Source organism: Camelus dromedarius, chromosome 26 (genome assembly GCF_036321535.1).
Source record: "Camelus dromedarius isolate mCamDro1 chromosome 26, mCamDro1.pat, whole genome shotgun sequence".
Classification (NCBI taxonomy): domain Eukaryota; kingdom Metazoa; phylum Chordata; class Mammalia; order Artiodactyla; family Camelidae; genus Camelus; species Camelus dromedarius.
In genome coordinates, this window is record NC_087461.1 from 20,012,295 (window position 1) to 20,156,473 (window position 144,179).

At 45.6% G+C, this 144,179-nt stretch overlaps 1 long non-coding RNA gene and 1 pseudogene across 1 annotated transcript; both read left to right on the plus strand.

The window, feature by feature from the left end:
* The first annotated feature begins 8,805 nt into the window (after positions 1 to 8,805).
* On the plus strand, positions 8,806 to 9,593 carry LOC105100648 (NEDD4 family-interacting protein 1-like; annotated as a pseudogene).
* A 15,551-nt stretch (positions 9,594 to 25,144) lies between these two features.
* LOC105091678 (uncharacterized) lies at positions 25,145 to 111,850 on the plus strand. Its single transcript, XR_010377958.1, has 9 exons — positions 25,145 to 25,209; positions 47,746 to 47,904; positions 49,150 to 49,274; positions 49,680 to 49,844; positions 50,386 to 50,499; positions 50,584 to 50,781; positions 56,549 to 56,621; positions 106,877 to 108,378; positions 108,726 to 111,850. It is a non-coding gene; the product is annotated as an uncharacterized LOC105091678 (long non-coding RNA).
* Positions 111,851 to 144,179: the final 32,329 nt, after the last annotated feature.

Below are 144,179 nucleotides of genomic sequence, written 5' to 3' on the forward strand. Positions count from 1 at the left end.
AGACAACCTGAGGAAGGAAGGAATACTGGTCCCCTTCCTTGTCTAAAGCTTTTCCATGGAATTGAATTTCAGGGGAAAACTTTTTATTAACTGGTTGTTTCCGGTAAGATCTTGAAAGCACCAGAATCAAAACTTACAGAATGAGTCTTAGGGGCTTAGAAGATCTTGGGAAAAATCAGGGGCATTTTCTAAGAAATACTGCATCTCAAGCTTGCATAAAAGAGTCAAAACTTTGACTTAAAATGACCTAGAAGAATCAGCTCTTTCAAGAGTGTAAATTAAAAATTCTAAGAGAGAATAAGCATTGTGTTATGATTTAATTGACAATTTTTTTTCTTCCTTAGTACTTATAAAATAATGGTGTATCTATGATGTCTTGAATTTTATGAAATCTAATCAGTCTCTCTTTAGTTATATTAATCTGATGTTAGACCCACCAAGGGAATTTTAAAATTTTAGACATTGTATTTTTATTTCTAAAAGCTCTATGTGGTTCTTTACAGTCACTGATATGAAGGAAAATGAAGACAGAATGTTGCCACCGCCAGTGAAAATTTAGCTTTGGTAAATACTCAAGTATATTTGAGAGCTTAGTATTATTTATTTATTTTAAAAATGTTTTAACCAGACGACTGAGCTGAGCTCCCTAAATGATGTTTTATACCCTGAAGTTTGATTTGCTGCTCTCCTCTATCAAGCATTTCTACTCTATTTTTGAATGTAAACTCTGATGTTCAGTTATGATAGTCTTAGTTTCAACCTGCTTGAGTGCATAGTTTTGGTCTCATAATTTCTAATTTGCATCTATAGATGCAAGTTGAAGATGAAAAATAAAGACTTCAAAATAGTTTTTATTTAAAATATACAGGTAATTATATATTTGTATTACCTGAGTAATTGCTTCAGTTATCCATTTCATTAGAAGTGGACTGCACAACTTCCTTTTGTATGTATAATATTTCATAATATTTGAAATTATTTCTACATTATAGTTTAAACCAGATATTATAGTTGATGTTAAGATTTACTGTTACTAAAAATTAGCAACATTTTAATACTATGCTAACACCACATAAAATTTACATCTTTGGCATTGCACTGAATTTGACACAAAGAATATCTGTAAATAAGACATTCTTATGGATTGCTCTTATTTTTCCTGTGTGTGTATTTAAACAAATTTAACGTAACTGTTCGGCATTAAGGTTCAGTAACTATATTCTGACTAGCAAATAAGGTCCTTAAAAAGAACTAGTTTTTTTGGTATTACAGTTTCTCTTATAATTAATATTTATTATATGTTTCTAAAGAAGCCAAATAATCCAGATTGTTAATTTTAAGTTTTCAAGTTAATTATACATATATTTATAATACAAATGGCATGCATTAATTGCAATTGTATGTATGTGCTGTGTTAAGCGGTGTTGCAGGATTATTAGCAACCTTTTCCAGGCCATGTGGTCTGCAGCAACACTGAGCTGTGTCCTTGTAATGTGAAAGCAGCCGCAGGAATCATGTAATATGAATGGGTGTGGCTATGCTCCAATCTGATGACTCAACTTTTAATGTCATATAATTTTCATGGGTCACAAAATAGCCGCCTTTTGATTTAAAAATATTTTAAAATATAGAAACCATTCTTAGCTCATTAGGCCATATATAAAGCAGTGGTAATTTGAGGACCCCAATTTCAATTTTTGTTCAGGAAGAATCACAGTTGGGCCTTGCTTGCTTGAAAATTCCTTTTCATCTCAGTAGATTATGATTTTGATGATATCTGTCATTATCTTGAAGAAAACCAAGTTATTTACCAGATAGTTCAAGTTTTCCAAAGAAGATAGTTATACAGTATGGTATTGATCCATCTGTTCCTTTTCGTTAAGGTTGGTTCATTCTTTTGTTTGTTTGGTGCTGGGAACATCGGAATGAATGAGAAAACCCCTGGGTTCAAGGAATTTATAATCTAGTGAGAAAACAAAGATCTCACTTAAAATGTACCTTGTACAAGGCTAGCTCTTACTAGGGAGGAATGGGAGGAGCATTCAAAATACAGGGGGTGAAAAATTAAACATGGCAGAAAGAGGCATACAACATGTTGAAAAAGGTGATTATCTAGGTTTGAGCAGAGCAGAGATTTCTTGTTGGTGTTGGCAGAGAGATAAGGGAATAAGAGTGGCCAAGTGTAGAGTGGATTACAAAATGGAGAGAGAGAACCAAGCCACTAGTTAGAAGGGCAGGTCACCAGTTAACAGGCTATTTCATTTTGCTTAAGATGTTAAGAAGGGATGGTTAAGAAGGGACATAGTGCTGGTGATGGAAGAAGGATATAGATGAGAAAGTGATTCTGGATGAGAAAGGATAGAGATACAAAACTGGACAAGGTGATTCTTGTATAGTTTTAATCAGGTGGTGGGGACAGAAGCCACGAATTATACGTGTGTGGGCACGCAGACGAGGGGGAAGGAGTGTCTGAGCAGCACTGTTGGAAGCAGTGGTGAAGTCAGTGAAATGAGGTCAGAGGAAGACTGCTCTAGCTCTAGAAAGGACTTCTCAGCCTGAGGCACCCAGTTTCCCTTGAAAGAGGAAGGACTGGAAGTTGATGTAGAAATAAGTGCTTGAAGGAAAAGTTCCCAGTAAAGGAGAAAAGAGACAATAAAAGATGAGCAATCAAGAGAAAAGCCTCTTCCTCTGAGGTAGGAGAGAAGCAGAAGAAAGTAGGTGAAAATGGAGACAAAGGTTGAGTGTGAGAAGAATGTGGTGACTCTTTCAATTGAAAAACCAGTAACTTTTATTCGATGACCTTGATCTTAGTTTATTTATAAAGAGTAAGGAGGGCAAGTACACACGAGGAATTTGAGAAATAATCTGTAAATAAAATTAATAAAATCACCAAGATGAGAAAAGGATAGAGCTGAGATAGGATCACATAGAGTTGGGTGGATCCTGTAGGCCGGCCGCCTGGTCTTCCTTCTGCAGTGACCAGAGCACAGATCAGTGGCTGAGAAGCAGAGTCGCTCAAATCATATTTCAAGACTAAGATGACACAGATTAGGGTGAGGCAGGTGAAAGCATCAGTATTAGTGAGATCACTTTTCCTTTGTCTTAGGCTTCAGTGCGGCTTGGAATAGCAGTGTTACTAATCTTCATTTAAATTTTACTTTTGTTAATCATTGATTTTGTTTTTTTTTTTAGCATTCATGTGATTTTTAAAATATAGTACATTAGAAATATTTTTATCTTAACTGAGTTTTTGGCATCCCCTTAAATTTTATGAGCCACAGAAGTGCCTAACTTTCCTCACTCACTTCACCCTAATCCCAGCCCAAATTTGTTGAACAAACAGTGAGGTCTTCCAGAGTTGATGGTTGACTTGGAGAACACAGCTGGTGATCAAAGAAGCCAGAACACGGGATCTTAGAGAACATGAGCTTGGGAAGATGCACCCAGTATCCGATGCAGTAGAACCTAGAAGCAGGCAAAATGAAACCAGCAAGTTAAGTTACAGATTGAGTCAGTCCATAATTTCTCATGCTGCCTTCAGCATGCTGGTAGAAATAGGTTCAAAATTAAGCACTGCTGCAGTCTGGAAAAATTTCCAGTAATCTGCCAGACACAATGAAGAATTTATCCAAAGCAAAATGTAAATGGATGTGGAGGCAGAATGGCAGTAGGTTTTAAAACTTTTTTGTTTTAGTTTGTTTTTAATTCCATTGCTGTTAAGAGAAGAGAAGTTCCTGATAATGTGTTGTGGCCAAGGTCAAAGAAGGTAGGTAATGGCACGTTTCATTCCAAGTAGGAAAATTAATGCCAGGAAGGTGTGTCGAACCATGGGATCTATACTGTCTGGCTTCGCATTTTTGTTGCTGTACCTCTAAAGAGAAGGTAATGCTTCCATTTGTTCAGGATTTTTTTTTTCTATACACTGATGCAGTGGAGCCCAGGAGAGCTCTTTTCTTCAGAGCCATAGCAAGCAAATGACAACTAATATTAGAAATTTGGCAAAAGTCCTTAAGGACTAAAAGATTTAAACAGAAATATGTGGGTAATGAAGGAAACCAAGGAAATTAATTTACTGCCACCATCCTCTTCTGTCCCACATACTAGTAAAGGACAGGGCTGACCTATTCAGGAATGAGTAAACAGCCCCACAAAGACCCAAGGATACAGTAGTGCAAAATCAGGAGAACACTGTTCTTAGGGGACAAAGAAAAGACATATTTGTGCAAAAGACTTAAATCTAGGAAAAAGAAGTAACTCTTGTTAAAATATTTTCAATAAGCATACATGTTCTTTTGAAACAAAGCATGAAAGATGCTAGAATACTGAGGTGAAAGAAATCTGGCTGGAATATAGGAAAAGATAAGGAGGGAGCTGGAAAGAAATCAAAATATAATAGCTGAAATGAAATACCTGTTAAAGGCAGTAAAGAACAGAATCAACAAAGCAGAAATTCCAAGCATAGACAGGACAAATTGAAAGGACTGTATAAAATGAAACGGTAGGTGTGATGAAAAACAAAGTTCCTTCTAGAACATTGGGATTCTAGAACTGGGAGTGAGCAAGATAGGAAACCACTTCCCAGGACCTTTGATTCTTTGGTTGGGAGTTTAGATTTGAATTAGTCATCAGGTAGAAACACACACACACACACACACACACACACACACAGCACTGTAAGCCCTTGACTTACATCTTACCTTCATAAACATGATTATTTATGTGAAGATTATTCTGATAGTTATTTTGAGAACTATTAAGGGAGAAAACGATAGCAGATAACACATCCTTTGAGCAGCAGCAATCCGCAGGTTAGGCTGTGAAGGCAGAGTGTGGTGGCTTTGCAGATGGAGAACCAGCCGTGTGAGCAGCTTGAAAGCACTGTGGGCAGGGAGTAAACCAGCACAGCTCAGGAACTACCCAGCAGAGGTGGAAGAGTGGGAACTTCCAAGTCTGGGATTTGAGAGAAACCTACCGTAAATACATGAAACCCAGTTACACAAAACCCGCTGGAAATGTGAGGAAAGGTGTGTGTGGGTGCGTGCTCCCGCTGCCTGTGTGCGTATGTGCAGAGAAGTCATGGACACTTACCCTGACTGAAACTGACTGTACTTGCATTACTGCTTTGGTACTAACATGCCTCAGAGAAATACATCCCGTAAAGTACGTCTACTTCTAATCATACAGCCTTGTACTGTACTGTACTTGAATCTACCTAGTGTAGAATGTTACTTTCTGTGCTTTATTTGCAAGTTAACATTTTAATAATTTTCATAAATAGGTACCTGATTTGCATATTCTGCTTCATAATCCAACTGTACTGTGGGTCAACCACAGTTCTCTCCTTATTCATGCCAAGGCTTCTCTATTAGTCTGAATAATCAATCTATCCTAGACTGCATTTCTGTTTCCAGTTCTCAGAGCTTTTTATAACTCAAAGTTACACTGCTTTTTTAAATCAAAGATTGAATCATACATGTGCTGGTGTAGTAATCTCTTTGACCCACTATTATACTGAAGCACATTTTTGTTATTGTATGATTACCAACCTTGCTGTGTAGTATCTTTTCTTTTACTTAACTTCTGTAGCCCCATGAGTTTGATATTTAAATGACATTTAAACAATTCATAATCTTCTGTTCTTTCATAATATATACTGAAATGAAATAGTGGGGAATATATACCTAGAACTGGAAAAATTTTAAAACATTACCTCTTGAGATTCAAATGATAAGATCTATGTAAAATAGATGGCATAGTAGGAATGGCCATATTAGAGACTCAAAATGACAGAGACCAGATCCAGCACTTGGCTCTGATGTGACTCACGATGCTGGCGTCCCTAGGGAATAACTTAATCTGTGACAGGGAAATGGAAAGCAGTAAATATTAGTAATAACCATTTGAGGATTAGCTACAGAAGGAGCATGTTGTTTTAGAAAACTATAATGCTCCCAATAGTTATCTCCAGAAGTGTGGAAGGATGAATGTATCAAGTTAAAAGACTCTGAAGCCATTTAAAGCAGCATCTTCCTAGTTTCCTCTCATAAAACTATGGCATTTTCCTTGTCAACTTCTGTTCTGAAACCTTGACTTCCCAGGTACTTTTTCTTACATGTAGAGACTGTAGTTTTTAGTCTCTCACAAATATCTGATCCTTCTCACAGATTTTTTTTTTTTTGGCTCTACATAAAACACGTTCATTAATTGGCATGTATAGTTTAATTTCTTATATGAACAGAATTGGCTTGAAATATCTGCCTTCAGGAAAATCGGATGTATGGAAAAACTCAGCCTTCAGGATTTAAGGCTGAGTACTTACCATTAGAGCCCTAGAGGTACAGAGACAAACAGACCACATTCCATGAAGGCTGCCCTCAATTCCATGCAGTAAATTCCTATAATTTAATATGGTATGATATTTTATATTATATAATAATAATAATAATATAATATAATTAATATAATATAAATGATATATCCTCCTGGGTTATTTTCTTTAATCCTGAACTTGACTGCTGTTTGCTGTAAACTTATAGGATTAATTTGGCAAAGAAAACTCCATATTTTTCTAAGGCATTTTTGCCTTCAATTCATCTACCTGCTACCTGTGAATAGTGAGTCTTAATCACTTAGCCACGCCTTAAAATGCTCCTAAGCACATAAAACTGAGGAGTAAAGTGTGCTCCACAGTCTTGTTCTTTAAATGTTTGAGCTATTCTCTATATGCAAGTCATACAGAGACAAGAGATAAACTATTTTATCTTACTCATATCTATATTCTCTGTAGCACCACACAGAAGTGTTTTGAATTAAAGTACAATATTCATCTAAACCTAACTGCATGTAAATACAATCATGAAATCTTTTTCCTTGACCCATGCATACTTACCCTTAAGGTTAGAGGTTGGGGCAGCTGGTCTTGGTGGGGCGTTTCTATGACAGATAGTAGTCAGCTGCTTAACTTTGGCAGAATGAAGTCGTCAGCTTCTGCTCCCGTGCCTGCCACATAGTAAGCTTTAGGTTGACATTTGATGAATGAGTGAGCTTGAGTCAAAACTTATGAGGGTAAGCTTTGAAAATCATAACATGCAGAGTTAAATAGAAATAGTTGGGATGGCTTCTGTTTTCTGATCAAGGTGGAGGAAGGTGGAAAAAAATCATTTCCAACCTTACAACAATAAAAAGCTGGACAAACAGCAAGTTCACTACTTTTCTTGACCCCGCTGAGTGCTGAAGGTACAAGGCAAAGACCTGGTCCAGAGTCTAGGGAGACACAGACTTTTCTCTTGCAGAGGAAGGCAGGGTGCAAGTATTAACTTACCAGGGCCAGACTCAGCCAGACACCTGTATAAAGAGTTCAGCTAAAATGGCTGTTGAATGGCGGGAGCAGGTGTGTACCAGTGAGAAGAAGTGAAGCCACTGAAAGGCACACAAATAGGAAGATTCCACAACCTCTTGTGTGCATTTTTCTTCATGAACCCCATCAGCCAAAGAAAATCTCCCATGTGGTGAAGAACTAGGGTAGGGGTACAGCAGCCATAACAAGAGGAGCGATAAACTCCATCTGGACTCTTTTTCCTCTTCTATGGAACAAAACCGAACTCTGCTAAGGAGCTGAAATAACTACTGTTGCCCTAGGGCACCAGTGGGGTTTCTCTGAAGCTAGGGATTAGGAACAGGGGAAAAAAATACACCTCAACCCCCAGGGCAGAGGCAAGAATATCTACAGGAGCCAGAACTATACCAGGCAAGGGAAAGGATCACTGAGGAGGCATACACATGAGATCAAGGGACACAGTGCTCAACCAAGACTAAGGCTTAATTGGAGGATCAAAGAACACTCTCCTCCATTTTTCGCTCCCTGTTGCCAGGATAACAAGTGTCAAATAATAAGTAACTTGCTAGAGACAGACCTTTTTGGAACACAGAGTCTTAAGACTGAGTATGGAACAGTTATGAGAATAATAATAAAAAAAAAAACCTTTGGCAAACTAAATCCCCCATCCCTAAAACGATACATAGGAATTTATAGCCTATGGTGCCCAAGTGTAACCATAGCAACAGTAAACTTCAAACCTAGCTCAACTCCTTATTGGGTTAACTCAAACCCCTGTGCTAAAGTTCTCGAAGGAAGTTTGTACTCATTTCTAAACATAAAAACTACCTTAGCGTCTACTACCGTATACCTGATGACAGTAATTCATAAGAACTTAAACAAAAAATTACAAAGCATATGAAAGGGAAAAGGACCCAAAACACACACACACACACACACACACACACACACACACACACTCAAAGGAGACAAAGTACTCATCGGAGTCAGGCACAGTTATGTCATAGACGTTAGCTCTATCTCACAAGGAAATTTAAATAATGATGCATTATATGTTAGATGCTCTAGTAGAAAAGCTGGTCAACATGCAAGATTAGATGATTAATTTCAGCAGAGAGATGAAAATTATACCGACAAAGTGAATTGAAATCCTAGAAATAAAAAACACAGTAACAGAAATAGAGAATGTCTATGACAAGGGTCACCAGTAGAGTTGACACAAAGCAAAAAAAAAAAAAAAAAAAAAAAGAATCAACAAACTGGAAAACATATCAATAGAAATTACCAAATTCAAACATAAAGAGAAATGAGAAGCAGACAGCCCGCGGAGCGCGGCTGGCCCGGCGGCGGCGGCGGCGGCGGCGGCCACTGAGTTCCCCCCACCCCGAGGCGCGTCCCCGCCAGCCTCCCGGCGCCCCCAGGCCTCAGCGCCCGCGCCCCTTCAGCTCGCTCGCCCGCCCTCCTTCCCTGCGACCGGCTGCGCCATGGCGTTGGCGTCAGTGGAGCTGGCGGCGGTCGAGCCGGCCTCCGGTACCAGCAGCTGCAGAATGAAGAGGAGGCTGAAGAGCCACAGCAGGCTGCGGGGGACGCTCCTCCACCTTACAGCAGCATCTCCGCAGAGAGTGCAGCATATTTTCACTACAAAGGTGAGTCTGGGTTTCCAAAGCCTCCCTCTTACAATGTTGCTACCACACTGCCCAGTTATGATGAAGCCGAGAGAACCAAAACTGAAGCTACTATCCCTTTGGTTCCTGGAACAGATGAGGATTTTGTGGGTCGGGATGATTTTGATGATCCTGACCAGATGAGGATAGGAAACGATGGGATTTTCATGTTAACTTTTTTCATGGCATTCCTCTTTAACTGGATTGGGTTTTTCCTATCTTTTTGCCTGACCACTTCAGCCGCAGGAAGGTATGGGGCCATTTCAGGATTTGGTCTCTCTCTGATCAAGTGGATCCTGATTGTCAGGTCTTCCACCTATTTCCCTGGATATTTTGATGGTCAATACTGGCTCTGGTGGGTGTTCCTGGTTTTAGGCTTTCTCCTGTTTCTCAGAGGATTTATCAATTTTGCGAAAGTTCGGAAGATGCCAGGTACCTTCTCAAATCTCCCCAGGACCAGAGTTCTCTTTATTTATTAAAGATGTTTTCTGGCAGAGGCCTTCCTGCATTTATGAATTCTCTCTCAAGAAGCAAGAGAACATCTGCAGGAAGTGAATCAAGATGCAGAACACCGGGAATAATTACCTGCTTTAAAAAAATAATGTACTGTCGAAAAAGATCATTTCTCTCTATTTGTTCTAGGTGTAAAATTTTAATAGTTAACGCAAAATTCTGTAATCATTGAATCATTAGTGGTTAATGTTTGAAAAAGCTCTCGCAATCAAGTCTGTGATGTATTAATAATGCCTTATCTATTGTTTGTAGTCATTTTAAATAGCATGAGCCTTGTCCCTGTAGTCAGTAGGGGACAATCTTGCTTTATTCATCCTCCATCTCAAAAATGAATTTGGAATTAAATATTTTAGTGTAAGATCTGTATAATGCTGGCCATTTAAAAGGGGTTTTCTCAAAAGTTAAAACTTTTGTTATGACTGTATTTCTGCACATAATCCATTTTGCTCTTAAAATTAATCTAGAAATTTATTTAATCGTACTGTGAACACCTGGAAGCAAAATCATAGTGCAAAATACATTTAAGGTGTGGTCAAGGATATATTCTTAATTGGTAAATAATAAGCATTAATTTTTCATAGTCTGTATTCTAATTTTGCAGTACCTTATTCTGTGTTGTGTACCTAAGGGATTGTAAAGGTGTTGTCACTGCATAAAATAGAAAGGACAAGGACAAATGCAGCCTAATTACTAAAATGCAATTGTTGACACTTTCTGTATGATTATAGACCCTGCCCTTTTTTTTTCTTTTTCTTTTGTCTCCTGATGATTAGAACAGGGGCTGGGAGTAGGGAGGGGATTAGGTACTAGGAGCAAAGAAAGAATTAGCTTGGAACTTTTGAGATGATCTCTAACATACTGTATTCCTTGCTTTTACAATGTGTTAGCAGAGACCAATGTGTTATAAATGTAGAGTGATGTGCTTTCTGCCAAGTGATAATTCTCCTTGGTTTGCTATGTTAAAACTGTAAATAAACAAAACATTAATAAACTTCCCTTGTGTAGCAAAAAAAAAAAAAAAAAAGAAAGAAAGAAACAAACAGAACACCTAAAAACTATGAAACAATATCAAATAGCACATGTAATTGGAATCTCAGAAGAAACAGTTGAAGAAATAATGGTTGATAATTGCCGCAAATTAATGACAGATACCGAACGAGAGCGAAGAAGCTCAGAGAACACAAAGCATAAAAAACACAGAGAACAAACATAAATAAAAGTAATTTCAAAACATGATCACATTATATTCAAACTGATAAAGTCAAAAGATAAATAAAGGCAACCATAAAAAAATTTTTTACAGTAATAATAGAAAACTAATAAAAAATATCACATGTAGATATAAGAACTAGATAAGAATTAGAGCAAATTTCTCTTCAGAAATCATGCTAGCTGAAGACGACAGAGTAACATCTTTAATATGCTGAAAGGGAAACAAAAAACAACAACAAAAATTGCCTTCTCAAACCAGATTTCTATACTTGATGAAAAAATATTTTTAAGAAAATGGGAAAGACATATCTACTTTCTAGACATACAAAAAGCACTGGAATTGATTAGCAAACCACCCCTATAAGCGGTGTTACAGGAGGATTGTCAGGCAGAATGAACATGATAGGACAAAGAAACTTGGATTTATACAAGGAAAAGAAAGGACATACGAAGTGGAATGAATGAAAGTAAAATAAAACCATTTTTCTTCTTTTTAATTAAAAATATGGCTGTCTAAAACAAAAATAGGAGCAATATATTGTGTGTTTACAGCATATGTAATAGTGAAATGTAAGATGACAGTAACGCAGAGGATGAGAGGGAAGAATTGGGAATATACTCCTGTAAGGCCCTGGCATTACTCATGGCTGTATAGTATTGTTTGAGGACAGCTCTGATGTATTGAATATATATATATTGTAGACAAAGAGTCAGAAAATACTTTCTTACAGTACAGTATAATATACATTTAAGGCTTGCTTGCTTTTTGACCTCTGTTTCGGCTACCCAGCTCTTCCATTGTAGTACAAAAGCAGCCTCAGTACATAAACATATGGGCATGATTCTGTTTCAGTAAAATTGAATACACCATGTGGCTGGCCCACACCATGGTTTGTCAAACCCTGCTCTAGAACATCCAGTAAAGGGTCTGGAATTGATTGTAATCAATGGTGGAAATGAGAGTTGCTCAAAGGAAATCTGTGTTACAGAAAAAGTTATGTCCTTTATTTATATATTGAAGAAAGAATAATTAATACACATTCTGTGGTTATTTTGTGAAAAGTTTGTAGAAGGTGAAGTAGGACTTCAGTAGCAGGTATATTCTATTTCATTTAGTAGATAATATGTACATTATTTCTGCTATATTATTTGGTCACTGAACAGGTAATTTAATGTCAGGTTTAGAGTTCCATTGGGTATCAGTTAGATTCTCTTTGTAAAGCTACTATGTATTTCTGTTTGTGTGTTCGTATGTAGATGTGAGATATTTCATTAAAACTTGTGTAAAAATAGCAGCAAATCTAAAAATTTTAGTCAAAATTTAAACCAAATTATTATTTGTATTTTTGTTAAGAGAAAAAGTGTGTCAAAGGGCAAATCATGTAATCATCATCCTTGGCCGTGATACTCTTTCTTCAAGTTTTAAAGCAACATTTTCAGGTGTTCTCTGTCCACATTTACTTCTGAGGAAGCTCTTTGTAAAATCTATTTTGCTGTTTATCTGCTTCCTATAACTGTGCCGTCGTCTGAGTTATAGCCTTGGCATTGTGTAGCTCTTTTGTACGAAGGCGCTTTTGAGATGCAAGGGGTCCCCAGGAGGACCACACAGGCCCGTAGCAGTGTTCTGCTTGGCATCCCATTCTGCACCCTCTCCCAATAACCAGTGATGAGGCTGATCCTATTAGGGTCATGTTCAGAATTGGCGTAGCTCACAGCAAGCAGTCCACTACCACACTGGTAAATGTGATCAAAGATTATGCTACATTGATTGTTCATTGTAGATGATGGCACAAACGACATTCTTTTTGGGGCAAATTAAATGGCCTTCAACAAGAGATTGTCACTTTTAGCACCGTAACAGTTTGTTATTTTCTACTGGGAAAGACTTCTGGGTTGTCACAGTAATCTAAGAAACCTTCTAAAAAGCAAAACATCCTGGACCCCTACCCAGTTATCTAAGTCTCATCCTTTTTTTGATCTCTTTCTCTCCCATAAACACACCACACACACAGATACACATACACACACACACACACACACACACACACAAAATACCTGTCCCCAGGTGATCTGGATGTTCACCAATCGTGTTCATGAGCTTGGTTTCATCTGGTCCTTTTCCTCTTTGCTCTAGATGTGGATGGTAGGGACCCAGAGATTAGTTTTGCCTTGGAGTCCTCTTGATTGATTCCTGGTGTAGTTTGTTTCTTCCTGAGACGTCTGGCAGCTTTAAGTCCATAGAATGCCTGGAGAGATGACAGTATGCCCAGAAATGACAGTCATAATACATAGAAATATTTGCATTTGTGTGTTATTACATGTTAATAGCTACACTTGTGATTATGTTTGGAATTAGGCCTCATTTCCATTCAGTCTCAGAATCATTAGTAAATTCTTCTTAAAGCTCAATTTATTCTGGTGTATGTGTAATACTGTATAATATTCTATAACTGCTAGTTTTGGTTTATTACTAGATTGACTATAGTTTTAGTTCTTTATTTATCTACATTTTATCAATACCAAAAAGATATAGATAATTAAATAGATAAATCTGGTAGACTGACAGATTAAGCTCATGGATTAGATGGCTTTATATCTCAAGGCTCTAACTGTATTTAATTCTGCTATTTCTCCACTCTCTTTCTTTATATCATATTCAGTGTTTGGTATGATCGTGATCAGGAAGGATATTAAAAGTGCACCACGAATCTTGCACAGTGTTGCAAAATTCATGGAATAAACCTTTGTTAATTATCCGTTTTATCAGGAATATTGTTTTCTAATAACTAAGAATAGTTGCAATTTTCAGTTGTTTAAATTATGAATAAGTTTATTCTCTTTACATAGAACTGATAGACTTCTACTTGTATTCTTTCACTGGAGCCAGTATTTTAAACACATTCTTTGATTAAAATGTTCATAAAAATGATACTAACATTTATTGAGGACTTATATTGTACCATGTGCTGTACTAAGCTCTTTATTTGCACTTATCTAATCCTCCTAACCACGCTTTGTGATAGAAACTGTTAGCATCCTCATTTTATAGATGAGGAAACAGCTATAGAACAATTAAGTAACTGGGTAAGTAAAGGGTGGAGCGTGTACTCAGGTGCATCCTGCCTGAGCCGTAGCCTTTAATCCCAATGCTGTAATGCCTCTACTTCACAATTTCATTACGCTAAATGTGACAGCTTAATTTTACCAGTTGTTTAAGAGTTTTTTTCCTGGAAATTACTTTAAAGTTTAATCAGAGATCATTGTCGGCTTTTGTTTTGCTTAAAATTTACAACCAGTGTGTGGTCATACAGACCCTACCCACTTATTTATATGTCTGTCTATATTTCCACCTATAGATACACGTCTTATACTTGAGAATTTTCCAGTTTTTTCAGTAATTGACTTCTCGCTTTATTCTGTTGTAGTCAGAAGAGATATTTTGTATGATTTGTCTTTTTAAATATATTGAGACTTGTTTTATGGCTTAACATATGGTACGTCCTAGAGAATGTTCCACGTGCATCTGAGAAGATTGCATATTCTGTTGTCGTCAGCTGGAGTGTTTTATGTATGTCTGTTAGGTCTGGTTGGTTTACAACCTTGTTCAAGTCCTCGATTTTCTTGCTGATCTTCTGTCTAGATGTTCTGGCAACTTTTATGGTAGAACCTTCTATTTCTCCCTTCAGTTCTGTTGATATTTGCTTTACATATTTTCATGTTCTGTTGTTTCCTGCAGATATGTTTGAAATCATTATATCTTCTTCGTGGATTGACTTTTATCAATATATAAAGGTCCTTCTTTGTCAAAAAAAAACAAAACCAGTTTTTGACTTCAAGTCTGTTTTGTCTAATATTGGTACCACAGTATCTCTGTATTGGGTTATTTTTACATGAAATATCTTTTCCATACTTTTACTTTGGGTCTTAAGTGAGCCTCTTGCAGACAGCATACGGTTGCATCATGCTGTTTTTAAATCAATTTTTGCTCATCTCTGCCTTTTAATTGGAAACTTTAATCCAGTTACATTTAAAGTAACTGCTGATAAGAAAGAAAGAACTTCTGCCATTTTGCTATTGTTTTCTGTATCTTTTAGACCCTATTTCCTCTCATTTCCTCCATTAGTGTTTTTTTGTTGGCTTGTCTGTTTATTTTTGTAGTGACCCTTTGAGTTCCCTTCTCATTCCTACCGGGTAATGTTTTTAGGTGTGTTCTTTGTGGTTATCATAGAGATTACATGTAAATTCTAAATTGCTAACAATCTACTTCAAGTTGATAACCAAACTTAATTCTGCAGAAAGATCTGCTTCCATATTGCTCTGTCCTTTTCCCTTTTTATGTTGTATCATAAATTACATTTTTATACATTGTTGCTCAGTAGCATCAATTTATAGTTTTTTTCTGTTTACTTTTTATATCCTGTAGGAATCAAAGTGTGACATTCCAAAGCTTAAATACAATAATAGTGGCTTTACACTTGCTCACATATTTGCCTTTACCAGAGAGCTTTACTTCTTCCCACAGCTTGGAGTTCCTGTCTACTGTTCTTCCCTTTTCATCTGAAAGGTTGCCATTAGCTTTCCTTTAAAGCATGTCTTGTCTCAGCTTTCGTGTTTCTAGGAATATCCTAACTTCTCACTAATTTTGAAAGGAGTATTTTGCTAGAGATAAGATTGTTGGTTGATTGCCTTTTTTTTAAAAGCATTTTTATATGTGTGTATCACCCTGCTCTTTTGGCTGCATGTTGTCTGATGAGGAATCTGCTATTAATCTTACTGATTACTGGTTACTTACTTATTGTCACTGTTGTGACAAAGTACTTCTTTATTGCTCCTTTTAGGACTGTCTCTTTGTTTTTGTTTTTGAACAGTTTGCTTATAATGGATGTAAGTTGCTGAGTTAATCCTACCTAGAGTTAATTTCACTTCTTGGGTTTGTAAATTTTTTTTCTTTCATCTAATTTGGGAAGGTTTTGGCCATTATTTCTTCAAATTTTTTTTCTACTTGTTTCCTTCTTTTCAGACTCTCATAATGCATATGTTAATGTGCTTGATGGCGCCACACAGGTGTCTTAGGCTCTCTTCACTTTTCTTCATTTCCCCCCCCTCTTTTTGCTCCTCAGACTTTATAATTTCAATTGTCCTATGCTCAGGTTTGTTATTTCTGTCTTCTGCCTCCTCCCACGTATTGCTGAACCCTCTAGTGAATTTTTCAATTCAGTGATTGAATTTTTCAGCTCCAGAAATTCTATTTCCTCTTTAGTTTCTACCTATTTATTGATTGTCTCATTTTGTTAATTTATTCTCTGCATCTTCTGTTTCCTTTTTTGGTCCATGTTTTTGTTTTGCTCTTTGAACATCCTTAAGACAACTGTTTAAACATCTTTGTTCAGTAAATCCAGTTTTTAGATTTCTCAAGGATAGTTTCTGTCAACTTATTTTTGTTCCTTTGATGAGCTGCTGAGCCAGGCTTCCTGTTTCTCTGTATGCTTCGTGATACTGTTTTTCTTGATGACTTGATATTGGAAATCAGATTATCCCCTTCTCCAGGGTTTGCTGTTTTTTTTGTTTTATATTCTTAAAGATTGTTTCAGTCAATTTGTTTAGTTATTTTCCTGAGATTTTTTTTTTTTTTGCAAATACTTACTCTTTGACATATGTAGTCACTGAAGTCTTTATTTCTTAAGTTGTATTCAGCTAGAATTTTGACAGATTTTTGAATGCCAGTTGCTAAAAGACCAATAAAACCCAGACCCTCTCCTTGCCTTTGCAGATCGGCTCTGTGCTGCAGCAGCCTTCATCATGTCGCCAGGCTTGCACTCACCCTAGTGGTCAGCTTCAGGTGGAAACTTTTGGTCTTCTCCATTTCTGTATCACCGTGCATCTTGCCCTGGCATGTGCAAGGCCTTTTACGTTCCCCTGTATATGTGGGTGCTTTTGAATGTGCTGATTGCTCAGAGAAACTCTCACTAGCTTTTTCTCTCAGGCCTTAGGTGGTCTGTTTTATGTTAAGTTGTAACCTTTTGCCCCAGGCATCTGCTGGCTCTCAGTTTGACTTGCAGTGTGTTCAAGAGCAATGTCCACCTTCTTATTTTTGTTTCTTCATTTTTTTTTTTTTAAAGTTAGATGAAAAAGAAACATTTGTCTTGTATCAGTTCTTCAGGTAGCTCCTAACAAGTGAGAATTGAAGTACACAGTATTGTGCACATATAGTCTGCTCTGCCCCCTCCAGAACCAGGTACTGTTCTCCCCCTCTGGGAACTAGCTTCCTTCTTCAGGACGGCTGCCGCTCTGGCTAGGGAGAGGGCAGAGCAAGCAAGTCAAAGCCCCACAGAGCTTTCAGGTTGCCTTTTTCTTGGCTCATTGTTCATTTGTTTTCCAGAGCTATTAGATAGTTGGTTCTGACAGTGACTTCCTGTTTTTCGATGTTTGTGCGGGAGGATGAGAACTTGGAGCTGTATTTTCTTCCACTCGGCTGATGTCACTCTGCTTTCTTTTTAAGAAGAATTCTGTTGATAATTGAACAGAAGTAACCAGTATTATCTTCCTAAATTAAAATTGTCCACTTGAAATTTTACTTATTTAAAATTGCTCTTATGTATTTGTTTTACATCTGAGTTTCATTGTCTTAGTTAATAACTTGAAAATATTATTTAGAGAACTAAATATGGCCTTTAAATCATTAGAATATAGATATATTAACAATAATTAAGAGAACATGAAGACTTATTAAGTAAACAAATCTCTTGTGTGTACTTGAGCCCTGGCTTACACCTAATAGGTGGTCCTAGATTTTTAGCATAAATAATTATCCCGGAGAGACTGCTGTTTACCTGATTTCTGAAATAAGGTAATAAGTATCCTTTGTGGCTACTGTCTTCATAGACAATGCTGAGTTACTTACTATGCTTTGCTTTAACTATATCAACACATGAATACACTTAATTGATAGGTTTTTTTGCATCATTCACTTTGAATGGGATTTTAAATTTATCTAAAACATTTCAGTAGTAATCCTCATTCGTTGAAAGACACAAAAGGTTTTAGGTGTTCACACTATTCATTTATGCCTTATTATCCTGTCACAGCTAAAATATGGCTACTTATAGCTTTGTTTTCAACTTAGTTTGAATAAAATATTTCTTACTCTTACTATTAAATATTCACCCCACACATTTGATGACACTTCTCTAAACTCAGAGATCAACCTTTTTTTTATTATGTAGTACTTCTCAGAATTCATACCTAGTGTGATACACTTTTAAACTTGATTTTTTTATGTGTAAAGTGAAGGTACAGTTAAGTAGGTGTGTTTAATTATATATATATGTTATATATCTAATTATAGCATTATTCTAGCTGTTTTTTACCTCATCTAGTCTAAAATCTTGTTCTTCCTTCAGGAAGCAGATGTTTGTGTATGAAAAGCACTATAGAAATCTATTGTAAACCTTCATTTAAAATGTTTTCAACATGCACAGAGAGATACTTTAAATGCCCTTAGCTAGACATGACTGCAGTAAACACTGAAAAGGAGTCCAAATTTAATTTATCCTATTTTTGAAATTTAAGTCACCATTATACATATTAGAGGCTTAGTAAGTTAGATGCATGTATTTTGGGAATGGAAAATACTATGCTCTTTGTATCTTTATTAAAAATAATATAACTACAAGCATTTTTTTTCAAATCAGCCAACTTACTTTAATTGTGAATGTTATGAACTCATTTTACAAAGTTACCAACTAATGAGAAATGAATGTTATGTAAATTTCAAACTGTAGTGGTCACAAGTAATTCATGAACTGTTCCTATAAATATATATGTTGTACAATGTTATGCATATACATAGTGACATATAAAGCTTGTATTATATATTATATATAATTTATGTATTTATTCTAAATTACTCAATAAATATATCCAGTTTATTTTATTGGTTAGTTTAAGTTAAATATCAACTCCCTTTAAAATCACAATTGTCTTTTTAAAATTTAGTCTATTGTTAAATTATTTTTCAAGCAAGTGAAAGACTGTTGTCTTAAAACATTTTTAAGTATTTGAGCTGTTTGATCATTTAAAGATCTTTGTGCGAGATTACTAATGTGTGTGTGTGTGGTTGTGAGCAAGAGAGAGATTTGAAAACAACCTATGCATCCTTGTTACAGTTACACTTGACAACTTGGTTCAGTAATCAGAACAGCAACTAAACACATCATATAAAACTCTCTTGCACCCTCTGTTGTTATTTTGGGGGATTTACCACACACGCCTTTCCATGACTGTATTGGCATTAGACAAACTAAAATCTCTGATAAAATTAATATTTGGTGTATTATACTTACCTCCAGATTAGATTGATAGTACAGGAGCATCTGTTTTTAACTCTTAAGTTATTTTTTCTCATGATACAGATATCTTTTCATTGCATAACAGCTTCAATGAAAAATGAGACTTTGTGTTTGTCTTTGATTTTTTCCTAGATACCAATTTTAAGCCCCTCCAAGTATTTCACACACAAAAATGAAAATCTATACAGGACATAGCACCCTGTGTATACAGTTTTCCAGGATTACAAATTCCGACTGTTCTTTTGTAAACCTTTCAATTGTCAGATAGTTTCCATCCAAAATAAGAGTCCGTAATCATCCATATTAAAATTAAGAATTTATAACTGTAAGGAACAGATGTTTTCATAAACATTTGCTATAATTAATTTCAGCTAGAGGACTGAAGGAACAAAGCAGTTTTTCCCACTTCAAAACTTTATTACCTTTTCCCCGTATAGCAAACTCTGAAATGTTCTCTCTAATATTGTTTAGAGAAACAATTGCATCCCTTATTCAATATGTTTTTGAGAAAGTAAAACTGCTTTTTTTCCTTATTATCATCTTTGAAGGTTACATTCAACGTGATATATTCATTTCCAAACAGGTATAAAATGAAGAAGACCTTTGTAATATATTTTGATGGCAAAACCTAGTTGCTTAAAAACTGGAAGTCTCTTAATTTTGAAAAATTTTATAGTTGATATGATAAATATCAGCAGAGGGCAAGAGATACTCTGTTGGTGAGATTTTTGTGTAAATAATCATACTCTTTAGTTTTAAGGAGAAGGAAAGCTCATCTTTTAAACGTATGATATAGTACGTATTCTGTGCTGATTATGGAACGTTTCACAGGAAATGTCTGCAAGCTGTTAAATAACATGTGTTGCAGGAAATTTTCACTTAGCAAGACAGAGACTATTTTTCCTTAAATCTTTTTCATTTCTTTATGATAACACCATTAATTTTTTAAAGAGGAAAATGAAATATGTTGTTTGAGTTATCTTATGGTACCCATATTTTCCAAGAATTAACAAAATATATCCAGCGAGGTTGTTCTGAAACATTTAAGTGTTTTGGATTCTTTTCTTCTATAGAATTTGGCAACATTTTCCAATACTGTAATCAGTTTCAGGGTTTTTGTTTAATTAAAAAAAAACACCTCAAAGTGCATTTTGAAGAAAGAGTAGACTTAAAAGTTAATCAAATAGGTTCAGACCAGTTCTCCTTCTTCTAAACACTTTGGGTGCAGCTGCAAAGATTTTGAAGAGAACCAACATTCTTGACTAATCTGTCGACTATAAAATGTGCAAAGAAAAATAGGCAACTGTCATTAAAATTACATTTTAGCTTTCAATAACCATTTAATGAGCAGCATAATCGTATAAGTATGGTACCTTAAGTGCTATTATTGAATAATTAAAAATAACCTCATCTCTAAACTGAAAACTGTGTAATTGCTATTTGACTTAACAAGACCACTGTGATGACCTCCAGTGGTATCTTAGAATGTTCAGAATGGATTAAAAGTATAAGTTAAAGTTAAAGAAATCATTAAATTATTAGGCTTTAAATATCATAAAAGTGAATATAACCTGATGTTTGAAAGTTACAGACAGGAATTAGTATAAAATGTAATCAGATTCTGGTCTTTTTAATCTGTTTCTAAGAATAAATGGTATGTTTAGTAGTAGCACACTATGGTTTCATAAAAAGTACACTTTGAAGTACATATTTTAAAATTTAAGCTAAAATTATATTTCTTTCAATAAGAGTATTTTATGTCATTGGTAAACATGTTTTTAACTTCTTTAGAAAATGTATTTTTACTCTGTGATCTTTAAACTGATAGGTAGAATTTGTTCTCAATCTAATTTTTTGAATAAGCTCAAGTGCAAATGTTTTTTCCCTAAAAATTTGGTATTACTGCGTGAGGCAGAAATACCTTTTGATGTTGAGTTGTTGTTTGATTTCTGTGGGGTTTTTTTTTTTTTTTTTCATTTTTTTAAACTGCTGAACTTTTGCCCACAGTTAAAACATAAAAGTTTGGGGAAGATTATGAAGGTGTATTAAAAGCTCACTGGAAGGCACTGTTGATCACCACCTCTCCGGGCAGCTCTCTGTTCTCCCTGTCTGCTGACCACATTCCTAGAGCATGGAGGGCCGGGCCGGGGAAACATTGCAGGTCTGCTCTATGCCTGCTTGCTTTCGACCCTAGCAGTGGACAGGATGGGTGACTTGGTCACTAATAAAAGTTGTGCTGTGTTTGTGACCCAATCCAAAAATGGGCAGAAGACCTCAACAAGCAATTCTCCAAGGAAGACATACAAATGATCAATAGGCACATGAAAAAATGCTCAATATCACTAATTATCAGAGAAATGCAGATCAAAACTATGATGAGGTATCACCTCACACCAGTCAGGGTGGCCATCATTCAAAAATCTGCAAATGACAAATGCTGGAGAGGCTGTGGAGAAAGGGGAACCCTCCTACACTGCTGGTGGGAATGCAGTTTGGTGCAGCCACTATGGAAAACAGTATGGAGATTCCTCAAAAGACTAGGAATAGACTTACTGTATGACCCAGGAATCCCACTCCTGGGCTTGTATCCAGAAGGAAATCTACTTCAGGATGACACCTGCACCCCAATGTTCCTAGCAGCATTATTTACAATAGCCAAGACATGGAAACAGCCTATATGTCCATCAACAGGTGACTGGATAAAGAAGATGTGGTATATTTATACAATGGAATACTACTCAGCCATAAAAACAGACAACATAATGCCATTTGCAGCAACATGGATGCTCCTGGAGAATGTCATTCTAAGTGAAGTAAGCCAGAAAGAGAAAGAACAATACCATATGAGATCACTCATATGTGGAATCTAAAAAAAACAAAAAACAGAAAAAGTAAAGCATAAATACAAAATAGAAACAGACTCATAGACATAGAATACAAATTTGTGATTCCCAAGGGAGCGGGGGGTGGGAAGGGATACACTGGGATTTCAAAACTGTAGAATAGATAAACAAGATGTTACTGTATAGCACAGGGAAATATAGACAGATCTTATGGTAGCTCACGGAGAAAAAAATGTGACAGTGACTATATATATGTTTATGTATAACTGAAAAATTGTGCTTTACACTGGAATTTGACACAACATTGTGAAATGATTCTAAATCACTAAAAAATGTCTTAAAAAAAAAAGCTGTGCTTTGTTTGTAAACGTTAGTGTGTGATTAAATGGTTTATAAATTCTGGTTTTGTCTGCGATTCAGAAGAAGAAAATGGCTGTACTATATACTTCATTCATTCCTGTTAGCAGTGACCGTGGTGTAGTGCTCCAGTCCAAGTTGGACTTGTGGTGATAGCCTATATTTTAACATCAAAATGAATTTTTTCCTTAAAGCTTTCTGATTACAAAAGATATTTGGGGGAGGGTAAAGGGTATATGTTTTTGGACTCGGTGTACTACATAGACCTATCACAGTAACTTTTCAACTGAAATACGCAGTTTCATAATCTCCATTATTTCAGTGTTTCTAAATTTTTTTCCCCAGGAGATTCAAATAAAAATGGAAGAAGAGCAAGTTCTACTTTAGATTCTGATGGGACTTCTAATTCCTACAGGTAGGTAATGAATACACAGATACATAACATTATAAGATCATGTACCAGATACCTAACCTTGCAGGATTCTAATCTCAGAGTCGTGAGGACCTGTAATCTGTGCTTTTACTATAACAAATGCAAACAATATGGTGATACACAGTTGTTCTGCAAGCTGATTGAGTAGAGGAAAATATAACAATTCTTAGTTCTTGAGTAAATGGGTTCACTGTAAGTATCTGTTGTTATCCTATAGCAAGATAATTGGAATGAATGCACATGCAGTATTAAGCTTCATCATAATCCATTTTTACTTCTGCTTTTCCAGTGTATCTCTTATGATACTAAAGGCTTCCTTTGATTGCCTACATTCCCCAATAATTCAGAGTACCTGCTCATGAGCATCTGAGAGAGTCTGAAATGTAATCCATGCTTATGTTAAGGGCTGTTTGTTAATATCCCATTTCACTCCTCAACAAACAGGGCAGTTACATCTCAATTAGCAATTTTTAAAAAGGATACACTAATTAAGAAAGCATGCATCTTATCTAGTCATTTGCTAATATTCTCTATGTAACTTGAATTTGCTTGAGTAAATGTTTTTGGATTTTGTATCTTCTTAATAGGGAAACCTAGGAAGTGGAAAGATTAAAGTGTTTCCAGTAGTATTAGAAATCCATCTACTGAGCCAGAGTGATGTAAGAACTGGGTAGTGTTTTTTTAGGGAGAATAAAGTACAGATCAAGTAATAACACCTTTTGGTGTTGTAGGTAGCAGTGCAGATTCTTGAAGAAATCCTTTGATTGGAGTGCGTTGTCCTTAGGGTTAATAAGTTCTGATTCTTGTGCACTGACGCTCTAAAATCTATGCAGGAACCACTCTTCACTTGGAAACATTCAAATATTAAGCTGTAATTCCTTCTTTTGTATCATAAAGATGGAATTTGTGCTTAGGTTCTTTATATTCTTGACTACATATTCTGTATTCCTGACTGGAAGTATATCATTTGTTTCTTCAGCTCCCAGGCAAGCTTTTAACATCCACAGTAGGGCCTTAGACACAGGAAGCACCTAACAGGAATGCAGTGATTGTGAAGGTTTTTACAATTTGTTTATGAATTCCAGAAATGAGATGGTAATTGAGATGCTTGACATCTTTATTTTATGCCAGTTCGTGTCTTTTGAAATAATCAGTGATTCAAGTGTCACGGGAGTTACAAAAAGCCTATGTTCCCATGGTGTTGTAGAAGGGTGTTATCGTGGCGGTAAAGCTCATATGTTGTCATTATGTTTTCTGCACCCGTCCCACCTGGTAAGGGTTAGGGTGCTCCGGATCCCTCTCTTAGTACTGAAGTGCAGTAGAAAGCTTGGAATTTGACATATTAAATAATAGGTGGAATCCTCTATCTCAGCATGTTGATCCCAACAGCAACAAAGTGTGACTTAAAGAGATATTTAAATAAATGCTCATGTTTGGTATGTAACTAAGGAATGCGAATGTGACAATATGTGAAATACATGGTGCAAATAGCATTAGATATAAATACAATTAAAAAAAGCCCAAGACAAAAGGAAAATAAAGATGTATTGCAAAGGAAGGAAAATCCTCATGTATATATAAATTTTGTTGGTAAATTATATTTCACAATTACATTTGTAGTTTAGCTGATTATAATAAATAATGGACATGATATAAAGTTAAGAGAAATATGTCAATGTGAAGGCACAGTATTATCTTGTAGTCTGTTTTCTTGAGTAGTTTGAAGATTAAAGTAGCGTAGTATAATTGAATGATAATTGTACTTTGAAACAAACTCCTAATACAACTTGGCACATTGAATACTAATGTTGTTAACTAATATAGTTTTACTCAGTGCCTCTCAGTGTTGTAATGTTAAGATATTAATTTATTGTGGTAATTAAAATGGCAAGATAAAAAGCTCAAGTCGTACAGTATATAATAATGAGCTTTTAATCGTTGGCAGGCCAATGCTGTTATTAAGTAGTAGTACAGCATTTAAGGTGTGAAATGAATATTTTTCTATTCAGTAGGCAATAGCTCTTACAACATAATGAGCTTACTTGTGACTCTGACACTTGGCTTAAATGCAGAATTCATGGCAGCACAGCTCGGCATATTTTCATATAAGGTCAACCAATAAAAGCCAGGAACTGTTGCAGAATCACACTAACATGGCCATAAGAAGTGTCAGTGAAATTCAGTTTTGAAAATGAAAATTTTTTGTTACTATCATAGCTCTTTTAAATCAACCAGAAATAGGTTATTAGAAAAATGTGAATGTTCCAGCCCCCAAACATCCTTTAGCCTGACAGATCTACGTTTGTACTATTCAAACCGCCTCAGAAATCCGGACCTTCCTTCACAGACAGCTCTGGCTGTGGGCCGGGCCCTGACACCCTCAAGCTGCCTCTGCTTGTGTCTGCGCTAGTGACTGGCTTTGCTCTGTCATCTGTAAAGTGGACATCATGGTGTCCAGCCTGCTTCCTTGTCACAGCTGTTTTAAAGACTGCGGTAGAATTGGGTAAGATGAAGCCTTTTGAAAATCTGAATGCAAAACCATGCGTTATTATTGGTAGTTCTTTGTGTTCCCCTCATGGAAATTGGCAACTTTTTGCCGTCATCTCTGTGTGCACCCTGCTACAGGCTGAGGCTTTATTAGCTTTTGAATCCAGTCTTGAATTGGTCCCCTAAATCTGTGTTCTTTCCATTATTTGCTTACATTATTGTGGTCTCAGATGGTCAGGTTTAAAACGGCACAGTCTGCTTTCTGTTGTTTCAGTTTTCGTTTGGTAATAATATGTAGACATAGTGAGTTGGTGCATGTCTGACCCCAGAGACTTTGGACAAGTCTTAGTTCCCTCACCTCGAGCGTGAGGGTGAGAAACCACACTTGCTTCAAGGAGTTAATGCTGGATAATTCCGTGCGGCAAATGCCCAGTGAGTATGAGCTGCTTTTATATCCCGGTGGACGCCATCCTCACCGTCACCGCCGCTCGTCTTCAGGCACTGTAGAATTTGCTTCACACTGCGCTCGTAGAGACAGCAAAAGGAAGATTTAAGCCCAGAATGTCTTACAGGAAAATAACAGTTGTCTGTTAGTAGAGAGGGGGCTGAGATGAGTGCCACACGAGGCTGGGCGCGCTCAGCCTCTGCCGTGTGTTCCAGGCTCCCCGTGTGACAGACTCACACGCGCAGCAGGGAGCGAGGGAAGATGTGTTAGTACCGGTGTTAAGTTCAGAGGAGGGTTTTTGGAATTTTGGCAAACTTTGAAATCTACAGTCGATGGACCCTAAACATAGCTTTATGTGCCTCACGCTCACAGACGTGTTGTCATAGGCTAGGAGGTTTTACTTCGGGTTTGTGGTTTTGCTTCATTGATTCAGATAGAGCCCAGCTGCATTTAACTCCTAAGGCACCAGTGTGGTCATTCCGTGATGCCCGGGTAATAGCCTAGATTTTGTTGTGGAAGTTTTTGTTAAAATTTGATTATTTATCACCCAACTGATTTGCAGATGTTGCATTAAAGTGGAAAGATTATAAAAACTGAGAAAACTTGGTTTATGCATCCTATCTTGTGCTTTTTAAAGATCCGTTTAATGTTTTCTGTTAGATGAAATGAGCTTTCTCTGGGTCTTATTTAACCATGAAAACTGAGAGACCATTGCTGGGTGTGAAAGGAGTTTGCCAACGCACAGCTGGCAGTGGACGTTTAACTTAGGGGCTGCAGCTCCTGGCCCTTTGGTGGAGGGACTGCTCCCTCTCCCCCACTCCCCTCCCCAAGGGCAGCTGACCTCCTCCTCTCCAAAGAGGCGAGCCCCTTGCCAGCACATATGACCACAGACTATTACATTCATCTGTTTAGCTGTAGTACCAGCTGCTTGCATGTTTTTAATTATTTTATTAGCTGGGATAACAGTGACCTATGAAATAAATTGAAGATGAACATTTTTAAACTTTCCATTTCCCTTTTTTACCCTCTGTTTCCAAATATCTTTATTGACCCAATTATGATATTCTCCAAAAGTTCACTGGAAGTCTATATGGTTTTTGAGTCAATGTAATTCTTTTTAAAGTAAAATGTTATAATTACCAGTATAGAAAATAACTTCATTTTTGCCTCATTTTTGATAAGATGTAGGTTGTGTTTATGTAGCCACAAATTCATGTTAAAATCTGTTGGTTTAACAGTCAGTTTAGTTAGAGAAAACTCTGACCAGTTATTGGCATTCACTGGGAAACTCACAATAGTGCTTAAATTTCAGATGTCTTAGCACTGTATAAATGGCATAGGGTAGAATATAAATCATTGTAGATTAGTTTTAAATAAATTTGTATACTTAACTCCAATTTTCTAGATTCTTTCCATACAGTGGTAAATCACCTAGCTGACCCTAATTATTTTTACAATTTGATTTCACACAGTACCATTTCTGAGTGTATTTTCTCAAGCTGTGCCATTAGGAAAAGTGTACTGTCTTCTGGATTTTTGACAACTGGATAATTTTCAAGTAGTAATTGAAATTAAACGTTGACTTCAAGAGACAGTTCAAAATAATAATGACCAGTGGTTGTTCAAAGTCTTAGCCCTTAAACCAAAATTGTGATGATTTAGTCAGAAACCCTGATGTTGAATTTAAAAACACAGGTAGTTGGATGCAGAAAAGGATTGTAAAATACTTACGTGTGTCGTTTGATTTAGGAAGTCCTGTAAGTGGCATAGTGGGGTTTTGAGCCTTGAAAATGTTATACTCCTAAATGCTTATAAAGTGTACATTATTTTTTTAATTAGGCTATAGTCATTCTTTTTGGCTTCTTAGTTTTTTTCCTCTAAAGACCAGATTGCATAATTCAAAAGAACTTTTGTTGAAGTATATATATTTTATTTTCTCTTTAAGGAAAGAAACTAAAAAGCCACTTGGCTCTAAAGTACTGGTGATAAAGTTTCTTGATGTTGATCAGAGCTCCCAAAGTTGCCTCCCTTTTTCAATGTGGTATGTTCTATAGCCCACAGGGTCAAAGGATGTTGAAGTTAGTAAAAATTTTTTAGGAATTATCAGGGGCGAAGGTATAGCTCAAGTGGTAGAATGCAGACTTAGCATGCATGAGGTCCTGGGTTCAATCCCCAGTACATCCATTAAAGAAGAAATAATAATATTAATAAATAAACCTAATTACCTCCCCCGGCAATCAATCAATCAGTGTTGTCGGTTTAGCTTTCTGAATTTAAAAGTTGTCATTTCCTGAATAAGAAAAAGTACATTAATTTGAACTTTACTTAGTCATTGAGAAAATTTTAAAAATTAGGCTTCAGGTTTTATCACAAAGTTGTTATATATCCTATTTACATGTAATGAATAATTTGGGAGAATGTGGGAAATAACTTTACATCATTTACATTTATTTTTGGTATAATACCTTTTCCCCCCATTTGCATATAAGAGGGTCCTATGTCTCTTGAAATAACAATGAAGCAGTGGCTCAGAATATTAGAGACAATAGGGCAAAGCATATTTTGGATTTAAAATTTAGAAACCTGGGTTCTGGTTATACTTTTAGAATGATATAAGCTTGTTACTCTGTTATTTTTAAGAATATGGAATCAGAATCAATTTAATTGCTGGAAATCATACTGTGTTAATTTGTTCCAGCTGCTATAACAAAATACCAGAGACTGGGGAGCTTATAAATGACAGGAGTTTACTTCTTACAGTTCTGGAGCCTGGGAGGTTCCAGGTGAAGATGCTGGTAGGTTTGGTATATGATGGAGCCCACTTCCTGGTTCATAGATGGGTCTTTTAACCATGGTCTCCCGTGGCTGAGGGGCACGCAAGCTCTCTGGGGTCCTCTTCCATAAGAGCATCGATCCCATTCATTAGGGCTTGGCGCTGGTGACCTGATCACCTCCCAAAGGCTACACCCCCAATCCCTATCACACTAGATGTCAGGATTCAAAATATGAATTTGGGGGCCACATTCAGTACATAGCATTTACTTACAGGTAAGAGAGACCAACCTGAGTTTCATGTCCTGCTCCTTCTCCACCCACTCATCTTAGGTTCCTACGGCCTGGCTGTTTTAATTTTTCTGGGACATAGCTTAGTAAATAGATGAAAAAGGAGGACCTAGAATTAGGATTTCTTTCCTGATTCTTAGAATAATGCTTTCTTCAATTGGATGTGTTGCCTGTATTTTTTTGAGAACCTATGTAATTTTAGGACACCAACTCTTTAAGTTCTTAAGAATAAATACATGATTTAGGGAAACAGTTTGGGGAAAGCATGCAGAGAGAAATAAGACAGACTAAAGTTTACATGTTAGTAGCTCCACCACTTACTGACTGTGTGACCTTAGGTAAAGTAATTAACATCCCTGAGTCATGGTTAGTTCATTTGTAAAACTGGAGTTTTAACAGCTCCTGTGTCACAGACTTGCAGGGCACGGACCTACAAGTTTGTAGACCCCCCGGCCCAGTCACCTAACATGTAGGAGGGAACAAATCCTAGTTTCTTTTCTCTCTCTTGTCTAAGATTTCCTGTGAGTTTTTAACAATTTTTTCACCTAACAAAGTTGTCCTTTGTCTCAGAAAAGTATTTTTTAAAATTCTATACACTTCTAAAGTGGTGATAAATGAGTATGTAGGGGTCAGATGTACAGTTACCTATAAAAGTTCAGGTCTCCAGGTCCCTACGGTTGTCTGTAGGTTATAGACTTCTATTCAGCCTCACCAACTTTCATCAGATTTTCTTAGTTCTTCTTTCTATATTTGTTGCCCAAGCACCACAACTTTTATAGTGAAATGATAATTTCAGAGAGCACAAAATGTGTAACTTTTGTATTTTCTGGAAACCAAAATCAGAATATTACCTTTTATTCTTACCTCCATAATGGAGCCACATTTGAGAGAAGAAAAAAAATCACATTTGAATGATACATCTATCTTCTTGAAGTAGCTTTATTATTTTTATGGTCCTGGAACTGGTCAGTGGCTATGTTCCTCTGTAATATGCAACCTGTCTGAACTAATTATTAATCACTTCAGGCTCTGAAAATGCACAACCTTTTGTTTAAATAATTAACAGGTTTGCTTGCATTTACATCCAGAAATTAACATAACCCAAACTGACTGGAGCACACACGTTACAGAGTGAGTTCTTTTCCTTCACAAGCCCCCTCAAGCCCTTTTTATTATCTGTAGCCAGGCTTTGGGGGAAATTTTTTCCTATTCATTTATTTACAAAGTCAGCTGCAAGAATCGGTCAACCAAGGCTGTGTAAATGTTTATCTTTGAAAAGACAGGCATACGTTTGAAATGTGAGGATAAAGCTGTGTGAGTCAGTCGGCAGGAGAGACCCTTCACCTAGAAGCATGTCTGTCTGCTCTGGTTCTCCTGGTGGACAAGCCCCGGAAGCCCCTCTGTCACTTTGTGTGATGTGTGTCAGCAGATGGCACTTTGTAGGGATGGTGCTGAAGTAGATTTAATTAAATAGTTGGTCAGTAATACTGAAGTGTGTTACTGGATCTATACTTTGAGAAAATAATGCATAGCATTAGAGTTTAAAAGTGGAAAGTTATAAATCTCTTCAAACATTTTAAAAATAGCATGCTTATTTATCTGCTTAGAGCTCTCCTTTATATTTATGTGGTTAGCATGTATAATGCTTAATTTCTGGTTTATGATTTGATGGACAATTTGTTGTCTCAAAGATATAGTTGAAGGGTGGAATTTTCATAGAATATTTTAAGAAAAATGGATATTCAACATTTGTCTGTTTCCTGTATCAGATTGCCTTGCCTTTTGAGGGAAAGTGGCAGTGATTAGTAATCCTATTTTTTCATTTATTACTAATCCAGAGTTTTCACAAGTACTTTTCTGACATTTGTTTTTATATATACATATATATGTACACACATATGTATGTATAATATATATGTATTATATTATATATGTATTATGTAATATATATATATATGACAATTTATTGTTGTTCAAGAGAGCTAACCTGTCTACAGTCATCTGCAGATCTTTTCTGTACACCCATTACTGGCAGCCAGCGTGCCAGACCCAAAGACAGACAAATCACAGACCCTGCCCTTTGGCATACTTGTGAGCTGGGAGAGGAGACAAACGTGGAAGCAACCACCACAGATGATGACTGGTGTTACAGTGGGGACTCTGACCAAGATCTAGGGGATACCAGATGGGCTAGTTAAAATTGAGGGTGGGTAGTGGTTGGGAGGAAGACAGGTTTGCTGGACTTACCGGAGGAACCAGAGTTTTCCATGAGGTGAACAGTATGAACATGCTCTGGCTGTGTGTTCTTTGGGGTTCTGGCCTTACATCTCTCAATCACAAGCTCATACAACATGGGTGTTTACACACATCTGTTTCGTTGTGGCAGTGTTGTCACTTTGCAGGAACTGCTGTTTTGACAGTATTGAAATTTTCAATTTCAGTATACCATGGCTGTTTGATATATTTAAATCAGTGATCAGAAATTTTAACTGGGAGTTGAAAATGTGTCTTTAAATTGCACAAAATTGTATGAAATAGTTGATAATGATACAATTGAGGGTGAATATTATGTGCCTAGAAATAATGGGAAAATCAATAAAGCAGCTATGGGATAAAAAATAGCCTGCTAATGAGACAATATTTGAAATTTAAAAGAAGTCCTAGTATCGTCTGAACATATGGACATAGTTTTCATTCCAGGATTATAGACGCTGTGTTCTGAGATAGATGCAGAAGTACTTAGTTTTGGTGACATACTCTCAAGGAGCTGCAAAGACTGCACTTCAGGCTGCTTGTTCAGATTAGAGAAGGAGTCCAGGTGACATGCCCGAGTCTCTGAGCCCATGTGAAGCAAGACAGGGGAGTTGAACACCATCTCTTAACTCTCACTCCAGTTTTCAATGTGCTTCTAGATCTTAAATCTCCCTCAAGTGGCAGAGCGCTACTGTCCGTGAACCGGGCACAGACCTCTGGTTATCTGGATTTTGTTCGGTCCACAGTGATACATTCATAATCTCCAAAGTGATCGCTGCTGCTTGCCTGCCCGCCCCTCCCCCACCTCGCACAGGGCCACCCCCAGAGCCTGCGTCTCTCCCTTCTATTCTGACTTTGTAACTCAAATGGGGACCATTTTTTCCTCCTGAGAGATTTGGGGGAGGATGGGGGGAATAGGATAAAGCCAGAGTGGTCCATTTGACATTTTTAAAACCCATCCCTGCTTCTCCCACTGCCACCTGAGCCGCTGATGGAACCTGCTTCCAGAGTAGGGACCCCACTTTTCTGCCTCTCTATCTCTAGGTGCCATTTCTAATTATTATATTTTTAAAAGTCCTGTTGAAAAATGAAACTTTCCTCATGGTGCTAATTTTCAACCTTATAGTAGCATTCCATGCAGCAACTCGATGAAAACATCTCGATCGTTCATTATAAAGATCTGTGTGGTCATATAATTAAATTTTTGTGGCATCCATTTGGGAACATCTGAATTATTGAGTGTATGAATTAACAGAATAGCAAATAGCAAAATAACAAAAGGCCTTTGATAAAATCAGGACTAGATTTGGATTCTTTTGAAGTAGATGAACTTGCAAATCATATAAGATTCCAGCGTTGGAGAATAATTCTGCTTATTAACACAGGACTTTTTATGAACCATAATGTAATCTGGGCAAGGAGTTCACGAGAAAATGGCTTATCTTCCACCGTGATGCCAAGCAGCTGTTTTTAAAAATCAGAAAGAGAAACACAACTTGCATTGATGTTCAGGCCTGCGTGGGAAGCCACCTGTGGGCTTCATTTCAGGGTCTCCACAGGGTCCAGTGTCAAGAAAAGGGATTTCTCCCCTTTCTTTGAAAATATAGTAATATACCAGTTATGTAGAGGTCGGATTTCAAATGGCTTCAACCAAGGAGGATATAATCAGAAACTTAGAAAGCAGGGGAGAGTATTAGAGTAGCCAACAAGTTTGCTCACTGAGGGAGCTGTAGTCCCAGGAAAGCCTTCCAGCTCTGACTCTGCTTTCACTTAGTCTTACTTCTCTTTTTTTTTTAATTAAAAAAGTTATGATGGTTTATGTTGTTGAAATAGGCTAGAATGTATGATGGTTTAAAGTCTGGGTTGTTGTCTTTATTTTTAAAAAAGACAAACAGAGCAAGTGACAGAGGGATACAGATTTCCAATTTCTAAAAGCTAATATGCCATCATTTTACAAATTGGTTGCTGGTAGCCTGACAGTGATGGCCGTGAGAGAAATGCCACTAAAAGCAGGATGGAAAACTCCAGAAGCCAAGCAAGTGAAGTCATCTGAAGTAGGAGCAATTAGTCATGCATTTTCCAAATGTGTATCACATCTGGAGTAAAATTCCTTTAAGTCTTAGAAATATTGTGATACTCTGAACATTTTTTCTGTTGAGAAAATCACTTATCTGGCATACATTGGCCTTTCACCATGTTGGATAAATTAGATATTTGAGCATGGGTTTTTTAAATTAGTGCATTTTTTCCTTTTTAACTATAAATGAATGCTGTTAGCCCCCCCCCCCTTTGGTGGGGCTATTTTCTTACTTTTTCAGGGGCCTATGTAAAATTGTTTTCCAAGGTATGTTAATCCAGACAAATTATGAAGTCGATAAAGTATATATTGACCTTAAACTAGAGTTTATTTTATCACATGGCCCATTGATCCTCATTTTAAATTACCATTTCCTGTAGGTATGAGCCAGTCATTACCAAGTATGGTCATAATTGCACTTGGTGTTGAGTACAGGAACTGTAAATCTATTGCCCAATCATAACATTTTTGAGCTGCATTTAAGTAGAGGAAGACTGTTAAGCTGGGCAAAACAGATGACAAGGGGATGGCAGTCTGTGAGATTCAATTCAGGGGAAAGATACAAGATTGATTGTAAAACCCTTGAAATGTAGGTTTCTTGTAGATGCATTCTTCATCTGTGACACGTGGGAAGTCATGTGTAACAAAGCTTAGACACCCAAAACTAATCAATACAGAGGCAGCTAAATACTTAGCCTTTTACATGTAAACCTGTCTGCAAAATTAGGGGGTTAATTTATCATTTAGAAATCTTGTATTTTCAAAAATTCAGTGCAAGCACCAGGTGATCTGTGTCTGAAGATATGACTGTGAACCATACAGGCAGTGGATACAATGTCATCAAACACCTGTTCCCACACTTGCACCTGATGGTCAAGAGCAGTGCTTCTCCATTTGTTTTGCAGAGAAATGTTTTTCATTGCCCATGTGTTCGAAATCCTTCATCTGATTTTATCCATTTTTTAAGGTTCCTCTTTCCCTCCTTTCTTCAGGCTATGGCACTTTTCTGTAACCTTTCCATTCCTGTGTACAGTAGCTTAAAATTGCAGTGATTGAGCATAACCCACTTGTTTGTATAAATTATTGAAATCCATTTGCACCTTGTAAGAATGGACTTTAAAGCACTGCTGGGCATGTGTGCTGAAAGTACATGGATTGCTCAAATATAGGGAAATGGCCTGATGAACATGGTTATGGGAGAGGAAAGGGGGAAAAAGCTGATCAGATTTGAAATGTATCTGTTGTAATTAACATGTTAGAACAAACAAAAATTGTTATTTTTCTTTTCCTTTGGTCAATGCATATTAGAATTTGAACTGCCTGGGGATTCTTTATCAGAACTATTTAATTGAAATAATTATTTAAGGGAGGTTTTATCTAAAGCCTATAAACAGGGAATTGTGTATAAGAATACTTATACACTTAATTGAAATAATTCCTTAAGGGAGGTTTTATCTAAAACCTATAAACAGGGAATTGTGTATAAGAATACTGAATGAAATATGAAATTTAACAAGAATGATGGTCATGTCCCAGATGGCTGTCACTTATTAAACCCTGGTTTACCTGTCTTTCTATGATGACATTTCATTTGGAAGGATGTTTGTGTCACAGCTGACTGTTCACATCTGGTGCTGACTGCTGTTCTCAGCCATCACAAAATGCTGAATGTGTGTAGCTGGAGCTTCCTGCTGTTACCTGGAGATAGTGGGAAAGCTCGGTTATGTATATCGTTTCCTAAAGTATGTTCAAACAAAAAAAAGAAACCATTACCACTATTTTTTTTTAAAGACTGCTAAGATTTGATTGGGATTACATTAAATCTATAGGTCAATTTGGGGAAAATTGGCATTTTAAGAACATCAGATCATCCACTGTTTGAATATGGTGTAACATTCCATTTAGTTGGGTTTTTATAGTTTTTCTCAGCAATGTTGTATAGTTTTTGGTATACAAGACTTGCATGTGCATTGTTAAATTTATCATTAAGTATTTGTTTTTGATGTAAATGCTATTATTTGTTCCATCTCAGTTTCCAACTGTTCATTGCTAGAATAAAAAAATACAAGTATTTGTACACATTAACCTTCCATACTGCAGTCTTGCTAAGCCTATTAGTTTGAGTTGCTTATTGGTAAGTTCATTAGGATAGTCTATGTAGACCATAGTGTCATCTGTAAATTGAGTTTCACTTCCTCCTCTCCAATCCACATAATTTTTATCTCATTTTCTTGACCTATCGCAATCAATTGTTGACCAGAAGAGGTTCCAGCAAACATCTCTGCCTCATTCCTTATGTTAAGTAGAATGCATTTTCTTCCTTAATTAAAACATAATTTAAAATGATATTAGCTATATTTTATTTATAGTTGCTCTTATCAGTTTGAGGATGTTTCTCATGTTCCTAGGTTGCTGAGAACTTTTATCAGGAATGTGTGCTGAGTTTTGTCAAGTGCATTTTCTGCATCTATTGAGATAATCATATGATTTTTCTTTTTAAGCTGTTAATACAGTGAGTCATATTTATTGATTTTCAAATGATGCTCCAACTTTGTAATCCTCAGATAAATCTTGTTGATCACAGGGGATTATTCTTTTAAAGTTATTTTGGATTTTGTTTCCTAGGATTTTGTTAATGATTTTTGGATCTATGTTTGTAAGGAATATTGGTTTATATTTTTTTGTAGTATTGTTTTCCAGTTTGGGTTTTGGGTTACTGCTAACCTCATGGAATAAATTGGGAAATATTCCCACCTCATAATTTCTGAAAGAGTTTGCATAATCAATGAAATAGCAAACAAAAATACTCTAGAAAAAAGTCAGTGAAGCCCAAAACCAGTTCTTCAGAATGATTAATAAAGTTGATAATACCTAAGAAATTTAATCAAGAAAAAAGAGAAGAAACAAATAAAATCATGAATAAAGGGAACATATCTATAGATCCTATGGACATTAAAAGAATAACATAGGAATAATCTGAACAAGTTAATAAGCTTGATAACTTATATTAAATGAACTGAATGAAGGAATGTTTTTTAAAACATGTAACTTTCCTTCCTTTTGCTTACTTTTAAGTTCATTTGCTCTTGGGTTCCATGTTTCTTAAGGTGAAAACTTAGATCATTGACTTGAGATCTGTCTTTTTACTAACATGAGCACTTCATATTATAAATTTCCTACCAGGCACTATAATTGCATCCCACACATTTTGATATGATGTGTTTTAATTTTCATTGCTTAAAATATTCCTATTTATTTTATTTTTGATCCATTGATTGTTTAGAAGCATGTTGTTTAATTTCCAAATATTTAAAAGTTTTCAAAATCTCTTTCTGTTGTCATTGTCTAGTTTCATTCTGTATTGGTCTGAGAACATAATTTATATTATTTTAGTCCTTTTGAATATACAGAGATTAGCATCATGTCTCAGAATCGTGTTCACTATGATTAATTAACATGTGACCTTGAAAACAAAGTATATTCTATAAATAACTTATCCTTGATGACTCTTATGTCTGCAGAGTCTTTCAGGAAGTGAGGGTGTTGAGCTCTGCTTGTGATCTGTTTCTCCTTTCCGTTCCCTCAGGGTTTAGCTCATGTGTTTTGGGGCAGTGATATTAGGTGTCTGCTCACTTAGGATTATTCTTTTTGAAAGGTTGCCTTTATCATTATGAAACACACCTGTTTTTCTAGGGTAATAGTCTTTGTTCTGATGTGCACTTTTTTCTGATACTCATATAGCTATTCTGTCTTTCTTCTGATGAGTGGTTTTACAGTATACAATTTTTAAAATTTTGGGGGGGGGAGGTAATTAGGGTTATTTATTTATTTGTTTGTTTATTTGTTTATTTTAGTGGAGGAACTGGGGATTGAACTCAGGGCATCGTGCATGCTAAGCACACACTCGACCACTAAGCTATACCCTCCCCCTATAATATACATTTTTTAACACTATCATGTATTCCATTTATCTTTTTATAGGCTCTGCCTCCCCTTTCCCTTAAAACATTGCTGAGAGCATTTTTTTAATAGACTTATTTTTTAGAGCAGTTTCAGGTTCACAGCAGAATTGAGCAGAAAATACAGAGTTCGCACATAGCCCTCCCCACCCACACATATATACTCCCCTACCCTCAGCATCCCTCATCAGCGTGGCATATTTGGTACAATCGATGAACCAACATGGGCACATTATTAGCAACCAAAGTCCATAGTTTACATTAGGATTCACTCTTGATGTTGTACATTCTATGGGTTTTGACAAATGCATAATGACATGTAGCCACCACTATAGCATCATACAGAATAATTTCATTGCCCTAAAAGTCCTTTTTGCTCCATCTATTCCTCCCTCCCTCCCTCTCCCCAAGCCCCTGGAAACCATGATCTTTTTGTTTCTGTAGCTGTGCCTTTTCCAGAATGTCATTTGGTTGGAATCATAGTTTGTAGCCTTTTCAGACTGGCTTCTTTCATTCAGTAATATGTCCTTTAAGTTTCTTCTATGTCTTTCATGGCTTGATAGGTAATTTTTTTCACTGCACATATTTTTTTTAAATTTACATGTATATACTATTCATTATTTCTAAGAATGTTTAGAGTTTTAGCTTTTTAAACTTATGTAGTTATCAAAAGATTAAAGCCAACCACAAAATAAGAACTAATTCACAAAGATACATACACCTTGCTATTAACAGCAACATTATTCATAATTGCCAGGACTTGGAAGCATCCTAAGAGCACATCAATAGTTGAACAGATAATGAAGACGCAGCACACATACATGTAATGGAATACAACTCACCCATAAGAAAGAAGGATATTTTGCCATTTGTGGCCCTTCATCCATTTTTTTTTTCACTTCAAAAACCAGAATTTTATAACCAGCAGAAACATCTGATTACATCAAAATGACAAAATACCTAGAAATATAATTAACCAAGGAGGTTACCTATACGCCAAAAACCGAAATGACACAAAGAAATGGAAAAATTTCTTGTGCTCTTGAATTGGAAGAATCAGCACTATCAAAATGGCCACACTACCCAAAGCAATCCACAGATCCAGCACAACCCCTGTCAAAATACCCACGACAATTCCAAAATTTATAAGGAACCACAAAAGACCCCAAACAGCCAAAGCAATTTTTTGTCTATTCTATTCCCTACAGGCTGTTGGGTGGGGCTAGGTCTTAGGGCTAACGATTCAATCAAGATGTCAGCCTCCAGGAAAGCTCATGTAGATGAACACTCCCAGAATGTCCACCACCAGCTTTTATGTCCCCTGAGTGAGCCGCATCTAGCCCCCATGTCCCCAGGAGACCCTCGAAATCCAGCAGGCAGGTCTGGCCCAGGTTCCTATGAAATCACTGCCTCTGCCCTTGGACCTGGTGCACGTGAGTTTCTGTGCACACTTCTCAAGCAAATGGAGTCTCCATTTCCCCTTGTCCCATAAGGCTCCCAGAGCCAAGCCCCACTGGACTTCAAAACCAGATGTCCTGGGGTCTCCTTCTCTTCCCAATGCTGGGACCTGAGCTGGGGAGCATGACATGGGACTTAGAGCCCTCACTCTTGTGGGAGGGCTCTTCTGTGACTTAATAAATCTTCAGTTTGTGGGTCACCAGGGGGTATGGATCCCCATTATATCATGAGCACACCCCTCCTACCGTCCTGCTATGGTTCCCTCTTTATGTTTCCAGTTCCAGATCTTTTTTGCTAGGTTCCAGTCTTTTTCTGATGTTTAGCATTCAGTTGTGGTTTCATTGTAGTCACAAGGAGAGGTAAGCTTATGGTCCTAACACTCTGCCATCTTGACCAGAACTCTCCCTAAATTCCATTTTCATTCCCTTATATAATGGGCTTTTGCCAGCAACATCATCAATTCATGTTGCTAAATAAGATAATTGGAGGAGAGAAATTCAAGCAATTGAGAAGCCAGATTAATAGATGAGCACATTGAAGCACTACACTGGAGACACTGTCATCTGTAGGTCTTCTTAAATGCCAATCATTCATCCTTTCCTCTTGGAGAAGAATCCTAGTACAGCTTTTCTGTGTAAATCTTCCCTGTGGTCTACTTAAATGCCAATCATTCATCCTTTCCTCTTGGAGAAGGATCCTAGTACAGCTTTTCTGTATAAATCTTCCCTGCTGATGATTTTAGTGATGACTCATTCCCAGTCATCACAAATAACTTCTTATGTGAAGGATTTAAAAAACAAAAAATAAGTCTCTACATTCCTAAATCAAAGCAAAAAATGGAATTCTACTTGGTAGGTTCAGATGGAGTCAGACGACATATCCTATATATTTCTGTTCTGATTTTGATAAAATAATTCACACTCTGCCTGTCAATGCATGAGTAGTCCATAAAATAACACCTTTTAGTGCTTCATGCAGGAGGGAGGCATTCAGTGCTTAAGGAGAAAGCCTGCTCTTCTGTTTAGTAGTCCAGTCAGGAAGTTATGTGTGTGTTTTAATCTTTACTTGGCATAAATAACCCTGCCACTTCCCATTCCGATTGCATCGCCTCTAATTCTGCTTCCTCCTCGAGAATTCCTTTTCTACTTGTTATTTACATCTTTCAAATATTTGCAGATCATTTTCAAATTCCTTTAGCCCAGCTATAAATATTATGTTGCTTTAATCTCCCCGCTATAAATCAGTCTTTCCTTCTCATTATTCAGTTGTTTTTTTTCCTGGATTTTTTCCAGTGTTGCTACACATGCCTGGCATTGAAGTGCCCCAGAACTAACACAATACTGCAGCTGCAGTCCCACCAGTGATAATATCGATTTCCAGTCTTAGTACAGGATGTCTCTTCATTTTGTATTTACTATTATATTTATAGATTTTATTTCTTTTGTTGACTATGCTATATCACTATTCTTTGTGAAATGTTTTAATTAATCTAAGTCTTTTATATGTTATCATTTCTAATAGCCATGGGTTAGTCACAATGACAGTGTCTAAAATCCATGATTTTATCTCACATTTGATTTGTGATTTTGTTTATTTTCCCTAGAAACTCTGTATTTTAAAGTTACACAAGCATCACCTTGTTACACTATTCATTCCCTCATTTAGGACAGTATGTAATGGTATTAAATAAAGGAGAACTGAGATCTAGTGACACTCTGGTAAACTCTGCAGTATTTATCATTACTCTGATGACCATATTTTATTCAATATTTAAACCAAGAGGAAATGTTTATATTCAGACAAGTTAGATTATGTGGAAGTAGTATTTAGTGAATTTTAAAATCCAAAATGTAGTTCTGAATGACCCAGCAGAATATGTGTCTCAGTGAAATGGAAAATTTCTAAACACTTTGAAAAATATTCCTTAGCTCCCAGTTGGTGCCGTGATGTGAAGTCCTCACTCAATTCCCAAAATACTCTCCATATTGTACTATTAATGTTCTGTATTAAGAAGTGCAACACTCCATTTGTGTTTCCATGTAGAAGCCTGAAAAGGAAGTTACTGCCTCCCTGTGTAAAACATGTCCTAATTAATTTTTGAGATAAAGTATGGTTGGAGGTACATCATGCACATGGTGATATTGAGAGTGTGCAAATAAATCATAAACACTGAACAGAATATACAAAGGCAGAGAAGCCTAAAAGAATATGCTGTGAGCACTTCAGTCTTGGCTGATGACAAGTTTTGGGTGATAGGAAAAAGTGGCTTCACCTGAAAGACAGGTGAATGGCTGCTATTTGTTTCTACCCCAAATCCATCACTTCCATTAACTTGTTTCAGGTACTCACTCCTCTAATGTGTGATTGAGGTGAAGGTGCTCCCATATTGAGCTGGAGATTGCTTCTGATTAGTCATGGCAAGTTTCAATCATCTCAATATATCCAAGAGAAATTGAACAAAATCCAGAATTCATGTTTGATAAGAGAAACTTTCAACAAGCTAGGAGAAAAGGGTTTCTTCAGCCTGATATAAGCATCTACCTCAACTCTATGGCTAGCATCTTAATTAAGATCAAATGACAATGTTTTCCCCTTAAAATCAGGAAAAAGACAAGTATATCCACTCTCACAACTTCTATTTAACATTGTGCTGGAGGTTTTAGTAAGTGTAATAAGATAGGAAAAAGGGTATCCAGATTGGAAAGCAAGAAGTAAAACTATCTTAATTTGCAGACTACAGGTTAATCTATGTAGAAAATCTGATGGATTTATAAAAATGTTAGTAGAACTGATGTATGAATATAGGAAGGTTGCAGGATGTAATGCCAATATAAAAAAAAATCATCTGAAATTTTACAAATCTGAAATTAAAATACAAATAACACGTATAATAATATTAAATATACAATAAGTCTTAAAGAAAATGTGTGAGACCTGCAAAGTGGGAACAAAAATATTGTTGATTGCTGTTAAGCAATTAAAGAAGGCTTAAATAAAAGGTGGATACCTTGGTCCTGTCTCAGGACTTTTAACATTATGATGAGGTCAAATATATCTAAAGTAAATGATAAATAAAATAACTATTAAAATCTCAGCAGGCTTTTTATAGAAATTGACAAGTGGTTTAATTCATTGAGAAATTCCAAGGACCTAGAATTGCCACAATAACTTTCAAAAAATAAGGACAAAGTCAAAAGGCAAACCTGATTTCAAAAGTCACTATAAATCTATAAAATTATGATGGTGTGTTTTTACATCAACATAGACAAGTGAATCAATGAAAAAAGATTGGAAAGTCTAGAAATAGAGTGACACACATATGGACAACAATTTTTTTTTGTAAGTAGCTTTACTGAGATATAATTCACAAATTCACATGCCAGACAATTCACATAAAGTGTACAATTCAATGATATTTTGTATGTTTACATAGTTGTGAAACTATAACCACGATCAAATTTAAAACTTCTTTCATCACCTAAAAATGAAAGCTCATGCCCATTAGCTATCACTTTTGAAAGCCTCGGTCTTCCCAGATCCTAAGTAAATGCTAATCTACTTTATGGATTTGCCTATTCTTGTCATTTTATATGAAAGAAATAATGTGGGATCTTGTGTGGCTGGCTTCTTTCACTTAACATGTTTTCAAGGTCCATACAAGTTGTAGCGTGTATCAGGGCTTTGATATTTTTATGGACAAGTGATATTGTATTGTAGGGATGCACCACAATTGTATTTATCCATTCACCAGTTGATGAATGTTTGGGTTGATTAGACTTTTGGTTATTACAAATAATGCTGCTCTTAACATTCGTGTGTAAGTTCTCATAGCCTATTTATTTCCATTATTCTTGGGTAGTTACACCTAGTGATGAAATTGTTGGGTCAAATGTTGACACTATGTTTAAAATTTAAGTAACTTTTAGATTATTTTCCAATGGGGCTGTACCATTTTTCATTCCCACCAGCAGTCTGTGAGGGTTCTGATTTTACCACATCCACATCCTTGTCAATATTTGTTATTAGTTGACATATTGATTATCATCATTCTACTGGGTGTAACTGTGGTTTTGATTTGCATTCCCTTGATGACTAATGATATTGATGCATATCTCATGTGCTCAGTAGCCGTTTGTGTATGTTTTTGGAGAAATGTTCATACGTAAACTTTGCATGTTTTTAATCAAGTTATGTGTTTTTACAAGAGCTCTTTCATATGTTCTTACCAGTTATGTAATTTGAAAATACCTTATGCTACTCTTTGGGTTATCTTTCTACTTTTGGATAATGTTCTTTGATTCACAAAAGTTTCTAATTTTGATGAACTATAATTTATTTTTTCTGGTTTATTTTTTGTTTTCATATCTAATAATCCATTGTCAAATTCAAGGTCACAAATGCTTAGCTGTAGGTTTTCTTTTAAGAGTTTCATAGTTTGAGATTTTACATTTAGGTTTTTGATCCACTTTGAAGAAATTTTTGTATGTGGTATGAGGCAAGGTGTCAACTTCATTCTTTTGCATGTGAATATCCAGTTATCTCAGCACCACGTGTGGTAAAGATTATTCTGTCTCAATTAAGTGGTCTTGGTACTCTTATCAAAAATCAGTTGACCATACATGAATGGATTAATTTCTGTCTCATTGATCTATATATTTTCCAGATGCATGTACCACATTGCTTTAATTACTGCAACTTTGTAGTAACTTTTGAAATCAGGAAATTTACATCCTCCTAATTTGTTCTTCTTCTTCAAAATTGTTTTGGCTGGTTTTTTTTTTTTTTTTTTTCTTTTCTTTTGAGCTTCCAAGTTTTAAGACTACTATTTCAATTTCTGCAATGAAGGCAGCTCAGATTCTGATAGGGATTGTGCTGAATGTATATATTAAGATCAGTTCAGGTCATATTGCCATCTTGACAATTTTAAGTCTTCTGATCCATGAATACAGAATATCTTTCCATTTGTTTAGCTCTCTATTACAGTCTTTCATCAATGTTTGTATATTTCAGAGTTCAAATTTTGCACTTTTTTGTTAAAATTATTCCTAACTATTTTATTCTTTTGGATTCTATTATAAATGGTATTTATTTCTTGATGTCCTTTTTGAATTGTTATTGCTGTTTTAATAGAAACACAACTAAATTTTGTGTTTATGTTGTTATCTTGAACTCTGCTGAATTTTTTATCTCTAAACATTTGTGTTTGTGTGAATTATTTAGGTTTTTCTACATATAAAATTATGTCACCTGGAAATGGGGATATTTAACTTTATCTTTTACAACCCAATTTAGATGCTTCTTATTTCTTTTTCTTGTTTAGCTGCTCAAACGAGAACTTCCAGTACAGGATTGAATGGAAATATCCCATTGAGTATTCTTATTACCTTATTGATCTTAAGATATTCAGTGTTGCACAACTGACTAAGATATGAGCTGTGAGTTTTCATAAATGTACTTTATTGAGATATTTGAGACTTCGTTTATTTTTACTCAGTCTTTTTTTCTCCTGTTCTCCAGTTAGACAGTGGTAGAAATTGCATAGTCTTCAAGTTGTGTGGTGACTCTTTTTTCTGCCATTTCAGAGCTGCTTTGTCCAGCTAGTGAATTGTTCATTTTGGTCTTTGTACTTTCCACCCTCAAAACTTACTGCTTTTTTCATTAAATCATTGTTAATATACTTTCCTTGGTTATCATGCTTTCTCTGGTTTTCTCAAACCCTTTGAACACATTTATCACAGCTGCTGTGAAGGTGTTGTCCACCAGCCCCAGCCCCTGGCCCCTCAGAGTCAGTTTCTGTTCACTGACTGTCTTCCTGAGGACGGCTCACACTTTCCAGTGTTTTTGTGTAGCTCATAATTTTTTATTGAAAACTGGACATTTTAGATTGTGTTGAGTCATCTGGATTCTGACCTTTTTTTTTTTTTTTAATTTGTAAATGCTACAATTCTGGGACTGTTTTATAACATGCCTGGAATTAGTCTTTGAAATCTCCCTACCAATGGCACATAGCTACTGATGTCATGGCTTCACTTTTCTGTTTTCATTTTTGTTTTCTAGCCTGACCTCTAGGATTTGCTCCATATCTGCTTGGCGTAGCACCCAAGCCTGCTGAATTCTCCCTTCTGTGGATGGATCTCTGTAGGGGTGGGGCAGGGAGGGTGTGGAAGTCAGTGTTCTGGTAGTTTTCCTGTGTGTGTACCCCACTCTTCCCACTTTCCTGAGTTCATGTGCCCTGGGTGCCCTGGGCCACCACGATGTCCTCACTGAGCCCTTCTCTGCTTCCTGGCTTCCAGGATCTTCCTGTTAGATCTCTGGCTACTTCTTAGGTCTGGACCCGCCTAGTCCCACCACTCCTCGGGCCAGCAGAGAGGCAGGCTCTCCCATGTGTTCTCCGTCGCCCTCGGCGCCCTCTGACTCCCAGGTTCTCTGCCAGGCGCTGCCCCTGCTCTGCACCAGCGAGCGCCCCTGGAGGCAGGGCCCATCCTGGTCGGGCTGTGCTCCAGCTCGTGTAGACCAGCCCCAGGCGGGAACACCCCAGGCTTCCCCATCCCTGCCCGAATGCAGCAGTTTTTTCTCAGTTTGTTGTTTGCCCTTAATTGATTTGAAGAGTCCTGGAATCACTGTTTCTTAAAATTTGAATGGTTTTATAGTTTTGTGGGGAGAGGATTTGCCAACTTCTTCCCTCCACCATAGCCCAGATCTGGCCCTTCATTGATGCTTTTGTAGCCTAACTTGTCCCACAGAAGACTCTAGACCTGATGCTAAGTGCTTGAGGGGTGTGATCTCACACAGCTCTGTAAGTGGAGGGGGCAGGACGTAAAGTTTGGTCTTGCAGCTGGGGCTGCAGCATGAGAATTTGCCCAGAAGTGAGACCACCAGACCAGCTGGCCCAGTGAGAGTGTCTTCTGGTGTGCTCACCACGGGGAGTCTTCTGTGGGGGGCAGCGCGGGGGGAGCGGGAGTCAATCTTAAGTTCTTATTTTTTGAGGTTAGTTCTTCCTGACTTTCTGCTCTTCATTAGCTGTCAGGCATCATTTTAGTCTCAGTGCTTCTGTGTGGTATGTCATGCCTTTGGGCCTTGCCCGTGGTGTGCCAGTTGGGAGCGGTCACTTTGTGTTTCCTACTCATTCGTCCTGCAGGTGCAGAAGGACTCAGGGTGGAGTCTGACCGGCAGGGCTCAACAGAGCAGTGCCATGACCCTCACAGTCATGGGCGGTGTCAGCGGGGTTGTCTCCGTGTGGTCAGGTGGGAGGGAGGTTGAGATGCTTCTGTAGAAGGGAACAGTGAACATTACTGAACAGAGTGTTAGCCACTTCATTCTCACGTGAGACTTCAGGAAGGGACAATACATGAATATCCACAAAATATAGTAGATTTTATCTGCCAATACTTTCAGTAAGATCATTGTCCAAGTGATGTTTGTACCTCACTCATCACTGATGGGTGGGACTCCTGGATGATCGGTGTGAGAGCAGGTCCTTGTTGCGGGCACAGGCCATCCAGGAGGCTGGCCTTACCCAGACAGTGGAGATGGTGCTGGAAAGAGTGTGATATGGCCAGGCTCGTGCTACAGAGCTTCATAAGGGGATCTGTTTTTTAATTGATGCTGTGAGGCTTGGGCTTCAGATGGAGTGTGTGCTCTGTGCCTGGGGAGGACAGAGCGCTGGAGCAGACGGGAGCGGTCACCTGTGGGCCTCTCCTTGCTCTGCTGACGGGCTCCCCAAGGCTGAGCAGGGGTGAGTCACTCTATACCAAGGCTTATTAAATGCTCTCACTGGGCTTTTTAGAATCATCAGTGCAGCTATTTGTATGTGAGTGTGATCCCTTCAGACTTTTTTGTGCCCTTCATCTGGATCAAGTATCTGCTAATGTTTCCTGGCATATCTGCTCCCCTCTGCCTCTGTAGCAGAGGCAGCCACAGCCTGAATAAATGAAGGGCCTGGCTGTGTCCCAAAGAAATTTTCCTCACAAGACGTTACGTCAGATGAATTGGTGTGGTCACAGATGAGCATGGATTTTTTTCTGGCATTTCGACAAATGTGGATATGGTTTTAGTTGTGTTGTGAGATGTGGCCCGGTGTCTCTGCTTCCAGCCGGATCCCTTCTGAGCCACTCCCAGCCCGCTGCCTGGTGGCCCTTCTAAGTAGAATCCTGGTTGGGATTGTGTACTGCAGCCCTGTCTGTCTGCTGCCCATGGAACCCAGGCTCCAGGCTCTGGCTGGGCTGCTCCGTCCTCCGGAAGGTGGCCCTTCCATGCTGAGTTGCCCCTGTGCCCAGGCCTTTGCATACTTGCACCCTCTTTGGGGAAGGCTGGGGCTTTCTCTTCCATTGCCTGGGAACCACCATCATGTCACACCCTCCCCAGGAAACCTCCCTGCAGCCCCTGACCTGGGTGTGGGCAGAGGCTGGCTCTGCGGGCCCCTCACACAGTATCGTGGGTGCACATGAGCACCTCCCATGGGGCGTTGCCTGCCTGCCCCCTGCTTCCCCACTGCTTGGTGCAGCGTGTGTTGAGGGCACGGGGTGAACACACATAAGAAGTGGGCTCGAGGAGCCGGCTGTGCTCCAGACAGGATGCAGACGACTCTGCTTTGTGTCTAAAGAAGTTGATGTTGATCTGATGATGGGTGAACCCAACACCAGTGTTCTTTGCTCCACCAGGCTGGGAGTGGTCCAACTGGGCCAGCGAGCTGTACATCCCGGGGGATGCATTAAAGTGGAAGTTCATCAGTGATGGGTCCGTGAATGGGTGGGGCTGGCATTTCATCATCTACCCCATCACACTGGCCATGGGTAAGGAGGGGCCTGGCCTCCAGCCACCAGAGCTTGCTGACCTCGCAGAGTGGACATGCATGGCATTTCCACTGAGTGCCTTGTGGGCCGCCTTCTCCCGTTGCGTGGGGAGCCAGCGCTGCCCAGGGCCCCACCACGGCGAGGGTTAGAGCTGCAGTGAGTCACCTCTGCTGTCCAGCTGCCAGGGTGTCAGCCCCTCTCCCCACCCAGTGTTCCCCTGCTCTTGCTGGTTGCCATTCTTAAGCCATTGGACTTTAAAATGTCAGTGTACATAATGTACCTATGTGACCTAGCCAGTGACAGTCCCCTGGACCCCTCTCTGACCATGGGTCCACCCCTTGTTGGTTGGACTGAGTGAGTCTCCTTATCAGGGAGACTTCACCTGGTCCAGCGGGGGGACGTTTATTGTGTTCTTTCTTTTTGTGTGTGTGTGTATATTTTTATTGATGTGTAGTTTATAAAGTTGTGTCAATTTTTGGTGTACAGCATAATGCTCTTTCTTTAGGACCTAAAGACCTCCTTTTCGATCACTGCATCCTCTCCTGTCCATCAGTGGACTTGGTGACATGTCTCTTGGACTTTTGACTCAACCTTGCCTCAAACAGAAGCACCATCCCCCGCCTGGCAGCATCTCTGGTGGCCTGCGCACAGCTGAGCACCTCAGGTAACAGCACATGTGTTTCCAGGTCTGTCCTGCTCTGTGGGAACTGTGGTCGTCCTCCGACCCTCTCTGTCGCTCATTTCAGCTGCCAGTCACAGAATGTGGGCCCTTCAAAGAGTGAGGGAGCAGCTTACAACCCAATTTGGGCAGTTAACATGAACAGGCTGCTTGGATACTACGATGGGAAACGAGAGAGCTTTGGTGTGAAACATTACGTTGCAGTTTCCAGACAGCTGGCCCTTCGGGACTAAAATGTTGGCTTTAATACTTTAAACTCCTAAATTGTTACCAAGTCCAAGCTCACTCTGCTCGCAGCACGACAGGCCAGTAAATCAGGAGATGAGGTGTGGGGGCAAGGAATAGTGACTTTACTCGGAAAGCTGGCAGACGGAGAGGATGGCAGACTGATAACTTGGAGAACCATCCTGCTCCAGTCAGAATATAAGCTCTTTTTCTACAAAAAAAAACAAGGGAGGAGATGTGGTTGGTTGTTGCAAACTTCTTGCTGCAGGAATTCTTTGTTCTTGCAGCTGTCCACCTGGTCAGGTCATGGTGTCCCTGTAAACCTCCAAGAAAACAAAGGTTATTTTCTATTCTGCAACTTGTTAACTTTGTAGGAGTGCAAAAGTGTTAATATCCTTAATGGTCAGAGCCCTGAGAATAGGCTCTCCTGTAGATTTTAGGCTAAAGGCAACATTGTTTCACAAAAGGTGCAGAGCTGGCAAGGCTAAGCCTAGAAAGCAGGGCACAGGGTTAAAGCTAAAGGAACAGATCCAATAGAGTCAGACCTGTTCTTCTCTATTACAAAACCCCCGAGGAGAGTTAGGAAATTTCACACAAGAGTAAGACGGTCTTGGTGGCATCTAGGCTCCCTGTTGTTCCCCCTGTGCTGAGGGTGGGCTGGGCTTTGGTGGCTGTGAGAACAGGATTCTGTCTGTGGGACTTTCTGAGTCTGAATCAGCACATCCCCTTTGTTTGGCTGCATGAGGTCGTTATTGTTACAAGAATGCTTCATCCTCACCACCCGGGGGGCTGGGGGTTTGTCGGCCAGAAAGGAACCAATTCCCAGGAGTGGCTGTCCTGAAATTGAGACCAGACATTCTAAGGTGGATTTTCATGCTGGTCCTTTTATTTTAGTGTTCATCACGTCCTTTTAGATTTTTTTCCTATTTGAAAATACAGATCACATGTTTAACAAATAACCCTAACTTTGCTGTACAATTATGGTTATGATCTTGTTCCCTTCAGAGTTTAACAGGCAGCACTCCCGCCGCACTGGTGGAAGGCCTTCCAGAGGCTCTGCAGAGGCAGTTTGAGTGTGAAGACTCTGCTGTGCGAGGGGCGAGCAGCTGCTGCATGGCCCGCTGTTCCAGGTGACACATGACTTGTTTTGAAGCCATGGGAGAGCCACACACAGGCTGTCAAGGGCCGAGTGTCTAACATCAGGCATCCCTGGGGACGATGAGCTGCCACTGGAGTTTAGCATGAGGACCTCCCGGAGTGACCGAGTGGTCTGAGGAGCAGTGGACTTTCAGATGCCCTGATGGAGGCAGCAGGGGTGGTAGCAGTTGTTGGTGCCGAGGTCCTGCAGTCCGATGCACCCCTAGGAGCTGGGTGGGAACAGTCCCCATCCGTGGTGATTCTCAAACCCTTGCTGGGCGCGCGGCAGTCAGCCTGGAGCAGGAGTTCTGAGGGGGGGACCCTCAGAGCCTGTGCTGGGGCTGTCTTTGGTGAATGTTGGTCGTGTCACTCAGTGGCCCTGTGTTGTTAATTTTCAGTGATCACTGGTGCTGGCAGCTCTTGCTTGTGACCTGGAACTAGACGCTCTCCCTTGCTGCACGGAGATGCACAGGCGGGCCTGGTTCCGAAGGTACCACCTGGCCACCCGTGTCACTGTGGCCCTGGACCAGAGAGCACCTCTGCCCTGCCTGTTTCTCAGCGAGGTACTTCACATTGCTTGGGAGTGACTTTTGGAATGCAAAATGTTTTCTTTATTCAGCCATAGTGTAAAAAGATACCAGTATTAAGAGACACAGTGACATTCCTCTTGCCAGGAAATAGCAGAAAGAATAAAAAGCATGTTGGTGAAAATGAGTAAAGTGACACTGCAAATTTCAGTTTTAAGTTTATTTTTAGTAAAGTAAACTAAAGATATAATGATACTGCCTAGACATTTTATTTTGTTTTATTTTTATTTATTACTTTTTCCCCTTATTGGAGGCAGTGGGGATTGAACCCAGGATCTTGTGTGGGCCAAGCACATGCTGTACTGCTGAGCTATACTCCCCACCCCCTGCCTAGACATTTTAAAATATCTTCAGTGGGATGTAATCAGATTGGGTTTGCTTACTAACTGTAAAAACCACAGTGTTGGCATTTCCTCATATTCTCAGGTGGGGATTCCTCCTGTCTTCTTCCCTTAATATTATTTGTTTTATTCTTGAGAAATGAGTGTTTGATTTGTAATCTCTTAATATTGTCTAGGTGGCTAAGAAAATTCCTGAGTTAATGGCAGACAGCGAAAACATGGATGTCCTCCATGAGAGGCTCGGCGTTTTTAAAAGAGCAAGTTGAGCAGCTTGTGCAGTGGACAAACAGGTGAGTATGTCAGAAACAGGAAATAACGCTGTCTGTGAGAGGACCGTGTTTCACATGCAGTTGTTCATTTCGTGTTCCTTACAGGTGACCGGATGACGGGACTCTTTCTGCTGGAGGCAGTGGGACAATTTATGGTTGGGGCCGTAACCATAGGGGTCAGCGCGGGGGCATCGAAGGCGCCAAAGTGAAAGCCCCCGCTCCGTGTAGAGCCCTCGCGGCTCTCAGCCCCGTGCAGCTCATCAGGGAGAGCAGACGCTCTTCGCAGGGGCAGCTGCCGGGAAGGTAAGGCTGCGTGTTCTGGGCCCTCCTGACAGTGGACTGAGAGGCACCCGTGGCCAGTGTGTGTCTGGTTCACAGGATGTGCGTGTGTTCTGTGCTGAAACATGGTCCCAAGATTAACAGTACTGAGCGGTGTCCTGGAAGCAGTTATCGTTCCAAAGTATTTCTGTATGATCTTTAGGGTGTTCTTTGGCCACAGTTTTTTAGTTTGAAATGCAGCACACACACAGAAGTGTATTATAATTGTCTGCATACTGATAATGTGTCAGATGTTCGTGTTCCTTTTTGTTGCTGTCACTGTGCTGTCTGTGAGGAAAGCAGTGCTCCTGGTGTGTGGAGATGGTTGATGTTTACATACTGACTTTATGTCTAGTGACCTTAATATACTCTTTTCTTTCTTAGTGTCTGAGAATATTTTTTGTCTTCTTTATAAAGGCATGATCTGTAAGTGAATTTTGTTCCTTCCTTTCTGGTTCACCTGTCTTTTTTTCACCTTTCTCCTTCTGTGTGGGAGAAGGGAGCTCATTGTGCGGGGTGGGAGTTGCCGTCCAGTGGTGAACAGGGGTGGGGTAGTGGGTCTGTTCTCGGCTCGATCCAGGCTGCGAAGGAAGTGCTGTGGCTGAGCCCTCCACACGCTTACTGGGGGGCTTGGTAGACACTTTTATCAAAGTAAGAAGTTCTCTTCTTTTTCTACTTCTGAATGGATATTGACTTTTGTCAAATGCTCTTCCTATGTTTAAAAAATATTCTTGCAGATGCCTTAATGGAGTGAGTTAGATTGTTTTTCTTATGTCAAACAGTCTTGCCTTCTTTGGAGACACTCAGCTTGGTCAGGATATGTTCTATCGTTTTTTCTTTGTGTTTGGGATCTTGGGGAGATGGAGATCGTGTGTGCAGTCATCATCGTGTTCCTGTCTTACGTACTCTGTGTCTGGTTTTGGCACTATGTCAGTTATCCATCTAACTTAGAACAACTAAAACAACATTCATGGATCGTCTCAGTTTCTCTGGGGGCCTCCAGCCCAGAATCTCTCATCAGCCTGCATTTGCTGCAAGGCTGTCCTGGGGAAGCCTCAGCTCCCCTGGGCCCCTAGCTGAGGCTGCCCTCCGTTCTCCACCATCTTATGTGGCAGCTGGCCCCGTGAGAGTGAGCACAGGCAGGGTGAGGAAGTGTGCAACCAGGACACAGGTCACAGTCTTGTGTGAGCTCATTCAGAAGTGACACCCCATCCCCATTGCTGTATTCTGTCTCTTAGAGTCACTAGGTCGGCCCACGTGTGGGGAGAAGGGGTTACGTGGGGGCAGGAACCCCTGGCTGCAGGGACCCTGGGAACAGTGTCAGAGGCTGCCTGACAGAAGCATCAGGGTCGTGCTAACCTCATGACAAGGGTTGAAGTGGAGCCCTCTTTTTAAGTTTTCAGGACAATTCTTTTAATTGTCTCCTGGTTACTTTAAAATTGAGAGTATTTAAAATTGAGAGTGAATTAGTACTTCTGCCATCCTCCCGAGTAAAGGCTGGTCCTCTGTCGCCCTGTTTCAGCACTTGCCTCTGCCCCCGGTGACAGGCAGGGTTGTTAGTATTGTTGCTTTATGTAGACCGTGTGTTTTCTGGGTTTACCCAGATGTCACACACGTCTTTGCTCACCTTTATTTCTCAGGTCTCAGACCTTGTATCTGCAGTCATTTTCCTTCTACATTAAGCATGTATTTTCATTTTCCTTAGTGAGGGTCTGTTGTCAGTTAATTTTCTGATTGTTTTGTTTGTTTTTTTTAAAAAAAAATCTTTATTTTGTCCTTTTTCTAGGCACAGGTTGCAAACATTTTCCGAAAAGAGCAGGCAGTATTTTTGGCTGTGGGTGTCCAGTCATCTGGTCTCTGTTGCAGCTGTGAAGGCAGCCTGTGGGGAGCTTGCAAAGGACGGGGTGTGGCTGTGTGCTGATAAGACTGTTTACAAAGACAGGAAGTTTTCTGGCTAAGCCCTTCTCTCCCCGTGCCTCCATGAGATACAGGATGCCCTGGTTCAGATCCCTTAGAAGGAAATCGTGGGGCAAGCTTCAGGTGCCTAAGGAACAAGGTACAGGGTAGGCTTTCCCCATGACCCTCCCTGTGCCACCAGCTCAGACCTACTAACCCTGACACACAGGTTTCAGAGTGGCTTGTCTCCCTTCTACAAAGCACCACCCTGCCTGCTGCTGTCCTTTCTCCACACCCAGGGCAATTCCCCTGAGTCGTGTTGATCCACCTTCCAGGAGCCCTCCTCCCCTTGCGATCTCTGGTTTCCACCATCTCCCCAGGCTCCCCAGGGGAGATGTCCTTGGGGGTCCAGGGCTCTCTCCTTCCTCCACTTTAGTCCACCTGTGTGCCCACAGTGAAGAGTCACATGTGAACCCCAAGGATCTGAGGGATGGCAGAGCCATTGAGAACGTATCCCCAGCATTCAGGCTTACCTCTTCGTAAAGCCATTCCCACAGGCGTGGGCACGGACCAGCGCTGCCTGGTAGCCTCAATGAGAGAAATCCAGACGAGGACCCAGAGAGTGAGTTAACTGCTCCAGCAGATGCTCAGAATTCAAGCAAAGGCAGGTGAAGTTTGCAACAGTAGAATGTGAGGCTCAGGATATTCTGTATCTGGGGGAGGGGCAGGTGGGCCTGGGTGGGTGTGGGGAGACCTTCCATGCAGGGCTCTGTCAGGAAGGCAAGAACCAGAAGTTCCTTCCACATGGCAGAGTGGCAGTACAACTGGTGTGTGGCTCTCTAAACAATCCACTTTATTTTATCCATTTTGTTTAATTGAAGTACAGTCACATTACAATGTTGTGTCATTTTCTGGTGTACAGCACAATGCTTCAGTCATCCATGAATATATATATATTTGTATTTGCATTCTTTTTCACCATAACCTGCTACAAGATACCGAATATACTTCCCTGTGCTATACAGTGTAATCTTGTTTATCTATTTTATATGTATCACTCAGTATTTTCAAATCTCGGACTCGCAATTTGTCCCTTCCCACCGCCTTCTGCCCTGGTAACCCTAAGTTTATTTACTATGTCTGTGAGTCTGTGTTTGATTTGTAAATAAGTTCAGTTTTCTTTTTCTTTTTTTTTTTTTTTAAGATACCACATATGAGTGGTAGTGTATGGTATTTTTGTTTCTCTTTCTGGGTTACTTTACTTAGAATGACATTCTCCAGGGCCATCCATGTTGCTGCAAATGGCATTATTGTATTCTTTCTTAGGGCTGAGTAGTGTTCCATTTTGTAAATATACCACAACTTCTTTATGCAGTCATCTGTCGATGGACATTTAGTTTGTTTCCATATTTTGGCTCTTGTAAATAGAGCTGCTGTGACCACTGGGGTGCAGGTATGTTTTCGAATTAGAGTTCCCTCTGGACATATGCCCAGGAGTGGGTTTGCTGGACCATATGGTAAATCTTTCTTTAGCCTGTTGAGGAATCTCAGTACTGTTTTTGGTAATGGCTGCAGCAAACTACATTCCCACCAACAGTGTAGGAGAGTTCCCTTTTCTCCACAGCCTCTCCAGCATTGATAGTTTATGGAATTCTGAATGACAACCATTATGACTGGTGTCAGGGGATACCTCAGTGTAGTGTTGATTTGCGTTTCTCTGAGAATTAGTGATAGTGAGCATTTTTTCATGTGCCTATTGGCCATTTGTGTTTTTTCATTGGAGAGTTGCTTGTTTAGTTCTGCCCATTTTTGGATTGGGTTATTTTGTTTTTTTTCTTATTAAGTTGTGGGTGCTGTTTATATATTCTAGAAATTAATCCCTTGTTAGTCTCATCTTTTTGAAATATTTTCTTCCATTATCTAAGTTGTCATATTGTTTTGCTTATGGTTTCCTTTGCTGTGCAAAAGCTTGTGAGTTTAATTAGGTCCCTTTTGTTTATTTTTGCTTTTATTTCTGTTGCTTGGGTTGAGTCTCCTAGGAGGACATTGCTGAGATGTATGTCTGATACTATTTTGCCCAAGAGGTTTATAGTGTCTTGTTTTATGTTTAAGGCTTTTGGCAATTTATAAGTTGTTTTTTAGACTCATAGCATGAAGGTTTTACTTGATGTTCCCTTTATTTCATTTCTCTGTCCGTCAACCTAGTTTTGTGTCCCTCAACCCACTCTGTTTCCTTCCTGGCTCTTGACTGACTTGAACAGAAACTAGACTTTGAAAAAACTCTGAACTTAAGAGTCTGCTAGACCCTTGGGTATTTATGGCTCCATGAAACCAAGTGTTTGAAATTAAGATTGTGTGTTCCATTCTGTCTGCACAGCATTCGTAAGGAAGCAGTCCTTTTGCGCCAACCAATCTCCAACAGGACCAACCTTACTAATGATCATTTCTGCTGGAAAGCCCCAGTCCATCAAAAAATGATCATGTAGCCCATGTGTCTAAGAAGAGAAATGACTCATTTCTGTTTCTCAATATATTATATTGTTGCTAAGTATTTAACTTTGACTTTTTAAATGATTGTAATATAGTATTTGAACAAGTAGTACCTTTGCATGGTTCACAGTGATATTGTGTGAAGTGGAATATGCCGTCATGAGTCCTCCTCCCATCTCTTTTCCCCTGTCATCTGAATCCTCTTCCCCACAGGAAACCATTGTTGTTTGTTGCATTTAAACCTTTTTGGAGATGTGTTACGCAGCTAAATACTAATGGAATCTGTCTTCATGTGTGAAAATGCTTTTAGGTTTTTTTCCGGTTAAATCTAATATACTTTCCAATATATTGTTGTTGTTTTCATGTTTTGTGTGTATCGGAGGGTGATGGGTGTATATTGACGGATAGTTGGTGAGTGTGTGCATAAGGATTTTGTGTGTATTAAAGCATTGAGGGATTCTCTTTGTGTTACTTCTGGAATGAAATAGTTGAAGAACCTGGTGGAATTGCTTGTCTGTGTTTTCAATATTTGTGAGGTTGTCTTTCGTACATTTAGTAATGTGAGTTGTTTGTGACTGTGTGTGTTTAGGTTCATGGGGCTTATGGGGTGTGTATTCTGAGAGACGGGAGATGTTTAGTGTGTGTATTTGCAAACAGGCTGTGTGGTTTGTGTGGTGAGGAATTTTGAAATACATGTATTTTAGGACTTTGGGATTGTGTGTCAGTATTTTGGGGGGTGGTTCCTGAGTCAATTGTACACTCGGTGGGTTTTTAGGGCCTGTGTGTCTATAGAGTATTGTGCACATATGTGTAGTGTGCATGGGTTTATATTCAAGCACATTCAAGGTGGGTATGGATTTGTATAAGAAACAAGGCAGTAAGAGGTGGTTTCTGTGTCTGTTTGGGTTTCAGGTAGCAGTTGTATGGGTGTGTTTAGTGTATATTGTGTGTTCTGAAATATGTTCTGGCGATGTCTAGTGTAGTTTTGTTTGTTCATCTGGAGTGAGAGTTCAGGGTTTTAGTCAGGGTGCACTTGGATTTTGTGCACATATTCATATGAAAGGGGATGGGGTGCCCTGGAACTGGCTTGTACTAGCTTGGGATAGTCAGTGGTGCATATCTCTTCCCAGCTCTGTGACGCTGAAATTAAGTCATGTTGAGAATAGCTACACCAGGTAAGCTGTGAAACTCCATAATGAAAGCTTTCCTACCCACCCCTGGACAGTATTTTATTAAGCATTCATTAGCATTTATCACTGGTGTGTGTGTGTGTGTGTGTGTGTGTGTGTGTGTTGGGAAGGAGGGTGGGGGCTTCTGGCTCACGGTTTGCTCTGCCAACACGCCCCCTTTTCTCACTCTGTCTCAGACTCTGCCATCAGCAGGTGGTGGAAAGAAGCCGCACCCCCGTTGCTGAACTGTTTGACAATGCCGATCATCAGGTAGGGGATGACATCCACCTGCAGAGTGTGGTTCTGTTTAGAAGTGGCTCCTGAGCAGGTCTTGTCATAGGTCATCAGTCAGCGGCCTCATCCGGTTAGTAAGCCCGCAGCTCCGGCCAGTAACTGGAGAGTAACTGGAGAGCGGAGCAGAGAGCTGGTGCGGGGAGGCCCAGGCGGTTCTGCTCCACTGTTCCCAGTTCATTTGGGGGCCGCAACTGCAGAGGGCATCACTGCCCCGTGTGGCGAGGGCAGAAGAAGGGCTGCTGGGGGCCACACTGAAGATGCGGGCCCAGGGATCGGGCATCCGTAGTCAGCGCCAGCTTCCGGGAAAGGAGGGGAAGGGCCAGGCTGCTGAGTCGGGTCGCTGACCAGTGTTAGCGTGAATGCTGGCTCAGAGCCTCCTGGTGTTCTCTCCGTCACTGCCTTTGGTGCCGCTCCCCTGCATGGGCTCACAACCCAGGTCCCCCAGCCTCACACCCCAGCCCTCAGACCTAAACCGGGGTTTAAAGCTTCGGTACCTGCTGTGGCCCTGGAGGGGCCATCTTCAGCTCAGGGACCGCCTTGGACATGTCTTGAATTTCCATCACGTTTACGTGCTCTGATTAAGCCAGGAGAGAAGAGGCCTCCAGAGGGAGCCATCCTATCTGTTTGGGCTGGGGGCCAGCAGCCTAAGAATAAGTTTCTAGGAGAGCTAGGACAGTGACCAGGACCCCTGCTGGCAGCTCTGGACATGGCGGTGGAGGAGGGCGATGGGAGGATCAGGTGCCAGCCCTGTCAGGCGCGTTCCACCCTGGATGGGGGGGTGCACAGGCACTCAGACCTGCAGATGTCAGTGCGTGTCCTGGAGAGAGGCCTCAATTCAAGGTCTGTCCAGATGTGCTTGCATTAGCGGGAGCTCCCAGGAGTGGCTTTTACATTCCCTGTGTAGGACATTTACGTACCACACTGTCTCCAAATGCCCATCCGGCCGACTGAACTGTTCTCGGAGGGAGCGTTCCGTGTTCGGTCCCCACGCTCCTGGCTCTGCCCTGACTCATTGGCCCTGGAATGCCCAACCCCCACCTCCAGGTTAGGACTCTCCCCCTGGCCTTACCTTTGACATTATAAGCAGTCCGCTTACAAAAGACAGTGAAAAGGAAAGGCTTAGGAAGAGTAAAAAATAGTCTACAGCTTATATTGAAGTGAAGAAAACAACTCATTTCAGGATTCAAATGCCAGTTTGAAGTAGCTCATAGGGAAATGTCACATCGGTGGGTTCTTTATGTGAGGACGGAGCAGGTGTGTCCTTCCATTGCCACTGTGGACTGTCTGTCCGTCTGTCTCTACGATGAGAGTCCTAGGATGTGCCATGTATGAGGGTCAGCCTCTGTGAGGAGCTGACCGCTGGGATCATGTGTCCTCCCAAGAGAGCAGGGACCAAGTGGTCTGGGAGGCCCGGCTTCAAGACACGGGGTGGTCAGGGGTACTGGGGTGCCCACTGTGGGGCTGTCACCTGCCCACAAGCGTCCTCAAACCCTGGAACAGGAGGGGCCCTGAGGGGCTCTGCAGCCTCCCAGGGTGGGGTTCAGAACGTGGATATCTGCCTTGGGGGTACAATTTTATGCCTCACCTGCGATTCCGTCCACATAGACCCGAAGTCTTCAATCCTGATGGTCTTGTTTATAGGGGGAACTTGAGTGGAGAAAGTGAGTTACTCTGTGTGCTTTTATGTTGGTGCAGCCTGGGCGTTAACAGTCTCGCAGTCTTAGTCTTAACCAGTCATGCCGTGTGCTGCCTGGGTACCAGGGTGGCTCCCAGAGGTAAGGGGCTCCACAGATATGAGATAGGCCTGTCTGTAGGAGATGTGGTTTATTTTTTGCAAATGGCATTCAGCATCTTGCAGAGCTGAGAGTGGGACAACTGTAGGGGTAGGTGACAGTGAAATGGGAGTTAATTACTTCTGCGTGTGTCAGAAGGCCAGGGAGGGTTTCTTTGGTGTCCTGGGTGCAGCCCTGCGAGGCTGTCACCTGAACAGCCTCCCATCATCACCCCCTAAGGGCATCCAGGGTCTCGTGGGTGCTGCTCCAACTAATGGTGAGTGGTCTGAGCTCTTAGTCTCTGAAGACCGGCCTGAGGGACTGAAAGATCATGACTCGTTAATGTAAAAACTGCACACGACTAACTCTACCCTAATGCTCATCCGTGCTTGGTATAAGCCTGAATGTGTCCCATCAAGGCCTACGGTACAGATTATATGACGGGAACCACAGGTTGCCGACACGGAGGCACGTTAGAGCAGTGTGTCCAAAAGCCACCGTAACACGACGGAGAGAGCCTGAGGGCCAGGGGCCAGCCCCGGTCAGTCTGTAGTGAGAGACCTCCTATGGATGCTGGTGCTGCATCCGTCCTGCTGAGGACAGGGCTCCGAGGATCCAGGACCGAGGTGGACAGAGGGCTGCATCCAGGACCTCCCTCCCTCCCCACTGCTCACCTCTGATCGTGCAGGGTCCATTTATAGTGACCGGAAGCTTCCAAGCTGTCAGCCACACCTGGACCCACATTGTCCAGTGCCGCGGCTGACACTGCACAGGCGGAGGAGGGCTCCACGTGTGGCCGGCGTTAATACGTGGCAGGCTGTGAAGACCTAGACACAGAAGTGACTATGGGATATCTTACCCACGCCCATGTATTTTTTTCCCTTCATTTTTGGGGTTTTTTTGGGGGGGTTAGATAAATATGTTTATTTTTATTGGAGGTACTGGGGATTGAACCCAGGACCTCGTGCATGCTACGCCCGCACTCTACCCCTGAGCTCCACCCTCCCCACGCTGGTCGACGTATTAATAATGCACTGAGTCAGTTGTGCTCTGGGTAAGTGTTGGGTTAAGTGAAACATTCTATCAACAGTAACCTCACCTATTTGTTCTCGCTCGCAGTGTGACTGGTAGTCTCATCTGAAATCATGCACGTGGCTCACAGGTGTGGCCCGCCTGGTGTTTCTGTGGCAGGCACAGACCTAGACTGTTCAGCGGTGCCCTCTGCATTTGGGTTCCCCTTTCTGTCACCGCCTAGCCCGCAGGTTAGGAGACACAGATGAGGAACAGGAGTATCAGGCTTTGAGGGTACTCTGAAGCCAGATCTGAGCGCTGTTGTTTTTGCATTTCTGCTGACAGTTACACGGACTGCTGGGCCTCATCCAAGAAATGAATTCCATGCTCAGATCATGTTTCCCCTGTGCAGGGAACCCAGCTCTGCTTTGGTGAGCATGCTGCTCCCCTGAAAGGCTATCCCAGCGCCCCACTGTGCAGGCTGCCCATAATCTGGGCTCCCCGTTGTCCGGGCTTTTGTCTCCCTGTTTTCTGTGGATACAGAAATGTGCAGTGCGTCTGGCCTGATCTTCCCTTTACAGCTCTGTTCTGTGCACGCTGGTGGGCCTGCCGAGCCTGAGGAACAGCAACGGCTTTGAGGAACTGCTGCCAGGGGTCTGGCGAGAGGAGGGACCACCGTGTAACCCTCTCCCGCCCCTGAAAGTCTTGCTGACGACTTTTGCTGGCAGATGTTCTGTTGTTTTGTGTACAAATTCTGCTGTTGAGCATGTCTGAAATGCTTGTGCCTCATATGGAATAAGATGCCTGAGAAAGGGGGAGTCTGGTTTTATTTCTTTCCAGTGTGCCAGAGCTAACTATTCAATAATGTGTTCTTTGACCAATGAATTGAACATTACCTCTGTGTTGTATTGTGGTCTCATGTAAACTGATCCCTTCAGTGGTTCTGGAGAACCATCCCACGGCCCCGTTTGTCTTCCACGTGCCAGCATCACATTGGTACCAGCTGTATGTATAGTGTGTTTTGTGGCCACATTCACGTGTGTCTTGTGACTCCGGGGCAGAGGAAGATTTGGGCGGATGAACGATGGGGCAGGGGGCAGGGGGCAGGAAGGTCTGGTGGAGGCTGGAGGGAGGAGTGAGGTGAAAAAGGACCCAAAGACCATTGCGTTCCATAAAATGACTCCTCTGTGCAAGCAGAATTTTGAAAACTTACTCAACAAGTGAACTAGTAGCATCCAAGGAGTAAGGCACTAAACAGAGAACAAGTTTATCACGGGGGTAGTGAAAAGATAACACATTGCACTTGCTTAGCCTGTGTGTCGAGGACTTGCCGTGGTGTGTGATGACTTTGTACATGGTGGGGTGCACGTGCCCTTGGCCTGTATCTGTTACCTGTTACTGTACCCAGGCACCCCACGTCTGACGGCTGCCCTCAGGCGCTCACAGCTGGGCACTGATTCAGGCCCCCTGGGCAGCAGCACCCTGTGTCCCCCAGATGCCTTCTGGCTCCCTGAAAGCCCTGTGTCCCCCCACATGCCCTCTGTGCCGGTTTGCACAGTGCTGCCCGAGCTGGACCGGCCCCACTCTCGTTGGGAGCCCGATGAGGTCGGGGCCTGTGCTTACCCTTCCGTGGCCCCGGCCCTACCCACACGGCAGGTGGAGGTGTGCCTTGAGCTTTGTGCACCTGACCCCACACAAGACTGACAACTGACAGACTCACATGAGGAAGCTGGGCCCCAGGAGGCGGGAGGTGGGTGTAAGTGCTGCGGGCACAGGGCTGTCCTGTCGCTCTGTGCCCCACAGAGTCCTCCTTGGGTGGCTGCTGGTGGCCTGGCCTGCTTCATGCATGGCAGTCATGGTCGGGTGGGGTTCATGCGTTTTGCAGGGCAGGCTCATTTGGCCCCCAGACAGCTGTGTAACTGGAGGCTCTGCAGGAATAACCGGACCGCACATGTCTGCTCTGCGGTCCATGGAAGGTGAACCAGGAGGCTCCCTGGGGGAGCAGGATGGGGAGCAGGCCGGGTAGGAAGGAGAGCGGAGGACGGGGAGTAGCTGGTCCTGCCACAGGGGAGGTGTCTGCTCACATTGAGTCGTGTTCCTCCTGGGCGATACAGGTCCTGTAATCATGGGGGTCGGCTGCTAGTGATAGGCTGTCCCTGGGGTTTGCAGGCAGGTTGGCGTTTCCCTGCAGCACGTGAACCAGGTCCTAGCACTGACCCAGGGTCCATGCCTGCTGGTCTGATCTGCTTCCTTCCTGGGAAAGGTTGAGGAGGGAGGGCTCAGGACCGCTGCTGTGCCAGGCAGTGTCTAGTGCTGATGCCCTCTGGGCCTTCGTGGGCCATAGCCCCACACGAGTGGGTTTTGACAGGGGAGCTTGGGTAGGGGCGGGGGCAGTGCCAATTCTCGTAGGTGCCCGTGGATGTGAAAATCATTTGTCTCCTGAAATTTTACCTTGAACTCTTCCAGCCAGAGGAGCAGGTGACGCTGGCCACATGGCTGCTTCTGATGTTTCAGATCGTGCTGGTGCCTGTCCTCACCCTGCTGCAAGCTCCCCACTCCTCTGGGATTCGGCAGGGGTTTGGCATCATTATAATTTCTCATGTGCTGCTGTGACCCGTGAGAGAGACAGTGTTCCTTGCAGAGCTGTTCACGTTTAATAGACACCAGGAAGTTTGAAAGCACGGAGCCACTGCATCCGCGTCAGTCCGAGCACAGAGGCAGTGGCCAGAAGGGGTGGGAAGGCCACATGACAGCTCCTAGTGCCCTGACTGGGGAGGGGTCCTTAGTAATGCACAAGCTCACCAGCGTCACCTGTGATGAAAGGCAAGTCCATAGCTGCTTTCTTCAGGCACGTGCCAGTCGAGCTGTGTGTAGTGGGAAACAGAGATGCTGAAACAGCTGTGGGCTGAGTGCCCCGGGAGGCACCGGCAGTCACTCCCCATCCGCCTCCTCCCTGCCCTCCTGGGTGATAGCCCCTTGTGCAGGTGGTCCCCGCCAGGTCACTGGGACCGGTGCCTGGGGTCAGGTGAGTCCCCTCCCTGCAGAGTCTGCCTGCTTCGCTCCTCGTCACCACCTCACTGCATCTCGTGCAGGTTCACCCCCTCCCCCTGCCTCTGTGGGTCGTTAGGAACCGTCCAGTTAGAAAGAGCAAAGAGTGTGTGCTGGCAGTGGCCTGGGCGCTGGCTGTTTCAGCAGGTGGGATGGAGCTGGACCTTGGTTGCTGTGTTGAAAGGATTTTAGAATTGAGCTCTGGGACCAAGCAAGTTTCTGTCCTGCTGGAGCATGGACCTCTCATCCAGTGTTGCTCTGTCTGTCAGATGGGTGCGGCCAGTCCCTATCCAGCTTATGACTGAGGGTTAGACACTCAGGGTGTGTGGCAGTCACTGTGTCCACGTCACGTCCCAGCTTCCTTCATCACTGGACCTGTCAGCCAGGCCTCCATCCCGGTGGTGACCGTGTGACCAGAGGTAGACAGCGGAAGCCTGCCCCCATTGCGGACAGTACACGTGGGTTAGCGCCTGCTGTCACCAGACACCATGGCGTCCCAGGCCGGAGAGCCTGAATTGCCCGTGGGAGCAGTCGAGCTGGAGGTGCTGCTGCCTGTAGGGAGGGGAGGGTGGGGTCAGGGGTCCTGGGTGTCAGTCGGAGGCCGTGTCTGGGAGGCTGGGCCTGTGCTCAGACGCGGGCCCGCCTCCCTGCCCGCTGCCCAGCTCCTCACGTCTGTTCAGGACCAGGCGTGGGTGCCACCATCTGCGCACCGTGCCCCCTTCCAGGCCCCGCAGGGTGGCTCGAGTGCCCCTGCCCCACCGCCACTCTCGGACACGGAGTGACGGTCCCCAGGTTAGGCCTGCTCACGGGTGGGCATGCTGGTGGGCAGCGGTCAGGAGGCAGAAGGGACAGACGCTCCTTGGCTGACACGGCTTTCCACGTTTGTTTTGCTCGCCCCACCTCCCCGTTCGCCCTCACCGCCACTGCGCAGCCACTGCAACCAGATGCTTTGACTCTCCCCGTTTCCAAGGCTCGACCCTGACACTCAGAGGGGCTGAGGGGCTTGCCCAGGACCCTGCAGGTGAGCCTGGAAGAGGGCCAGCTCCTCGTCCTCCTCCCAGAGCCCTGAGGCCCTCGGTGACTGCGTGGCCGGGCTTGTGTGATCCCCAGGCACTGAGGGGCCCGCCCTGGGCAGGACCCCTCCTCCATCCCCGCCCAGCTCTAAGGCACCTTCCTCCTCAGGGGAGAGGAGCTCCTCACCCTACGCCGCACCCCTGAATGAGCCCACACAGGAGAACCGTCAGGCCCACATCCTGCACAGCCGGACACTAAAGGGAGAAGAGTGGGGCCGGCGTGTTCCACGGCCCGAGGGATGCTCACTGCAGGGCCTTGTCCCACTGCTGAATGGTGCCTTGTTGTGGCCCGAGTGGGCCCAGCTGCCTGCGTCCTGTCCCCGTGGCTCCAACCAGGCTGTGCCCTGGAGACCCTGCGGTGTCAGGACCGATGCCCTCGGCAGCAGAGCTCCTCGTGAGGATGAGGTGGCTGAGCCACACCGTGTCCTGAGTGCTGTCCCGTCATGGGGTCAAGGAGCCAGCTGGCAAGTGCTTCCCCCAGAGATGTGAGGCGAACTGGGCCGGGAGTCAGGGGCTTGGCTCTTCGGGGTTTGATTCCAAGAGGCCCAGCATTTTCTTTTTTTCCGGATGGCATGACTTGTTATTTTCTACTAGAAAAATGCGAAAGGATTTGCAAACTGCTGGGTAGAAGAATGTGTAAAGGTCAGAGTTCGATTTTTGTTCTGGGTGCCTGACCTATGTGACTTTGTTTAATCCTCTGACTAATTGTGATGTCGTGTCAGCATCCCTGTTTTATTGATCAGGGGTTGTGTACAGTGACGCTGCGTACCTAGTACCTCCCAGTATTTTCTTAACATTTGTATAGGCCGGTTTTTGTTTTCCCAGTTCTCCCGGCTCGGCTGGGTGGGAGTGGGTTGAGTAAGCAGGCAGGCGTCCCTCTCTCCCCCTCCCCGAGTGACCGAGGCCTGAATGACCGGCCACCCTTCACGAGGACAGGGGACTTTGTGAGACGTCCATCTGTCTGTCCAGCTGGGCAGCAAGGATCCAGGGAGGGCAGGTGCACCGCTGGGTGAGGGATGCTCCTGGTGGTTTTCCCGGGCAGCTGATTCAGGCCCCTGTGGACGTGTCCCAGCAGATGTCAACACGGGGCTGGACACGGGGCTGGGAGCGTTCACCACCTTCCTTTATTGTTCAGATTGCTTTTTTTGGTCCCTTCCTTTGACGTGTGCTTGGCAAGAAGCAGGTGAAGGCATGCGCTCCAAGGGCCCTGCCACCTGTAGGTGTGACCGTAGGGGAAGGGGGTCACCATGCCAAGCTGTCCAGTGGCTGGCAGCAGGCTGACCATGGGTGGAAGCTGCAAGACTGGCTTCAAGGCCCTGGGGGTTTTGCTCACAGTAGCAGACGTAGTTACCATCCAGGGTCTTCCTTCTAACGTAAGTTGACTGTGAAATAAATGCACAGCCTAAAAGTTGAGAGTTATGTCTTACTCAGGGGACATTTCTGAGGACTGGAACCCCTTTGAGCCCAGGATGACAGCCTGTCAGAGCCCTCTGAGAGACCGCTTCAAAGAGGTAGGGGAGCAGCCGGGATATACAGGAGTTTTACAACAAAGAGCAGATAGTGGGAACACTAAAAGGTTACTGTTAACTAAAGAAAGCCAGATGCCTCAAGTTAAAGAATCTAGTGCTTTTCTGTGTATGGGAAGGAGCACATGTCTGGGCTCATTGAAGTTGTTCCTTTGACCTGCACCTGGCCGTCTAGGGCCTGTGTCCTGTTATTTCCCATCCTGAGCTCCCTCAGGGGACACCACTGGGGTTGATTGCAGAGGCCAGGCTGCCTGCTTGTCTGCATCCTGAGTTGGCTGATGACTTGATGGCCACAGCATTCTTTGTTTACTTATATGGCTTGCGGTTTTTTTCATTCACATGTAGTTTTGTCAAGTGAGGTGCACACCAGGTGCGTGTCCTTTAGGACTCAAGTGCGTGAGAGTCAGAGAACTGGGCAGGGCACTGTCCCTGGGGGCTGGGCCGGACAGAACCACAACAGAGACTCCTCTGTGCCTGCTTGAAAAAGTGCCAGTGTTTAGGGGCCACATAAAAAGAGACAGTGGCAGGAAAGTGCCCAGGCTGGCAACTGTGGAAGAAGAATTCTGAGGTTATGATTAACATCAAAATAGGGCTGTGAATGGGGGTGCTTGTAATCCTTCCAAAATTGGGGTCAGATTTACATCTGAATGACTCACCAAGTCTAGATTGCCCTGGAATGTGTGGTTGCCTTCTTATTTTCAGTTAACAGTTAGTTGCATTTTCATTCACCCAGCATTCTTACAATTAATACTACCTTGCCAGCTGTCCTTCTCCTGACTTGTCCTAGCGTGGATTTCTGAGTTGGCATCGCCCACTCTGTTGGCATCACCCCCATGGAGCCTGTGCGGGAGCCCAGCATGGCACCTGGGTGGACTCTGAGCTCTCAAGTCTCTGGCTAACTCAGCCCTCACAAGGCAAGAAAGGTTTTGTTTGCACTTCCCAGGATTAAAAAATTACAACTTAAATTACTTTTCAGAAGATGGGATACCACTTAAAAATCTGATTTTTTTCTAGGAGATAAATCGAGAGTTGTGCCCAGATGGGGCCACATTACTGAATAGCAGTAGGGGTCTGCAGGAGGCAGAAAAGTGGTCCCTCAGGACGTCCACATTCTAATCCCTGGAACCTGTGAATATGTTACTTTACGTGGTAAAGGGACTTTGCAGGTTTGACTAAATTAAGGTCCTTCAGATAGGGAGATGATCATTGTTGATCTGGGTAGGCCCTAAAGGTTATCATAAGGTTCTTAATGAGAGAATCAGGAGGGCAGAGAGGAGCAAAGATGCTGTACTGATGACGTAGGAGAGGAAGAGCTTTCCCTCTACTCTTAGGTTCATTTTCTGGGGCCTGTGAATTAAACTGACAACAGATTAACAGGGGAAAAGATACAAAATGTAATATTGTTACATGCGTGGGGGCTTTACGCCAAAGAAGTAAAAACCCAAAGAAGCAGTTAGGCTTAGGGCTTATATATCATTGTAACAAAGGGCAATAAATTATGAAGTGACAGGACAAAGGGAGGGAGGTTGAGTTCCTTGGAAAGTAAACTGTGGGAAGGTGACCAGGAAGGTAGGGTAGGTGAAGAATGTTTAGGAAGGGTGTTATGCAGGCGCATCTCAGTGCCGTCCCTGGTCCACTCTTACAGAGAGAAATGTATGTCCTGCTTTCAGGCAGCTGGAGGAGGGCATTCCTCTTGTGTCTGCTGATCTCGGGTGCCTGCAGGCTCAAAATACTCCTTATGCCAAAGTAGCCACTTTGGCTTGTCCTCTTCACTGGCTTTGAGGTGGAGGAATGAGCCACCAGCCGATGAATGCAGGAATCCTCTGGAAGCTGGAAGAGGCAAGGTGACAATTCTCCCTGGAGCCTCCGGAAGGAATGTAGCCAACTCTTGGGTTTTAGCCCAGTGAGTCCCATGTCACACTTCCGACCACCAGAACTGTTGGGATAGCACATTTGTGTTGTTTTAAGCCACCAAGCTTGTGGTGATTTATTTTACAGCAGCCATAGGAAACCAATGTCTTTCCCTTAAGAAGCGGTTTTGGGCTCAAGGGAGCTTCACAACCACTTACGGAGGCAAGATAAATGAAGCCCTTACCGAGCAGCAGAGAAAGTGTAGGATCTAGCGTGAAATTGCGTCATACAGGCTGGTGGTATTCAGACTTTAGGTAAGAATCACCCGGGGGCTTACACAGACACAGCTTGTGGAGACCCAGAGGGTGCGGGAGCCCACGGGACGGGGTTGCTGCTGCTGCTGGCCTGGGAGGGAGCTTTGTGCCACACCATCTAGACCGCAGTCACTGCCAGGTTTAGAGCAGAGAGCAGCTCGCGAGGGGCTGGAAGAGCTGCTGGCTTGCAAAGGGTGGTAGGATTTAACAATGGCAGGGAAGGGGGGGGTGTGTCCGGGGACACGTTGGGTGGGAATGGGAAGCGCGCTGGGGCTCTGCCCTGACCTCAGCTTCGCGGAGAGGGCAGGAGCAGTCAGTGTTGGCCAAGCCGGCCAGGCTTCTCTCTCATGCAGCATCCTTTCCCACCCCAGGGGCCTGCCCAGGAGTGCACTGTGCATGGGGTGCTCATGCATTCAGCCCAGGCCCAGGCCGTGGGGCCCGGGTATGCATGACCGAGAGGACGCAGGACCATGTGAATGAAACAGAAGGCGCGAGCAGGGCCCAGAGCCATCCTGACCAGAGGCCCTGTGGCCGCCCCATCCTTGGTGCTCACAGGGCGGCTGCTGGTTTCAGGTGTGGGGCCCTGCAGTCTGGCTCTGGGACTTGGGGCATGACTTTTCCAGCTTGTGTTTCTATGGGGTTCACTGTTGCAGCCCCGCAGTGGGGCCATGGGTTTCAAGAAGCATCTGTACAGCTGTAGATTAGCTCTGTGTCGATGGCCAGCAAATGTATTTCCTTTATGGATGTTTTTGGCCTGTTCTGTGCCTTTTCCTGAAAGTTAGAAGGCCTGAGTGTTAATGCCAGCAGCCCACCCCCTGCTCATCCTTACAGGGTTGGGTCTGCTGGAGGGCGTACCCCCGTGAACTTGGTTTTTGGTGGCAGTGCCCTCTCTGGGGTGGGATTTGACTGTGGTCTCAGCCGTGTGTGTATGGAACGGGGCAGGGGGTCTGTGTAGGAACGAGCTTTTGGAAATTGTTACACTTTCCACCAGGGGTACTGTTGATAACGTCCCCTTTCAGGTGCAGACCACATCAGGAGCCTCCCCCAGATCCCACCCTGAGAGAAAATCTCTCCCAATAAACCAGGAGAGCTGTGACCCCATCAGGTCTCTTTTTCTTTTAACTGATAGCACCTGTGTGTAGCTAGTTTGTTGGCTCCAGGGTTCTCAGTCAGCTCTTACTTTAAGAAAAAAACACACACGAACACCCACACACCCCCCAGACACCCACACGCCCCACTTTGCACACACACTGCACACACACATCACACACACCATACACACAATATGTTACATGAGTCACACACAAACATGTATTCCAGCTGAGCTCAGGTCTCTTCTGGACATCAGCCTGGGTGTCACACTGGAGTGTGTGGCTTAGAGATCTTGGTGGAAGAGGGATCCTTTGTCCCCACGGTGACCAGCAGCCTCTTGCTGACTTCCTCACTTCTTGAGTTTTCTGGAGCCTGGCTGTCCAGACCCTGGCCCCTGACCCCACCTTGCACTCAGCGTCCCCAGTCACATGGTGGGAGTGGGGCAGTGGTGGAGTGGGAACCAGCAGACATGGGACAGGCCTGTCTGACTGTGCAGGCTATGGGAGCCCACTTTTCAGAAGTACCACTACATCTCCCAGCCATGGTCTGGCCCATCTTGGAACTCAGACACTTGGAGACGGCCCCCAGTCCTGCTCCCGCACGCCAGTGTTGCCTGTGTTCTCCACGCGCAGAAGCCCGTGCTGGCGGGGGTGGGGGGTGCCTCTGGCAGAGGGGGCGAGTCAGCGAGGGCAGAGGTTCGGGAAGGGGAGTGGGCTGCCGGTACTCCAGGGCTGTCTCCCATGCTCCCTGATGCTGCCCAGCCCTCCACTTCTGTCCATGTGCAGGGGAGCTGTTCTGACTCCCCTGTGACTCTTGTGTCTTGTAGAGAAGAGCCATGGAAAGGTTGGATGTCAGGGATCCCCAAACGCTGGTGTCTTCTCATTCATCCCAGCCCCGTGCACCTCTGAGTGACCGCCTCGTTGGCTAATGGCACCCCGGGGTGCCAGGTGCAGTGCTGGGTGGTGGTGGTGCGGCTGTGGGTGGGCACACCTGAGGCACGTTGACCGAATGCCGTCTTCCCTGACCCAGAATGGAATATCACACGATACAGACAGGTCACGTTTTCTGCATCCATTCTTCCATCAGTGGGCAGTTGGGATGCTTCCACCCTTTGGCTTGTGAATAAGGCTACCATGAACATGGGTGTGCAAATACCTGTGTGAGACACCACTTTCAGTTCATTTGAGTGTAGACTTGGAAGTGGAATTAATAGATCATGTGGCAATTCTGTGTCTAATGTTTTGAGGAACGTCCACGTGGTTTCCCTCAGTAGCTGCACCGAGTCATACTTCCACCCCCAGTGCACCAGGGTTCCCGTGTCTCTACACCCTTACCAACACTTGTTTTCTGGTTTTTTGCTAGTAGCCACCTTATAAGGAGCATGAGGTGATTGTTTTTGCATTTCATTAAAGCCTCAGTTTGGAAACTAACCTAATTTTCCCGTGGTTATCAAGCATCAATCTGCAGCACCAGATCCATTCCTGTTTTCCGGGATGTGCGAGTCCCCAGAGGGCATCTCGTGCTGCCTTGTTGACCAGAAACTCAAGGGAGAGCACAGAGGAGGCAGAGCTGGATGCCAGCCAACAGTCATGGGTGTGAGGCCCGTCTCTCCCTGTGCTGGCTCAGACCCAGCCGCTGGCTGGCTGGGGACACTGCTCCAGGACATGGTTGAAGAGGACACTGCACTGACCCTCCTGGGACCTTTCAGGTTGAAAAGAGTCAGCGAGGTTGCGTTCGGGGCTTTGCACTCACCCTCCGTCCCGGGACCTCTCGTTGCCTGTGTCTTGCCTTCAGCGGCTTCCGTGTGGGCCAGGATCGTGGGTTGCACAGGGGCTCTGCCCGCCTCGGCCTCCGCTCTCGCCCATCTCCTGAGCCTCTTTGCATGTGGGCACAGGTGTACGCAGGTGTGATGTGTCCATGCGGACACGTGTGCGAGGTCCTTCTGAATCTGCACCTGTCAGCCCAGGCTTCGTGTTGCTCTCGGAGTCCCTGTGGATGCACAGGCTGCTTCTGCGGGAGCTCTGTGGGGGGCATTTCCAAGCTCTCAGCCGGGAGGCAGCCCGGGGCTCCCCGGGAGGGGAAATGGGCCCTGGAGGCTGCCAGAGACGCGGCAGAGATGGAAAAGCACCCTGTTTCCTCAGGTCCTTCACTCATCTGAGCAGGACTCAAACCCACCATCCTATCCGGCCACAGATTTCCCCAAGGAATTCTAAGGAGCCACAGGTGAATGGTGGCAACCTGTCGATCCCTGTGTTTGATGGAGAATTCTCCCAGCAGGGAGCAGCAGGGGAGCAAGGAGGCGGTGGCTGTGTGTGGACTTGGGGGTCTCTGGGTGAGGGGTACAGAGCCTGGCCAGGCTCTCCTTCTGCCTCGACGAAGGGGAACTGAAGCCTGGAATGGGCAGGACCGTGGAGGGAAGCCCTGGCTGCCAAAGTCTTAGGGGTGCACTTGGTGGTGTGGGGTGTGTGTTCCAGTCTTCCCACTTCCGGGCTCCCCTGTCCTGGGTGCACCGCTCGGCCCTGTGGGCTTCCCATTGGTTTCGCATTCTCGTCGCCATCACTAGGAGAGGATGCCGGAGGGTGACCACTTACATCTTAGTGTTCCAGGGCTTTTGCCTCATCGGGCATGATTTCATCTGCTGTTAACAGCCTCTCCCCTCGGATGTGGGCTCCCAGGTCCCCCTGAGGTCCCATCCTGGCTCTCCAGGTGTGGGCAGCACTGCCCAGAGGAGCACGGGGAGCTGCCAGGTTGGCACTGGCCACACTCTGCTGGCCCTGCGCCCTGATTCTGTCTTGTTTGCACAGAGCCCGTGGGCATTTGCCCCTGGGCCCTTCCTCTCATGAGCATCGACTGGGGCTTTCATCCCCCCAGACTCGACTCCAGTGTTGCGGGATCGGGGGCTGTTGGCCTCTCACAGGGCCATCCTGACGTGGGCCTCAGTGGGTGGGGGTGGAGGCGTGGCAGAGCTGTGCGTGGCCAGGTTCAGGAGGCCCCTGCTCTGTGCCAGTCCCTCTCCCATTATGGACTCTAATGGCCCTTCCTTCATGCCTTCAGAGGCACATACTCCAACCACTTAAAAACTTGCTAATCTGATGGCAGCCACGTCCTACATTGGTGAGGGCCTTTTGATTTATATTCTCAGAGAGACAGCATTCTCAGGAGAGCCACGGCTGACTCATCCCAGTGACTGAGTGATTTAGAGGTGAGTCAACAAAGTGGTTACTGAGTGAATGCAGGCGTCGAGGTGGCTGGCAGCCCTGGGCACTGCTCCTGCTGTCCCTGCATGCGCCTCACTCTTGGGGCACGAGAGATAATGAGGGGTGGACAGGGCCACAGAGTGGCTGGGACTGCTGTGTGGGCACCAGGAAGGCAGTGCAGGTCCCCAGGTGTGCGTGGTGCACTGGCGGGGCCAGGGGGTGCCTCTCCTGCCTGGCCTTGGCTTTCACTGGCTGCCTCTGTGCAACCCCAGGGCCCTCCTCCCTTCCGTGGGGCTTCCTACACTTCTGCTTGGGAATATGATGTTAGGTCGTTGCATGAGTCAGTTGCTCACATCACCAACACTTGTCCCCAGGTGTTCTCAGGCGAGCAGGTGCCACCTTGCAGGGTGACACCTTTTAGGACAAGACGTGAGAGTCAGGCTGAGACCGGAGCTGCTTGGAGGTGCACAGAAGAAATGGATTTCTTGGGTGCCAAGGACAAGCTCTCTCCCTCTCTGACCAGTTTCTTTGGGGAAAAGTTGTAGAAAGAGCAAAATGTGAAACTTGGCAGAGCTGGTCTTTCTTAGCAGGATTAGGCAGCTACCTTGTGACAATCTCGTTAAAGGCTTAGCAAAGGGCCCAGGCCGTTCTGTAGTAGATTTTAGTATTACCACTGAATGTCGGTTAGACCGTGCCAACTGGTGTTATCAGTCGCCCGCGCCCTTTTTGAGGCCAGCTCCGTCTCACAGCTCAGGGGTCAAGTAGCTGACCTGGAGTCACACAGCTAGTAAGGGGACCCAGAGCTGGGACCCAGGCTGCTGGGCCCAGCACCCAGACTGATTTAAAGCTCTCTGGGGGATAAAGGGATGGGGCAGAGCAGCAGAGACGTGGAGGTGAATGAGGTGTGACACCGGGAGAGAAAGACTTGAGTAACCAGAGTTGCCCTGCAGACTAGAAAGTCTGGGTCCTGGTCTGAGGACTGGAAGTACTGGGTGTGGCCCTGAGGATGGCAGGACTGCACTCTTGGGGGGACTCAGGGCCACTTTCCTCTTTGCTGTGGGGTGGCCTAGGGGCAAATGCTGTTGTTTGGAAATGACATGACTGTTTTGTAAGAAAGATACAAAAAGAATGCATTTTCTAATGTAAACAAGTTAGAAAGTACAGAGAAGTCCCAAGAAGATATTAAAGATGCCTCGGAAGTCTTCTGCCTGCACGGTGGTCACGGCCAGCCTGCCTGGCACCCTGGCTCTGAGATCAGATCCACTTGGCCCCAGTGAGCTCACCTGCAAAAGCAGGTGGTGCTGCCCTGCTGGGATCAGGGAGTCGGCTGCAGCGAGTGTTTGGAGTGGTGACGCCCACACCCAGAAGGGCGGGTGACTTCATGGCTTTTTTTTTTTTCTTTCCTTCGTGAATAAGCCTACATTTCAGTGCTGTTTTATCATCTCCTCTTTGCATCTAGTAATACATCGTGTCCATCCGTACTTGTGAGTAAGCATTGGCTTGATGGTCTGTGCCGCCTGCCGGGCGGGCTGTAATGTTATTTATTTAGCCAGTTCCTGTGAGTATGCATTTAGATGACAAGTTTTCACTTTTGTTTAAAGTGGAGCGGAGTGAACGTTCTGGGCTGGCGTTCTTTGGAACTTGTGGGATTGCAGAGTCCGAGGAAAGAAGTGTGGCAGAGCTTGTCAGTCTCCTGCAGAAAGCCAGGCCCGGCCCCGCCCTCACCAGTGAGCGGTAACTTTGGCCGGGGGCCTCTTGCCCTGGGACAGTGTGATCCATGGGCCATGCTGTTAAGTTGGCCAGGTTCCAGCCCTTGCCTGGAGGGGGAGGCTTTGCAGCTGGATAGCAGGCACCCCCAGGAAGACAGTAAGTTGTTTCCCACTGAAGACTGAGGGTCCTGTAAGCTACTGATAGTGGGATCCATGCAGGTGTGTGTTTGGTTGGAGTAGGGGGCAGGGAGGGCTGGCCAGTGTGGTTCTCCTTGGGTTTTTGGGACAGAAGAGGAATGACCCGAGGGACCTCACAAAGGGGTGGGGGGGAGTCAGGGGCAGGCCGGGCAAGCTGGGGCAGGTGCCTCAAATTTGCGATCTGCAAGTCGAGAAGGTACTGTGAAAAAAAACTGGTTGTGAAATATTGTGATGGAAGTCCTTGCCACTGAGTAAGTTCCCTTCCCTGTGGCTGAAGTGTTTCTAGAAACTTCTGCCACCGTTGGCTGCTTTGGGTGGAATTGCCATCCCATGCCTGGAGCCTGTCCTGGGCAACCAGGCATTACCATCTCCTCCTGCAAAGCCACCCACTGGGCACTTCCCTCTGACCACGGGTTAGGATGAAGCAGCCACTCTAGAGATGTCTTTTCCAAAGTGTTGCAGCTACAGAGGTTGTACCACCACTTGGGTTTTCAGAATGTCCCGTCTGAGACAGTTGATGTTGGACAGAAGCCACATTCTCCTGAACGTGAAACTAGTTGCTCTTCATTCGCCGTGAGGGCTGCAGTTTGCGTGAATCATTTCATTTCACTGATACCATTTTTTAAAGCTGGTAAGAAAAGATGAGTGGCATGCATGCCTGCGTGACCTGATCAGCAAAGTGCATTTACTTGGAAAGGCAGCTGCTGGCGGCTGGGACATACTGGTGGCCTGGAGATTCAGATGCAGCCATCTTCAGTCAGAACCATCTTTTACCAAGTGTTTGGTAGACTCCTAACTTGGAACAATCTGAGATTTTGATGAGGAACTGGATTTAAAGGAGCCCAGGTGTGTTTACTAACTCAATGTGGGTCACCTGGGTTAGGGTCGCCACTATGGGAGTGGGAGAATTGTCTTTCCATCCCTGAGGAGTGGTGAGGTGGTGCAGGGGGCAGGCCTGGGGTCAAACGCTGGGTTTCGGGCACCAGCCTCACTGTTAGACACTGACGTGGCTTCTGGAAGTTTCCAAGCTTTCGCATTAGTGTTCTTATCTGGGAAATAGAGGTGATGATGATAATGGTTGCTGGAAGGAAGAATCCCTGTGAGATGTCAGCACATTCCTGGGGTCATGGGTGCCCTGACTCACTCTCTTCTTGGCCCCAGGAGGGCTCCTGCAATGACGATGGGGCAGTCAGTTCTCCCTCATGCATCCCCTTGGCCTCTCACAGGTGAAGAGTGAGGCTAAGACTAAAGGTAACCAGAGGGGGAGGAGGTGACCATTGGCTGGGGAGGGGTCCCACTGGGTGGGAGGAGCTGTCTCCAGTCCCATGTCAGGTGGTCAGATGCCTGGTGACCATTGTCGATGGTGCCCTGGGACACACTGCTTCTTAGACCTGAGATAGATGAATTCTACCCAGGGGCCCCTCCCCACCTCTCTCTGGGCTGCACACCAGCTTCCAGATCCAGACATGGGGTCCCATGGACCCAGAGGCCATGAAGGATGCAGAAGGGCTGATGGAAAGTAGACAGGATGGGACTGTGTCAGCCCTGAGGGAAGCCCTATTGGCCACTGACAGGGTCAAAGATTGGGATGAGAATTCTGCTTTTCCTGGTACCCCCATAGCCAGCTGGGGGTTGGATCTCATTTTCTGCTCCTCCAGGAGCACTTCCTCCCTGCAGACACCCATCACCCCCACACCTGGAGGTAGGGCTGGCATGAGTGTCATCAGGGTCCTTGATTGGGGTCGAGGTCCCAGTGCAGGGGAGCGCTGTCCTAGCGGAGGTGGAGGTGGAGGTGAAGGTGGAGGGCAGGGTAGGGCTGAGTACTACCTGTGCCTCAGTTTACTCCTGTCTGAAATGAAGGGCCAGGGCCGTGGCTTCGAGGGCTCTGAAGTTTCCCAGACTTGACATTTGTGTAGCTCTGAGAGCCATGCCTGGCGTCTGGCCGAGGATGCCCACTCTCTCCTCCGCTGCCCAGAGCCCACCTGGGTGGACGCAGGTGTGGCCGGCCCCCGTGGCTGTGCCCAGACTTGGCCTGCAGCAGGTGCTCACAAGCCTGCCTATGTCCCTCAGTCTGTCCAGCACGCAGTGACACAGGTGTCCCCAGCAGGGACATGACTGGGTGACTGTGACTATAGAGTCCAAAGGGAGGCTGTGGCAGTGGGGGCAGCACCATCCAGTGACCACTGGGAGCATAAGGAAGCAGTGTCTGCACCGCCCAGTGGCATCTGTCTAGACCACTTCCTTCTGTGTGGTCACGGGGAAAGCAGAAGTGTGTGTGTGAGGCCTGGCCCATGGCCTGCTTTGCAGACCAGGGAAGGACCCGTTCCCAGGACCAGGGACCAGGGACCAGGCCACATTTGTGTGAGGTCAGCCCACTGGGTGCACTCTCCTACCCCAGAGGGCAGCAGCCACCCCGAGGGACCCAACAGATCGGCCTGCCAGACCCTCTTCAGGTGAACGTTTGCCTCCTAAGGGCTCGAGCTCAGGGTCCTGAGGCGAGGAGTCAGGTGCAGACCATCCCTAGCAGAGCCCTCCTGGGAGACGGTGGTCATCTGGGACCCGCTGGATAAGAAAGGCCAGTCCCACGTCTCTCCTGGGTCCTGCCCGGGCGTGGGTCAGTGTTGGCAGGTAAGGAAGTTTCCTTGTGCCATTGTGACGGAGCCCCGGCATTCTGGCCCGACGTCATCCACAGGGCCAGGGTGGCAGGACCCTGGCGAGGGTGCGGGGAGTGGAGCAGGTGGCCTAGTTTATGTGGTGTAAGAATGCTCTAGAATGTCTTTCAGGTTTTCCAGTTGGCTGGTTTCCATAAATTGGGGGAATCAACCTCTGGACTCAAGAAACCCCCGCCTCTGCTCATGCATCATTCTAGCTCCCTAGCGGTGGTCCCAGAGGGGAGGGACCTCCTGGGGGCTGCAGGAGACAGAGCAGGGCTGGTTCCCCCCTCAGCTGGCGTTTTCCGCCTGGAAGAAGACAGCATGATGGTGATGCACCAGCTGCCACTTGAGTGTGTCTGACACGTTCTGAGTCATTCGGAAGGTGACGCAGGGCTCAGACGGGACTGCCCTGCTGTGGGATTCTGAGCAAGAGGACAGAGCCTTCTCAGGCCCTGGGACCATTAAACTGGGCTCTGGGACAGGCTGCAGGTTCACAGAACAGGGGTCTGGCCAGCAGTGGCTCGTGAAACGTGGTTGGTCTCTTCCCCATGTGGAGGCCGCTGGTTTCTTGATTTGCTTGGTTTTGCTTTTGCCCCAGGAAGAGCTAAGCATCTCCCTTCTGTCTTCTGCCTGTGGTGTCACAGGGGGAAGAGCAGTGCCTCCCCCGAGGTTATGCACAGAGTTACTGAAAGGGCTTCATTGTGTACATCACATCTTTAGCCCACCTGGATTTCCTTTTCAAATAATAAAAATGCTATTTCAAGTGAAAACAAAACAAAACAAAACAAATCATCACCAGCCCCTGCTTAAACCATGTGGGCAGGCACACAAAGCCACCTTTCCTGTGGCTTCATTGACAGGGAACACCCAGGAGAGGTAAAGACACCCAGAGGGGAAGAGGACTCGGGGCTGTCAGGGGCGGGGGGGGGGGGAGTGCGTGCTCTGGATCCAGGGTTTTACTTTGAAGAAAGGAATAGTGTGAACCTGCATGGTAGTGATGGTCGCACAGCATCGTGAAGGCACCTAGTGCTCCTGAATTGCACAATTTCAGAGGGACAAAGTCTATATTTTATTAGAAGAAACTTAAAAAGGCAAAATAAAGGATGCCATAACCGATATGAAACAAACAAAGGGAAGTGAAGAAAAACCAAACACAAACAATTTCAGGGGAAGGGAAGTCAAGTTCGGGTGGGGGAGGGGATTCATGCTGGGATTTTGAAGAAGGAGATGTGGGTGGGCGCAGAGGGGGCCCAGCCCCAGGGGCAGGTGACGCCTGAACTGGTTCTCCGTGGCCCAGCGGTCCAGCTGCAGGTGCAGCATCTTCAGGACCTTCGGAAGCAGCAGGAGCTGCAGGGCCTTCAGGAGTAGCAGGAGCTGCAGGATCTTCAGGAGCAGCATTAGCTGCTAGAGCTGCAGAAGCTGCAGGAGCAGCAGGAGGGAGCTCGGGGTCTCCTGCTGGATCCTGATGGTCCTGGTTTTGGTCTCCGGCATCTTCCCCTGCCCCCGCCTGCTCTGGACCTGTGACTGTTGGAAGTGGAGAGAGCTTTCAGTATTGTGGAGGTGCTCATGCTGTGAGAGAGGAAAACTTTACCCACATGCCTCCCTTTCCGTGGGCCTCTTCAAGGACAGACATCTTCCCAGGGCTTTCCGGACAGCTCCCACCCAGCAAGTGCCCACAGGATGTGTTTTGTGACTGAATTCTTCTAGACAGGTGGTCTGAGGCCAATCTTTGCTCTGGTGCCAGCAGCAGCCTCTGGGGACGCCTCCCTGTGTGGCCCAGCCCTCGGCCCTCCCTCACCTACGCACATGCACCAGCCCCACCCTTCTCACCTTCGGGCTCTGCCTCGGTGGGATCCTGGTCCTCCACCTGACTCCCAGGGAGGTGCTCCAGGTCAGAGCCGGGTCTGCGAGGCTGCCTGTCACCCGCGGGCAGGACCCTGGCGTGACGCCTGGGTGGTTTCTGGGGAGGAGGCCGTCGTGGTGGCGGGGACCCCTCCATGTGCAGACTCACCCGGAGCTCGTGCTGGCCCTGAGAAGCGTGCACCGGCCCCTCACTCGGGGAGGCGGCGTGGGTGTCCTCAGCCAGTGGCTCCTGCAGTGTCTGGCTCTGCAATGACAGTGACCGGCAGCTGGCCCGGCCTGGAGGTCTCAGAGCCCTGCCCGGCCAGGACCACGCCTGCTTCTGCCTGCTCGACCCTCTGCTGCCAGATCAGACTGGGACCTTGGTTAGCTCAGACGGCCACCCGGGAGGGAAGAGACACAGCAAGAGGGCATGGGCTTCGACTCGGGCAGCAGGGCCCTGCCCGGCTCGCCACAGCCCAGCCCGCCAGCTGGGACCTGGGGTGCGGACGTGACCGGCCCCCCAGACCTCTGACCTGCTCGTGCTTGAGGCAGCCCCCACCCCCACCCCAACATGACTGCCCACCTCCACCAGCAAGGAAGGGGATGTGGGGCTACCCGGATGGGGTCTGAGTGGTGGCCCGGCCTGGGCGGGCCTGCCCCGGGCCTCCCTGGGTTACCTTTGGGTCCCTGTGGCCGAAAGGCCAGAGGCACCTGGGGTGAGAGCTGACCCAGCGCCAGCACCGCTGGCCCAGCCCCTCGCCGCGGGCCTTCCGGGGGCCGCGGCCTCGGGGTGTTGGGACGCAGCAGAACATGTCTGAGTTGAGCTGAGTTCACCAACCAGGTGAGCTGAGTAGGGGCTTCTCGACAGAGTGGGTGCCTGGTGACCTCAGTTCTAAGTTCTGTTGGGTTCTGCTGCCAGGGAAGTGAGGTCACTTCCTGGGGTCCCCTTCCCCAATCTTCCTCCTTACACAAAGCTCCCCAAGGGCTTCTTTGGGCTGCTGACTGCTCACCTCCCAGCCCATGCCATGTCTGCACACAGTGACACCAACTCAGCCCCCCTCCCCAGAACCCTGGGGAGGCCTGGATGCAGCCAGGGCGCCAGCTCTGAGGACGCAGCTGGGTTCAGACCCCTTGTCAGCAGTGCTGTCACCCTGGACGAGACACCTGCCTCTCAGGGTCTCCCCAGTCCCCCATCGGCACAGTGGGGATCATTCTGGCCCCTCCTTCCTGGGGAAGCCATCGTGTCTCCAGAGCCACAAACACCTGCCGCACCTGTCAGCCCCGCGGGCTGGCATCACAGGGAGCTCGTGCACAGACTCAGCAAAGGGAGGACCCCACAGAGGGCTGGCGGAGCGCAGGGCACACCCCACACAGGCTGGGGTCTGCTCTGGGGTCCGGAGAAAGTCACTCCCCTTGCCACCTGCTTCCCAGCTCCCTGTCGGGGCAGGGGGAGAAACTGAATACAACCGTGACTTCTTTCTCGCTGGCATACCACCTCCTGGGTCATTCTGTCATGTTTAGATTCAGGCCCAGCATCTCATCTCCGCCTCTGGGGTGGGCTGCCCCACAATGCTCTCTGCTTTTATGCCTTCTGGTCACGTGTCCTTGTGTGACCCCCACACCCTCCCCTGCAGGGTGGATGGACATTGGGACCGGGTTCTGACGTGCAGAGTGACGTGTGAAAATGGGCATGACTTCCGCTCGTTCCCAGCTCCAGTGTTCCTTCTCCCTCTCTGTCTCTCAGTGCCTGTCTTGTCTCTCTCTCTCTCTGTTTCTCTCTCTCCCTCTGCCTCTGTGTTTCAGTTTCTCTGTCTCTTTTCCTGGATGTATGTGCGTATACATTTACGTGCGTACCTGTGTATTTACATGTTTATATTGTTAGGGCCCAGGGCATGTCACTTCTGAAAATGCCTTGATGACATACTGATTCTTTTCATGTTACTGAAGAAAAAACTTACTTGCAAGTTGTGTGAGCACTTTGGTGGGGTCACCTCTAAGGATCAGCACTGCCGGGGAAGGGCTGCGCCTGTGGCCCTTTGATGCGTCCTGCACACTGTTTCCCTGGAGAGGAATGTCTGTTCTCTCGTCCACCCGGGGGATCTGCTGGGGCCTCTGCCTCCTCATGTTGTCACCAGGGCTGGCTGTCACCAGGCTAAAGACCTGCCAGCGTCATTGTGACCAGTGCTGTCTCCGCAGTGTGTCCGTCTGCCTGTGTCCTCACCTGAGAGGTCGAGCACGTCTAACTCACACTGGCCACCTGCCCTGTCTCTCGTTGGAACTGCCTGTGTGTGTTCTGTTTGTTTAGAGCACTGGGTTTCGAGAGGTTTTTGGACCCCGGGGATGTGTAGCCTTTCTCCACTCTTGGGTTCTGAGGAACGCTTCTTCCAGGTCATGGTTTGTCTTTCCAGCTATATTTCTTGGCTTTTGCTGGTTTCTTGATTTGCTTGGTTTTGTTTTTGCCCCAGGAAGAGCTAAGCATCTCCCTTCTGTCTTCTGGCTGTGGTGTCACAGGGGGAAGAGCAGTGCCTCCCCTGAGGTTATGCACAGAGTTACTGAAAGGGCTTCATTGTGTACATCACATCCTTAGCCCACCTGGATTTCCCTTTCAAATAATAAAAATGCTATTTCAAGTGAAAACAAAACAAAACATCACCAGCCCGCACTTAAACCATGTAGGTAGGCACAAGAAGCCATCTCGTAGATGATTTTATTGATAGGGCACCCCCAGTATAGGTAAAAACCCTGAGAGACAAACAGGATTAGGGCTTGTTACGGGGGAGGGAGGACGTGTGGTGTGCTTTGGATACAAGCTTTTTTTTCGAGGAAGGAAGTAGGCTGAAACCAGTGGTGTTGGTCTCACAGTGTTGTGAATGTACTTAATGCTCCTGGATTGTGGAATTTAAAATGGGAAAAGGGTAAAGTGTATTATTATAAACTTAAAACTTAAAAAGATGATAGTGTAATAGAAAAGAACAAATCTGACTCCATATTTGATCTGTTGTTCTGGCTCTAACCCTGTGCCCCATTTTCTAGGCTTAGTCTTGCTAGCTCCTATAGAGACACTCCTATAGAGACAAGTTGCAGAAGAGAAAATAATGTTGGTTTTGTTAGAGGTTTCACAGGGGCACCATGATCTGACCTACGTGGACAGCTGCAGATCAAGACAATGGCAGACTAATGTCCTGGAGAACCATCTTTCCCAAGTCAAACTTTAAGCTCCTTTTGTACTAAAAAGGGGAGAGGGTATGGTTGGTTGTTGCAGACTTCCTGGTGTAGGATTTCTTTGTTCTTGGAATCCTTTGTTCTTACAGCTGTCCACATGGGTCAGAGGAAAAGGTCCCTGTAAAACCTCCAAGAAAACAGAGGTGATTTTCTACTCTGCAACTTGTTAACTTTGTAGGAGTGCAAAAGTGTTAATATCCTTAAAGTTCAGAGACTTGAGAACAGGCTCTCCTGTCTGTTTCAGGCTAAAGGCAACATTGTTTTACAAAAGGTGCAGAGCCAGGAAGACAGCCTAAAAAAATAGGACACAGGGTGAAAGGAAAGGAATAGATCTAATACGGAGTCAGATACCTTTTTTTCCTATCACAGAGCCTTTTTGTGAGGGGTAAGGGGATGTTTCTAGGCAGGTCCTCCTCTGCCCAAGGCTGGGGTTCAGGCAGGAGCCCTGCCACGTTCACCGTGACTGTGGACCTGACCTCCCGCAGAGAAAGTAACAATCATCAATGATTAAAATTACCTGTCAAAGTCCCTTGAATTGCCTGTAAACTATAGGGGTGGTGTGGGGAGGCTGGCAGGGGATATCTCATTGGCCCATCAAAGGTCAGTCTCCCCAGATACAAGGGACCAGCTTTGTGGCGGGTTCCTAGGTGTCTTGGCCAACCTGGGCTGCCTGCTTTGCTCTCCAGCCTTGGGCTCCCAACGTGGAACTTTCAGAGTTCCCATCCCTCTTCCCTTTTCCCCTGGCACAAATGAACAGGATCCCTGCACCCACCTGGCCTGGGCCCAGGCTACTCACAGAGCCCCATGCACACAGCCAACAGCCTGCTGTCCATCCCAGGGCTCAGCTACACCCTTCCCCCTACCCGGCAGGTCCGCAAGCCCAGTGCCTCCACCCTCTGGGTCCGGATCACCAACAGGGCCATCAACAACCCAAGGCCCAGGCCAGTGGCAGAGAGCCCGAGACCACCCTGACCCCTGCTCAGATGAGGTATAGGGTGCGGGGGTTAGGGCGTCCGGGCCGGAATTAGAACCGCCTTCAGCCCAGCCAGCAGAGCCCTGTAACTTTGGACACCAGCTATGCAGCTGCACAGCAGGCCGGATCCCTGCTGGTGGCAATTGCCATGGTGATTGGAGCCCCACTTCCCCGCCCCACCTGTGGGGTGAGGAGGTCAGCTCAGGGTAGGAGTGCACTCTCAGTAAGAGGGGATGCCACAGTGAGGGGGGACAGGTTGAGGGGTGAGGAGCCACTTGGTAGTAGAACTGATCCATCTAAGAGGTGAGGAGGACCGTCTCGGGATGTTGGGGGTACTGTTGTGTGAGCTTGGAGCGTGGGGGCCATGTGCCTGTAAGTGTGGAGTGTTGGGGCGGGGACTTTGATGTGAGGAGCCCTGTCTTGGGGGTCCCTGCAGAGACTGGGCCTGGCAGGGGGCTTGAGAGGGCAGTAACGGGGAGGGGTAGGCGAAGACTGAGAGTGGGGCTGGGCTGTGTGGCCTGGCCCAGGCTGGTGGTGGTTGGTCGGTGGCAGGGTGAGGGCTTTGGGGATGAAGACCGGGCACGGCGGGCAAGGGGTTGCGCCCGCCCCACCGCCCGGCCGCAGTCTTCATCCCATACAGCTTGAGCCCGCTGCGGGCCGGAGGGGGAGGGGCGCGGACGCCGCAACCCGCCCAGTGCGCATGGAAGCCGGGCGAGAGCTGGATTCTCCTGGACCAGCTCCCAGAGGAGAAACACGGCCTGGGGTCCGGGCCGCCGAGTGCCGCCGTTGTCTCCGCCGCCGCCGGGCAGGTAAGGGGGCGCTGATGGGGGCGTGCAGGTCGGGGAGCCGCCGGTGAGGTCTGAGATGCGTTGGGGAGGCGCACAGGGAGGGGTGCGTGGGTGCGGCCCTGGCTGCCTGGCTCCTTAGGACCTTCGGGTGGGTCCAGGGCCACTCACTGGTTCTTGTTGCCCCCTACCCTTTGGTAGTCCCTGAACCCCGCCGTGTTTGGGAAAGCGGGTGCAGCTCCGGGAGGTGGGAGGGCGCCTGATGGCCCCGGAGCACCTGCGACCGGCCCTCAGACCGTGGCCTGCTCCCAGGAGGCGGGTGCGGTGCGATCTCGGGGCCGCGGCGGCTGCGGCCGCGGGGGGATGGGGGCTGCCCCGTGCGAACCCCTGGATGTGTACCCTAGTCCCCCGCGGCCTGGACTGGGGCGGTCTGTGCTTCCCCATGTTCGCGTGGTGCACGTGTCGTAGGCAGCCTTCTCCTGGGAGGCGGGCGCGGTGCTGTCAGGTTGCGGGGGGGGGGGGGGGGTTGGGGGGGCGGCGGCCTGTGCCGCTGCAGCGGAGAAAGGGGTCTGCCCCTGCAAGCCTGTTGATTTGCTCCCATCTCCCAGCTGCCTGGCCTGGGGGCGGCCTCTAATGCCCCAGGTTCATGGGACTCAGGTTACAGATCAGTCTGCTCCTGAGGGGCGGGCGCCGTGCGGTCAGTGTGAGGGGGCAGCGGGAAATGGGAGCAAATCCCCGCGCTCGCACGGGGCAGCCCCAATCCCGCCATCGCTGCCGCTGTCGCCGCCCCCTGACAGCACAGCGCTCCCCTTCCAGGAGCAGGCTGGCCTGTAACCTGTGACCCGCGAACCTGGGGTAGCAGAGGCCGCCCCCAGGCCAGGCCGCGGGGGAGATGGGGACAAATGGAACAGTTCACCAGGGGCAGCGCCTTTCTCCATGCCGCTGCCCCAGCTTTGCGGGACCTTTGTTTCCAGGTCAGTTGGCTCTTGGGAGGGAGGCAGGTGCCGTGCGGTTTGGGGGCGGCAGCGGAGAGGGTTGCTGTCCCCTGGGAGCAGGTGGACTTGCTCCCACCTCCCCCTGGCCTGTCCTGGGGGCGGCCTCTGTTGCCCCAGGTTCGAAGGACGCATGTCTTCATGTCAACCTGCTCCTGGGAGGAGGGCACAGTGCAGTCAAGGGGCAGCGTCAGATACAGGCAAGGACTTCCCAGGACTGGGCTGTAGTCCAGGATAACTAATTTTCCTTTTCTCTTTTGCTTCCTCAGTTGGTGGCTGTAGCGGCTTCTCCATTATAGGTTGTTACCAGCTGTTGAACATAGGTTTTTGTGCCACACAGAAGATACTTTTTAAAAAATCTGTTTCTGTATGGTGTAATATTTGTAAATCGTCAACTCCCAAATTTATCCCTTCCCACCCTCTTTCCCTGGTTACCATGAGATTGTTTACTAAGTCTGCAAGTCTGTTTCTGTTTTGTAGATGAGTTCATAGTGTCTTTTTTTTTTTTTTTTTTTTTAGATTGCATATGTGAGTGATATAATACGGTATTTTTCTCTTTCTGGCTCATTTCACTTAGAATGATGACCTCTAGGTCTATCCATGTTGCTGCAAATGGTGTTACTTGATCCTTTTTTATGGCAGAGTAGTATTCCATTGTATAAAAATACCACAACTTCTTTATCCAGTCATCTGTTGCTTCATTTAGGTTGCTTCCATGTCTTGGCTATTATATAGAGTGGTGCTTTGAATACTGAGGTGCAGGTATCTTTTCGCATTGGAGTTCCCTCCAGATAAATACTCAGAAGTGGGATTACTGGATCATAGGGTAAGTCTGTTTTTAGTTTTTCGAGGAATTTCCATACTGTTTTCCATAATGGCTACACCAAACTACATTCCCACCAGCAGTGTAAGAGGGTTCCCTTTTCTCCACACTCTCCAGCATTTAACTTCATGAACTTCTGAGTGATGGCCATTCTGACTGGTGTGAGGTGATACCTCATTGTAGTTTTGATTTGCATTTCTCTGATATTTAGTGATACTGAGCAATTTTACATGTGCCTGTTGGCCATTTGCAGTGTTTATTGGAGAAATGCTTGTTTAGGTCTTCTGCCCATTTTTGTCAAATATGCTGGCTCACTTTTTAATAGATTCCTGTGGCAGGCAGATATTTTCAAGCCTGTTTTATATGGACCTCTGTTGAGGAAACATTAATTGATAAAAATATTTGTGGCTGATTCTTCCAGGTGCCCCCAAGAACTACCAGTCTGGGATCATATTAAATAAATTCACAGTGTGAGGTCTCCTGCATCATGCAGGCAAAGTGAGGCTTTGATGCCCATCCCTTCATGTTCGTGAGGAAGTGCACTGAATATTTAATTTAGAGTGTTGAGGGTTGATTCAAATAACTTGGCTGAAATTTCTGTAGGAAAAATTCTCTATATTATTATTACTTCATTATTTTCCATTTTATAGTACCCAGTCCATGGGTACTATGGTCTTCTACAGGTGGGGTGAGAATCAGAGGCAGAAAGGCAAAGTTGCTGCAGAGAAAGAACAGAGTGAAAGAACAAGCGCTTTGGGGCTTCCAGAGTAGATATCACAAAGGGGGTGAATTCAACAAACCCATGCCTGCCTTTCCTTATATCGACATGTCCTCAACGTCCTTGGCAGGAAAGAGGCATGGTTGTTCCCTCCTACCTGTGATTTCGGTCCTCTGAGACTTGGTATCAATCACATCAATTTGGTGGCCAAATAAGTTGTACTATCTTTTCACTCTCTCATAAGTGGATCCCTTGACCAATATTATGAATCTTGGAGGGTGGGGATATATCTTGTCTTTCCTTTCTTATTTCCTTTATAGTCAAAAAGAGTGCTATGCTCCTGATATTGTTTGACAAAAACTCATTGCATAATGAATTGGTTTGGTTGATTTGCAGTTTCTATTAGAGCTGAATTTAGAGGTGCTCTGTGATCCAGTAATCTCACTCCTAGAAATACTCCCCCAACAAATGCTTCTTTATGTTCCCAAAGACATGAATAAGAATGTTTGTAGCAGGACTAGAAATGATTCAAATTCTCATCAATGGTAGAATGAACAAGTAAATCATGGTACAGTCATCAAGTGGAATACTGTACATCCAGGAAAATGGACAAACTATGGCTACACACAAAACATAGAGGAACCTCACAAACAAAATATGTGCACAATACATCAGCAATAAGAGACTTCACACTGTGTGGCTCAATGGAGATAAAATTTAAAAAGAGGCAAAACTACTCTGCAGTGTTGGAAGTTAGGGTCATGATTACCTCAGGCTGGTGGTAGGGAAGGAGGAAGTGAGTGGAGAGGGCCGGGGAGGGCTCTGGGTTCTCTTTCTTGGTTACATTTCTGTATCTTGTTCTGGTTTCCCTGCTAAATTGGCCTTGTGAATATCAATCAAACTGTATATTTATGATATGATTTCTTGATGTTTGTTGTATTTAAAATTTTTCAAGGTAATAAAGCAGAGTTGAATGTCATTTTCTTTTCCTAAGAAAGACCATTTCTGTTCAGCTTTTGGATCTAGAGAAGCCCTTCTCAATATGGCTTTTGGGTTCTCTCTGGGAGTTAATGCTGGGGTAACAGCGCCCAACTCTGAAAATCAGCACCAGGGCATGATAACTCTGGGGCAACTCGGAGCAACTCCAGAGATCTATGTGAGACGTGCCTCAGTGTACAGACCCACCAAGGACTCACTCGCTGCTCCACCCTCCTCAAGTGAATCTGGTCGTGTTTTATTCAGTAAAAATATGGATTTTTATCATCTGCCCTTCCTTCTCTCCGAAGGCAGTGGTTATGAGGATCTGTCACCAAAATCCAGCCTCTATCTCTTAGGGGGCTTTCTCTCCCTCCCCCATCCCCCCAGCACTTGATCCCCTGCCAGCTGCTCTCCCTTCCTCCTTAAGAGCCCAACTGTCTGGAGGAAACTAACAGGGCCAAGGGGCAGGGGCTTGTGTTTCCCACTGTTCTAGGAGTGGGTCTGGGTGGGAGGGTGATGCTAAAAGGGAGGGAAGGACATTAAAAATGCACATAGATTACCCTTTGGTTTGTTGCTCAGGACCCAGTTTCTCTCTGCACAAGCAATCTGATTTCTCTTTGGGCCTCTAAGGGCTGAGAGCAGCACACGTGTGGACCTATCGGGGTGATGTGTGCACATGCACAATGGGCACAGACAAGAGGGGTGGGGCGAGATCCCCGGGACATGGTAGGGAGGACACCTAGAGTGGGGGTGACTTTAGGAAAAATGAAGCAAGGTTTTAAAACCCAGCAACAGATTCGCATCTCAACTGAGGTGACCATCCCAGTTTTGTTGTTTCCCTTTTGCTGAGCAAATCTGTTTTCAGAAATGTCCTTAGCAGTGGGAAGGATTTGGAGAGGGAAATGGGCGGGTAGCAGATCGGGTGGTAGGAGGGGGAACCAGTGACTTGACGGCTAGTGTTCTCCCATTTGTCAGAGGAGGAAACCTTTAGAAATCCCTGAGGAGAGCGACTCCGGCTCCCCGCTTTCCACTCTGTTCTGACTCACAGACACAGCAAAGCCAGATTTTGAAGGGTTTGAAGTTGTAAAACTTGAGGGGCCCTCATTAAGAAAAATAATACAAAATTACAGTTGCAAAACTACCAGGGCCCCTCCCTGGACCTTGAAAAGGGTTCACGTGCGTGAGGGACCCAGATTTTACTTCATTAGTTTTGTAGTAATGCCTCCATTCACAGAACACTTTCTTTATAAAAGAAACACTTTTAAATAAATTTGGAACTTTGAGATTTACAAATGTTAGTCACTATATATAAAAACAGATTTTAAAAGTTTCTGCTGTGTAGCACAGGGAACTATGTTCAATATCTTATAAGAACCTTTAATGAAAAAGAACATGAAAACGAATATATGTGTATATATGCATGACTGGGACATTGTGTTGCACACCAGATATTGACACATTGTAACTGACTACTTCAATTAAAAAAAAACACTACAAGTAATTGTATATAAAATAAGTGGGTAATCTAGGATGCATTTGAAGATAGAAAGTGATGTGTAAGATAAAAGTGGTAATGTATAGAACAGGACAGAGACTAAGAACCATAACCAGCTGACTGATACCTTAAGTGCTATTGCAACAAAGCTCTCTGAAATTTCCATTTGAAAGGAAATAAGGTGAATGGGAAATATCTGATTTAAAATTGCAAGAGAAGTGACCCAAATGTCCACTGATGGATGAATAGATAGACAAACTCGGGTATATCTATTGGAATATTATTTAGCCTTAAAAGGGAGGAAATTCTGATGCTCGCTACATCGTGGGTAAACCTGGAAGACACCATACTCGATAAAATAAGCTGGTCACAAAGACACAAATACTGAGTGATTCCAGTCATATGAGGCAACTAGAACAGTCCAGTTTATAGAGACAGACAGTAGAATGGTGGTTGCCAGGGGTTGGGGGTGAGGGAGTGGGAGTTACTGTTTAAGGGAGAGAGTTTCAGTTTTGCAAGATAAAAAGAGTTCTGGAGATAGATGTGGTGATGGTTGCACAGCAGTGAATGCCACTGAACTGTATAGTTAAAAGTGATTAAAATGGTACATTTTATGTTATATATATACATATAACCACAATTTTAAAAATGGCAAGGGAGATTTGCAGCTACAATTCCTACTGCCTCTTAGCTGGGAGACATTTTCCAAAAACAATTTCTTGTAGGCTTGGAACTTTTCCAAATCAAACATCCTCAAACATGGAAAATTTCAGACATGCACTTCTATCTGGTTTCGGGACATCAAAATGTGGTTAACCTTGTTTAAATTGAAAAAAATCAAGACTTTTTCTTTCCAATGATTAAAAAGTCATGTGACCCCAGAATCTGAGTTGGTTTCCAAGGCACATGCAGGACCCTGAGCAGGGAGCTCCATTTCTGCATGAGTCATCCTCACGGGCAGGGGTGGCTTGGTGGCTCCTGGGACGCAGCTGTGCACTGCGAGATGTCAAAGGCCTGCAGGCCAGTCCATTCTTTGGTGCCAGTGGTAGCGGCACGATGGCCGCTTCTTTGTCCCCGACCCCAACTGTAACTCCTGCTCAGGGCTAAATCGCACCTTGCTCCCCCAGCGACCTCAGGGGGATTTGGAGCAGCTTAATGAAAAATGGGGTGGGGAACCCAAAAAGGTGGTTGGCAGGAAGCATGGTAAGATACGAGTCATTTTGCAGCCCCCACCAACCTGGCGCTGTAGCGGCCGCCCCTTCCCCTTCAAATCTGGCCTGTACGAAAGACCCATGGAGAGACTGGGCAGCTGCGACCCCAAAAACCAAGAATTCAAAACCTGAGTCGTGAAGGAAGTGTCTGCAGTTCTCCCAGGGTGACACGGCCTCACCTCAGGGGAGCTGCTCTTAGACCATCAACTTGTCTAATGCATTACTTCCTGGGAAGTGGGTGCAGGGTGTTTATAATGCTCAAGGCTATGATTTTTATTTGATCTGATGTACTAGATCTAGAAAACCCTAAAGGCTCCACACAAAAGCTATTACAGCTGATAAAAGAATTAGACAATGTTGAAGGATACAAGGTTGACATACAGAAATAAGTTGCATTTCTTTACACTAACAATGAAATATCAGAAAAGGCAAGTAAAGAAGCAGTTGATTTTATAATTACATCCAAAAAATACTTAGGAATAAATCTGACCAAGGAAGTGAAAGACCTATATACAGAGAACTACAAAACACTGACTAAAGAAACTAAAGATGACTTAAAGAAATGGAAAGCTATCCCATGTTCTTAGATTGGAAGAAGTCATATTGTTAAAATGGCCATACTACCCAAAGCAGTCTACAGATTTAAGTCAATCCCTATCAAATTGCACAGGGTATTTTTCACAGAACTAGAACAAATAATCCTAAAATTTATATGGAATCACAAAAGACTCCAAATTGCCAAAGCAATACTGGAAAAAAAGAATGAAGCTGGAGGAATAAGCCTTCCAGGCTTCAGACAATACTACAGAGCTACGGTAATCAAAACAGCATGGTATTGGTATAGAAAGATGTATTCCTGAGAACCATCATGTATACATACTTATGACACATATAACTTCATATATGTTTACATGCATAAAATATGATATCTAATACACATTTTTATTACAAAAATAAGAATAGCTTTGTAAATAATGTAAAAATACTGCCTCGTCCAGGTCAAGGTTGGTTTCTGGTTTGTTTCTGGTGGTCTTTTCCTTCTTCAGAATTTTTTCTGTTTCTTCTACTAGTTCACTCACCTCTATGGCTGCTGGTAAAAGAAATAAAACCTTTGTTAGTTTTCCAGCATAGAATGATTCCATGCAGGGAATTACATTTAGAATTAGAATCATAAGATTCCTTTTATTTTTTGAATCAATTGCATTTTCTTTTTTATTTAATTTACTTTTTTTTTTTTTTTTTTAATGGAGGTACTGGGGATTGAACCCAGGACCGCATGCATTAACCCAGGGCCTCATGCATGTTAAGCATGCACTCTACCACTGAGCTATAGCCACTCCCTGGATCTCTTTTATTTATTTTTATTTTTTATAAGCATAGTTTTTTAAACTTTTTTTTTCAGGGGGAGTAATTAGGTTTATTTATTTATTTATTTGATGGAAGGACTGAAGATTGAACCCAGGAACCCATGCACATGCTAAGCATGTGCTCTACCACTGAGCTCTACCCTCCCCCCCAGATCTCTTTTAGAGTTAAAGAGACTGAAGAAATCTCTCTAGTTTCCTCATCCCCATTTCAGAGATGAGAACCCTGAGACTGGAAGGAATGGAGAAGGTTGCCTACGTCACAATGCACATTTGGTTGTGGAGCAGGGATTGAAAGGGGGCTTCTGACCTGAGCCTTGTTCACCCCATTCTGTGCCCTGTTCCTTACAGTGTTCGTTAACTCAGGGGCTGACCAAACAGCTTGTCCATTATTCTGAATCTGGATTTACTTTGACCCCCACCTGAGGCCACCTTAACCCCCTTATGATCATTTCAGCACTGGAGAAGCGGCAGGAGGGAGGTAGGGGCACTACATGACAGTTTGAAAAAAGAAACATTGAAATGATCAGTAAGTGAGCCTTAGATTTTTAAGATGCCACTTGTACTCCTCCTATGTACATTAAGTAATCCAGGTCGATCACTGGAGTCTCACCTGTCTCTCTAGGATAATGACAGTTAAGCGTTTTTACTGAACATTTATTAAGTGCCAGCTCCAGGCCCTGATTGCAGTGGCTTAGCGTATAACTCACTTAGTTCTCACCCCCCCCCCCCATGGCATGGATGAAAGCCTTGCCATCATCACTCCTATTTTACAGATGAGGAAACTGAGGCCCAGAGGGTGAAGTCAGACTGTCTTTACTGCCCCACACCCTCCCAAGCACACAGACACACCACTGATAGTCATTGCTTTCTGTTTCTGTCCACGGGCCCAGTAATCAGGGATCAAGGACTAAGGTGTTCAGCACACTAAAGAAGAAAAGCTCTAGGGGTGCAGAGCGACTGAGCCCAGCTGGGGCGAGGGGGGCACGTGCACAATGACAGTCAAGATAGACCAAGAAGGCCTAAAAGCATGGACAGGGCCTCAGGGGGCCACACAGGAGGCGGTGGCTGCCTGGGAGGAGGCAGGGAAGCGGTCTTCACACAGGAAGTTCAATGTCAGCTGCGTATTAAAATGAAACAGAACTTGAACAATCAAGAGGGGCTGGGCTAGTTAAGAGGTTAAAAAGGGCATTTTGGGCAGAGAACACGCTGTATGCAAAAGTTTGGAAGCCTGAAGGAACATCCGTTTCACCCAGGCCCCCAGTACACTGCACACACATGATGGTGATTGTCACTTAAACAGTGACACAGCCGAGAGGAAAGAGGAGGGGCTGTGGGTCATCCTCTCTAACTGCACTGTGCCCCCAGCCACCCTTGGCCTCAAAGATGACAAAGAATGACTTGCAATCAAGCTGCCATGGCAAGAAAAACCTGATGGTGGAGAGCAGCTCTGCGCTGAGACGAGCCATCAAAACTGGACTGAGATGTGTCAGCTTTCAAAGTAGAAGGACCGGACAAGTGAGAATTTAAACTAAGAAAGAAGGTGGGTATTTGGGAAGACACTGAAAATTTGCAAAGCAGTAATGGAAAGAACCTTATGGTGCAGGGGCAGTGAGGGAGATGCGTAGTGTACAAGGAAGGAGGGGACCAGTTAAAAAAAGTCTGATGACAGAATTTGGGGCAGGGATATGGGATGTGGGAGGTGGTAGACAGCCAGGGCTGTCCTGGACCAGGCACTGCCAGGGCCACAGAGACAAGGGCCTGGGTTCTGACCTTGGGCTCTGGGGTCTAGAACACGGATGGCAGCTTGGCATGACCACAGGTGTAGGCAAGGCTGGGCAGTGAACAGGGCCCCAGCCCTCCCAGGTGAGCCCCAGCTGGCCACGCTGAAGACACAGGTGTGCTTACCAGGGATGGTCCAGCTCCCAGCGGGGAGCATCTCTGCTGGGGCCTCTTGGTTATCTTTTCTCTACATCTTTACCACCTCTGTGCTCTTCTTAGGGATGTACTTCATGTATCTGTGTCTATCTACAGATTTTTCCAATGTATTCACTCCAATGCTTACATGCCCATGACCTTGTTTGTTACAGGAGGCAGTTTAATCATTACACTTATTGAAACATGGATTAACCAGAGCATAGAATGGGTTGAGGTTTGTTCACGGCAGGGGAGCGTTGCGGCACCCAACTGGGAGAGGCTGGGGAGAACAGGGGGCAAGGAAATGAAGGCTTGGTTTCTCTGGAGCAGACAAGGGCCTTTAGAAGCCATGTTTCCAGCGATGTGGTGGGGACAGGAATGCTTTCAGTGACCATCCCCAGGCCCTTCAGTCAGCCTTTTCTGTGGGCAAGCGTTTCTCCGTACAGTCTTCCCCTAGAGGGTCAGATGATGCAGTGCAGCTGCTGTGTATGGTTCTGGCTGTGGCTTTGAATTTTGGTGTTTACCTCCACCTGCAAAGTGAAACCAACCAAAGATCAACTCTGCTGCTTGATTCTAGCATTTACACAGCAAAAAAACCAGGCTACAGAGTCATGGACTTAGCTGAGCTCCTCTGTCCTGGAGGAAAATGAATTGCTAGGGCAGCCATCCTTGAATGTCATGCATAGGTGGGGATGTCACATCGAGCTGTACTGCAGTCGTCACCAGTGACGCTTCAGCTCAATGCCTGGTGGACCCTGCTGACTCGCCTGGGCTCAATCTTTCAGAAAGATGTGAAGTGGCATGGCCAAGGAAGGCTGCAACCCTGCCCTGAGATTCCCTCCAGAATCTCAGAGAAACTTAGCAGAAGTGTGGCCAGGGCGCCACTCACACACACAGAGTGGAGATGCACTGTGGCTGGATGTCTCCCAAGTGCCCGTCAGAGCTGAGACGGATTTCAGCATGGTGATGCACACACACCCACATGGAGCTCATTTCTCTTTCATGGTGGCAAAAAAACAGCCAACAAAGGGCTTCTTCCTGGTTGTCCTGGACTTCCCCACTGCAGGATTTCTGCATAGTCAAAAGTGATGAAAGGGAAGGAGGAAATAAGGTGAATGAAGTTTTTCAGATGGAAAAGCAGGCTGACTTGGGATTTTCAGGAACGTTTTGGTAGGTTTGTATTTTGTCTCAGAGATGCCATCAAAAAGCCTGCCTTTCCGTATGACACATGTCTCCTCTTTTTTTTATTCTGGTGCTTTGACTTCTTGGGGGCTTTTTGATCTGGGAAGAGACTGTCCCTCTGCAGGTTGGCCAGTTTCTAGAGACCATGAACCTCTCACCTGAGAGCGCCGCTTTCACAGGCAAATCAGCCAATCCAGAGCCCCCCTTCCCCCACCTCCTCCATGGGACTCTCACTGTCCCCCTGCCCTAGTCACCAGGCCCAGGTTTCAGACCACTAGGGACAGCCCTCCACCCCAGAGCCCCGAAATGATTAAAATTAGCCAATCCTGAGCCTGATGACTCTGCCTCACCTGTTCCTTCCCCCAGAAACCCCAGTAAAGGCTCTTGCCCTTCTGCCTCTCCTCCCCCCATCACTGGCCCTGGAGCTTCCCCACGTGGTCCTCCCCCAATGGCATGGTGCCCCCTCCTCCTGGGACCTGTGGGTAACAAGCTCTTTTTTCAATGGCAGTCACCTCCTGATCTGTTGGCCTCACAGTACCTGAGTAAGAATGAAACCTACATTTGGACATGCTCTTTCCCAGCACTGCTGACATGGTGAGTGGGCACCAGGATGGAGATGTAGTGCTCCCCCAATGTGAGGCTGGCCTTCCTTGCCCCCCGCACCCACCCCTCACCCCGTCTCTTCAGCCATGTCCTGTCCCATCAATTATTTGAAAATGGTAACAAGCAGATTTTCCATACCCGCTGAGAAAACCAGATAAAAAACTAAGGGAAAATCTGTCCTCCTCCTCCCACCCCCCTGCTCTGAAGGAAATGGCATTCATCAGGGTCACTTTGTCCCCTGGGAGCCACCTGACTAGTCTGCCTAGTTTCAGGGTGGTTGGAACAGGATGGGGCAGACAGATGACGTGTGCTGTGATCCCCTCCAGAAAGCCGCTCTTCTGGGAACCTGGTTAACACTCAGACGGCTGCTCTTCCAACAGGTCGAGAAAGACAGAATCAAGGAAGTGATTGCATTAAAAATCTCTACTATTAAAAAAAATAAATCTCTTTGATTCCTTATTTTCTCCTGACCATCTTGAAATCCTTTCTTCACATGAGAACCAGTCTCCTGCAGGTGGGTTACACACACGTCTCCAACAGATGGAGGCAAGGTTAGCTGGAGCATGTGACTTATGAGCTGAGAAATAAAAGACACCAAGGATGCTGGGGAAGCCTTTAGACTGGAGGAGCCGGTCACATTCCTGTGAGGCCAGTGATGGGACACATGCCACCTGACCTGCCCTTCAAGGACGTGCCACTCAAGGACCCTTAAGGACAGCACCTGGTTAAGGGGGGGGATGGGGGGCTTCTGATGCCATGGGATTGTTTGGCCCTGGCAGGTTGACACTTCATCAGGTGCCCACTGGGTGGCTAGTGAGATGGACACTTCTCAACTCTCATCTTCAGCGAGAGTGAAGGGGTTTTTCAGCAAGGGGCAGCCCAGGGGCAGATGAGACGTGTCTGTGCTGTGCCCTCTCTCCCATCATTGCCCTGTGTCTATGGCATTTCCCCTCCTCCTGCCCATCCTCCTCATGTACCCCCTCCATCTTCATCAGATTTCTCTTTTGCCTTTTGATGAGGATACTGTTGAACTCCGGAAAACCAGATTGGAAAAGCCATCGCCTTCAGCTTAGTGGCAGAGACAGTCCTAACAGCAGCCCCACCACCAGTTGGCTCCAAACAAAATTGATAGCAAGCATTTCTGAGCTCCTGCTGCATGCCACACCTGCTCAACGCCTGGGGCCTGGGGATGGCTGAGCTGCCACTTTGGGGCATCCATGCACAGTGGGACTAGACTGTGTGCAGGCAAAAAGACAGGCCCAGGGTGTGGTCAGGGCAGCCTTGGTCCTGGGACCAGGCCTTAAGTGGAATGAATGGTCAGGAGAGTTTCTCTTGGAGGCACAATGTGACCACATTTCAAACACTGGAGGGCTGAGGAGGGTAAGAGGCACTTGCCCTTTGTTTGTTCAGGGTTGAAGACCATGGCCAAGGAAGGCAGCCTTGCAGATGCCCTTGGCTAAGAGGAGAGGCTGAAATCACCCTTCTTGGTCAGCGTGAGTTCCCTGGTCCTAGAGATGTCTGGGCGGGAAGTGGCCCCCACACTGACCCCTTAGACTGGTGGGTTGTGCTTTATCAATGAAAACTCAGAGGTGAAAATCATTGATTGGTGAAAATAGAGTCTACTTCATGAATCCAATACTGAAAGGGAACTTAAAAATGCATTTCCCTATTTTAGAAAACGAGCCTTTTTTGTGAGTACACAGTGAGTTCTGAGGATGGGCTGAAATAATTATAAGTCTGTGTGCTAATGGGATGGTTATAGTCGGAGCCTGTGATTTTATTCCTTGATGCAGTCATGGGATGTACATCAAGAAAATCAGAATTATAAGGCTTTCCATAGAGTAAATGCTCAGTAAATGATGAGTTGAAATGCATTGACTCATCCTGTCCTACAGGTCAGGAAACTGAAACAAGGCATCTGCAGCTTGAGTAGAACGGTGGGATCCTGGGCCTGGCTGTCCTGGTTCATGACCCCAGCAAACCACGCAGCTCCGTGCCTGCCGTCCTTCGCGTGACCTTGGGAGAAGACTGGGCTGCTCTGCGGGAGGATTGGTTTACAAGCTCAAAGTGCTACTATTGCTGCTTATTGCTGCTCTCATTGCCACTGTTGCTATGTATTAAATATTACAAGCATACAAGATTTTAAGCCAGAAGAACTCCTTCCTTAATAAGGGGAAAGAGGCGGCGTACGGACGTAGCTCCGAGTAACGGTGGAGCAGGAAAGAGGGAGGCGGGTATAGCCGGGCACAGGAAGGCTGTGTTGATCAGACACAGGCTTGCGTCTGTTGCCGAATGGAAGTTCGTGTGCCTGATGCAACCTGAGGCCAAGCAAACTAAAACATCAGAGTTTGGAACAGAGAAAGGTTTACTGCAGGGCCGAGCAAGGAGGACGGGGTGGCTCATGCCCAGGAAAACCCCAAATTCCTCCAAGGGTTTCAGCAAAGAATATTTAAAGGCAGCGTAGGTGATCAGCTCTGCACAGTCCTCTGGTTGATGTGGAGGGAACAGGGTGTCCACAGCATCACCCCGTGGGAGCCAGAAGGTCTGGGGACCACGTGCTCTTGATCATCAAGGGGTTAATTTCTACTCTTTGGTGGTGGGTTTTAGCGTCTGAAAAACTCAAGAAACATACATGAGATACTATTATCTGGGTGCTTCAGAGAGGGGCTGCAGCAGAGGACATAGAGGAGGGGTCTCCCCCAGGAAGGCCCCACAGGGTCCTGCTCGGTTACAAATCCTAGCTTTTTAAAAATCTGTGTGACTCTGGGTGAGTGTCAGAACTCCTTGTGGTAGATCGTGCGACTGCTGAAATACTTTCTGCCCTTCCTGCGGAGCTGTCCCTGGGGGAAGATTCTGCTGCTCTTCCCGTTGCCATTAGACTTGTCAGGGTGACTGAGTTTGGCCAGTGAGACGTAAGTGGAAGTGACATGAGCCTCCTCTGAGCAGAAGTGTGGTCCGTCCATGCCTCTTTACCCCCTGCCGTGGGAAGGGTGGCGTCTCAGACGAGGGCTGCTCCTTCAGCCTGGAGAACCCAGCTGCAGCCAGTGTGTAACACGGGTGAGAACCTTCTGTGCCAGTCAGCCACCTGGACTTGGCAGTTGTTACTGCATCATAACAAAACCAGCACTGATGGGTGTGCTATGAACCTCAACCTCTTCATCTGCAAAATGAACATAATAGAATCCATGGTGAGAAATGTGGTGATGATCACGGGGATGGTGATGAGGGTCCTCATAATAAAAGCGTCCACATGGCGAGCACTTCCGATGTGCCAGGGGCGATCCCCAATTCTGATGTGCTTTGTATCTTGTAGCTATTTGCTCCTCGCACAACAAACCCATTACAGGAATACTGTTATGATCCAGATTTACAGAGGAGGAAACGGGCACCCAGGGGCTGACGTGTGAAGGAGAACAAATCGTGGCAGGAAATTAGTAAATGTCAATCTGCCTTCCCTTTCTTTGACAGCGATGGTGGTTTGGGGGCTTTCTTCCCCACCACCACCATCCCCGACTCCCTAACCTCCTGTGTCAGAAGCATGAGGGAGACTAATGAAGCTGCTAGAGGACACGCTCCCCCTGGAAGTCCGTCAGCCATGGGACACGGGCAGATGCCACGTTCTGTAGACCTTCCCACTGCACCTTGCATGGGGGTCTGGCTAAGACCAGGTGTGCGCCTGCTACCACGGACCAGCTTCTGGGTAGTGAGGAGCTACAGTCCGTGAGCTTGTGATTAGCTTGGGCCACCACTGTCCCATCACTTCACTTGTGGCCTGATTACTCCTGCGGTTTGTTTTACCTGAATAAAATTTGCTTAGCTTAATGGCAGATTCAAACAATTTGCAAAAGACATAGCTTGGGAATTTTGAGTGAGGATCAGGTTAGGGAGGAAGTCGCCCATGACTTTTTCTTTGTAATATCCTAGGGCGGTAGTTAATTAACACAAGGGTCTTTACATCGAGCAGCTGCTTAGTGTAAATACTGCCGAAGCTCAGGGAATTTCATCAGGGTGAATTAAACAGTGAGGTCAGAAGCTGCATTTCCCTTCTCTGAAAAATAATAATCATAATTACCTGCCAATTCACAATGATTTGAAGGCTAAAAACTGCATCTCAGTGTTTTCCACTCATTTCTCCCCAGGTGCCGGGGTGGCGAGGGCTTCCCAGCCCAGCACACGTGCTCTGCACAGCGATGCCCGACAGCGGGAGCCGCACCAGGACTGTCTGATACATTCCCTGCCCCTTTGTGCTCCTTACCTCGTTTGGCTGAAAACATACAAACTCTGGAAGGTGGTTTCACTGCCATATGGGTGGTGGAAGCTGTAAATGTGATTGTAATAAATCACAGGAGGATTGGAAATGTGCCTGCAGGTTTACCTGCCTGAAACTGAGCAGGGATCTCCCCCCACAAACGTGCTCCCCCCTTCCCTTCCAGATCCTGGAAAGTGATGCCTCCTTTCACCAGTCGGAAATCTGGGGTCCCTCCTGATGTCATTTTCTTCCCCCCACATTCAGTCCACACCACATCCTAAATGCACCTCGAAGACATTTTGTCCAGCCGCCTCCCACTTTTCACTGGGTCTTGGACCTCTGCTCTTGGACACTTACTGCAACAGCTTCCTAAGGTCTCCTGGCTTCAGGTCATCCTCCAGCAGTGAGTATGATCCATAACCCCATCACAGTCTGTCCTTGTCCCTTAATTGATGACATGCCAACCCCCACAATTCTGTCGTCTGCTGTAGATGCCCAACTCTCCCCAGCTGGTGGCTCTGCACGTCTCTTCTCTAGTTCTTCCAGGCCAGCTCCTACTAGTCGTCCAAGTGTCAGCCCAAATGTCACTTCTTTAAAAAAGTCTTCCCTGATCCCACCACCCAGTCAAACCTGGTTCTCCTGGTTCTCCTGTCCCGATCTTTCACTGCCTCTGTTATTAGCTCCGCTGAGGGCAACATCACAATCTGCATGTCTGTCTTCACTGGGTGGTGATTTGTTCCCTGGGGCCCAGCCACCCTGTCCTGTGAGCAAGGCCAGTCCCAGAGCTCAGGGCTAGTTACCATTTCACAATGGAAGGACAGTTTCCAAAGAGCAGTGTGTCTGTGAGATGATTGACGGGGCCAGTGAACAGTCAGTGGGGAGGGAGATGGCATGGCAGAGGGCACCATGAACAGGCTGTTTAGGGGAGCTGGGTGGACATGATGGAGATACTTAGGCCAATCAGGAACCTGCTGTGGTTTGGGCAAGTGGGCAAGGGTGGAGGGGGGATGTGCCCAGAAAGGGGCGTGTCTCATATGCATTGAGCAAAGATGACAGTGAGATTCAAGGAAAAATGTCCCAGACACGAGAGACACGGGAAGTTAGGTGTGCAAAAAATGGACACGTAAGATTTAAAGGATTTTTAAACGTCACACTAAGCTTAAATTTTTTCATGAGTTTAGAAACATTCTCAATATCATTTGCAATTTTTCCATTACTTTGGGTTTTAAAGCAACTTTCACTTTGTAACTCATGAAATGGTGGTGACACCAGTGAAGATACGTGGGCAAGAGAAGGAACCGCGATGGCTTGACAGGTGCAGACGGCAGCTCGCCAAGGTCGGGGCAGCCCCGGGCCCTGCAGCGCTCGCTCTTCTGGCTCCGGGGCAATGTTCGCTTCTCCCTGGCTTTGTGTCCCTGAATCCCTCCTTCCCTAGGCATCCCCTCTCTGAGAAGCCTCTCTGACATTTTGGGCAAGTGGATGGCCCATCCTCGGTGCCAGAGCTCAGCAGAAGCACCTCCAGAGAAGTGCCCACCTCACGCTATTGCAAGGTCTGCTTGTCCCAGACACACCCAGGTCTGCACCCAATTTCTCTACTTACTAGCGGGGTGGTCTTAGTGAGAATTCTTCTGGTTTTCAGCCCTGCACCTGCCGGTTCAGCCTGGTCACTGCGCTAGACTCATTCATTCATTCAACCCTTCCGGCATGAGCTCCTGCTATGGGCTGGGTCCTGGGCTAAGGGCTGAGCTCAGAACTACAAACAAAACAGGCAAAGTGCCTGCTCTCATGGGGTTTATGTCTCCTGCAGAGAGACAGTGAGTATGATGAGCGTATATCGCATCAGCTCCCAGGGGAGGGCCGACCCCGCCCTCCCCCGCCCCCCACCCCAAACCTTGGCAGTGCCTCCCTGCTGGGGCCTCCAGGAAGGGGCTTTTGGAAGCAAGGGGAGGATTGTTTTCTAATCAGGGGGAAAATTCTCTAAGGCAACACACGACCATGACACTGATCTTTTTCCTGCTTAAATTCGGTGAATCTAGAAAGCTCCTCACCCTCTAGAAGTGAGGAGAAGGTCCCCAGGTGTCTCCTTCTTGACGGGAGCTGAAAGGAAGAGCAGGGGCAGCAGGGGGCTGAGGAAGACTCCTGGACAAAGACGGTGGTGACTATCGTGTTTGTCTGATCCTGCACGTGACCCGCCCAATGTGCTGGAACAGGTCAGAGGGGAAAGGCAGAAACCGAAAAGGCCCCGAGGACAAGAGGCAAGAAATGAAGACGGGGCAGGGCAGGGAGGTTTCCTACAGCCCATCTGGCTAAGAGTCCCACCGACGCCATTACGGGGGGGATTAAAAGTACTACATCTCTGTGTGCCATTTGCAGCTTTTGCATGCATAATTTATGCATAAGGTAACAGTTGAATAAACGAGGCATATTTCAGAGTGTGATTCAGCTATTCCCAATAAGCCTCCCTTGTTTATATATTATACTAAATTAAATGCAAAACACACATCGAACCAAGGACTTGGGTCTGGGAATGTATCAAGAACTCAAAGGTCAATTACAGAAGACAAATGATCCAATTTTTTCTTTTAAGTGGGCAAAAGGTTTACCAAAGAAGGTACGCAGACGCCAAAATAGCACATGAAAAGACGCTCAGCGTCATTCTCATTCGGGAAATGCAAATCAAAGTCACAATGAGAGATTGCTGAACACCAATGAGAGTAGCTAACATTTCAAAAAGGAACCATACCAGAATGCAGTCTGGTGCAGCCATTATGAAAAGCAGTAGGGAGATCCCTTAAAAACCTGAAAATAGACTTACCCTAGGATACAGCAAACCCACTCCTGGGCATGTATCTGGAGGGAACTCTAATTTGAAAAGATACATGCATCCCAGTGTTCATAGCAGCATTTACCTTTAGTTCATAGCAGCACTATTTACAATAGCCAAGACATGGAAGCAACCTAAATGTCCATCAACAGATGACTGGATAAAGAAAATGTGATGTGTGTGTATGTGTGTGTGTGTGTGTATAATGAAATACTACTCAGCCATAAAAAAAGAATAAAATAACGCCATTGGCAGCAACATGGATGGACCTGGAGATCATCATGCTGAGTGAAGTAAGTCAGAGAGAAAAATACCGTATGATTCACTTATATGTGGAACCTAAAAAAAAATGACACAAATGGACTTATTTACACAACAGTAACAGACTCACAGACATAGAAAACCAACTTATGGTTAACAGGGGGGAAAGAGGGTGGGGAGGGATAAATTGGGTTTGGGACTTGTAGATATTAACTGCTATATGTAGCACAGGGAACTATAATACCGTGTAATGACCTATAATGAAAAAGAATATAAAAAGGAATATACATGTATAAATCAATCACTGTGGTGCCCACAGCACGCTCCCCAGTATCCCTGAGTGCTCCTATCTGACATCTCACACTTGGATTTCCGTGAGCGACGCGGCTCCGACTCCCTGCCCACGCACTGAGCGAGCCGGCCTAGAGTCTTCAGCTCTCTCTTATGGATGTGTGTTCTAGTTCCATCATTGCAAAGATTTTCAGCTGACATGCAGGTTTATGAGCAGTGAGAAGTATGGGTTCAGGCAAAAGTGTGGAGGACAAGAGGCAGCAGGAATCGGACCCTTGTGGGACAGCTCCATTAATGTCCTGCGCTCACATGGTGACAAAGTGCAGAGAACAGACACCCAGAATGTTTACACCAGTGGAGGTTACTTCATAAAAGGGAACTGATGGACAGGAGGTCAACACCATCACTCTTCTGAACCTCAGTCCCTCCACCTGAAGACCGGGGCTAATATCTCACAGCATTGTCATAACGATCCAAAAGAAAATGGATATGGATATAAAATTTCTTTCTTTTAAAACATTTTAACCATTCTTTACAGACATGACAGATTTCCGAGTTTGACTGAAGGGGATCGTGTTAGCTTGCTGGGGCTGCCGTAGCTCAGTACCGCAGACTGGGGCTTAAACAGGCCGTGGTCTCACGGTTCTGGAGGCTGGAAGTCCGAGGTCGAGGTGTCATCAGCAGCGTCAGTTCCCTCCGAGGGTCTGTCTCCTTGGCTTGCGGGCGTGTCTTCACATAGTCTTCCTTCTATGCTTATCTGTGCTCTCATCTCTCACCCGGAAGTTATGAAAGAGCTGCTTAAAACTAATTAACTTTAAAAAATTAATGACAAATTATATATTACTATGTTATCTTCCAGAGCCATAAAGCTCTTAGAACATTGAATTCTGGGTTTACGTGAGTACAATTTTTGTACCTGCTGTATACTGCACTTCATTTTCTTTCGGCTTTCTCATAGATCAGCTTAGCCTTAGCAGATTCCTCCAGGGAATCCTCTGGCCCAGCCTAAGCGGCCCCCATCCCCAGCACAGCCTGTGCAGAGTGTTTTCCACAGCGCAACACCTTCTTGTTTATTAATGTGCTCGTTGGATGCATGCTGCCCACCCTGAGCCAGAATGTACGCCTCGTGGGATCTCATTCCCCGTGAGGTTATTCCTAGCCCCGAGGACGGCATCAGGCACTCAGTCAGGGACTGAGTGCAGGGACTGAGAGAATGACAGCTCCCAGAGCTGCCTCCTGTCCCCTTTCCCAGGTCTGCCAACCTGAACGCCCTCCGAGGCAGTTCGCCACCGGAGACACGGCCTCCAGCTCCAGCCCTTGGCCCTGCCGGCCTGGCCCCACTGAAGCTTTATGGCCACACTCTTCCTCTCTTTCTTCAAACCACTTAGTCCTGCACTCAGAGCTCGTCTCTGACACCTCGCCCACTAGCAAGCAGCTCCTTTTGTTTTTTGTTATAGAAACATACTCTGCTCGGGGATGGCAATCAGACCTTTTCCTGCCAGAATGTTTGGAACCTTTTGCGCCCTTGGGGGAGGAGCGGCAGCAACTTGCTCCAGCTGGTGCCGCACTTGGCTTTTGTGAAGATCATCAGTGTGGTGCAGAGAGGCAGGGGGCAGGCAGAGGCCGCGAAAGCTTCAGGTCTGCATGCCTGTTGGTGCCTTCAGGGCCGCACATGGAGCCTTGGGGGAAGGGAGAGGGGCTCAGGAACACGCTGTTTGGCTGGAAGGCCACGGATGCCTGATGGCGTAGGGTTTGCTGTCAGCTGCACCACTTGCTAGGTGTGCTGTCCTGGAAGAGCCGCCATTGGCCCAGCATGCTGGCCTGTATGTGAAGCTGTTTGGGGAGTGCGATGCTGCCTGCTCACCCCACACCTCCTCTGTCCCAGGCTCTTCCTCTGCACTGAGTTTACTTGTTCCCATTTGATCCTCACAACGACCTGGAAGCAGGCATTATTATTACCACTATACAGAGGAAGAAACAGCACTAGAGAAATGTCTGAGCACCTAAGGATGGAGATCCAGGACCAGAACCCAGATCTGTCCAACCCCAAAGCCCTCCTTCTACCTCCTCATCCTTCCCCCTGAGGGGTGGACATTTGTGACTCCCTTTCCTCTGAAGGGAGCCTCCCTGCAGCGGGTGTTCTCAGGAGCAATGAGGGCTCCAACAGGGCACACCCGCCCCAGGGGCCCCATCTTGGCCTTGGCAGAGAACTGCTGCCCGCAGCCTGGCCTCATTCAGCATGGTTTGTAGTCAAATGCCAAAGACTGAGGTCAAAGCCCCATTCAGGGCAAAGGTGAGTGATGGAGACCGGCCCTTAGCAAGTGTTCTCATCTCCCTGCTGCCCTGAAGGTGGTGCTGGCTGCAGGTTAACGCAATGAGTGACTTCACGGGCAGGACATCGCAGGGCTCAGTGGCCTGTGTTGGAAGAGAAGCTTCCAGTGAGTCAGTGACTCGGTCAATTGCTACTCAAAAATCAGTGCACAGAGCCCGTGTTGGACTAAATGCAACATGCTAGGAGTCAAGAAAGGAACCTTTTTGGAGGAGGGACTGGCCTCCAGATGGACCAATGCCATTTGTTTTCAACTCCATTTGTCTGGTTGTTAGACTGTTTTAGGATAAAGGTGACAGTGAACTTCCTCCCTGACTAGTTTGGGTAGCGTTCACACCTGTCTGGGCGAGGCTCGCATGAGTCTGGGCGATGCTCGCATGTGTTTGGTGGACACCGATCCCTTACCTACCAGTAAGGACAAGGACATGGAAATTGTGCAGAGAATTCCAACTAACACGGGGAAGCCTAATTAGAATTAATGGCTTCAAATCCTTGGGTATTACTTACTGAGCACCTTCTGCCCGGTGCTAAGTGTTTCCTGAGCATCGCTTCATAGGCTTCTCCCGTAACCCTCGTGCAATCAGAACTCTCACTACCTCATTCTCCAAGAAGAGGAAGCCGAGGCCTGGTGATATGAAGGCATTTGCTGCCAGTGGCTGAGCCAGAAGGCCAGCCCAGGGCAGACAGGCTCCAGGCCTCACGCGGTCAGTTGTCCTTTATTGAAGGGCGTGTTATTTCTGGTTGGAGTACTAGAGCTCTGTGTCTGTGGATGGTGTGGTGTGGTGTGGCCGGCTGGTCTGTGGATCTGGCTGAGGACGCCTTCCATCCCTCCTCCTACCCGGAGGCGCTGGTGAGATGCTGAAACGAGGTCCAGAGACCCAAAGGATGGAATGGAAGAGCCAAGGTGAACGCTAAGGACTGTCCCATCAAGGCGGTCGTGGCGTAATAAACTCAGGGAAGAAAAAACACTGTGCTGAACACCATCAGTTGGGCTAGGAAAATAGGTGCTGTAAGGGCAGGGAAGGTACCTGGTGGCTTTGTGTGCCTGGCAGGGATGGGAGGGTTGTAATTAGTGAGGTCCCGTGACATCCCCAGCCGGACAGTTGGGACAGAACCCCCAGGGAAGTGCTCAGGTCAGTGGCTGATGGTGTTCAGCTCACAGACAGGGTTTGGGAAGCAGGGTCAGAGCAGTCTGGATGATTTTCTTCAAAAGTGCTTGCTTTTGTTAATTGCTTCAGAGGCCTGGGCTCATTGGCACTTGTCCAAGAAGGGAAATTCACCGTGTCAGTGGTGCTGTTCCCAAGGACATGGGCACAGCTGCTTTTACGGGGACCCCAGAGCAGGAGCTTGGTTTTCAGAGAAGTCCCTTTTGTTCCACTTTAGAAATTCCTGTTTTGGAATATGGTGACAATCCATCATTTGATGACTTCAGGCTCTGCCCTAAATCCCCTGTGCCTTTCTGCAGTTCAGGTCAAGATGAAGGGAAACAGAACCTCTCTGATTTCCCAGCCGCAGTTCCCAAAGTTTGATTCTGTGCTCTTTGAGAAAGACCCCAGGACCCTGGGGAGGCAGAGCACTTGCAGCCTGTCACTTTGCGGAGCCCAGCGATTGCCCCCAGTGGGGACCCTGCCACCACCTCCCCCAGGACAGGCCATCATTTCTAATGCTGGATTATGGCAAGGGGGACTTACCATGTTAATGTGTGGTCCTTAATTATTGCTGAGATTCTGAGGGACTCCAGGCCAAACAAATAGCAAAGCCCACATACTTGGAGTGAACACCTTCAAAACCACCATGATCATGATGAATATGACACATAGAAATGAAAGGTGCCTGGAATTCCTGGTTGCCAGTTGCTTGTCTAAGGCTCATGCCTGTGGTATGAGAGGGAACTTGAGGGCAGAGGTAGGGGCAACCTAGCTGTGATCTGGAAGAAAACCTCTTGTATTGTCTGCTCTAGTGCCTGCATACAGGCCAGTCTCAACATAAATGAGATTTCAGGCATTTGTAAGAACAATCATTCCTTCAGGAAACCCAGTGATAGCTCATAGAAAATATTTGACCTGTGTTGCTGAAGGCAAGTTCATGTGCCTGCCACACCATGAGACCTAACAAACTGAAACATCAGAGTTTGGAGCAGAGAAGAGCAGAGAAAGTTGATTGCAGGGCCGAGCAAGGAGGACGGAGTGGCTCAGGCCCAAGAAAACATGGAACACCCCGAATGCTTTCAGCAAAGCTTATTTAAAGGCCAGGTGAAGGGGGAGGGGAGTGCCATCGCAGGGTGCTTGATCAGCTCGTGCACAGTCCTGATTGGTTGATGTGGAGGGAACAGGGCGTCAACACTATCACCCCCTAGGAGCCAGAAGGCCTGGGGGCCACACGCCCTTGATCATCAAGTAGTTAATTTCTTCCCTTTGGTGGTGTTTTTTAGCATCTGAAAACCTCAGGAAATATACAAGAGATACTATTATCTGGGTGCTTAAGCAAGAGGCTGCCCAGAGGACATGGGGAAGGGTCTGACCCTGGAGGGTCCTGCTTAGTTACCCTCGCTCTTGCATTTTGATACTTTTAATTGTAATAGTACCAAGTAGAGTCAGATAGTGATAATGGTCAATGCTGTATGTTAGCAAGTGTTCTGGCTCCCTGTCCCCCAGACTCCCCTCCCTTCTGAAGTTAGACCATGTGACTTGATCTGGCCCACATTTGTATGATGTGCATTGCTTCCAGATTGAAACTTATGAAAGCCAAGGTTTGCCATATCCTCCTCCTGCCCTGGCAACTGCGGAAGCACGTGTTAAGGTGGGGCTTGTGTCATCTTTGTTTCCTGAGTTGTGGCAATGAACAAAGCCACTCCTAGCTCATGTTAGAGCAAGAGTGAGATCAAACTTCCCAGGGTTAAGCCACTCAGATTTGAGGGTGGTTTGTTCCAGGAGCCCATCCTGAATGATCCAACTTCTGAAATACCGGCTCTGGGTAAGTCAGATGCATGGGACCCTCCCCAGTCCTTGCTGATTTTGCTAATTGTGGGTTGGTGGTTTAAAAATATGTCCCCAGATTCTTTTACACACATCCTTTCAAAAAGAGAGCACAATTTTCCTCCCCAGAGTGTGTGCCGGACACTTAGTGACTTGCTTCTAACAAATTAGAACAAGGCTAATGCCAGGGTAAGACCACCGAGACTATGTGATAAAAGGCTTTGGGCTTCCTCCTTGTCCTCTCTCTGGTTCTGTTACCAAGTCCAAACTGGTTCTGCTCACTGCACAACAGGCCAATAAATCAGGAGATGAGGTGTTGGCGCAAGGAATGATAGCTGTATTCAGAAAGCCAGCAAACTGAGAAGATGGCAAACTAATGCCCTGGAGAACCACCTTGCTCAAGTCAGAATTCAAGCTCCTTTTTTTTTTTTTAAATTTTTTTATTTATTTAATTTTTCAGTTGAGGGGGCAAAGGTAATAAGTTTACACATCTGTTTATTTAATGAAAGTACTGGGGATTGAACCCAGGACCTTGTGCATGCTACGCATGCACTCTACCACTGAGCTATACCCTCTACCCCCTCAAGCTCCTTTTATACTAAGGGGGTGGGGGCGTGGTTGGTTGTTGCAAACTTCTTGGTGTAGGAATTCTATGTTCTTGGAATCCTTTGTTCTTGCAACTGTCTACGTGGGTCAGGTAATGCTGTCCCTGTAAAACCTCTGACAAAACAAACATTTTTTTATTCTACAACATGTTATCTTTATATGAATGGAAAAGTGTTAATATCCTTAAAGGTTAGAGCCTTAAGAATAGACTATGCTGTATATTTCAGGCTATAGGTAACATTCTTTCACAAAAGGTGTAGAACCAAGAAGGCAAAGCCCAAGAAACAGAGCACAGGTTAAAGCCAAAGGAACAGATCTAATAGGGAGTCTGATTTGTTCTTTTCTATTACAGTTCATTTGCTCTGGAGAAAGCCATTGGCTTATAATGAAGACAGCCAAGCATCTCAGCGAGCTCCCCTGCTGAGCAACTGAGGCCTCCTGCCAACATCCGTGTAGGGGAGCCAGCTTGGAAATGGACCCCAGTCTGAATGTCACATGACTGAAGGCTTCACCAGCATCTTTACTGCAGCCTGAAGAGAGACTGTGAGCTAAGCCATTTCCCAATTCCTGGCCCAAAGATACTGTGAGCTGATAAACGCATGTTATTTAAGGACTACGTATTGGGGGAAATCTGTCACATAGCAATAGGTAACTAATACAATGGGGAAGGGATTAGACAAAACTTTAAGAATTAAAATATTTACTTCTAGCGATACTGGCATTATCTGATGTCTTGCTCATGGAGATCTTTAGACTTCTCTCCCCCATAACTTCCAATGTCTGCCAAATAAACGTGAAAAAGAAGTTTAAAAAAGCAATGGACTTGCTATGCAATCCCAGCTTGGAGATAAATTCCTTAATGTCCTTTCCCAATCCAACTGGTGCCCCTAAAACCCTCCTTGATAGTAATTCTAGAATTGGCCCAACCACTTCAAAAACTAGGGTTGCCAAATAATCAGGAGACTGTCTCGAACCTTTCCCCTTTATCTCGACAGGAAGAAGTTTCTCAGAACAGGAAGTAGATTATCTTTTGGACCAAGAAAATGGATGATTGGTTAAGCTCCAGTGAAATGCAAAATAGTGTTTCAAGCCAATGGCGAGTCTCAAAAAAGACAAACCAGCACAGGATCAGAGGTGAGGAGGCCTGGATGTGGTACAAGCCTAGTTCTCAACTACAGCTGGAGACACAAGAGACATGTGCAGTAAATGAAAAATAAAAGATGAAATTTAAATGGTGAAGACTGTCACATTGACTCAGCCTATCAGCAGAAGGGCTACATTCTAAGCTTGAGCAAGATCACCCAAGCCTGTGGTTTTATTCCCAGAGAGCTGGCTGCTTGGAAAACAGAGGCTGGGGCAGGACAGAGAAGGCAGCAGTCCCGCCTCCCTCTCAGAGCACTGTGGACTTTGGAGGAGGATGGACTAGTGACCCCTGGGGTTTATTCTCATCTAAGATTCCCCACTTCTGAGACTCATCCAGGTCTTAGGGGTTTTCTGTGCTGTTACTTCTACCAACAACTGTTATTTACTGAGCCACTTACCATGGCCAGTATACTGACTGCTCCAAATGCATAATCTTATTTAATCTTCATGGTAACTGAATAAAGGGAGACATTACTATCTCATCTTTCAAATGAGAAGCCAGAGCTCCAGAAGTTTCAGGAACTCACCCGGGTAGCAGGGCTTAGGTGAGGCAGGGCCAGGGCTGAGCCCACTCTCCACGGATGAAGTCTGCCCTCCTCCTTGTGCTAACAGATGATCTGTAGTGGATACTCACCCCACCCCCACGCTGCCCCTTTCCCTGTGACTCAGCCTGTCTCCCCTTTGTGGAAGCAGGGGAATTTTGCAGAACTCCAAGCACTTCCCATTGGGACCACTCGGAGGGAGGACCTTTGATCTCTAAGCCAGAGCCGCTCTTGGGTGCAGGTCTCAGGACCTCTGGGACCTTCCCCCTTTCTGGAAACTGGAGATCTGCTCAACTGCTGTGCCGGTGACCTTTACTGATTCTCCCCAAACACACAGTTCTCGGGGCCGGGGAAGTGCTGCTGAGTCTGAGTTGTTCCCTGGACTCCTGGACCTGATGGCCTGGGCTGGCTCAGCTTCCCGACTGTGTGCACCCTGGAGAGCAAAACTGTGCCCCTGGGGGCAGGGGAGGCTCCGTTTAGGTCCAGCTGGGCAGTGGGAACTGAGAAATCACTGCCTTCCGAGATTGGGGGAGTTCTGAGAGCTGCTTCCATGTAAGTGACAGGGCCCGGCAGAGGATGCATTTCTGGTACACTCCTCTGTGACTTCAGTGGATGTTCTGAAACATGAGGCCAAAGACTGGGCAATGAAGTGATCCCCAAGGAGAGCACAGCCTAGAATGTCTTCCTGCGTCCACAGAAGGAATCTGTGACCAAGGCTGGGGGAAGGACCAAGACCGGACCCTGGGCTGGGAAGTGCAAAGCCTCACTGTGATTCGTCAGCAATGAAGGAGCCTTTACAGCTGTGCTTGCTGGAAGCCGCCTGGTGGTAGCCCCGGTCGTCGGCAGGGAAGGGCTGGCTCCTGCTGCCTCGCCCCTCCCACCCAGAGGGGTACAATTTCTCTGGCTGTACTGAGGCCCCCTTTGCTCCTGCCCCCTCCGTCTGCACACTCTTGCCCCTCTGCCTTTGGTCTAGGAATCCCCTTCATTCTCCTCACAGAAGGAGTCTCTGGTGGACGCAGACGCTTTGAAGTCACATGCTACTTAAGCTCAAGAGACGCAGGTGGACAGAAATCAGTCCCCATATTTGGTACTGTAGTATAGATACATTTGTATCTATTGTTCTTTTCAGATTTTTTTTTAGTATCCACTAATTACAGCACACTCCTATTGGGGAACATTACAAGTGTAGGGTTGGGGCCGAGGATGGGACAGAGGTGAAAGGGACGGCAGAAGTAGGGAGAGGGTTTCTCTTGTGCAGTTTAGGGACTGAAGTAGGAAACTGAGCCCAGCAGGGTCCACTCTGAGATGCCCCCTTGCTTCGGGCAGGAGGGAGCAAACTCTCTTGTCAGAAGAACAAAAGAGAAAAAGAAAGGAAGAAAGAAAGAGAAAGGAAGGAAGGAAGAAACAAAAAGGAACAAGAAGGAAGAAGGAAAGAAAGAGAAAGGAAGGAAGGAAAGAGTGGGAGGGAGAAGTTAGCATGTAATTATCTAGAACAAGACAAAAGCAAAATATAAACAGGTTGAAACTAAAGGAATGGAAAAAACTGACAATTTTTAGTAAATAAAACATAACAAATGGGGGGAAGATACATAGAAATTGTTAAGATAGTCATTTCTTATAATAATTAAAAGTATGAAAAACATTGTCAGTAGCCTCTTTATTTCCTGTCATATGTATGTGTGTGTGTGTGTGTCAATTTTAATGAAGGTTGAAAAAACACATTCACTTTCTGCCTCAGAACCCCCATCTCTGTTCCCATCAGCTCAAAGCTCCCTCAGACCTGGCTCCTGTCCTGGCAGGAAGGTGAGAAAAGAGAGGACCCACTGTGCTGGGCACAGCAGGAGACCTGGGACGTATGCTCCAGGTGTGTAGACTCCAGAGAACTTTCTCGTAAGCCGCAGTTACATTTTTGTGTAGGTTTCCTGCAGTTTCCCACTGTTAAGTTGCACAGGGTCTCTCTTCTCGTGGGCTTCTCGGTGCCCTGTCATGTCTCATTCTCACAGGCTGAGCTTGTGTTCCAATTGCAGAGCTGAGTGGACCAGAGGACTTGGCTTGTGCGGACGGTGTGACGTATTTGTTTCTGTTCCATGGGAGAGAGAGGCTTTGTCATGACACTTCAAAAATAAGGAGCCCATCTGACATACATCTCAAAAATGTTCTCCTAGAACAGTCTACTCAAGCAATAGAAATAAAAGCAAGAATAAACAAATGGGACCTAATTAAACTTACAAGCTTCTACACAGCAAAGGAAACCAAAAGTAAAACAAAAAGACAACCTATGGAATGGGAGAAAATTTTTAGAAATGAAACCGACAAAGGTTTGATCTCCAGAATATATAAGCAGCTCATACAACTTAATAAGAAACAACCAAACAACCCAATCCCAAAATGGGCAAAAGACCTAAACAAGCAATTCTCCAAGGAAGACATACAAATGATCAACAGGCACATGAAAAAATGCTCAATATCACTAACTATCAGAGAAATGCAAATCAAAACTACAATGAGGTATCACCTCACACCAGTCAGAATGGCCATCATTCAAAAATCCACAAATGACAAATGCTGGAGAGGCTGTGGAGAAAGGGGAACCCTCCTACACTGCGGGTGGGAATGCAGTTTGTTGCAACCACTGTGGAAAACAGTATGGAGATTCCTCAAAAGACTAAAAATAGACTTACCATATAATCCAACAATCCAACTCCTGGGCATACATCCAGAAGAACCCTACTTCAGGATGACACCTGCACCCCAATGTTCATAGCAGCACTATTTACAATAGCCAAGACACGGAGACAGCCTAAATGTCCATCAACAGATGACTGGATAAAGAAGATGTGGTATATTTATACAATGGAATACTACTCAGCCATAGAAACTGACAACATAATGCCATTTGCAGCAGCATGGATGCTCCTGGAGAACATCATTCTAAGTGAAGTAAGCCAGAAAGAGAAAGAAAAATACCATATGAGATCGCTCATATGTGGAATCTGAAAAAACAAAATCAAAAACAAACAAAGCATAAATACAAAACAGAAACAGACTCATAGACATAGAATACAAACTTGTGGTTGCCAAGAGGGCGGAGGGTGGGAAGGGATAGATGGGATTTCAAAATTGTAGAATAGGTAAGATTATACTATATAACACAGGGAAATATACACAAGATCTTGTGGTAGCTCACAGAGAAAAAAATGTGACAGTGAATATATATATATATGTTCATGTATGACTGAAAAATTGTGCTCTACACTGGAATTTGACACAACATTGTAAAATTTTTATAAATCAATGGAAAATGTTAAAAAAAAAAATAAGGAGCCCTCATAAATGATTTCAGCAGATGCCCAAACCCTCCCACTTGATGGGGACACCCTTGAATTTCATGGGAGGCCACTGTCACTCTATATGTGGACACCACGTAGCTGGTCCAGTAGAGCCTGGGACTGGTAGAGGGATTGGAGACACGGGGTGGGGAGTAACCCCAAAGCATGCCGCATGGCCCTTTCCCTCACAGCAAGAAGAAAGACACCACGCTCAGCAATAAAATTACATGTATCCAGTATTTGTGATAAAGTCAAGGACTTTCACATAGACTTCTATGTCTTTTAATGCCCTGTTAGGATGCCACGAGGCTGGATGGAGTTTGGGCAGGAAAGCTTAGGGCATCAACCCATGCTCCTGATTTTGAGGACTATGTTCTTTCTGGGACATTAGGGTTTTCCAAATCCCTGGAAGTTCATAGACATATTCTTAGGGAATCTGTTTTAAAATGTATTCAGGGTTTGTTTTACTCAGGTGTGGCAAGGCAAGCAGACAGGGAAATGAGTGTCATGAAGGAGGACATTTTTACACTCACAGATCTCTAGAAGCAGGAGGCGTGCCATGCAAGGCCATGGGAAGAAGCACCAGGGTGGTCAGGAGACAGGAGAGGCAGGGAAAGGTGGGCGAGAGCCTTTGCGGTGATTTCCATGGGGAGGAACAGGCGAGGCCGGCTCAGCACACTCACGACTGGCTGGTTTGAATGATTTCAGCAGACTCGGGTGTACAGGACTGTCCCTCGTTGTCCAGTACCTGGTCCTGGGCAATTAGGGCCAAATGTGTAGGGGTTTTCCCCACACCAAGCAATTCTCTGTGACATCAGCTGGATGTCCTATAACTTTACTCAATTCTGACACAATCTACCAGGAGAGAGTGTCAGATCCCCCAGGTTAAGGGCTCAGTCCCACAAGACTGCCCCCTATTTCAGACTGTAAGTAGTAAGCCCCAGGCTACCCACAACTTCTGTCCAACCTGGTTACAAATGGAAAGTTTCCATGAACCCTTTCTCCAGTTTAATTTTCCAGAGAGGCTCAAAAAAATCAAGGGAACACTTACTTAGGTTTGCAAGGACCTGATGAAGGATACAGATGAATAACAGATGAAGAGATACATAGGGTGAGGTCTGGAAGGGTCCTGAGTGCAGGACCTCCTGTCCCCGAGGAGTTGGAGTGCATCACCCTCTGGGTATGAATGTGTTCACCAGCCTGGAAGCTCTCCAAACCTCTACTGTTGAGATTTATGAAGGCTGATTCCTGTAGGAATGAGCCATTATTAACTCCCTTCCCAGGTCCTATCCCCTCTCTGGAGGATGGGGTGGGAGTAGGGCTAAAAGTTTCAAGCTTTTAATCATGGCTACATCTTGCTGGTGGCCAGCTCCCATCCAGGAGCCAGCCAGACACCCACCCAGCATTCTCTTGTTAGAACAAAAGATACTCCTAGTGCTTTTAAGAATTTTAGGAGCTCTGTGCCAGGAACCGGGGGGCAGAGACAAATATATATATTTTCTGTTATCCTGCAGATAACTGCCTTTTGTTTATCCGTTCACCTGTCAATAGACACATGCATCATTTCCACCTTTTGGCTCTTGTGTATAATGTTTCCGTGAACACTGGTGTGCAAGTGTCTGAATTCCTGATTTCCATTCTAGTGCATATATTTCTTAGAGTGGAATTGCTGGGCCTTGTGATAATTCTACACCATTGGGGACCAGAGACCTTCCTCTTTCTGCTCTGCTACCTTCTACAGGTTAGCTTTGTACCTACAGACAACTGCCCTCTTGGTCTCAAGATGGCTGCACAGTTCCAGGCATCTCATCAAAAACAATAACAATATCCAGAAGAAAAAAGACTGCCTTTTCCTTGTGCACTTTTTAGTTGTGCAGAGTCTTTCTCAGAAGTCTCCTGTAAACTTCCTTTCACATCTCCTTGGCCAGAACTTACCCACTCTGAAACAACAAGGGGAATGGATTGCTGTGGCTGGTTTATAGACCAGAGTTTAGGATTTACCCTGAACTGAGGACAGGATCATCTTCCCAGAGGGAGAGACCTGAGCAGAGTGGGAGTTCTGTTTAACAAAGAAGATAACGGAATTCAGGATAAGGCAAGGCAATGTGCACCACACAAAGGGCTGGAATAGAGATTTCTCCAAAGAAGAATTGCAAATGGGCAACAAGCCCAGGAAAATGCCCCACGTGACCAGTCATCAAAGAAGCACAAACCAAACCACAGTGAGATGCCACTTTATACCCATTAGGATAATTATAATAAAAAAGGAAAAGAAGGAAAATAGCAAGTGTTGGTGAGGAGGCAGAGGAACTGGAGCCTTCCTTTATTGCTGGTGGGAATTCAAATGCTATGGAAAACAATTCTGTGGCCTCTCAAAAGGTGCAGTGTAGAATTATCACAAGACCCAGCAATCCTACTCTAAGAAATATATGCACTAGAATGGAAATCAGGAATTCAGACACTTGCACACCAGTGTTCACGGAAACATTATACACAAGAGCCAAAAGGTGGAAACGATGCATGTGTCTATTGTGGGTGAGACTGTCAGATTCACCTGGATAGTGCTTAAAAACAAAACTGACAAGGAAAACCCAAAGGAGCAGCTTCCTGAAGTGTCAGCCCCCTGGGGTCTGATGGAGGGGCCAGAGAGAGAGGAGAACCCATGTTCCCCGGTCAGAGTGACCAGTGTCCCCTCCTCTGTTGTGCTATACACCAAGCGATGACCCGAAAGGCTGCATCTTGTTATCCACTGTATGTAACTAAAGATCATTCCTGGGAAAGGTAGGTCTGCTTTAAGCCTCCTGATCTCCAGAGAGGCCATGGGCCTCCAAGGAAAAGCACTGAGGAGGGGGCTAGTGACCACGCCTGGGTCTGTGCCAGGACCTGGGGGAGGGGGGGTCACTGAACCTCCCATCCCCTCAACATTGAAATGGGGACAGTAATGGTCTGCTTGCCAGCTGCTATAAACAGGAAGTAAGACGGTTTCTGCAGGACTGTTGCTGGCGCCCGGGTGGTTCTGGGTAGTGGGAGGAGTACCATTGGCCTTGGCATTGACTTGTATTTTTAATGAGATCATGCACAAAGTGAATGCAGTGTGAGTGTGTGTGTGTGTGTGTGTGTGTTGGGGAGGGAAGGATGTTAAAACCTGAATTCGTTAAATGTACACCTTTAAAATACACAACAGATTTTATTTGGAGTGATGGAGACCCCAGCGCTCACCTTTTCCTTTTCAAAAATAACCTTTTGTTGACATATAACAGATACACCAAAAAATGCACCAGCATGTGTGTACAGCCCAGTGTGTTTGCACAAGGGGAACACACCCACGCCATTCCACCCAAATGAAGGCAAAGCAGCGTGACCCCGCGCCAGGCAGGACTCCTTTCCAAAAGCCATCGCTACCTCATTTCTAATACCTTGACTAACTTTTGCCTGTTTTTAACTTATAGGTAAAACTTGTACAGTGTGTGTTCCCGTTTCTGGCTTCTTTTGTTCAGCTTTACATTTATGTGATTCATTTGTATGATTGCACACAATATACTCTTGCTGTAGAAGATTCCAGTGTATGAATATATCACAATTTGTTCTATTGAGAGACATTTGGGTTGTTTCTTATTTTCACTATTATAAATAATGCTGACAGAAATATTTTCTGTTATGTATTTCAGGGAGGGGACAGACAAACCCAAGAGTAGACTTGCTGGGTGATAGGGTAACGTGACTCAGTGTCTGACAAACAGCTGTCCAGGTAGGTGAGCTAGCCGACGACACCCCTGCCAGCCTGCTGCTTCACATCCTCACCAACTTGGGGTGCCATTGTCATAGGGAAGAACAAATCTGACTCCATGTTAGATCTGCTCCTTTGGCTGTCACCCTGTGCTCTGTCTCCAGTGCTGAGTCCTGCTGGTTCTGCACCTTTTATAAAAGAATGTTGCTTAGAGCCTGAAATAGACAGGACAGCCCATTCTCCAGGCTCTGACCTTTAAGGGTACACCACTTTTCCGCTCATATAGAGATAAAAAGTTGTAGAATAGAAAATACCATTTGTCTTGTTGGAGGTTTCCCTAACCTGACCCATGGAGACAGCTGCAAGAACAAAGGATTCTGACACCAAGAAGTTTGCAACAACCAACCACACCCCCTCCCCCTTTTTAGTATAAAAGGAGCCTGAATTCTGACTTGGGGAAGATGGTTCTCCAGGACATTTGTTTGCCATTTTTTCTGGTCTGCTGACTTTCAAATAAAGTTATTATTCCTTCCTTGCCACAACACCTCATCTCCTGATTTATTGGTTTGTCATGTGGTGAGCAGAACAAGTTCGGACTCGGTCACACGGTCAGTCTTTTCATGTGAACCCTTCTGGTGGTTGTGAGGTGGTGTCTTATTACGGTTTCAATTTGAATTTCCCTTGTGGTTAACAAGATTCAGTACCTTTTCATATGTTTATCTTGGTATTTGGATAATCTCATTTGTGAAGTGCTTTTTCAGATCTTCTGCCAATTTTTCTACTGGGTTGTCTGTCCTTTTCACATTGACCCCTAGGAGTTCTTTATTTATTTTTTATATGAGCTTTTTTTCTTTTTCACATGTTACAGATACCTTCTTTTTCTCCTCGTAATGCTGTATTTTAATAAACAGAAGTCATGAATGTTAATATAGTCTAATTTATGAATGTTTTCCTTTGTGGCTCTTCTCTACTTCAGAATCATGGTGACAGTCTCCAATGTTATATTCTACATGCCTCATTACTTTATCTTTCACATTTTGTTCTGCAGTTCATTCAATATTGCTGTCTATAAAAGCCAAGATTATTATTTTTTGGATGTTCAAATGAATATCCAATTGAGCCAGCATTACGTATTTTTAAAAGACCCTTTCCCCATTGTTTTATGGGCCACCTTTGTCTTTGGTCATGTGTCCTTACCATGGGAGTCTATTTCTGGACTCCCTGCTCTGGTCCATTGGTCTGTCTGGTATGTTCTTGCTACAGAACCACACTGTCTTACTGTCATCTTATGCTAATGAAACAAGGAAGAACCTTTGTATTCTATTACAAGTTCATCACTACAGGGCTGTTGTCTATAAGCTTAAATTATGCATAATGCCCATCTCTGGGGATCCTGCCCCCCAGGTAATGAGCCTTAAGCTGAAATACCTTGGTTTAGCTCACAGGAAGCATTCTGACCAAGCCCGGCTGTGAATGGCTGCAGGAGGGAAGCAATTAACACATCCACCCTGGAGTTGGCCAGAACCAGGAAATATTTGCAACAATTTATCACCTTTTTTACTTTACCTCCTAACCTCCCCCTCTTTGTTCTATAAAAGAAACTAGTATCAAGACCATGGGCAATGGTTCTTTGGGATGCTAGTCCATCTTCTTGCTGGTTCTATTCAGAAAGAATAAAGTGGTTATTCCTTGCCCCACCAAATTGCCCCTTGATTCATTGGCCTGTCACATCGAGCAATAGGAGCTTGGACTCAGTAACAAAAGTCTTGATAGCTAGTCATATTTGCTGTCCAACTTTTTCCTTCCTTTTCAAGTTTGAGCAACCCCTAGCCCTTAACATTTTGATATAAAATAATAGAATTAGCTTGTCAGTTTCTACAACAAATGCTGCTGGGACACTGATTACAATTCCATTAAATCTATAAAAACCACTTTGGAAAGAATCAACAACTCTCTCTAACCTTTCAATCCATGAATGCTGTTCCATTTGTTTAATTTTTCAGTTTCCCTCAGGAATGTTTTACAGTTTTCTGTATAGGTTAACATATCTCTTGTTAGACTTATTGCTAGTTAAGTAACTAGCAATAAATCTAACTTCATTTAATAATCATTAACTTTTAACTTCATTTAATAATTATTTGTTGATATCATGTAGAAATATAATTGACTTTTGTGTATTAACCTTGTATCCAGAGATCTTGGTAAATTTACTAATTAATTCTAATAAATTTTCTATATGTAATACCATGCAGTTTGTGAACAATGACAATTTTATTTCTTCCATTCTAACTAATATATATTTTATTTCTACATAATCTTTATATGTTTTATGCCACTGACTGATCTCCAGTATCACATTTAATAGAAATTTAGATGATGAGCAGACTTGTGCCATTCTCAACCTCAGAGGGGAAACTTAATTTTATCATTTAATATCACGTTTACTGTATTTTTAATCAGATAAAGAAGTTTCATTCCATTGCAAGTTTGAGAGTTCTTTTTTAAAAATCACAAATTAGCATTGAATTTTATAAAATGCTTCTTCTCATTCTATTGAGATGATATGGTATTTTTCTTTACTAGTTGTTAATGTTATAAATTACCTTGATTGATTTTTAAATGTCAAACTAACCTTGAAGCTTGATCTTGATATATTATCTTTTATATATATCGCTGTGTTTCTGTTGCTAAAGTTTTGTGTTGATTCGTGAGAGAGAGTGACCTGTAATTTTTATTTCCTGCTTTTAGAACGAGGGAGAGCACTTGGATACAGAAGGACAGAGCAGATGCAAAGCTAGCTGCGGTGTTTTGAGTGCAGGCATCGCTGTCCAGCTCTGTCTGACTCCCTCGCTGCATCTTGGGCTTCAAATGAAACAGGGGCTGTTTGGCAGGCACCCCCATCTTGGCAGGTTCTGCCTCAGTTTTCGTCCCCTGTCCCATGAAAGCGCCCACAGCTCCACTGAGCTGCTTAGCTTAGCAGCCTCCTCAGCCATTACTCCCCCTTCCTTTGAATCCCAGATGCCCTCCTTCCCAGCTTCAGCTCCTCATACCCAGACCAGTGATGCCGGACTGCTGGTCTGTGCTCCTCTGCCCACCCTCTGCACCGCTGATGGGCTGATCTCTAGAAAGCACACAGTGTCCTCCTACTTAAGCGTCTGCAGTGATTTCCAAGATCTAACCTCAACCATTTCAAAAAGATGGTTCCCTTCACTGCTGCCACTTCTTGCCCTACTTCCCTTATCCCCTAAAGCTGCCCTCCATCTCTTCATTGGCTTACTCATAGTTCTCAGAACACAGAGAACGCTCCCATCTGCTTTCCTGCCTAGGACCCTCCCCCTCCTTCTGGGGGTGGCCTTCCTCCCGCCTCTCCTCTCCGGACTGATCCAGGGCCCCTTGCCCATGAAGTTGTCTTGACTCCACAGCCTGTGACACTCCCCCTCAGAGGGCATCGGGGGCCTTCCTGTTGCCTTTCAAAGGGTCAAACAGTGGCTTTGTGTTGACTTCTTGTGCCTCCCCAGCCAGCTGGATATCCCTCCAGGAAACAGCCCTTCGGTCCTTTTGTGGCTTGAAGCCTGTCACAGAGAGACACTCTCCGATGATGGGGACTGTCCGTCACGTGCCACTCCCAGCCTTTCTCAAGTGAAGTGAGGTCGTGTTACTGGCTTTGGTCTGTGAGCTGTGGGTAGAAGAGATGTGTACCTCTTCAAGGGAGAAGGTTTAGAAGCAGTGCGCATGTTGCAGGTAAATGGGGTGTGAGAGGATGGTCATGTCCCAGGTCTTGTTTGAGTCTCTGGGATGCGCCCTGCCAAGTGAGGGGCCTTGGCTTCATGCAGGAGAGAATTCAAGAGTAAGCCATAGTAAAGTGAAGGTAGATTTATTCAGAGAGATGCACTCTCCATAGACGAGTATGGGCTGTCCCCTAAGGCAAGAGAGAGAGGCCATGGGGTGTGGGGTCGTGAGTTTTTATGGGCTGGGTAACCATACAAATGGGAGGATTATTCCAGCACTTTGAGGAAGGGGCTGGGAGTCCTAGGAATTGGGGCATCACCCACTTTTTGACCTTTTATGGGCAGCCTTGAAACCATCATGGCATCTGTGGGAGTGTCACTTAGCAGCTAATGTGTTACAATGAGCTGATAGTGAAGCTGGGGTCTACTGGGAGATGAATCTTCCACCATCTTGGTTCTAGTGGCTGTGTCATTCTTTTACTGGTTGTGCCCCACCCCCTGCCCTCCTGTCTCACACAGACTGCCTCCTTCTCTGTTTCTGCAAAGCAGAAGCCCTGCCAACCCACCTTGGTCATACAGAAAGAGTGGAAAATAGGCTTTTCTTCTCATAAGCCACTGAGAGTCTGCTCATGCAATTGTGCATGGCATCACTTCTTGACTGATGTAATGGCGCCAGGATGAAGAAAGTACAAGAAGACACGATCTCACTTCCCACTATGTCCCTCAGGCACCCGTTCTCCCATAGTCCAGGAGACAAGTTTGTGCCCCTACAGGGGCGTACAAATCTGCCTAAATAAGGATGGCAGCAAAATTGAAGGTGGTCTCTCTCAAAGGCAGGAGACAACTTAAAATTGTACAATGACCCCATAAGAAGGAATAATGCACGCTACCTTCACCATCTGCTCATGTTCCCATGGCTTCTTTCTTGCACATTTGCAGCTTGGCAAGGTGGGCACCGTCTGTCCTCATTCTACAGTTAGGAGATGGAGGCTTCGAGACATGCAGTGACTTTCATGCAGCCTCTGTGGCTGGCAGTCTGTGTGAGGCTGAATGTCTGATGGCCACAGTCGCCGTGTCCGATCTGCCCTCCCTCCACCCATCCTGACACTTTCCATTTCAGCATGTGATTTCGTTTGATTCCATTTCAGTAATAAAAGTACTAGCAGAGAACGTACCCATATTCTAAGTATCTGTTGCAAAATCATAAGCAGATGAGCACATAAAAAAATTAGCTGTTAAAGTCAACACAATGAGCTGGTTACCATCTTGTCCCTGAATTAATTTACTCCTTGTTCAGTTGGTTTTGTTCTCTGCTACCTCTTAGCAGACTAGTGGCAGGAGGAATTACGGCTTCAAGAAACCTTTATGTGAGGAATGTGAAAATAGAAAATGTTCTCTCTGTTAATTTAATTTCAGTTTAATTGGGAAGAAAACTCCCTCTAGTACTTCATCCCAGCCCAGTGAGCCATCTGCTGGGAGAAGCTCTAGGTGGTCCCTCTGCCATCTGCCCTCAATCTGACCTCACACCCTCCTGTCTAGCACCAAGGGAGGACAGTTTGGTCACTGGGTGGCAGTCAGCCTTGGGCTTCCTGGAGAATGTCCACATGGATGGGCAGCTTGAATTGAGCCTTTTTTTGTGTGATGTTAAACCCTGGGGATCTATTAACTAGGTCTGGGCCGTTACCTCATTTCACAAATACTGTAATGGTCAAAGAATTTCTAAACTTCTGACCCAAGGGGAGAATTAATGACCTGGCCTCCTTCCTGCCTGGCCCTCTGCTCTCTGAATAATCTGATTTCATGCACCTATCCATTATGCCACACTCTTGTGGCAGTTTTCACCCCAGGTTTTATCAGAGAGGACATAGATATGGTGTCCTGGATAATGGGCAAATGGGCGTTCCCACTCTGTCCCTGGCTCTTACCCGCTGTCTGCCCTTGGGCAGGTGCAGTAAGCCTTTTAAGGGAGTGATAATGACCACACAGGATTATTTTGAATATTGAATGAAATAATGCCCAGTACTTAATAAACACTCAGTAGTGTTAACCATAATTTGAATACTGTAAACTCTTTCTAAAACTGTAGAGTGACAAGTTTAAAATGTTCACTTTACAATCTAAATACCCATCGACAGATGATTGGATATAGATGTTGTGTGTGTGTGTGTGTGTGTGTGTGTGTGTGTGTGTGTGTGTGTACATGTATCTGATGGAATACTACTCAACCATAAAAACAGAATAAAATAATGCCATCTGCAGCAACATGAATGGACCTGGAGATTGTCATTCTAAGTGAAGTAAGCCAGAAAGAGAAAGAAAAATACTATATGCTGCCACTCATATGTGGAATCTAAAAAAATGACAAAAATGAACTTACAAAAGAGAAACAAGCTCACCGACATAGAAAACAAACTTATGGTTACTGGGGGGAAGGGAGGGGTGGAGGGATAAATTAGGAGTTCAGGATTTGCAGATGCTAACTACTATATATAAAATAAATAATCAACAAGGTCCTACTACACAGCAAAGGGAACTGTATTTGACACCTTATAATAACCTATAATGAAAAAGAATATGAAAAGGAATATATATATGTATAACTGAATCACTATGCTGTACACCAGAACTTAACACAACATTGTAAACTGGCTATACTTCAAATTTTTAAAAAATGCTCACATTATGCTAATTGTGGATGTAACAGGGTGGATTTAAAAACCCCTCCCTCCATTCATTCAACAAGTGCCAGGGAGCGCCGTGGGCAGCACCCGAGTGCGGGCAAGGTGAGGACAGTGGGCCGTACACACCCACTGAGAGGGGACCCCAAGTAAACCATGAGGCGCTGGCCGCCGTCTGCTCGCCCGGCGGAGGCGACCTGGGCAGGCGCTGCTGGGAAATTTGAAAAACTTTCCCGGAGCCAGGCTGGCCGCAGATTCGAGGGGACGCCTCGGCCGCGCCCCACCCCCTCTCAAATCCGAATCTGCGGAGCCTCGGAGGGCTCCCAGCTTCCTTTCCAAACCGCGCCGGAACAGAGCAGGGGAAACAGCGGGCAGAAGGCGGCGGGCACGCGGGGGTCCTGCCCAGGCTTTGGGATGGGCAGTCAGAGATGCGGACGGGTTCGGGCTCACACCCTCCCCGTTCCGCCGCCCAGGACGCAGTGCCGGAACTGCACCTGTAGGCGGCCTCCGAGCAGCTCTGGGTGGCCAGAGAGGAGCCTGGAAGGGACTGTCTTACCGTCGTCGCCCGGCAGCAGAACTTGGCTTCTCTGGGGTGGCGGTGGAAACCAAAGCTATTTTCTACCTTGAACCGAGCCTCGCAATTAACAGCGACACTCTCGGTCATAACCAAGGTCAAAGGAAACCTTCGGGCTGGCGACGCCTGTGCCAACCCTTCTCTAGATGGACCTGTTGCTGTGTTTGGAGCTCCGGCTCTAAACTGCAAAAGGCCTCAGATTTGGGCTGCTTACTGGTTCCTGGCCAAGGGCAACAGTGGGTAATTTTATTCCATTCCCCTGGCGGCTTATGTCAGGAGGAGGTTACAGCCAGGGCGAGGGTCCTTTGACACCAGGACCTGCTGCTGTCCTATCCAGGCCTCAGATGGCCGGCTCGTGTCCCCCGTTCAGTATTTATCTTGTACAGCTTAATAAATAATTACCAGGAAATATGGTCAGTGATGCTGTGAGGATACAGAGGAAACATGCAAAGGAGAGATTTAGTCATGAGATGGGAGTGGGTCTCTGCCTCCTTGGCCTCCAGTGTTCATGTGTGTTTGGCCTGCGACACGTGTGCTCAGTGACGTGCGACCTGAGTGCTGAATTCCTGTGACAGGTGTGCCCCACGAACGGCCTCCCCATGGCCTTTCACCACCCAGTTAGAATCTCGTCTACTCCTGTTTCCCTCCATTTCTTCCCACCTGGGAGCCTCACTGGAACCCAGCTTTCCCTGGCACATCCCCGGGCACAGCCTGGAGTCAGCCTCTCTGTCCTGAGACAGCCCTCTAGGGTGTTTGGGCCACGTCCAGTCTACTCTTCACTGACCCGCACTTACTCATCAGGAGAGCGCACTCACTCTTTAGTGAAAGGGGCCAAAGGAGAACCAGCGGGAGCCAGGCCCGAGCCCCAGTTCTCAGTATTGTTCTGGACCTGAGTCCAGGCCCCCTGCCCTTCAGCTGATCCGAAGGCTTCATCCTCTCCTCTCCCTGGGAGGGCCTGGCAGTGGTGAGGACCCCCTCGCCACCTCATCCCTGGAGAATGTTCATTAGTCCTTGACTAACAAGGTAGCAGGAGGTCCCGAGCGAACTCTGCCTCCAGCTTGGTCTGAGGTTTTGTTCCGCTTTTCCGTTTTCTTGCTTGGCTCCAAATCCATTATCCTCCGGGCTGAGGTGGCCTCTGCCTGGTGACGGCCTCCTCGCCTTCCTCTGTCTTTGCTCTGATCCCAGGTCACTCCCCGCAGAGCCCCCGCGCCCCCGGGGCTGAGGAGCCCGTGACCTGCTGAGGTGCGGGCCCACCTGTGCGTGCTGACCAGCCTTGCGGGCCATCGGCACAGCCTGAGGGAGCCCTGGGTGGTGAGAGAGATGCTGGAGGGAAACCCTGTGGCCGTCTCGTGCTGGCCTGATGGAGGGAGATGCCAGGGGTTGGGGCTTCAGAACAAAACCTGACACTCAGGGTTCCGGGTACTGCCACCACAGGCTGCCTGGCTCCAAAATCACCATGGCAACTGCTCTGGCCTCCACGTCAGGATGAGTCCCACTTAATAAACCCTTTTATTTGAAGCTCCCATGGACTCAGGGCAGCAGAGGATGGAGGTGAAGAAAGGAGGCTCCTCACAGAGCAGGAGGCGAGGGTGCTCCGGTCTGAGAGAGGGAGAGCCCCCCCCCGGAAAGCATGGACTTTGGGGTACAATCTATCTACTCTTGTGACCTTGGGCAAGATGCTTCACCTCTCAGAGCCTCGAGTTCCCCTTCTGTACAGCAGGGAGGCCTCTTGCTTTGTGGTTAGAATTAAAAGGGAAAATGCAAGCCCCTCCAGAAGCGTGAGCCCCTCTTCCCTGGAAGAAGGAAGGATACCACCTCCACCCCCAATGGCCCTGGCAGTCTAATACGTGACCCCATGGAACAGGGAAAATCTAGAAGAAGAAAAGGGAAGGCAGGGAAAGGACCTGGTGGAGGATGAAAGGGGTCAGCACAGAGACAGTTCAGAAAACACAGAAGTCACCTCCAGGGCTCTTCTGCTGAGCGAGAGACGCCCAGAACCTCACCGGGGCCCGGTGTTCCCCTGATGTCCTGTTCTGTCCCAGGCCTGGGCTCTCCTCTCTTGCTCCCCCTTTCAGCTTCCAATGAATGCTGAAAGGCACGGAAGCTCTGACAAAAGGCTCAGCCTAGGGACCATGAGTTCTCAAGCAAGCCCCGATTTCTGCGGCTGCCGAGGCTCGGACAGATTCTGGGGTCACGTCCTACTTTGTCCCGAGTTTGCTGCTTACAGTTCCGTCCTGAGGCCCTGTTCTAGCCAGGGGGGCCAAGATGCTAGTGACCAGAATGGGGGACTCTGCGCAGGCTACCGGCTCTCCAGGGCCTGCACGCTGTCACCCAACTGGGGAGAGTCTGCCTGGGTCCTGGCAGGAGCACCTCCTCCCTCGCCTCCTGCATCCCCCACCGCTACTTTCCTCTTTTCCGTCCACTTCACACACAGCCCATCCCAAACCTAATTTTTTAAAAATATACTTTTATTGACATATAGTCAGTTTACAATGTTGCATCAATTTCTGGTGTACAGTATAATGCTTCAGTCATCCATGAACATACGTATATTCATTTTCATATTTTTTCACAATAAGTGACTATAAGATATTGAATATGGTCCCCTGTGCTGTACAATATGAACTCTCTATTTTATATATATTGGTATCTACAATCTCGAACTCCCAATTTATTCCTTCTCACACCATTCCCCCCACCCCAATAATCATAAGTTTGTTTTCTATGTCTGCGAGTCTGTTTCTGTTTTGTAAATTCATTTATGTCTTTTTTTTTAGATTTCCCATATGAGTGCTATCATATGGTATTTTTCTTTCTCTTTCTGGCTTACCTCACTTAGAATGATCATCTCCAGTTCCATCCATGTTGCTGCAAATGGTATTATTTTATTATTTTTATCACTAAGTAGTATTCCATTGTATAAATATACCACAGCTTCTTTATCCAGTCATCTGTCCATGGACATTTAGGTTGTTTCCATGTCTTGGCTATCATGTCTGCAAAACTCCTGGTACAATCGATATTGTTCACAGACTAGGTCTGCTTCCGGGTTTCATTAGTTCTTTGTCAACCTTGTAAGGAAAGAGGAGCAACACTGTTAGCGTTCTGGTCACCTACTGGGCATTTGGGAATTGTTTTCAGAAGTCAACGAGTACACTGTACACCAGGAATGAACACAGTGTTGGAAACCGACTATATTAAAAGTTAAAGAAAAAAACTTAAAAAAAATTAGTCCATGGATATATATTTGTCTCATGAGATTAAATAAAGATTTATTTCCTTCACTGTTCATGCATCCCCCCCACACCTCCTCTGTGCCTCGCCCTGTCCTGGGTCCTGGGGTCGTGACGTGCCCAGGACACTAGGAGATCATGTAGTTGCTGCCGCATCGAGGAAGCACTCAGTGTCTCAAACGGGATGTGCATGCTAACAAGGGTGATGACCACAGGCCTGCACGTGGCCTGAGACTCAAGGTCGGGGGTTCTGGCCCAGATCTGTGTGGTCCTAGAGACTCATCGGGTCCCCATCCTATCTCTGTGATTCTTCCGCCTGACAGGAGGCAGAGAGGAGATGCTTCAGGAGGAAGAATCTGAACCCACTTCTGAGTGTCACTGTCAATCTCTCACCAAGACATGGTGTTCTCTGCTCGCTGTGGGCAGCGGGGCCCCTCAGGTGGCTCTCACACATGCCTGCTTGTCCACGCTGAATCTAACGGCCTCTAGAAAGCCCACCCACAAGCTTGCAGTCAAAGACTGGGGTTTTATCTGCCCTTTTCCAGAAGGCTGCAGCTTTTCTATTTAAAATTAGGCCCCTTTCCTTTTTAACCCAACTCTCTTTAAGGGTGTGATGACAGGATCTGCTCCTTACCACTTAAGATGACTCCATTGCAATGATCAAGATCTCGGCATAGATTATTCACCTAAGTTTCTGGTTTGTGGCGCTGTCTGTTGACCGAAGGTCATCCGGGTAGGTGAGCAGAGGGGAGGGAAGTGGGGGTAGAATTTGGCCCCTCCCTTCTCCTGCTGGGCATTTCATCATCTGCTTCCTCACTGGCATCTGCACGCCTCTTGGCCCACATCTAAACAAGCTCTTGAAGAAAGGTTTGGCAAACCCAGTCATCCCTGGTTACCGTTGATGAGAATTTATGTGCAACCCCATGAAGGTTTTTTGAAAGGGGTCAAGGCCTCAATTGAAGAGAAAGTGTCTCTGATTATGGAATTTCAGGCCTGGGAATGTAATGAGAGAGGGAGAGAGAGAGTGTTGAGCAGGCAGAAGAGGGGTGGGAGATGGAGGTAGGCAGGAGGCTTTTTTCAGCCCTGGAAACTAAATTGTCTTCATTCATTCAAAGTTGATTGTGCAGTTATGTGCTGAACATTGTATAAGCACTGGGGATTTACAAATAAAGGCCGGAATCCCTAGCTTCATTTTGCAACCAATTAATGAGACCACTATGGCCCCTGGAACATTTAAGGTTTTCCTTTGTTTTTGAAAATTTACATCTTAATTGCTTTACTTCAGGAGTCATCATTATTCTGCTCTCTGGAATCCACAGACCACTTAGAAGAAGTTCTGCTTCCTAAAGATACTTTAAAAGGTCATTTGTGCAATCAGCAATCATTAATTCCATGCCAGCTGAGTGCCCAGTGCGCACTAGGCTGCACACAGCCTGCGTGCTAAGTGCAGAGGCATAGCCATTCCCGCCTCCAGGAAACCCGGAGGAGAGCCCACTGGCCAGCCCTGCTCTTTGCGTCTGTGACCAGACAGGCTGTGTTCCCCAAGCCTCCTTTCCTTTCTTGCTAAACAGCTGTCAATTTTCTGTGCCTGCTACCCCTCCTCTGAGTGAGGGGAGCTCTCACTGGTCCCTGGGGGAGCTGGCTTCCTCCAGGCATTTGGCCCCATTTGGGCTGTGGTCCCTTGACTCTGCGTGGGTTTGCTCACCCAGCCCATCTGGAGTGACTTGGGCCCAGGGCCTTGTCTCAGGCCAAATGTCTGGCACCTGCTCAGGTCCCAAAGGCTCTGGAGTTAAAGCCTGTGACAGATGGAACCAATCGGAATGGAGCGTTTTCTCAGGAAGGAAGCTTGCAGAGACTTCAGGAAGGGCAGCCACAGAGCTGGTCGAGATGCAGCCGCTTCCGGGCACCCTGCATTTTCAGCTGGATGACTGGAGTGGTTCCTTTCCCTTCCAAACTCATCACCTTGAATTGGACTGTCTCCCAGCAAAGCCTCGACTTTCCGTGAGCCCAGCAAGGTCAGACAGCTGGCAAAGGAAGAACAGAGGGGCAGGGCGGTGTGCCTGCGGCTGCACAGCATCATTACGGTGCTTCTCCTCGAACCTGCGCAGGAGGGGAGCCAGGCGGGGCTGGTCCCAGCCTAGGTAGCAGGTACCAGGCCCGGCTCGGACCCACACCATGCATGGCAGGATGTGATACAGGTCGGTCCCTGGCTCTGCAAGTGCCCAAGCACAAGCTTCAGTCCCTGCAGCATCGTCATGCCAGCAGTGTCCAAGTGTAAACACGACAGCAGGTGGAGGCCCCTCCCTGCACTTTGGGGACTGGAAGTGGTTGCAGCAAAGGATGTTGAGAAGAATAAGCAACCTCTCTGCCTGTCTATCAGTTTAACTCCTTCACTGACGTATTCATGTCAACTCCGTGAGCATTTATTGGGGCCACACACTTTCTAGGCTCTGAGGGAAACAAAGGTGGGGGAAAAGCCAGCAGCCCTCCCGCTCAGGGCTTGGGCATCATCCATAGTAGAATGTAAAAAGTACACTTCACATTGTGACCCGGTGTGCGCACGCCCCACCCCACCACAGGACAAACGAGAGTTCTGTGAAACAAGCTGCCCCGTAACTGTGTGTGATGAATCCTGACCTGATCTGTTCTGTTCTCTTTTTAATACTGGGCATGCTCACTGCATGGGTTTCTTGACTGACTAATGGACCATGAGGAGAAGTTTGCAGAACACTGCATCCCACACTTTCATCGGGATGAGAACCAAGGGAACAAACACTCAGCATCTCCAGTTCGACAGCAATGCTCTCCCGTGCTGGGCAGAGGGGGCACCTGGCTTAGCTGGAGCAGGTGGGCGGGGGCATCTGAGGACATGCCGCTGAGGAGGGGGAGCTGGGTCCAGACAGCAAGTCAGAGGTCACTGGGAAGTGATGCCATGTGAGGAGCATCTTGGACTGGGTGCAGGGGAGATGCGGCAGAAAGGCTCCTGCATCTTCACTACTGAATTCAAGGAATGCCTATTATTTGATCTCCTGGGGACCGTTTGCTATTTGGGCTGTTTAGACAGAACGAACTACTCACATAAGTATCAGTATGTTATACAATGTAACAGATACTCTGTGTCACACTACGGTGTGTGTGGCACACTGAGCTGTGTTGCATGGGGTGGTTCACACCGCCCGCTGTGTGGCGTGTGTATTATACTGCACATTGTGTGCTGAGCACATGGGCGATCGATTGCTCAAATGCAATAAGATGATATGGGAATCATACAATGTTGATTCTATTATCACATCTATGGTTATGAAAGAGGATCTTCTGAAGAAACACTGCCCAAGCCATCCTGCAGGCCAAATGATCTGACTCAATCCAGGAAGGGTAGATGGGGCCTGACAGTGGTTCTGTTTCCAAGGTGTCATCCATCTGGGATCAGGCGGGATCAGAACTGTCCTGTGGCCATTCCTTCATTCCTAGAGAAGGAGGGCTCTGCTTGTTTTGCGGATGGAGGGAGGACAGGCAGGGCAGCCTCCCTGAGCAAGGGGCCAGGAACTCACCACCTGGGCTGGAGCAAACTCGCTCAGGAACGGAATCTCAAATGAATGGCAGAGGCTAACCAAACAAAGACAGTGGGAAGGGCATCAGGTGTCGGGGGACCTGAGCAAAGGCACAGTGGCAGGTGAGATGATCACCTCAGATGCAGTGGCTTGAAACAGCAGACATGTAGGTCCTCACAGCTCTGGAGGCTCCAAATCCAAGATCAAGGTGTTGGCGGGATGGTTTCTCCTGGAGCCTCTCTCCTTGATGTGTAGATGCCGTCTTCTCCCTGTCTTCAAACCACCCTCCCTCCGTGTGAGTCTGTATCATCTCTTTTATAAAGACACCAGTCAGATGGGATGGGGGCCCACCCTGATGGCCTCATTTAACTTAATTACCTTTTTAAAGATCCTGTCTCCAGACAGTCACATTCCGAGGTAAGAGGGGTCAGGGCTTCAACACATTGATTCAGGGGGACACAACTCCTCCTGTAACCCTGGGGAAGGATAGGCAGCTGGTGCCCCCAGCGGGAGCTGAGTCTGGAGATATGGGTCAATGCCAGGACTTTGTTCTGGAGATGGCAGGGACTTTGAGGGTCACAGCGCTTGAAATCCAGCTCTCGCACTTGGCCGCTGTTTGAGCTTGGACCTGCTGCTTGACCTCTGAGCCACAGTTACCCCATTTGTAAAACTGGGACAAAACTATCTACCTAATGGGGTTTGTTTTGAAAATGGAATGTTTCTAAAGCAACCTTGCAAGGTCTGGCAAGCGAGGGGTGTACCCCATGATAATTCAGTGAAAAGGAGTGGGAATAGGGTTGCAGAGCGCAGGGGAAAGGTTGCTGAGTGCCGGGACTCAGGTGGTAGTTTACACCTGGGTCCTGCCCAGGGCGGACGGCACAGGGATGTGTGATGACACCGGGCTTGGGGACATCAGCAGGTGAAGCCGCACTGCTCAAGGTGTGGCCTGTGGATCACCCGCTTCAGACTCCCAGGCCCAGAGGCAGACCACCTCTGTCTGACTCAGAAGAGGGATCTGCACTTGAATGGGCATCCCAAAAGCTCCCGCCATCGGCCTGGAGCCCTGCAGGTACCAGGAGTGGAGAGAGGAGGGGAGGAACCCATGAAAGAGACAGAAACAATGTTGGCCTGTTGTCCATGTTTCTCACCTGGGTCCCCCAGATGCACCTATGGGGTGCAGGGGGTCCTGTCCCACCACACCGCCCCCTCTGGCATTGCTGGGAGCATAGCGGGTGAACCTGGGAGTCCTACCTGCCTGGCAGACAATCCAAATATCCACATTCTGCTTCATTGCTAAGCTGGCCACCGGCTTCCACCGGCAAAGAGGGGCCTTTGCCTGGCTGTGTCAGCTTCCCCGAGTCAGGTTTCCAGAGAAAAAGCTTAATGCAACCTGCTCACTTCTGGGATGGAGGGATCGTGAGGGACCGAGCTTGTGCCCTCTTCCAGAGATTTAATGAGCACAGTCATTAAAGCCATTAGTCAAGGTCCTCATGTCCCCAGCAGACCTGGTCTCCCCATGGTTCTTTAATTAAGCTCAAATGATGAGACCCCCAGCTGTCTCCACAGAGCGGCCACCAGATGAGCTAGTTTGCCCCTGGCCATTACCCTGGGAGGACAACTGGTTCTCTGGAAGGTGGTCTAACGTGAATCTACCCCTTGGCTGAGCTAAAGAAGGCTCTCAGCTCCTCCCAATCCGGAGCACGGCAGTCTAGAATCAGACGGGCGTTGCTAGGAGAGAGAGCAGGGAGGTGCCAAGTGAGGGACCGTCACTTCCCAGCCTAAGCAGAGCTCACCCCTCCCCCGCCTCCCACCCCCACACAAGGGAACATGTGCTCGCACGCACACACTCGGACACACACAGACACACACGGACACACGTGCACACACAGCTTCCGGAGGCCCGTGTGGCAGGCATCACCTTCTCAGGGGACCTGAATTATTGTGCTATTGCTGCATTCAAGTCCGTCTAACTGCGTTCTGCTAGAACTGAGGTCACGGGTCTGGCTGCGAGCTATGTTCAGCTGCTATCTGCCTTTGTGTTACTTATGAGGAGAGAGTTAAAAAGCTAATTCACAGGATACATGACATTAGAGCAGATTCCATTTACTGGGCTCAGACTCCCTGTTTCATGCCATCGGTGTTGGCTGCAAATTACATGTGAATTGATGTTTCATTTCACGCTCCGCCTGGTGCTTGCTTAGAAATATTTGCTAAAGCTGAGGCCAGTTATTTTCATGTGAATGGAACAGAATGACATTTCTTATGAAAAGAGCCTGCCTGTCAGACTTGCCTAACACAGCGGACCACCCCTCTGTCTCCAGTTTGTCCTGCCTGGACACTTCCCAGGGGCGGATGCCCTTGTTTCTGGATTCTGCAGACCCGGCTCTGAAGAGGCCACTCTGTGGGGAGAGGTCCTGGGGAGGGCGGCCTGGAGCTGACCTGCACAGTTAAGAGATAGCAGAAGCAGGTGTCCCCATCACCCAGTTGAGAAGGAGGTGGCTGTGGGCTTTCTGCGTGGGGCTCAGCTCAGGGAGACCCCCCTGTGCAGCCATCCCTGACCTCAGCAGGACAACAGCTGAGACCTCCTCACTTAAGCAGGACCGAAATAAATATACAATATAGACTAACTTAAAGGCAAGAAATGTGCCAGGCCCTCTAGTAATATAGAGATGAATCTAGACTGTGACCAGTGGCGGAGAGACAGACGGACTCACTGCATGGAGGCAGAGGCCTCAGAAGTAGCACAGGTGGCGTCCCAGCAGCGCGGAGGGCGCCCCTGGAAGCGCAGCGAGCAGGGAGCTTTCCCTCCAGGTGGGCGCCTCTTCCTGGAAAGGGCCAGGCAGTAAGTGTTTTAGGCTGTGTGGGCCATACCACCTTTGTCTCAGCTCTGACGCCATAGCAGAGGGCGGCACCCATGGGTGTGTGGCCATGAGCCAGAACAGCTTCATTCACAAGACAGGTGGTGGTGTAGCCAGCCGGCCTGAGCTCGGGCATGGAACATCTGGACGTGGAGCATCTGGACGTGGAGCGTCTGGACGTGGAGCGTCCGGACGTGTCTGCCTCTCTTTCCCAGAAGTTTTAAAGATAAACTGTTATTGCTAGCCTTCTGTCTCTTTTTCTGATGGTATTAACCTACTGAAATGATATAAAATAACAATTATGTTTTTCCTTTCTTAAAAAAATTATGAAAGAAATATGTGGTCATTAAAAAATGATTAGAATTTAGAGGTAAGCAAAAATCAAAAATCAAATCCCTGGGCTGCTCTGCACCTTGCCTCTTCCTTTGCTCTATTCACAAGCGCCCCTCATAGGCCACAGCCAGGAGGGCTGTTCAGGGGGCAGGAGGGGAGTTAGAACCCGGCGACATTGGGGGCCGCTCACCAGCTGCTGGTCTTTGCAGATGGAGCCTCACTGACGGGACGGGCTGGTGTGTGTCTCTCTGAGGGGGAGCTTCTAAGTCTCTCCTGAAGCCCAGTGTTGTCTGCCCCTGCAGGAGGGACATTTGAGCTGTGATGGCCCTGGGCCCTTCCCAGAATGGCAGGGATCCCTCCTGAGGCAAGGTGACTGGCAGGAGAGCTAGTCCTTCAAGTCACCCCACCTCATTCAGTCAGTAAATGTCTGTTAATGCCTGGCAAATGTCATGTGCCAGGCATCCTTCTAGGCACCAGGCCAATAAGACAGACCCGGAAGTGTTCATTCTCACAGAAAATTTAATTATAAGCAAATACCATAAACATGATTATTGAAATTTTGGATGGTGCTGGCTGCAAATAATAAACTGGGAAGTATTTGGTGGAGGGGTAAAGGTGGCAGGGAATCATCTCTGAGGAAGGGATAAAGACATGGGGAGAGAGGGTTCCAGGAAGAGCAAAGAGCAGATGGGAAAGTCCTGGGAGGGGCCAGGACTGTGGGCTCAATACAGGAAGCACCCTGAATGCAGGTGGGACAAATGACTTCGCTGCAAAACCATGAGAGCCAGGTCGGCAGACCTTTTGCTCTGTGGAGAGACACTGATTTTATGAGAGCCGTGGGAAGCCAGTGGAGGGTTGCAGGCAGGAAAGCTGTATAACTTGACCTGAATTTTCTTTTTCTTTTTTTTCCATAATGGAAACACTGGGGATTGCACAGCAAGCATGTGCTCTACCACTGAGCTATATCCCCATCCCCTGACATTTTCAAAATCTGGCTTTTGCTATTTTGGGGGAAGAGGCTGTAAGGGAAGAGAGGAGCAGGAGGGCAGCTGCAGGGCAGGTGCTGAAGGAGAGGGCTCCCAGCTCTGCAGCCCCTGGAGAGGGGCGCCTCGGGACCCACCAGCAGGTGGAGGGAGTGTGGCCCACTGGGCGGAGAGCGAGGGACAGGGTGTTCTGGACAGATAAGCTGGAGGTGCCTGTCCACATCCAAGGGGTTGAGTACGCAGCTCAGGTGAGTCAGGAGCTCCAGCAAGAGGATTTTCTGGCCAGTGTTGACTGGACACCCTCAGTGTTCCAGGATCAGGCCGACCCCGTTTGCCATCCTCGCCTGCAGTGATTGCCTGTGAGGGCCTGTGCCCTCCCAGCCTCCCTCCTAGGTGCAACCCGACTCCAGGCCACCTGCTGACCTAAGATCCTCAGGCCAGAAGTGTCACCCTTATTGCAGCCGAGGCCCCCAGCCTGGCCTGGTCAGTGCAGGCAGGATCTGAGGCATCCTCAGATGAGCAAGGGCGGGAAGGCCCAGGGGTCTCAACCCAGCATTTGGGTCCCCACATGTTCCTCATGGGCCTTGCTGTCCCTTTGGAAAGATGCCCTGGGCACTCCTGGGTGATCAGCAGTTATACTGCATGCAGTCTTACTCCAATGCATCTGCAAAATAAGCACTAAATAAGCTTTTAGTGCTTTCTGTTTTCTCTGTGTTCATGTATATGTTTTTAATCAACTCATAGCAGTTGCAAGGGCACCTAATGAGAGTTATAAACTGTAGAATGGCCTCTGCGAGAACAGCTCTCAGCTCTGACCCAAGGCTGCCCATGCGACATCCTCAGAGGGCCGCTCGGAGCCCGCCGCTTTGATGTAAGAGCTGGGCTGGGGGCGGGGCAGAGGCCCCGGGAAGGGGGCTGGTTGATGTCCTGTGTGCTTTAAACTCTGCCATAAGGGCCCAAGCTTCCCATAAAACAGAGAGGCAAAGGTGACAGTGACATAGGGGGCCTGATTGATCAGGAGCCCCCCCACACACGGCACACTGGTGGGGGAGGTGGGCCCGGGGCTTCCTGTGTTTCAGCCCCTCTGCAAGACAGAAGGAAGTCAGAGGTGGCATGTCTGTCTGTCAGCTCCTTCCTTACAGGCAGGCTTGCCTTCTCCCCAAACTGGCTCAGACCCTGGGTTTATGCGCCACATGGCAGGAAGTCCGCAATTGCCATGCTGACAGAAACCAGGAGAGAGGCCATTCTCCAGATGCACGTCCTGGATGGGCCTGACAATGGGTGGGGGGAGGGGCCCCCCTTGGGACCATGGCCACACACAGCCCTGGGACTCCCTGCTCTATGAAGACAATATCTAGCATACAGCCAAACAACTCCAGAGCTGGAAAGGACTTTAGAAATAGTGTTGTTCAGTGTCATTGTTTTACTACGAAGAAGACCCAGGAGAGTGAGGCAAATTTCTCAGAATATTGACAAAGGCAGGACTAGAACCAACTTCCTGATTCTTCAGTCCCAGGAAAAGGACACAGAGAATTTTATTCCCCTCCTGTGAGGATTCCCAGGCCTCCTGCACAGGACTTCCCAGACCTACTCAGGCCACAACACTCAGAGGAAAGAACAGATTTGCATGACCTCTGTGATAACAGAATGAGACTGCTTTGGGGAGCAGGCAACCTGCTTGGGGATTCCTGCTGCCCCAACCCTGCCAGGCTTCAGCGCATCCCCAGGGAGTTCTGAACATGCATGCATGTGCCTGTGCCCGTGTGCGCGTGCATGTCCGTGTGTATGTGTGTGTGTGTGTGTGTGTGTGTGTGTGTGTGTGTGTGTGTGTGGCTACAGAGCCCTGGTTCTGCAGCTCCCCTGCCTCAGTCTCTGAGTGGTTTCCAAGAACCCTTTATTAATTAAGAAGTCTGAAGAGAACAAAACCCATTTATCCCACCACAAGACTCGTCACATGTTGTTATCATAGAAATTAGGCCACATAGCTTTTCTTAGGTGGAAAGGAAGAAAACCATAAATAGATCAAATAATTTTCTTAGGTCATTCAGGATATTTTTGATGAGCTGGACCCACATCCCCAGACCTAGAACAAAGATAGCCAACACTATTCAAAATCAGATCAAGTAGAAAGAAAATAGAAATTAAGATCCAGGGTGTCCCTGTTGTATTTTATGAGCATGTGGCCACTCTCATCAGACAAACTGCTGAGGCACTAGTTTCAAAATGTCCCAGAATCAGGCCTGGAATTCACCTTGAAGGTTGATTTAGTCTATTCTGAGAAGTACTCACCAAGAAGTGTTAAACAAATGAAAAACAAAAGAGTTGTGCAGGAAAATTAGTTTTAAAGCCCTTGGTAAACAAAATTAAGCAGGATTCTTAAGAGAGGTGCCTTTCAGGACCTAACAAGAGAGTGCAAAAGATAGTTTCTGAATTTATTTGATCACAGAATATTCTTCACCAAAGATCTAGTTGGTCATATGTTTTTCCAAAATGCCTTTTGGAGAGAAAAATGTCTAAGCATGGCTTCCTAGTGCAGCCTAATCCTGGCACTCCCACCTAATGATGGAAGAGGACTTAAGGAACAGCATAGTGAGGGCCTCCCCAAAACACTGGGAAAATGGTCAAAATAAATTTTTTCAGGCTCTGGAAATTAACCAAAGTCTTGCAATAATCCAAGGAGAATTTATTCCAGATAAACTGATGAGCCTTGGGAAAAGCAACAGGGTTGTGGTATTTGAAGTCCCATCTTACCCTATTCAGTTTCATGTTAGCCTTGGTAACCAGCAGCTTGATGACCCCAGTAGCTGAGAAGACCACCAAGAGGAAACAGACTGGGTTTGAAACTTCTCAAAATGTTTCATCCCTACAGCATTGTCATTATTTACTTGTCTGGCAGGTTCCTAGAAAAGCCCCATAAATATGGCATTGTTGATATTTGACCTGACTCAGAGCTCATCCTGAAGGAAACACTCTGTCCCAGGGGATTTAACAATAACTATCAGCAGCAACTGTTTCTCGCTGAGGCTGCCATACCAGCGGAGATAATCAAAAGTCTGGGCAAAAATGTAAAAGGAATATCTGGGTAATGAGATGCCCACCACAGGGCTTTGAAAAGATCTGATATATTCCTGGGAATCAGGAAGGCTGTGCACATGTGCAGAGCTGTGCACATGCTCTGCAAAGACCTGAGAAAGTCTCAGTCTCTTAAGTCAGACTGACTATGAGGCTTGGCACAAGCAGAAAGTAAATATTATCACAGAGGTGTAAACTGCTTAAATGGTAAAGAGATGCCCCAGCACACACAGAAAGCCCCTTGGCAAAGGGCAGAAGAATTATTGGTTCAAGGCATTTAAGGGAATCTCTGGCCAATCATTAGCTGACCACTAAGCTGACGGAGCAGGAACTTCAGTGGCTGCGCATTGTAGGGAATACAGACTTTACAGAATTAGTCTAGGAAAGTCAGTAAACAAATTAACCAGGAACAAAACAAACCAAAACAACAAACTAGCAACGAGAAACCTGGGTTTGTGTGTGTATGCATGGCTTATTTTGAAAGTTGCCACACTACAGTAACAAAAATGCTTAGTTTTCAACAACAAAAGTATTGTGATACAGGGAAAGAAATAGAAATTTATGGCCCATACACAAAAATAAGCTTTGGATAGGCCCAAATGTTGGCCTTGTTAGCAAAGTTTTTAATTCAGCTATTATAAATATATTCAAGGAACTAAAGAAAATTATGACAGTGATGTCTTGCCAAATGGAGACTATCAATAAAGATATAAAAATTCCTCAAAAGAACCAAATACAAATTCTGGAATTTAAAAGTACATAAACTGAAATAAAAAATTCATTGAAATTGGAAATTTGAGTTATCAGAAGAAGGAATCAGTGAATTTGAAGATAAATCTAGATTACCTGGTTTGAGGAACAGAAAGAAAAAAGAATGAAGAAAAAGAGACAGAACCTCAGAGACCCATGGGACAGATACATACATAGAGGGAGTCACAGAAGGGGAAGAGAAATAGAAAGGGGCAGAAAGAATATTTGAAGAAGTAATGACTAAGAATTATCCAAATTTTATGGCCAACATTAAGCTATACATCCAAGAAGCTCAACAAACTCCCAGTGGGACCAACTCAAGGAAAGTCACACATAGATACAACATGGTCAAACTGTTGAAAGCCAACAGCAATGAGCATCTTGAAGGAAGCAAGAGAAAATGAGTCATCACATATGCAAAGGGACCTCAAGGAGATCAACAGCTGATTTCTCACTGAAATCCATGGAGGCCAGGTGGCTGTAGGGCAACATTTTAGAAATGCTGAAAGAAAGTCAACTGAGAATTCCATATCCAGTAAATCTACCTTTCAAAAACAAAGAAAAAATGAAAACATGACCAGATAAACAAAAACTAAGAGAATTTACCACTCACAGAACTGCCTTAACAAGAAATTCTAACAGGAGTCCTGCAGGTTGGAATGAAAAGGCCCTATGTTTAAATCCATATGAAGAAATAAAGAGCACTGCTAAAGTTAACCATACACTTACAAAGACAACATAGATGCATTTGTATACCTCTTTTCTCCTCCTATCTGATTTAAAAACAGCTTCTAAAGCAATAGTTATAAAAACCTTGTTGATAGATTTATATATATATAAAGATATAATTCCTATGACAAGAAAAAACAGTAAAGGCGAGAGAAACACTGGAGATATATTGGAGCAAAGTTTCTGTCTACTAAGGAAAGTAAGTTAGTGTCAACCCAAGCTAGTTTGTACTAAATTAGGCTGCAATTGTAGTTCCCAGGACAGCCACTAAGAAAATAACTCAAAAACATACATTCAAAGAATATACAAGGGGCTTAAACTGATGCCTAGAAAATATCTATTTAATACAAAGGAAGTTAATGATGTAAGAGAAGAGGCGCAAAGACAGGAAACATATAGAAAACAAATGGCAAAATGGCAGATGTAAATGCTGACTTATTAGCAGTTACAATAATTTATATGGAATAAAAATTTTAATCAAAGACTGAGATTAACAGAATGGAATAAAAATGATTTGACTATACGCTCTATACAACAGACACACTTTAAAACACACAGATAGATTAAAAGTAAAACGATGGAAAAGTGTATATCATGCAACAGTAATTAAAAGAGAGCTAAAGTAGCTCTACTAGTTTCAGATAAAAGTGACTTTAAATAGTAATCAGGACAGCATGGTACTAGCATAAGGAAAATATATTGACCAATACAAAAAGAATTGAGTGTCCAGAAAGAAACCCTTACATTTATGATTAATTGAATTTCCACAAGGAGTCCAAGACCACTGAAAAACAACAAGAATAGACTTTTCAACAAACAGTGCTGGACAAGTAGTTATCCACAAATAAAAGAAGAAAGTTGAACCCCTTACCACACATCATACCTCAAAATTAACCCAAAATGGCCATGGACATAAATGTAAGAGCTAAATCATAAAACTCTTAGAAGAAAACATAAGAGTGAATCTTTGTGGCCCAGGGTTCAGCAGTGGTTTCTTAGCTATGACACCAAAAGCATAGGAAACAGAAGAATTGGGTAAAGTGGACGTTACCAATATTACGATCATTTGTGCTGCAAGTGATACTCTCAGGAAAGGAAAAAATAATGCACAGAATGGGGGAAATGTCAGCAAATTAACCTGATAAGGGAACTGTATTCTAGATACATAAAGAATACATACAACGAAATCATAGAAGTAACCCAGTTAAAACTGGGCAAAAGATTTGAGTAGATATTTCTCCAAAGAAGATATACAAATGGCCAATCAGCACATGAAAACATGTTCAACATCACTGACCATCAAGGAAATGCAAATCAAAATCCCAACGAGATACCACTGCCCACCCACTAGAGTGGCTACAGTCAAAAACAGACAAGTGGTGACAATGACGTGGAGAAATTGGAACCCTTATACAATGTTGGTGGCATGTAAAATAATGCAGCCACTTTGGAAAACACTTTGGCAGATCCTCAAAAAGTGAAACCACACAATCCAGCTTCCTGCTTCCGGGTATGTATGCGAGAGAAATAAAAACATTTGTCCACACAAAACTTGTACATGAACATTCACAGCAGTATTATTCATCTTAGCCAAAAAGGAAAAACAACCCAAATGTCTATCAGCTGATAAACAGATAAACAAAATGTGGTGTACCCATCAATAGAATACATTGCTCCTCAATAAAAAGGAATGAAGTATTGAGTGTGAACGAACCTTGAAAACATTATCTACGTAAACGAAGCCAGACACAAAGAACCACTTTATGTCCATTTACGAGAAGAGCCGCAAATAGGCAAAGCTAGAGAGACAGAAGTAGGTTATATTACATGCGCGGAGGTTGGGGTGGGGGATGGGTGAGGATGGGGTGGGGTCTCTTTCTGGGGTGATGAAAGCATTTTAAAATTAGGTCCTGCTGTTGGATTACCTTACTTGTGTGTCTAAAACAACGCAGCCTGGGTTGTATTTTTTTTTTTAATGGTTAGATTTTACAGTACATGAATGAGATCTCAAAAAATCTATTTTAAAAAGTAATTGGAAGAGTTCAGACTAACCCAGATTTTCCTTCTGCCACGTGCACTGTATCCTCCTGTGGGAGCAGGAGACCTATTTACCCTTTCAACACATACTCTGAAATCATACTGCACTTGCTGCCAGAGAACTGAGTTGACAGTGGTCCTGGAGTCCCTGGGGAGGATCTGCAAACAAAAGTCACACCTTTTCCCGGGTGGCCCTTACACTGGCATTTTACTTTTTCCTCCCTTTCTAGCAATCCAGAGCACTCTCTCTTTTTATTTGTATTTCAAGCACATCATAACTCTATTAATTCTCGCTAAGTATTTCCAAGTGTGAGTCCCGCTGGGCTTGCTTTAATGAAAAGAATTGATTCAGTTATAATTAGCAGCATTCATTTGAAATAAATATTTCTCTCCCATCCTTTCAAACCTGACTGAAATGAGCCTTCCAGAAAAACGTCTGTTTTAATACCCTCCTGAGTAGGCAATCATAATTGTCATCATTTCTTTATTCCTCTTGACAGCAATGTTCATATGCACACCGTATTCAGTGTTAACTTGTATTTAGAGACAGGGTTCAAATCCTACATGCACACACACACACACACACACACACACACATACAAACCAGTAACAAGAAATTGTTACTGCGTCCTAATGAATGGATGTCATAGTGGCATTTTGTTTATTTTAATGCAGCAAAATTCTGTGCTCCAAACCTTTGATATATTAAGATTGCTTTGTTTTCCATAGTTACTAGTCTTTTTTTCTTTTTCTTTTTTTTTAGTAGAGGTACTGGGGATTGAACCCAGGACTTCACACATGCTAAGCATTGACACAAATCTTATTTCCCAGTCTTATTAATTCTTTATGTGTGCTAATTTACTGCTTTAGGAATGAAAGGGCTCTGTGGAGTTTCTGAAATATGGCTGTTAAATTTTTGATGCTCTTTCTGTTGACAGGTAGGGGGTCTATGACCTTCCTGAATGCAGGTGGGCTTGTGACGCTTTGCTTCATTGACTGTGGTGGAGATGCTGTGGCACTTCCAAGGCCAGGTCCTAAAAGGCCAGGTGGCTTCCACCTTGTTCTCTGGGACCCTCGCTCTTGGTGCTCTGAGCTGCATACAAGAATCGTGACTTCCTTGAGGCTGTTGTGCCATGAGGACCCCGAATCTCACAGAGAGACCACATGGACGTGCTCTGATCAACAGGCCCAGCCCAGCTCAGCCTCCGAACCACCCTAAGCCAAGTGCCGGCCCTGCTGGCTGTCAGAGGGCTCTGGCCCTGGGCCATCTTGAGTCCTCTCGGCTGAGGCCCGGAGAATAGGAATCAGAGACAAGCCAGCTCTGCTCTGGCCTGTCCAAATTTCCAAACAACAAAATTCATGGAAGATAATAAAAATGATTAGAGCACATTGGACCACTAAGTTGTAGGGTGTTTTGCTCTGCAACGAGAGACAACTGAGGGGACTTAGAAAAGATCTGTGCTGTTGGCTGACGCTGCTGCCAAGAGAGTTAATGGGTTAGTAATTCTCCTGTAGTCCCAGTAAGGCCCATTTGAAAAGCTACCTTCGTTAATGGAATTCGGGCCCATGTGCCACAAGGAACAAATCTGGGTTCCTCCTAAAATGTTTTGTAATTGGATATGACTTCTAATTTGCTAAGCATTCTTTAGTTATTTACTGATGTCTGTCCAATTTTTCCAACTAGATTTTAAGTGCCTGTTTCCTTTGTTCCCTAACCTTCTTGTGTCAAATTAAACAGAACCCAGCATTTCACAGGGGCTTGATAAGTCCCCCATCTGAGTGACCTCGCTTCCTTCTGGACTCCCTCAGGGCAACTGGCCCTAAGACTTTGGATGGCTGGGTGGGCGTCAATGCCTGCTGCTTTTAATTTGGGGGATGGGAGGGTATCGGGAAACGGGAGTGGAGAAAGCACAGGCTGGCAATCAGGAGACCTAGGGTTAAATCAGGCTCCTGGCTTGAGCTCTTCTGGGATCGCTCGTCAAGTACCAACTTCTTGGAGCCTCTGAGAAGCAGGGATAATAATTCATCCCAGGGTTGTTCTGAAGTTCAAATGAAGTGATATAGTTAAGAAGACTTTTCAAACTGAAATCACTTTGCAAATAAAAGTAAAGCAGTATTATTATCTGCTGTATGCATTTGCATAAATTACATCTTCTCTAGGCCTCCGTGAAATGGGGTTAATAACAGTTATTACTCCTTGCCAGGATTACTGCAATACCCTCCTAGCTGGTCTTCCTGTTTCTATTTTTGCACCCTTAAAAGACATTATTTACACAGCAGCTGGGCCATCTTTTTAATATGCAAATTAGGCCATATCTCTCTCCTGTTTAAAATCTTCCAATGGCTTCATATTGCACTTAAAATAAAATGTAAACTACATGTCAAAGGCTACAAGGCCCTGGGCCATCTGGCCCCTGCTCTCCACTCTGACCCTCCACCCTGAACTCCCTGTGCTCTTTTCTAGGTTCCTTAAGCTCCCCAACGTCTTCACAGCCCCAGGACATTTGCATGTGCTATTCCCTTACATGGGCTCAAGGTCTGGTCCCAGGTCGTACATCAGCCTTTTGAAAGGGGCCTTCCTTGGCCACGCATCCTAAAGTTGCCCTCAGCTCATTCTTACTCACATTACCCTTTTTGATGTATTCACAGCACTGATCACTCTCTGAAATGCTATTGTTTAATATTTACTTGTTTGTTATCTTTCTTCCACTGCTAAAATGTGAGAGCAGGGACCGTGGCTATTTTGTTCAGCATAGCGCCTGGCACATAGTAGGTTCTCAATAAATTGTTGTTGATGAAGGAATGAGTCAGTGAAAATTTCAGAGGCCTTTTCACCTGCCCTCACCTCAGTACAGAAAGTTCACATCTGCTCAGCATTCTGTGGAGGAAGGAGATGGTGATGATGATGACGATGGAACAAGGTATCATTATTTGGACCAGATGTGGGGGCTGCGAGCCTGACAGCCCATCCTCATGCTCTCATTGGCCGAGATGACCTTTATCCAGAAGCGCACCCTCAAGTACAAGTTCTTCAGGAACGCTGGAGTCTTTTGTGGTCCTTGGTTGCCATGACAAATTTTACGAGAGTGTACGAGTGAACATGAGCTGACCGAATGTTCTGGCCTCTGCTCAAGACAGAGCTTGCTCTTTTTCGAGCCCAGTGCACTCCTCAGAGTGATTCC